Below are 144,179 nucleotides of genomic sequence, written 5' to 3'. Positions count from 1 at the left end.
TTGGTGGTCAGCGGAGAAGAGTCCCCTTAGATTGGTGGTCAATGGGAGAAGGGTTCCATTAACACTGGTAGTCCTTGGGAAGATTGCTTCTTACAATGATTATCATTGAGAAGAACATTCCATTTCACTGATGGTCATTGAGAAGAATGTCCCTTACACTGGGGTTCAGTGAGAAGAATGTCCCTGACACTGGGGTTCAGTGAGAAGAATGTCCCTGACACTGGGGTTCAGTGAGAAGAATGTCCCTGACACTGGGGTTCAGTGAGAAGAATGTCCCTGACACTGGGGTTCAGTGAGAAGAATGTCCCTGACACTGGGGTTCAGTGAGAAGAATGTCCCTGACACTGGGGTTCAGTGAGCAGAATGTCCCTGACACTGGGGTTCAGTGAGCAGAATGTCCCTGACACTGGGGTTCAGTGAGCAGAATGTCCCTGACACTGGGGTTCAGTGAGCAGAATGTCCCTGACACTGGGGTTCAGTGAGCAGAATGTCCCTGACACTGGGGTTCAGTGAGCAGAATGTCCCTGACACTGGGGTTCAGTGAGCAGAATGTCCCTGACACTGGGGTTCAGTGGGCAGAATGTCCCTGACACTGGGGTTCAGTGGGCAGAATGTCCCTGACACTGGGGTTCAGTGGGCAGAATGTCCCTGACACTGGGGTTCAGTGGGCAGAATGTCCCTGACACTGGGGTTCAGTGGGCAGAATGTCCCTGACACTGGGGTTCAGTGGGCAGAATGTCCCTGACACTGGGGTTCAGTGGGCAGAATGTTCCTTCTTCACTGAAACTGTTGATTTGGTACAAACCAGGGGTGGACTGACCATTCAAGCATTTGGGCACTGCCCAAGGGCCTGGGCTCAGTAGGGGGCCCCATGGGATGCCCCTGATACCTTTCATAGGCTTTTTTGTGTGTGCGAGGACACAGGGGCCCCATGATCCCCTATTGCCCGGGGGCCTCATGAGTTGTCAGTCCGCCCCTGGTACAAACCCACTACACATATGATCTAATGATGGCCTCAAGCATAGGTACATACAATCTGCACTCACATGGCAGTCTTGAATACAATGGTATGGACTCAGACATGCAAAAAGTCACTTCTCAGTAATGTCCCAAGATAAACGTCTTTCCTTCCACAGTTGAGAAGGTCTTCACTTTTGTACATCTAAACTATTTGAACCTTCTTTACGTCTGCTGTAAACAGTCATTAAATACGCTTTTTTTTGCCAAAAGCCAAATTGTATTTCTGCATTATTATGCATACCTTGACTTCTCTTGTTGTATATATCATATTATAATGCTAACAATGGATGATGGAACACATTATTCCTTTCTTTGTTTCTTTTAAAGAAATTTACCTGTCCTCTGAAAATGCTTAATAAGAATTTATTGAAATGAAGAATGTTCCTTACACTGGTGGTCATTCAGAAGAATAATCCTTACACAGGTGGTCATTGAGAAAATTTTTCCTTTATATTGATGATCATTAAGAAGAATGTTCCTTATATTGGTGGTCATTAAGAAGAATGTTCCTTATATTGGTGGTCATTAAGAAGAATGTTCCTTATATTGGTGGTCATTAAGAAGAATGTTCCTTATATTGGTGGTCATTAAGAAGAATGTTCCTTATATTGGTGGTCATTAAGAAGAATGTTCCTAACAATGATGGTCATTGAGAAGAAGGTTCCTTACACTGGTGGTCATTCAGAAGAATAATCCTTACACACATGGTCATTGAGAAAAATGTTCCTTATATTGGTGGTCATTGAGAAAAATGTTCCTTTATATTGGTGGTCATTGAGAAGAATGTTCCTTATATTGGTGGTCATTAAGAAGAATGTTCGTTACAATGATGGTCATTGAGAAGAAGGTTCCTTAGATTAGTAGTCATTAAGAAGAATGCTCCTTACACTGGTGGTCATTCAGAAGAATAATCCTTACACATATGGTCATTGAGAAAAATGTTCCTTATATTGGTAGTCATTGAGAAGAGTGTTCCTTAGACTGATGGTCACTGAGAATAATGCTCCTTAGACTGGTGGTCATTGAGAAGAATGCTCCTTACACTGGTCATCAGTGCAAGAATGGCCCCATTGAAAGTATGTTTCTAACCCTGGTGGACAGTAGTCCACTGAGAAGAATGCTCCCTACATTAGTCATTGATTTAAGGGTGCTCTTGCACTGGTGGTCAGTGGGAAAAGGACATCATTACACTGGTGGTCATTAAAAGAGAAGTAGGTCTAAAGCTCTTTTTTCCCTACTTCTACTGGGGATCACAGGAGGGCACTTCATTCTGCACCCATGTGACCCATATTCAGACAACAGCAGGCTAAAGCTTGCTGTTGGCTGATGTCACTCAGCTGGTCTAAACTTTGGAGAGATCCTGACTTTAATGTCAGGATGCACCCACATGCCTGGTCTGGCAGCTGAGGCAGCCGTTCCCGCCCCCTGCACAGCCTGGAGCTCCAGTGAGCACTTGAGGGGCAGAGCTGAGAGCCAGTGAATAACAGTCACCGGCTCTCTGCTCACTGAAAGCTGAGAACAGAGCAATCAGCGGTCTTTGATTGTTCAGTTCTCAGTGTAGAGGTTGTAGGGGACAGATGCAACATTGGATCAGTGCTGCATGCACCTGGGTAAGTACAGTGTGTATGTTTGATTGTTGTTTTTTAATCCTGGACTTCTCAATATTGACAATGTTAAAGATCCACGGTGTGCTGTCAAACTTGTACATTGGTACATTGAGATTTCCCCTCACATCCTGTAGGATCACCAGACCAGGAAGTAGTAGAGTTAGGAAGTGGGGTTTTCATTTCTCCCCCTCAAGTAGATTTCTTCTTACTTCCTAGCATGCAGACCACATCCAATAACTGTCCAAATCTTGCCACCTTCACCTCAAGAACATTTCTTAACCAATGATATCACCAACCTAATTACTTACTACCTTGTTATCTCCCTTCTTGACTATTGCAGATCCTTCCTTATTGGCCTACCTTTAGGCAGGCTATCGCTCCTTCAGTCAATTTGAGACTCGTTCTCCTTACTGGTGGACAGTGCAAGAATGGTCCATTGAGAAAAATGCTCCCTACAATGGTGGTCAATGGGAGAATGCTCTCTTACACTGATGGCCAGTTGAGAGAGGCCCCATTATACTGGTGGTCATTGATAAGAATGTTCCTTAAATTGGTGGCCATTAAGAAGAATGTTCCTTAAATTGGTGGCCATTGAGAAGAATGAGCTCCATTCACTAAGTAGAATGCAAAACGCTCAAAACACTTGGTAAATACAGCATGAAAAGGCATTAAAGTCAATTCACAAAAGGAAATAAATAATTATATGCATCAGTTAATTAAGTAGTGGTCCAGGCGTGTGGTATTTAAGGAATGTAAAAATATAATCACCAATTTGGAGTAGTTTCTACCTTTTTGGATCAGTTCTCTCACCAGTAATGCATAGAAATCTTCAAATGGAAAAACACAAAATCGTTGTGGTTGATTTACTTAAAGTATAACTAAAGGCAAAGTTTTTTATCTTTGGACAGAGGGAAGAGGGAATAGAACCCCTGTCAGTTTCTTTGCTGGCTGTCCCCTTTAGGGAGATTCCCCCTCTCTATTAATCCTGGTGGTCATTATCATTGAAAGTGAAAGTAAAAGAAAATCGCACATTTTGGGTTGTCCCCAGAAAAGTGTTGAAGGGGAAATCTTCCAATGGAGACATTGGTTCTGGTGACCTGGGGGTCCCAAGGTATTCCTTTAATTTGTAGGAATTTCCTCTCAATTCCTGTTTTGGCTGAGGCAGGGAGTGAAGATACATTTCCCCAGTTGGACACAAAATCTAAAATGAATTCTGGCCATTAGAATGCATTAATGCACATTTATGCACGTTAATATGTATTTTTGCACTTTTGAGCATTTTTTATGCTCAAAAGGTCCTCTCCTGAATACACAAGTGATGGGCTTTTTTTTCTACCTGTAAACTCCCCTGCCACTAAACTGAAAATGCAGATAGTGCACATGGACACATAGTCTAACATGGAGGGGAGTTAATAGGCAGAGAAAATTAGTCCTCATGCACATTGGGCACTTTAAAAATGCTGTTGCTGTAGCTGTATAAGTCATGTTAAAAATGCAAGTTTTCCAGCATTTCTTAGTGTTTTTGCATTAGTGTTTTGCTACGATTAACCACTTTTTTTGCACTAGCTTTTTTTTTTATAGTTTTCACAAAAAAAAAAGAATTTTGACAAAAAAGCTCAAACGCTGGTTTGCGGTGTTTTACCACGATTGCCAGTGTTAGAGCATTTCTACAGCTAAAAAAAACTCCTTTTAGAAACCCACTAGCTCTGTGTTTTTTGGTTTTTTTTGGGGTTTTTTTCCAGCCAAAAACTGCTCCTGCCAAAAAATGCTGATTAAAGTTTGTTTGCATGGACACATAGGATAACATGCTGGGGAGTTTTCTGGATGTAGAAAAAAATGCCAAAAACAGCCGCTGTAAAAACGCCCAGTGTACATGAGGCCTTTAACGCTGGTAAATGCAGAAAAACGTGGTAGAACATGGCAAACCGGCATTTTTGGGCGTTTTTTTTAGCAAAAATGTTGGGTTTTTCTGTGTAAAAAAAAAACAAAACACAAAAGCAGGAAAACACTAATGCAAAAAATGCTAAAAACATGTTTTTAACATGCATTTATACAGCTAACACTACCAGCATTTTTAAAATGCCCAGTGTGCATGAGGAAAGCTCAAAAGAGCTCAAACGCCTGTAGGAGCAGGTTCTTTGAGCTGCAGTGTCCATGAGGCCTAAGGCCTCATTCACAAGGGCAGTGAAAGCAGGCATTTGAGGGGTGTTTTACTGCTCCTGAAACGCCTATGCAAATGCTAATATGGACAGCTGAAGCGTTAGCATCGCTTTACTTCAAAATTGAAGCCTCATGCCAAATCTGAAGGAGTTTGAAGTTCTTCAACGCCTCCCGTTCTAGTCTATGGTAATGCTCCACAAATGCACTGGCAAGCTAAAAATTCCCTGCCTTGTTATCTCTCATCTCAACTATTACAATGCCCTCCTCATTGACCTACCTTTGCGCTGTCTGTCGCCCCTTCAGTCTGCTATTCCAGACTTACTGGTGGTCAGTGGGTTGTTCATGTGGCTAGAGAGGAATTATTGAAAGGAATGCTCCTTACATTGGTGGCCGTCAGGAGAAGGCTTCTCTTACACTGGTGGTGAGTAGGAGAAGGGTCCCATTACACTGGTGGTCTTTGATAAGAATGTTCCTTACACTGGTGGTCAGACTCCTCCTCCTTACCAGCCGCTCAGTCTCTGCCACTTTCTGCCAAACCCTCCACTGGCTTTCCATTGCCCAACATAAAAAATCCAATTAATAATAACAACATGCAAAGCCATCCCAAGCTACATCACCAACCTCATCATAAAATACCAACCAAACTGCCCTCTTTGCTCCTCACAAAACCTTCTGTTCTCTAGCTCCCTCATCACCTCCTCCCATGCTCGTCATTGGAACTTCTCTAGAGCCTCTCCCATTCCTCTGGAACTCAATAACCCAGTCTATTTGACTAACTCTTACTCTGTCCATCTTTAGGCAATCTCTGAAAACTCATCTCTCCATGGAAGCCTATCCCACCTCTGCCTAACAACTGGAATTTTAATTCTCCAGCAACTCTTACAAGCAAGGCTCTCCTAACCTTGTTGTCTTGAATTGCATTGTAATTGTATTGTCTCCCTTTATTTTGCAAATCTCTGAGCAAACTGCTGGTGCTTTATACATCCTGTATAATGATAAAAAATATTAATCATACAATCTCCTAGGTTGTAAGCTCCAAGGATCAGGCCCTCCTATCCCTCTTGTATTGAACTGTATTGTTGCTGTATTGTCTCCCGTTATATTGTAAAGCACTGAGCAAACTGTTGGCGCTATAGATCCTGTATTATAATAATAATGAAATATACACATTTTTGTAAAAGTCCCATTCTTTGATTTCTCCAGCACTGAGTTGTGTAGTAAATCTCCCACGATTGCAGAACTGAGACTCTTGCAGACCATTTCCTCCTTCGTTGCCCCAAGTGTTGCCACAGGTTGGCCTTTGTGGTCGCTCCAATTTCACTATCCCAAACCGCAAATCTCATCACTCTTACCACTAACATGACTTTGAGTTCCTCTTGCTCGTTGCTGTGCTCAAGGCTGGTCTCTTCCATTCAGTGGTATGTATTTATCTATTTAACCACTTCCGCGTCACCCTATAGTAGAAATACTGCTACTGGGTGGCACGGGTGCGCAAAATCATGTATACAGTGGGGCAAAAAAGTATTTAGTCAGCCACCAATTGTGCAAATTCTCCCACTTAAAAAGATGAGAGAGGCCTGTAATTGGCATCATAGGTAGACCTCAGCTATGAGAAACAAAATGAGAAAAAAAATCCAGACAATCACATTGGCTGATTTGCAAAGAATTTATTTGCAAATTATGGTGGAAAATAAGTATTTGGTCAATATCAAAAGTTCATCTCAATACTTTGTTATATATCCTTTGTTGGCAATGACAGAGGTGAGACGTTTCCTGTAAGTCTTCACAAGGTTGGCACACACTGTTGCTGGTATGTTGGCCCATCCTCCATGCAGATCTCCTCTAGAACAGTGATGTTTTGGGGCTGTCGCTGGGCAACACGGACTTTCAACTCCCTCCAAAGGTTTTCTATGGGGTTGAGATCTGGAGACTGGCTAGGTCACTCCAGGACTGTGAAATGTTTCTTACGAAGCCACACCTTCCTTGCCCGGGCAGTATGTTTGGGATCATTGTCATGTTGGAAGACCCAGCCACGTTTCATCTTCAATGCTCTTGCTGATGGAAGGAGGTTTGCACTCAAAATCTCACGATACATGGCCCCATTCATTCTGTCCTGTACATGGATCAGTCATCCTGGTCCCTTTGCGGAGAAACAGCCCCAAAGCATGATGTTGCCACTCCCATGCTTCACAGTAGGTATGGTGTTCTTTGGATGCAACTCAGCATTCTCTCTCCTCCAAACATGATGAGTTGTGTTTCTACCAAACAGTTCTATTTTGGTTTCATCTGACCATATGACATTCTCCAATCCTCTTCTGGATCATCCAAATGCTCTCTAGCAAACTTCAGACGGGCCCGGACATGTACTGGCTTAAGCAGGGGACACGTCTGGCACTGCAGGATCTGAGTCCCTGGCGGCGTAGTGTGTTACTGATGGTAGCCTTTGTTACGTTGGTCCCAGCTCTCTGCAGGTAGTTCACTAGGTCCCCCCGTGTGGTCCTGGAATTTTTGCTCACCGTTCTTGTGATCATTTTGACCCCATGGAGTGAGATCTTGCGTGGAGCCCCAGATCGAGGGAGATTATCAGTGGTCTTCTATGTCTTCCATTTTCTAATTATTGCTCCCACAGTTGATTTGTTCACACCAAGCTGCTTGCCTATTGCAGATTCAGTCTTCCCAGCCTGGTGCCGGTCTACAATTTTGTTTCTGGTGTCCTTCGACAGCTCTTTGGTCTTCACCATAGTGGAGTTTGGAGTGTGACTGTTTGAGGTGGTGGACAGGTGTCTTTTATACTGATAACAAGTTCAAACAGGTGCCATTGATACAGGTAATGAGTGCAGGACAGAGGAGCCTCTTAAAGAAGAAGGTACAGGTCTGTGAGAGCCAGAAATCTTGCTTGTTTGTAGGTGACCAAATACTTATTTTCCACCATAATTTGCAAATAAATTCTTTCCAAATCAGCCAATGTGATTGTCTGGATTTGTTTTCTCATTTTGTCTTTCATAGTTGAGGTCTACCTATGATGCTAATTACAGGCCTCTCTCATCTTTTTAAGTGGGAGAATTTGCACAATTGGTGGCTGACTAAATACTTTTTTGCCCCACTGTATATGTGATTTTGTAGTTCTGGGTAGGGGGCGCAAGCACGCTGCGCACCCTACCTGCTCCACCATTCGCAGCCTCGGTTCTCAATCACCAGGTCCCGGTCGGTGATTTCTCGCTTGCACCCAGTGATCGCCTAGTATCTCCGACGGGGACAGACCCTTGTATAAACAATACAGTTCTCTCCCGTCAGCTCCTGCACACTGCTTTGTATGGATCTGCATAGCCCAGCCATACAAAGCAGTGTGCTTACAGTATAAAGCACACACACTCACTGTGAAACAGCACACAGGTAACCTTTTGGTCGCCCCAGATGTTAACCCCTTCCTGCCCAGTGCCATTAGTATAGTGTCAATGCTTTTTATTAGCACTGATCACTGCATTGGTGTCACTGGGGATGTCAGTGACACCAAATCAGTCCCGTCCCCCCCCCCCAGTGTCAGAATGCCCCCCGCAGTCCCGCTATAAGATCGCCGCCATTACTAGTAAAACATTTTTTTTTAAATCCCAGTATATATACCGCCATTTGTAAACACTATCTATAAGTTTTACGTAAAACAATTAATTTATTCATATTGGGATTTTTTTGGCAAAGACATGGAGCAGAATATATTGTGGCCTAATATTATGACAAAATTTGATTCTTACATTTTTTTACTGGACGTATTTAATAGCAAAAACTCAAAAATATTGTTTTTTTTTCTCAAAATTGTCAGTATTTTTTTTATAGCGCAAAACATTAAAAACGCACAGGTGATCAAATACCACCAAAAGAAAGCGCCATTTGTGGGAAATAAAGGACGTAAATGTAATTTGAGTACAGCGTTGCATGACCGCGCAATTGTCAGTTAAAGTAACTCAGCTCCGTAACGCAAAAAATGTCCTTGCCAGGAAGGGGGGTAAATCCTCAGGAGGGCAAGGGGTTAATATTGTAATTCAGACATTTGGATACGTCCAAATAAAAAATGTGTCCAAATTTTGGTTCGGAACGAAATGAACTGCACATGTCTGCTTGTGGCTTCTTGTGTGTAAGAAAACCCATAGTGTTCTGCAAATCCTGTGTCATGTGTTTATGATATGACCACTGACAGGTAAAGTGAATGACATTGACTGTTACAATGGCATCTGAAAGTGGGTGGGATATATTAGGCAGTGAGTGAACATGTTGTCCCTGAAGTGGATGCGTTGAAAATAGAAACAATGGGCAAGCGTAAGGATCTGAGCCTCTTTGAGAAGAGCCAAATTGTAACGTCTTGACGACTGGGTTGGAGCAACTCCAAAACTGCAGGTCTTGTGGGATGTTCCTGGTCTGCCATGGTCAGGAGGTACCAAAAGTGGTCTAAGAAAGGAAAACCTGTGAACAGACAGACTGAGAACTCATGGGGCCCCTGGGCAATAGGGGATCATGGGGCCCCTGTGTCCTCACCAGGGGTGGACTGATAACTCATGGGGCCCCCGGGCAATAGGGGCCCCTGTGTCCTTGCCCAAACTCAAAAAAGCCTATGAAAAAGGGACCAGAGGAATCTCATGGGGCCCCCTACTGACTCCGGGCCCTCAGGCAGTGCTCGAGTTTCCAAATGGTCAGTCCGCCCCTGGTTCTCACCCATACTCAAGCCACACCCAAAAAAGCCTATGGAAGGTACCAGGGGCATCTCATGGGGCCCCCTACTGACCCTGGGCCCTCGGGCAGTGCTCGAATGGTCAGTCTGCCCCTGCCTGTGAACCAGCAACTGGATCATGAGCGACCAAGGCTTGTTGGTACACGTAGGGAGGGAAGGCTGGCCTGTGTAGTCGGATCCAGTAGAAGAGCTACTGTAGCTCAAATAGCCGAAAAAGTTATTGCTGGTTCCAATAGGAAGGTGCCGGAATACGCAGCGCATTGCAGCTTGTTGTGGCAGCTGCAGTCCGGTCAGGGTGCCCATGCTGACCTGTATCCGCAATCCAAAACAGCTACAATGGGAACATCAGCATCAGAACTGGACCATGGAGTAATGGAAGAAGGTGGTCTGGTCTGATAGATCTCGTTGTCTTTTACATCATGTGGATGGTCAGGTATGTGTGTGCGTCACTTACCTGGGGAAGAGATGGCACCAGCATGCTGTAGGAGAAGAAGGCAAGTTGGCGGAGGCAGTGTGATGCTTTGTTTAGTGGTGTCCAAGCCTTGATGGGTCAGGGCTGTTTTGGTGCAAAAGGCGGACCTACTCAATATTAGGTGGGTGTTCTAGCACCAAACCTACTTCCACCAATTCAGAACTTGTTTTTTTTAATTGCTATTGAGCCTGTTTTTCATTCTCCTGTTGCATCCCACAGAGGTGAAGACCAGTGGTCCAACATTGGAGGCTGAATCCACCACCAGCTGGTTTTGTAACAGCAGTTCAACATGCCGCTGAAAACATCTAAAACACGAGGACAACCCATCGCTTGAATCTGGTTCAGTTGATTGGTTGATTAATGGGGCCTTTTAGTATAGTTTTTTTTTCTTTATTTAATCTGATGATAAGCTAGAGGGGGTGGTAGTTGGACCCTGACTGGACATGAGCAGTGGTCAGGGGCGGACTGACCATTTGGAAACTCGGGCGCTGCCCGAGGGCCCGAGGTCAGTAGGGGGCCCCATGAGATGCCCCTGGTCCCTTTTTCATAGGCTTTTTTGAGTTTGGGCTAGGACACAAGGGCCACATGATCCCCTATTGCCCAGGGGGTCAGTAGGGGGCCCCATGAGAGGCCCCTGGTACCTTTTTCATAGGCTTTTTTGAGTTTGGGCAAGGACACTGGGGCCCCATGATCCCCTATTGCCCGGGGGCCCCATGAGTTGTCAGTCCGCCCCTGGCAGTGGTTGTAAATCTCAGACATGAAATATGAACAAAACTCTATAGTGTGTACTTGTCTCAGTCCAGAGTACTAAATGTCATTTCTGTTCGCTGCCTCCTTCCACTGCTGACACGTTTTTCTGACACCAAAAGGAAGAGAGGTGACAGAAGAGGGGGCTTCAGCACACAGCCTGTGATTGACAGACTCAGCGCCGTTCCTGTGTGCTGTGTTAAGGGGTTTTTGTCTCTTCCCTCCAATCAGCTCTCAAAGCTCTTTTCACTGAGCTCTGCAGAATATAAGTTCACCTCCCCGTTTCCTGCTTTCTGAAAGCTCAGACAAGCTGTATACATTCTGCACTTTAAACAGATGTAGAGAAGACTGTAGATCAACAGATACAACGTATGTAGGAGGGTTTGTTTCATCTCTGTGTATCACCTGAGACCAATCACCTCACTGGGTACATGTAAGGGTTTACAACCACTTTAAAATAAAGAGTAAAAAAAGAAACATGACAGGCTGGCAAATTTAAAGCTGACAAACGTTGTTGCAGCAGATTGGCTAAACCGATGTCAGAGTGGATTATTAATTATTCACTCATCTCTACAGGCCAGAATAACAAGGATCTCTATTGTCCTCATGTCAAGTTTGAAAAATAAATCTTACTGGATGCTTTGGAACTTCTCAATTTTAAAAAAAATATTATCTAAAGGAAATGTATTGTTTCTGATTTATTATGTTCACTACCACAAAAATATGTTTTCTTAAAAATATGTTTATTTTATGGCAGTTAAATGTGAAATATGACATTACTGTGTACATAGATCATATTTATAGAGAAAGCAGAATGGCTTTGGGGTAATTTTGTTTTGTAAGCTTTTAAATTAGCTATATATACACTATATTGCCAAAAGTATCAGGACGCCCCTCCAAATCTTTGGATTCAGGTGTTCCAATCCCCTCCATGGCCACAGGTGTATACAATCATCACCTAGGCATGCAGGCTGCTTCTACAAACATTGGTGAAAGAATGGGTCGCTCTCAGGAGCTCAGTGACTCCAAGCGTGGTCCCGTGATAGGTGGTCACCTGTGCAATAAATCCATCCGTGACATTTCCTGGCTACTAAATATTCCACGCTCAACTGTTAGTGGGATTATAACAAAGTGGAAGCAACTGGGAACAACAGCAACTCAGCCACCAAGTGGTAGGCCATGTCACATGACAGAGCGGGGGGCAGCGCATGCTGAAGCGCACAGTGCACAGAAGTCACCAACTGTCTGCACAGTCAATAGCTAAAGACCTCCAAACTTGGTGTGGCCTTCAGATTAGCACAACAACAGTGTGTAGAGAGCTTCATGGAATGGGTTTCCATGGCCGAGCGGCTTCATCCAACCTTTACATCACCAAGTGCAATGCAAAGCGTCAGATGCAGTGGTGTAAAGCACGCCGCCAGTGGAGATGTATTCTCTAGAGTAACCAATCGTGCTTCTTTGTCTGGAATCCAATGGGCATGTCTGGGTTTGGTGGTTGGCCCTCCAGCTGTTGCGCCTAGGCAATCGCAGCAGAAATGGGAGCGGGTACCCCCCCGCTCCCGAAAGGTGCCAATCCAATGGGAAGCGGGGGACCAGGACCAGTCTTTAAAGCAGAACTTCCCCTTTTGGGTAGAGCTCCGCTTTAAGAGCTGTAATTCCTAAACCCTTCCTCCAATTTGGACGTACGTACCCTCAAATTTAACCTGAAAGTGTGCACTTTCAGCCCATATCCATTATATAACTATAGCTTGAATATGTTTTGGTAAATACCTGAAAACATCTTAAATTGTGCCTGTGTCCAAATATTTATGGACCTAACTGTACATTTACAAAACCATTAAAGGTTCACTTTGTGAATCGCTGTCAACTGTTTACAAGTTCCAGTCAGCAGCAGCAGCTTTCTCCACTATATTGTTCAGCTGGGCTACCTGAATAGAAGGGAGATAAAATTACACAACCTGCAGAGTGAACCACAGGGCACTAGCAGAGATTACACCACCTGGATTAGTCAGTTATACACAGGTTGTCGAGAAGCATGCAGGCAGACCAGGGGCGGACTGACAACTCATGGGACCCCGGGGCAATAGGAGATCATGGGGCCCCTGTGTCCTTGCCCAAACTCAAAAAAGCCTATGAAAAAGGTACCAGGGGTATCTCATGGGGTCCCCTACTGACCCCGGGCCCTCGAGCAGTGCCCGAGTTTCCAAATGGTCAGCCCGTCCCTGAGGCAGACTAGACTTCCTACAGAGAAATGCTTTACTTTCTGTAACTGCTTGTTAGTAAAATAACAATTTAACTTTTATATATTTGTAAGGAGAAATGCGCCAGGCAGGATATGTAAGAGGGGGTGGGATGAGAGAAAAAGAGATTTTGCCGGAATTTCAAATTCAGCCCGGGTTCACATACATGCGGTGTGGTACATCGCATGTGATTCGCACAGAAACCGCACCACATTTCTGTGCAAATCACATGCGATTTGTGTGCGGTGCGATTGGAGACATACGTTTTGTACGGCTCTAATCGCACCCGCACCAAAACCACGCAAAACCCTTTTTTGGGGGCCGCACCAGAATCGGATCACATGGGTTTTCACACCTATGCACATTGCACCGCGTTTTGCGTACCGCTTTCAGGGTGTTGTTAACTTAACCAGGGGTGGACTGACAACTCATGGGGCCCCCGGGCAATAGGGGATCATGGGGCCCCTGTGTCCTTGCCCAAACTTAAAAAAGCCTATGAAAAAGGTACCAGGGGTATCTCATGGGGTCCCCTACTGACCCCGGGCCCTCGAGCAGTGCCCGAGTTTCCAAATGGTCAGCCCGTCCCTGAGGCAGACTAGACTTCCTACAGAAAAATGCTTTACTTTCTGTAACTGCTTGTTAGTAAAATAACAATTTAACTTTTATATATTTGTAAGCTTTAGAAAAAAAAGTGAAAAAGATATGATTTTTTTCAATTCGAAGTCAGCTTTGTAAATTAAAAATAAAAATTCCTTTGCACAACTCTCTTCCTCTCTCCAAAAAATAACTTTTTTTTTTTTTTTTTTTTTTTTAAACTCTACTCCAGATCCTACATACTTGTTTTCTTCATACTGTATGTCAGACATCATGGAATTCCCCTGCAGCTACTGACATCTAAAATCTGTAAAATAAGTGACAAGTGGGTGGTTCTGTAGTCATTATAAATATATGTTCAGTTCTAGTGAGGTGAGAAGAGATGCGTCCCCAGAATCCCCTTTGATGTTAAAGGATATAATAAGTAATCCCCCAAGTGAAACTTTCCACTGCACCAACCTTTACAGTTAACTTCTCTTACTTGCTTCCATTTTGGTCTTTTAAATATAACATTTACAACATTTTGTTATATCTGTTTTATAGGTACCATAAAAAAAGCTTTGCTCTTGTCAGAAATTCAGTGTTGTCCTAAATCCCGTGATATCTACCTGTGTTATCTCAAAGAGACTATTTAGCCCTCTCTGTTGTAATCTAATCTAAGATACAAGTCACTTAGTTCCTATGCTGTAAATAAGAAGGCAGTTGAGTTTAGCAAAAGACAATGGGCAGGGCTGATACCATTTAATCCCGAAAAAGTGTGTTGTCAGCAAAGAGTAGAGCTGAGGCAGATCAAGAAGTATTTTTCTTCCTTAAAAGGGATAAAACATAGGGAAATGTGCATGTATTGCAGAAAGGCACTACATACTCTATATGGTCATTGGGCGTAATAAATGCTCCTATGTCAGTGGTCAGTGGAAGTAATACATGCCCGTAGATTGGCTAAGAGGGATTTAAAAATGCTCCAGTGCAGGGGTGGACTGACAACTCATGGGGCCCCCGGGCAAAAGGGGATCATGGGGCCCCTGTGTCCTCACCCACAGCCAAAAAAGCCTATGAAAAAGCCAATTAAAGGTACCAGGGGCATCTCATGGGGCCCCCTACTGACCCTGGGCCCTCGGGCAGTGCCCGAGTGGCCAAATGGTCAGTCCGCCCCTGCTCCAGTGTCGTGTCAGTAGTGGGAAAGGTTCCCTTATGTCAGTGGTAGAAATGATGCTCCTGTATTAGAGGTAGGAATGATGCCCTTTTGTCAATGGTAGGAATGGTGCACCTGTGTTAGTGGTAGGAATGATGCCCTTGTGTTAATGGTAGGAATGGCGCACCTGTATTAGTGGTAGGAATGATGCCCTTGTGTCAATGGTAGGAATGGCGCACGTGTATTAGTGGTAGGAATGATGCCCTTGTGTCAATGGTAGGAATGGCGCACCTGTATTAGTGGTAGGAATGATGCCCTTGTGTCAATGGTAGGAATGGCGCACGTGTATTAGTGGTAGGAATGATGCCCTTGTGTCAATGGTAGGAATGGCGCTCCTGTATTAGTGGTAGGAATGATGCCCTTTTGTCAATGGTAGGAATGGTGCACTTGTATTAGTGGTAGGAATGATGCCTTTGTGTCAGATGTAGGAATGGTGCCCTTATGTCAGTGATAGGAAAGGTGACCCTATATCAATGGTAGGAATGGTGTCAGTGGAGGAGTGGTGCTCATGTATTAGTGAAAGGAATGATGCCCTTGAGTCAGTGGTAGAAATGGTGTTCCTGTATTAGTGGTAGGAATGGTGCCCTTGAGTCAGTGGTAGAAATGGTGTCTCAGTGTCAAAGGTAGGACTGGTTCCCCCTGTGTCATGAGGACAGCAGAGAATTTAGTTAGTTGGGGCACATCTCCTTGGGGCCCTGGGCAATTGCTCATTTGCTTACTTCAAACACTGAGCCCAGGACATACTGTACACTTTAAAGTGTATGCATGAGTTACCCCTCTCTACCTGATATTGAGGATGTATGGACTACTAAGATTGACGCAATTCGTAGGGACATCGCCACTACACAGACTCCCACCCTACTTAGCATTCCTCATACCAGACCTCCCTCAACACTCTCCTCCTTTGACCTCGATACCACCGAAGAGGTCCTCAAGGTCTTCTCAGAAGCCCGCCTCACCACCGGCCCCCTGGACCCTGTCCCCTCACAACTCCTTTGGTCACCCTCTTCCTCCATCCTATGCTCCCTCAATCACATCTTCAATCTTTCCCTCTCTACAGGTGCCTTCCCCTCCCCTCTAAAGCATGCGCACATCACTCCCATACTTAAGAAAACCCTCCCTGGACCCCACTGACCTAAATAACCTAATACCCATCTCCCTTCTGCCATTTACCTCTAAACTCCTAGAACGCTTAGTCTACAATCGTCTGAGCTCCCACCTCACCGACAACAACCTTCTCGACCCAGTACAGTACAGTCTGGCTTTCTCCCGCTACACTCCACTGAAACTGCCCTACTAAAACTCTCTAATGACCTACTAACTGCAAAAACCAACGGCCACTGTTCAATACTCCTACTACTCGACCTCTCCGCGGCTTTTGACACTGTTCCTCATCCCCTCCTCCTCAAACTACACTCTCTTGGCCTCAGAGACTCCGCTCTCTCCTGGTTCTCCTATCTATTGCAGCGCTCCTTCAGTGTTACCTATAACGCTGCCACCTCCTCTTCACTGCCTCTCTCTGTAGGGGTCACTCAAGGTTCTGTCCTTGAACCCCTTCTCTTCTCCATCTACACCTCCTCCCTTGGTCACTTGACAAACTCCCATGGCTTCAAGTACCATCTCTATGCTGATGGCACGCAAATCTATCTATCTACCCATCACCTCACCCCTTCAGTCTCCACTCGCATCACTAGCCTACTAAGTGACATATCGGCTTGGATGTCACTCCACTTCCTCAAACTCAACCTTTCTAAAACTGAGCTCTTAGTATTCCCCCCAGCCTGTGCCCCCTCCACTGACCTCACCATAAATATCAGTAACTCAATCATCAGTCTATACCCTGCCAGGGTACTAGGTGTAATCCTAGACTCCCATCTGTCATTCCAGCCCCAGATCCAATCGCTGACAAAATCATGTAGACTACACCTCCGTAACATCTCCAACATATGCCCGTTCCTAACCCCGGAAACCACTAAGCTACTTATTCACTCCCTTCTCATATCACGCCTTGACTATTGTAACTCCCTCCTCATTGGCTGACCTCATCACAGGCTATCCCCACTCCAGTCTATCATGAACGCTGCTGTCAGACTCATCCATCTTACTAACCGTTCGGTATCTGCCACCCCTCTCTGCCAATCCCTCCACTGGCTCCCAGTTGCCAAACAGATAAAATTCAAAACACTAACAATGACATATAAAGCCATTCACAACGCTGCCCCGACTTACATAACCAATCTTATCTCTAAATATCACCCAAACCGTACTCTCCGCTCCTCACAAGACCTCCTACTCTCTAGCTCCCTTATCTCCTCCTCCCGTGCTTGTGTCCAAGACTTCTCCAGGGCGTCGCCCATCCTCTGGAACTCCCTACCCCAATCTATCAGACTATTACCTACTCTAATTGCCTTTAGGCAATCATTGAAAACCTATCTCTTCAGGGAAGCCTATCCCACCCCCTGCTAATACTGGTATCCTCTACGCTTCAAACCACTCCACCCCCCACAGTTTTATCTATTGTACCACTCACCCCTCCCTCCTAGATTGTAAGCTCCCAGGATCAGGGCCCTCAACTCCTTCTTGTATTGAACTGTATTGTTACTGTATTGGTCCCCACTATAATGTAAAGCGCTGAGCGAACCGTTGGCGCTATATAAATCCTGTATAATAATAATACTGTTCCATAACCACCTAAAACTGGGGAATGTGTATGAAGCAGTTTTCCTAGTTAAACCTCTCCACCAGATTTTAAAGTGTTACTAAACTCAAGAGCCTGCACTCACTGTATCTGTTCTCCCACAGTACACACAACATGGAAATGCAATTATTTTACTAAATATACTGATATAGTTACATAGTTAGTCTGGCTGAAAAGAGACAAAAGTCCATACAGTTCAACCGCAAAAAAAAAGTTATAATCCTACACCCACAGTTGATCCAGAGGAAGGTAAAACACCCAGCAAAGAATGATCCAATTTACTCCTACAGGGGAACATATTCCTTCCTGATCCCCCGAGAGGCAATCAGATATTCCTTGGATCAACTTTACCTATAAATGTTATATCCAGTTATATTCTGTGAATAGAAAGAATCTAGGCCTTTTTTAAAGCAATCCACTGAGCTGGCCAGGACCAACTCTTGAGGGAGTCTATTCCACATTTTCACAGCTGTTACTGTGAAGAAACCTTTCTGTGTTTGGAGATTAAATTTCTTTTCCTCCAGACGTAAAGAGCGCCCCCTTGTCCTCTGTGATGATCTCAGGGTGAATAACTCTACACCAAGTTCACTATATGAACCACTGATGTATTTATACATGGAGATCATATCCCCCCTTATGTATTATACATGGTGATCATATCCCCCCTTATGTATTATACATGGAGATCATATCCCCCCTCATGTATTATACATGGAGATCATACCCCCCCTCATGTATTATACATGGAGATCATACCCCCCCTTATGTATTATACATGGAGATCATATTCCCCCTTAATCTCCTCTTCTCAAGATAGAATAAATTCAGTTCCTCTAATCTTTCCTCATAGCTGAGCTCCTCCATGCCTCTTATCAGTTTGGTTGCCCTTCTCTGTACTTTCTCCAGTTCCCCAATGTTCTTTTTGTGAATTTGTGCCCAAAACTGAACTGCATATTCCAGATGAGGTTTTACTAATGATTTGTACCGGGGGAAATGATATCTCTCTCTGGAGTCTATACCTCTCCTAATACAAGAGAGGATTTTGCTCACTTTAGAAACCACAGCTTGGCATTGCTGCCATTATTAAGCTTGTGATCTACCAGAACTCCCAGATCCTTCTCCACCATTGACCCCCCCCCAGATCCTTCTCCACCATTGAACCCCCAGTTGTACCCCCCCAGTATGTATGATGCATGCATATTCTTAGCCCCCAAGTGCAGAACCTTACATTTATCAACATTAAACCTCATTTGCCACATAGTTGCCCAATTACACAGAGCATTGAGATCGGCTTGTAAATTGGAGACATCCTGTAAGGACCTTATTAAACGGCATAACTTGCTGTCATCTGCAAAGACTGAAATGGGATTCATAATCCCCGACCCGATATTGTTTATAAATACAGGTGAATCTCGAAAAATTTGAATATCGTGCAAAAGTTCATTTATTTCAGTGCAGCAACTTAAAAGGTGAAACTAATATATGAGATAGACTCATTACATGCAAAGCAAGATAGTTCAAGCCGTGATTTGTCATAATTGTGATGATTATGGCTTACAGCTAAACCCCAAATTCACAATCTCAGAAAATGAGAATATTGTGAAAAGGTGCAATATTCTCGGCTCAAAGTGTCCCACTCTAATCAGATAATTAAGCCATAACACCTGCAAAGGGTTCCTGAGCCTTTAAATGGTCTCTCAGTCTGGTTCAGTAGGAATCACAATCATGGGAAAGACTGCTGACCAGACAGTTGTGCAGAAAACCATCACTGACACCCTCCATAAGGAGGGAAAGCCTCAAAAGGTAATTGCAAAAGAAGTTGGATGTTCCCAAAGTGCTGTATCAAAGCGCATTAATAGAAAGTTATGTGGAAGGGAAAAGTGTGGAAGAAGAAGGTGCACAAGCAGCAGTAATGACCGCAGCCTGGAGAGGACTGTCAGGAAAAGGCCATTCTAAAGTGTTGGGGACTTTCACAAGGAGTGGACTGAGGCTGGAGTCAGTGCATCAAGAGCCACCACACACAGACGGATCCTGGACATGGGCTTCAAATGTCGTATTCCTCTTGTCAAGCCGCTCCTGAACAACAAAGTCAGAAGCGTCTTACCTGGGCTAAAGAAAAACAGACCTGGTCTGTTGCTCAGTGATCCAAAGTCCTCTTTTCTGATGAGAGCAACTTTTGCATCTCATTTGGAAACCAAGGACCCAGAGTATGGAGGAAGAATGGAGAGGCCCAAGGACCCCGAGTATGGAGGAAGAATGGAGAGGCCCAAGGACCCCGAGTATGGAGGAAGAATGGAGAGGCCCAAGGACCCCGAGTATGGAGGAAGAATGGAGAGGCCCAAGGACCCCGAGTATGGAGGAAGAATGGAGAGGCCAAAGGACCCCGAGTATGGAGGAAGAATGGAGAGGCACAAGGACCCCGAGTATGGAGGAAGAATGGAGAGGCACAAGGACCCCGAGTATGGAGGAAGAATGGAGAGGCCCAAGGACCCCGAGTATGGAGGAAGAATGGAGAGGCACACACTGCAAGATGCTTGAAGTCCAGTGTGAAGTTTCCACAGTCTATGTTGATTTGGGGAGCCATGTCATCTGCTGGTGTTGGTCCACTGTGCTTCATTAAGTCCAGGGTCAACGCAGCCGTCTACCAGGAGATTTTGGAGCACTTCAAGCTTCCTTCCACAGACGAGCTTTATGGGGATGCTGACTTCATTTTCCAGCAGGACTTGGCACCTGCCCACACTGCCAAAAGCACCAAAACCTGGTTCAATGACCGTGGGATTACTGTGCTTGATTGGCCAGCAAACTCGCCTGACCAGAACCCCATAGAGAATCTATGGGGCATTGCCAAGAGAAAGATGAGAGACATGAGACCGAACAATGCAGAAGAGCTGAAGGCCGCTATTGAAGCATCCTGGTCTTCCATAACACCTCAGCAGTGCCACAGGCTGATAGCTTCCATGCCACCCCGCATCGAGGCAGTAATTGCTGCAAAAGGGGCCCAAACCAAGTACTGAGTACATATGCATGCTTCTACTTTTCAGAGGTCCGATATTGTTCTATGTACAGTCCTTGTTTTATTGATTGCATGTAATATTCTCATTTTCTGAGATTGTGGATTTGGGGTTTTTATGAGCTGTAAGCCGTAATCATCACAATTATGACAAATCACGGCTTGAACTATCTTGCTTTGCATGTAATGAGTATATCTCATATATTAGTTTCACCTTTTAAGTTGCTGCACTGAAATAAATGAACTTTTGCACAATATTCTATTTTTTGAGTTTCACCTGTATATTAAAAAGTAAGGGTCCCAACACTGAACCTTGGGGTACACCACTGACACCCCCAGACCATTCAGAGTATGAATCATTAACCACTACTCTCTGAATACGATCTTTTAGCCAGTTTTCTATCCATTTACATACAGATTTTTCCAGCCTGTAGACTTTACCTTACACATAAACATATAAACTGCTAAATGCCTTTTCTCATCATCAGTATATAGCAGTCTTGGGACTTCTATTAGTGTCAAGCTGAGCACTGGTTAAAGCTTGTAGGAAGAGTTTTCATTCTCCTCTGAATGTCCTATGAGGCTGCATAACCTCTGACCCTCTGTCTGGACAGTGCAGATTGGCCCTGTGCTGATCACATGCACTCTCCCAAGAAAAAAATCTCTCTGGCAATACACACCAAACTGAGCATGTGCAGCTTGCCCCCAAGTCTGTGCTATCAGCAGATGGATTGGGGACAGTAGAAGAAGGGAAGGATCGGAGAAGACAGGATCAAACAGCCTTTTTACACAATGCAGAATATTAACCCCTTAGGTTCCACAGTGAGTATAACAAGCATTCTTTACTGCATATACAGACTGATTTCACTGTTGTGGGTTTAATACCACTTTAAGATAAGGGTATGAACCACTGTTCCTATACAGTATATCCCTCTCTACCTGATATTGGGCCAAGTGTATAAACCACTGTTAATATTCACCCCTCTCTACCAGATATTGGGGCAGATGTATGAAGTGGCTTTCCATCTCCACCTACTATTAGGGCAGGGTTATCAAGCACTGCTCCACCTCCACTCTGAGGAGAGGCTTCCATCTAGCTACTCTGCCATAAAGCACAGATCGGTGGAGGGCTGCAGTGATGGTTGTCCTTGTAGAACTTTGTCCCATCTCTGCACAGGATCTCTGGAGCTCAGAGTTGAGGTTCTTGGTTACCTCTCCCTTACTAAGGCCCTTCTACCCCGATTGCTCAGTTTGGCTGTACGACCAGCTCTTGGAAGAGTCCTGGTTGTACCAAGCTTAGGTTGAGAATTATGGAGGCCACTGTGCTCTTGAGAAACTTCAGTGCAGTAGATTTTTTTTGTAGTCTTCTCCAGATCTGTGCTTTGCAATAATCCTGTCTCTGAGCTCTGAAGGCAGTTCCTTTTGACCTCATGGCTTTTGCTCTGATACAGTATGCGTTGTCAGCTATGAGGTCTTTTTATACAGAGGTATATGCCTTTCCAAATCATGTCTAATCAATTTAATATACCACAGGTGGACTCCAATCAGGTTGTAGAAACAGCTCAGCAACAGTTAAGAGAAATGTGAGGCACTTGAGCTATATTTCAAGTGTTGTTGCAAAGGACCTGAATACTTCTACCAATGTGATATTTCAGTTTTTCCTTTTTCATACATTTGCAAACATGATTAAAATTCTATTTTCACTTTATTATGGGGTACTGAGTGCAGATTATTGAGGGAAAAAAGTAATTTAAACAGATGAAGTATCAGGTTGTAACATAACAACATTCACTTCAAAGTGAAGGGGTCTGAATACTTTAGGAATTTTGTTTCTTATTTGTTTTTATTATACAGGATTTATATCGCGCCAACCGTTTGCTCAGCGCTTTACAATATAAAGGGAGACAATACAGCAACAATACAAGAGGGTTAGGAGCGCCCTGCTCCTTGGAGCTTACAATCTAAGAGGGAGGGACTAGTGAGAGGGCTAACGAGCATGAGAGGAGGAGACAAGGGAGCTAGAGAGCAGGAGGTCATGCTAGGAGCGGAGATTACGGTTTGGGTGGTATTTAGATTGTAAGCTCCACGAGCAGGGCCCTTCTATTCCTTCTGTACTGAAATGTATTGTAATTATACTGTCTCCCTTATATTGTAAAGCGCTGCGCAAACTGTTGGCGCTATATAAATCCTGTATAATAATAATAATATTTGGAGACCAGATCGGTGATGTAATTTGGGGCAGAGGTATAAATGGCTTTATATTTTATTGTTAATGTTTTGAATTTTATCCGTTGGGCAATGGGAAGCCAGTGGAGGGATTGGCAGAGAGGGGTGGCAGATACAGAACGGTTAGTAAGGTGGATGAGCCTGGCAGCAGCATTCATGATAGACTGAAGAGGGGATAGCCTGCGATGAGGTCGGCCACAATAGTCAAGGCGAGAGATAAGAAGAGAGTCAATAAGTTGCTTAGTGGTTTCCGAGGTTAGGAACGGGTGTATCTTGGAGATGTTGAGGAGGTGAAGTCTACAAGATTTGGACAGTGATTGGATTTGGGGCTGAAAGGACAGATGGGATTCTAGGATTACACCTAGTACCCTGGCATGAGGGGAGGGACTGATGGCTGTGTTATTGATCTTGATGGAGAAGTCAAGGGGGGGGGGGGCACGAGCTGGAGGGAATACTAAGAGCTCAGTTTTGGAAAGATTGAGTTTGAGGAAGCAGAGCGACATCCATGCCGATATGTCACTTAGTAGGTTAGCAATGCAATAGGAGACTGAAGGGGTGAGGTGAGGAGTAGGATAGATTTGTGTGTCATCAGCATAGAGATGGTACTTAAAGCCATGGGAGCTTATCAAGTGACCAAGGGAGGAGGTGTAGATGGAGAAGAGAAGAGGTCCAAGGACAGAACCTTGAGGGACCCCTACAGAAAGAGGGAGTGGAGAGGAGGGGCCATAGTTATAGGTAATACTGAAGGAGCGCTGCAATAGCTAGGAGGAGAACCAGGAGAGAGCGGAGTCTTGCAGGCCAAGAGAGTGGAGTTTTTTTTCCTTCTGTCCAACCCTAGACAACTTTCAACAGGGATTGTTACAGTTCAAGAAACATGAACACATCTCTAATTTCTCTTGTGTTTTTTATCCTTATAAAGTAGCTGTGAATATAAAGCAGAGGGTGTGTTTTCTCCAACAGTGTATTTTAGCATTGGATTTTAAGAGAACTGTAGGGGGAATGGGTTGTTTGATGGTCTGTACACCTCAGTAGTCCTCATAATAAAGCAAACTACACACTACGCAGATGTGTAGCTAGGATATTTTGCGCCCGGGGACGAACGGCCACCTCATGACACCCCCCCCCCACTTCATATGGTCCCTGTAGACACCCCCCCCCAGGGGCGGACTGACAACTCATGGGGCCCCAGGGCAATAGGGGATCATGGGGCCCCTGTGTCCTTGCCCAAACTCAAAAAAGCCTATGAAAAAGGTACCAGGGGCATCTCATGGGGCCCCCTACTGACCCCGGGCCCTCGGGCAGTGCCCGAGTTTCCAAATGGTCAGTCCGCCCCTGCACCCCTCCTGTCCTGATCACATTGCCCCCCCCCCTTCACCCATGGCACTACTCACCCGGCTTGGCTCTCCCCTCGTCCCCTCCGGCACATGCCTGGCTCACTGCCCTCCTCTCCGCTCCTCTGCGGCAGCCTCCTCTCTCCTCTCATAACTCACTGTGGATGGCAGATGTATCAGATGACTGCAGCTGCTGCAGTGATCTTGTGACCTCATTTTGGCGCCCCTGTACCTTGGCGCCCAGGTACATATGTGCCCCCCACCCCTAGCTACGCCTCTGACACTACGTCCAATAGTGCGTTCAAGTAGTAGCCCGAGAAGTACTGAGCTGGGTGGCGGGGGGGAGGCAATCGTTCCCTGGGTCAGAACTAATAATATATGTTAGGCTGGTGGCCCTGAGTGAAGATGTTTCATTGCTCAATAATGGTGAGTGAGACCCACAGTCTCATGGTGCACATTATAGACTTACCTGCAAGTCTGCTCACACTTGTGGTCACAACATTTGGCAGAGAGAAGTCTTCCATTATGGAGATCCTTTGCAACTCTGAAATGTCATATGTCAAAATAAACCATGTCCTTTAGGAACACCAACCTTTCACCATGCCCACTAGTCAATCAGCAGCCATAGCGTAAATTGTGAGAGACACTTTAAGGCACAGGAATCTGCCCATAATATAAAGAGAAGGATAATTTGTTTGTAGGATAGCAGCACAGTAATGCCCGGTGTAGTTCCTAAACTTGACCACTGGATGCCACCATAGTTAGGGTTGGGAACTCTAAGTGCCTAAGTAGCCACTAGGTAATGAGTGGGCTTTACCACAGATAGCTAGGAAGTGCTAGTGTGGGGCATCTTGGATAGAGGGCTCCATATAAATAGTCTGGCAGGAGTCCACCTGGGGAGTCGGTTATGGGGACAAGTGCAAGGCATGCAAAGGTGTAATCTTTGAGGATCCAGCTTCTGTGAGCTTCCACTTAGGGGGGAAGTAGGGAAGAATAGGAACAGGACCCTTTGCTGTAGGATGTATGACACAAGATGGGATATCTTCTGGAAATTAAACTTGTCCAGGGTAAGACTGGTATTTGGGCCTATTGCCTGAGAAAAATATGGAATGGGCTAATGAAGGTACTGGTCATGCCAGGCTGGAGGCCTCCCAGGGGAAGCCTCTGTCATGGCACCTAGAGGAGGATCCTCTGACCATAGCCCCCATACCTTCAGTGAGCCTCAGGAGAAAACCTATGCCAGGCATGAATAGGGTTAAAGAGTTCAGGTGCTCTCCCACCACATGGCTGTACACATAGAGGATACCCTCCCCAGCATGTGGCTAGGCTACAACTCTGCATTACACAGCAGTTGCATCCCCCCTTCCCCAGGGCAAAGGTTCCTATTCCTCCCCTGGCAATAGAACATTGTCCCTAATAACAGAAGGTGTAAACCACACTCCCCTGGCCAATAGATATATTGGTGAACAAGACCTTTGCACTGGGACATCAATAGCTTGGTGCTTAGATCAGGTGGCAGGGAGGCTAGCTGGTTAGCCGAATCCTTGCAGTACTGGTCTCCTGGTTTCAGTTTTCACCAGGATCACAACATGAAGATTGCATGCTGTGTTTGTATATACTTCCTTCTTGACTTTTTCTAGCTCATATCCAAGTATGTACTGGTTGAAGAACCAGCTTCTAGACATAATTAGCCTTACTGTACAGGCATAGCTGTGGAGGACATAACTCTTTTTGGGTAGGCACTGATGGGAATGCCCCATACCCAGGGGGCTCCAAACTTTTGAAACAAAGGGGCAGTTTACTGTACTTCAGACTTTGGCCAGCGTGAGTAGAAAATGCCCTGGTGTCAATAGGAGTAAACGTCTATTTCTGAGTGCCCAAGGTCATCTTTTCAGTGTCTAATGTCTTCTTCCGAGTGCCCCAGGTCTCCTTCTGAGTGCCCCAGGTCTCCTTCTGAGTGCCCCAGGTCTCCTTCTGAGTGCCCCAGGTCTCCTTCTGAGTGCCCCAGGTCTCCTTCTGAGTGCCCCAGGTCTCCTTCTGAGGGCCCCAGGTCTCCTTCTGAGGGCCCCAGGTCTCCTTCTGAGGGCCCCAGGTCTCCTTCTGAGGGCCCCAGGTCTCCTTCTGAGGGCCCCAGGTCTCCTTCTGAGGGCCCCAGGTCTCCTTCTGAGGGCCCCAGGCCTTCTTCCCAGTGTCCCCAGGCCTTCTTCCCAGTGTCCCCAGGCCTTCTTCCCAGTGTCCCCAGGCCTTCTTCCCAGTGTCCCCAGGCCTTCTTCCCAGTGTCCCCAGGTCTACGTCTGAGTGCCACAGGTCTACGTCTGAGTGCCTCAGGTCGCCTTCCTAGTGTCCAAGGTCTTCTTATTAGTGCTCCAGTTCTCCTTCTGAGTGCCCCAGGTCTTTTTCTATGCATTCCAGGTCTTTCTACATGCCTAATGTCTTCTTCCGAGTGCCCCAGGTCTTTTTCTATGCATTCCAGGTCTACTTCTACATGCCTAATGTCTTCTTCCGAGTGCCCCAGGTCTTCTTCTTCCCAGTGTCTAAGCACTCAGAAGAAGACCTGGGTCCCTCAGAAGTAGACCTAGGCACTTCAAAGAAGACCTGGGACACTGGGAAGAAAACCTCCTTTTTTGGGCCATTTGGGATCCAGTGCATATTTTATGAGTTCCTGTGCGTTTTTGATGCATTTCACTACATTCCAGTACAGTTTTGTGCAGGAAAAATGCAGCATGTTTTATTTTATTTTTTTTCTGTAACCGGAGTGTACTGGAACTGCAAGCACTGGTGTGAACTATGCCATTGACAACCATGTAACCTACTTTCTGTGTGTTTTGGATGCAAAATAAAAAACGCAATGGACCGCATGCAGGGCTATGGATCCTGCATTGGACTTGATGACGTCAGAGGACCTGTGGCTGCCAAGGCCTAGGGGAGAAGAGGTTGTGGAGACCAGTCATTTCCTGTCCACTTAGACCCTAATATAACCATCTACAAGGGAGTGTTTTTCCTTTCTCTGCAGTTCAGCTTTGAAGTATAACTGATTGCAAAACTTAGTTTTAAATTTTTGGATAGAGAGGAGAGGGATTAGAGCCCCTGTCGGGTTTGTATTGCTGTCTGTGTCCCCGTTAGGGAGATTCACCCTCTTTATTTATCCTCCTTACCCACTTCCGGGCCAGATTCTCCCATCCCCCTGCTGGCTGGACAGCAGAACAAAGCCGAAATCGGCTTTGATCGGCTCTACTTTATTGTAAATCAAAAGTGATGACCTCACATCACTTGCAGTTTACTCAGAAAGTTTCGGCGCCATTTTTAAAAATCAGAAAGCATTCAAAAACACCAATGTTTATGTCTTATAGTTACATCGTTAGTCTGGCTGAAAAAAGGCAAAAGTCCATCTAGTTCATCCATAAAAAAAAAAAAAGTTATAATCTCTCACCCACAGTAGATCCAGAGGAAGGCAAAAAAACCCCAGCAAAGCATGATCCAATTTGCTCCTGCAGGGGAAAAAATTCCTTTCCAATCCCCTGAGAGACAATCAGATATCCCCTGGATCAACTTTACCTATAAATGTTAGTATCTAGTTATATTCTGTGTATCTAAGAAACAATCCAGGATTTTCCTACAGCAATCCACTGAGCTGGCCAAAACCATCTCTTGAGGGAGTCTATTCCACATTCTCACAGCTCTTACTGTGAAGAAACCTTTCCGTGTTTGGAGATTAAATTTATTTTCCTCCAGATGTAAAGAGTGTCCCCTTGTCCTCTGTGATGACCTCAGGGTGAATAGCTCTACACCGAGTTCACTATATGAACCACTGATTTATTTATACATGGAGATCATATCCCCCCCTTATGTATTATACATGGAGATCATATCCCCCCTTATGTATTATACATGGTGATCATATCCCCCTTATGTATTATACATGGTGATCATATCCCCCCTTATGTATTATACATGGAGATCATATCCCCCTTATGTATTATACATGGAGATCATATCCCCCTTATGTATTATACATGGTGATCATATCCCCCCTTATGTATTATACATGGAGAGCATATCCCCCCTTATGTATTATACATGGTGATCATATCCCCCCCTTATGTATTATACATGGAGATCATATCCCCCCTTATGTATTATACATGGTGATCATATCCCCCCTTATGTATTATACATGGAGATCATATCCCCCTTATGTATTATACATGGAGATCATATCCCCCCTTATGTATTATACATGGAGATCATATTCCCCTTATGTATTATACATGGAGATTATATCCCCCCTTATGTATTATACATGGAGATCATATCCCCTCTTATGTATTATACATGGAGATCATATCCCCCCTTATGTATTATACATGGAGATCATATCCCCCCCTTATGTATTATACATGGAGATCATATCCCCTCTTATGTATTATACATGGAGATCATATCCCCCCTTATGTATTATACATGGAGATCATATCCCCCCTTATGTATTATACATGGTGATCATATCCCCCCTTATGTATTCTACATGGAGATCATATCCCCCTTATATATTATACATGGAGATCATATCCCCCCTTATGTATTATACATGGTGATCATATCCCCCTTATGTATTATACATGGAGATCATATCCCCCCCTTATGTATTATACATGGAGATCATATCCCCCCCTTATGTATTATACATGGAGATCATATCCCCCCCTTATGTATTATACATGGAGATCATATCCCCCCTTATGTATTATACATGGAGATCATATCCCCCCTTATGTATTATACATGGTGATCATATCCCCCCTTATGTATTATGCATTGAGATCATATCCCCCCTTATGTATTATACATGGAGATCATATCCCCCCTTATGTATTATACATGGAGATCATATCCCCCCTTATGTATTATACATGGAGATCCTATCCCCCCTTATGTATTATACATGGTGATCATATCCCCCCCCCTTATGTATTATACATGGTGATCATATCCCCCCCCCTTATGTATTATACATGGTGATCATATCCCCCCCCCTTATGTATTATATATGGTGATCATATCCCCCCCCTTATGTATTATATATGGTGATCATATTCCCCCTTATGTATTATACATGGAGATCATATCCCCCCTTATGTATTATACATGGAGATCATATCCCCCCTTATGTATTATACATGGTGATCATATCCCCCCTTATGTATTATACATGGAGATCATATACCCCTGGCCTGGCCACTGCTGTCTACAACAATTCGCTTTCATCCGCTTTAGACTCGCTTGCTCCCCTAACAACACGAAGCATCAGGCCCTGACGGCTACAACCTTGGCAGACTGACCACACCAGAAATCTCAAACGACACAGTCGCGCACTGGAGCGATTATGGCGTAAAACCAAGTCCCACCAAGCTTTCACCCGATATAAATCTGCCTTCTTAACATACACTTCCTCCCTTCACGCTACTAAACTCCTTCGGTCACCCTCCTCTTCCATCCTATGCTCCCTCACTCACATCTTCAATCTTTCCCTCTCTACAGGTGCCTTCCACTAAAGCAGAGGCCCTAGATAATAAAATGGTGGGTGTTGAAATTCTTTACGGCACACAGTATTTGCGCAGTGATTTTTCAAACACAAATCTTTTGGGAAATATAAACTTTTTAGAATTTGAATGCACAAAAACACAATATATTACCCAAATGTTTGATAAAATATAAAAGATGATGTTACGTCGAGTAAATAGACACCAAATATGACATGCTTTAAAATTGCATATGCCCGTGCAATGGCAACAAAGTACATATATTTTTATTATCGATAGGTGACACTTTAAAAGCCTTTACAGGTCACCAATTTATATTTACAGAGGAGGTCTAGTGCTAGAATTACTGCCCTCGCTCTGATGTTCGCAGCGATACCTCACATGCATGGTGCAACCGCTGTTTACTTACGGTCGCTGGGTCAATGCTTGCGCACGCAGATGTGTGCACGCAGGGGGGCAAGGGTGCTTCTTTTTATTTTGTTATTTAGATTTTTTTAAATATTTTTACACTGTCCCTTTCTTTTTTTTTTTAACCACCTATATTGCTATCACATGGAATGTAAATATCTCCTCTGACTGCAATAGGCATTGACAGGTATTCTTTTTTGAGAAATCTGGGGTCTATTAGATTCTAGATATATCCTCTGCCTTTACATCATCTGATGTCGCCAAGATCGTTGTGATCAGATGCTTTCCCAATTAACAAATGGTGCTGTTTATATCCTGCAAAACTGAAGTGATGAAATGCTCGTAGCTTCCGATTTCTTAGACCATAGAGATGATTGGAGCCATTCTGGTCTCTGATCAGCTCTATGGTCAGCCAGCGAAACTTCCGGCTGCATTCTCGGATTCCCCTGTGGGACAGAAGAGCCCAAGAAAACTGTGGAAGGTACCAGAATGTCCCTTTCCGCTGCTTGTAAAAACAGTTCAGCAGCTAATTGGATAGGATTGCTTTTACATGAAAGCTGACCACCAGCCGAAACAAACGATACCAGGATGATGGCTGTAGCTGCAGGCATTATGCCGGTATAACCACTCAAAGTCCAGCGGCGTACCAGTACATCGCTGGTCCATGTTGGACATATATGTAACAGCAGAGAACACGGGCATACGATGTATCTGCTCTGTGGACCAATATGACCGCAATTCATTCTTTTCTGTAATGCCCATGTTGTGGGTTAGGCCCAAAAGAGTTTTAAATTCAGAAACCGTGATAAGTTTCCATGCCAATTGTCTGGTAAGAGCTGAATTTGGGTGGGCAGTGATGTATTGTTGCATATAACTTGCCTTGGCCCACAATCAATTGGTACAAATCTTCCGTGAAAAACAGCGGAGGGGCTAGTGCTGGCAGCGATCGGGGCCGATCCTGCTAACACTGCATTTTTGGGGACACTATACTAAGCAGGCACTAGTATAGTTCTATTCATGATCAATATCTTGATCCGTACAAACACTATACTAGTAATGGCGGTGAGTGCAATAGTGTGTTGGCAATCTAACGCTAGCTGCCCCTGGCTGGGGGGGGACACTTACTGACCCTGACTCTATCTGATGTCACTAGTGGCATGAATACAGTAATCTGTGAAAAATTCTATATACTGACATTGTACTAATGGCAATCAACGGGGCGATCAAAGAGTTAACAGGGGCGATCAAAGGGTTAAATGTGTTAATCTAGTGTGTGTGTGTGTGTGTGTGTAAGATGTAGTGGTGCCTTTACTCGGTGCCGTGTTCCCTCTTCTCTCCCTGAACCGACCGGAGGGCAGCAGGGGGGTGCAGGGCGTTCACACCCCAAAATAGGAAGCGACACAAGATTACGTCACCTCGCCATGAGCTGCTGCTAACCCGCAAAATGCAAGTAAGGGGTTGGCAAGTAGTTATAAAACAAAAAACCTTAAAAAAAAAATTCTCAATTCGGTATTTTTTATTTTATTTATATACTTTTTTAAAACTTTTTATCAGAATAGTATAATGTTACCATAGTAACATTGTACTTCTGTGTGTGTGGGGGGGACAGGGATTTTTTTTTTTTTTTTACACTTTGCTTTGCAGGAGAAATAAAGATCGTTTCTCCTGCAATGCAAAGCTTGCTGTCATGAACTTATCTCATTTATGAACTGTCATCAATGAGTTAGGTTTTTGACAGCTCAAGATAGTGATCTGTGATTTGGCTGGAGCTGGTCACATGGTACAGGGTGCTGTGATTGGCCCTATGTATCATGTGACAGCGGTGGGCCAATCACAGCTCACTAGGAAGAGGAGCAGAGCTGTTATGAATGAGATTGATTCATAACAGCTTTGCTTACGTTGTGACCATGTGATCACCTAGTGATCACATGATCACAGGGTCCCGTTCACCGGGCTCTTCGTTCCACTGCACAGTCACGAGGGGGGAGCACTTCGCACAGCACCCCCCTGTGCTAGTACAGCCAGAGCGACGTACAGGTACGTCGCTTTGCCTGTAGCTGGTGTCCGGCCGCAGTAGATTGCGGGCGGTCGGACGGGAAATGGTTAAACAGCATAAACGCAATATGGAAACACTGACAGTACCCATCGCAAGTAATTCGACTTACAATTACAAAAGTCAACAAAGGATGACAACGTATCAGCCCCTGACAGACAAATATCACTGATTTTTACAAACTCTCTGCAAATTTACTGACGGTTGGCAACCCTGCCTGCGACACATGGATAGTTCTCATTGGCTGGCCAGAGGAAGAGTGCTCTGAGGATCCAGATGGGGACTGGCATCAGACCAAGGGGCGGACTGACAACTCATGGGGCCTCCAGGCAAAAGGGGATCATGGGGCCTCTGTGTCCTCGCCCACACTCAAACCACACCCAAAAAAGCCTATGAAAGGTACCAGGGGCATTTCATGGGGCCCCCTACTGACCCTGGGCCCTCGGGCAGTGCCCGAGTTTCCAAATGGTCAGTCCGCCCCTGCCTCTAGCTGTTGTAGAACTACAAGTCCCATGAGGCATTGCAAAACTGACAGTTACAAGCATGACTCCCCAATGGTCAGTCCGCCCCTGCATCAGACTGTGGGGAGTGAAGGGGACTGGACAGGGAGGGCTAACATGAGTGTCCTCATAGGTGGACAGGGTGTCAGGGAGGGACCTGATTGGGGGGGTTTAGGTGAGTATAACTGACTTCACCAGGTAAGGAGAAATGCGCCAGGCAGGATATGTAAGAGGGGGTGGGATGAGAGAAAAAGAGATTTTGCTGGAATTTCACATTCAGCCCGGGTTCACATACATGCGGTGTGGTACATCAAATGTGATTCGCACAGAATCCGCACCACATTCCTGTGCAAATCGCATGCGATTTGTGTGCGGTGCGATTGGAGACATACGTTTTGTACGGCTCTAATCGCACCGCACCAAAAACACGCACAACCCTTTTTTTGGGGCCGCACTAGAATCGGATTGCATGGGTTTTCACACCTATGCACATTGCACCGCGTTTTGCGGACCGCTTTCAGGGTGTTAACTTAACCAGGGGCGAACTGACAACTCATGGGGCCCCCGGGCAATAGGGGATCATGGGGCCCCTGTGTCCTTGCCCAAACTCAAAAAAGCCTGTGAAAAAGGTACCAACTCATGGGGCCCCCTACTGACCCCGGGCCCTCGGGCAGTGCCGAGTTTCCAAATGGTCAGTCCGCCCCTGAACTTAACATTAACGGGGTGCGTTTCTGATGCGGTGCGAAATTCGCACTGAAAACGCTGCAAATTCCGCACCGCATCAACGTGAACCCGGGCTCAAAGTGGTTCTAATGTCAACACATTTTTTACCTTAAAGGGTTAGTTCACCTTTACCAAAAAAACTACCTATAGGTGGAGGCCATTTACATACCTCATGAAACCTGACTGGAAAACTCCCAGGATGTGAGGCCTAGTCATTACTGCTCACCTCCTCCATTACAGGAGTGAGCTCTTTCTCTGATTCAGACCCCTCACAAGCTCTTTCTCTCCCCTGATGCAGTAACTCTGAGCTCAGCATCTGACAGCTCATTACTGTGATGGAGGAGGTGAGCAGGAATGACTAGGCCTCACTTAGCAACGTCCTGGAAGTATTCCAGTCAGGCTTCATGAGGTACATAAAAGGCCTATACCTATAGCAAGGGTATTATTTAACTGTTTGTTTTTATCCATAGACACCCCTTATGTACATAGGCAGTTTTTTGGTAAAGACGAACTTTGCGCTTTAACCACTTGCCGACCGCACTATAGCCGAAAGACAGCTGCAGCGCGGTCGGCTAGTTCTGAGAGGGCATCGACTCACGTCCTCCCAAAACCCCACCCCCTGCACGGCCCAAGGGGCTCGCATCGGGCACAGTATTTGATTGACAGCAGCAGGAGCCATTGACTATCCATCTGCCCAGTAAGAAGAGGGACAGTGGCCAGAGCCGCTGCTCATGTGCACATCACTGGATCAGATCGGGCTCAGGTATGAGTTAGGCATGTGCATTGCGTTTCCTTCCGAATTGAAATTCAGACTAATTTTCCATTATTCGGAGATTTGGATGTATCCGAATTACAATAGTAACATTTAAACGAATTTGAAACAACAAAATGAAATTCGCCCAAAACTCCAATTGATTCGAAAACACATTTGAAAACAAATTTGAAAAACAATTCGAAATTTGAAAACAAGAATAGAATGAAATAGAACAGAAAATAAAGAAATAGAAAATAATAGAATAGAACAGAAAATAAAAGAATAGAATAATAAAGAATAGAGGGGGGAAAACAGAATAGAAAACAAAAGGATAGAACAAAATACAGTAGAAAATAATAGAAACCATTCGAAAAGAATACAAAAGATTAGAATAGAAAAACAAAGAATAGAATAAAAAAATACAAAATATTAGAATAGAAAATAAGAATAAAATAGAAAATAGAATCAACTAGAATAGGATAGAAAAGATTAGAACAGAAAATCAAAGAATAGAAAATAGCAGAGTAAAACAGAGCAAAATAGAACAGAAAATAAAGGAATAGAATGGAATCAATTAGAATAGAAAAGATTAGAATAGAAAAGATTAGAATAGAGAATCAAAGAATAGATTAAAATAGAAAAGAATAGAGGAAACAACAACAGAATTTGAAATAAAAGAATAGAACAGAACCGAATACAGTAGAAAATAAGAGTAAAACATAACAAAATAGAATAGAAAATTAATAGAATCCATTGGAATAGTATAAAAAAGATTAGAATAGAAAATCAAAGAATAGACTAGAAAATCAAAGAATAGAATAGAAAAGAATAGAATCAAATAGAATAGAAAAGATTAGAACAGCAAATCAAAGAATAGAATAGAACATAATAGCGTAAAACAGAGCAAAATAGAACAGAAAATAAAGGAATAGAATAGAATCAATTAGGATAGAATAGAAAAGATTAGAATAGAGAATCATAGAATAGAAAGAATTTAACGGTCTTCTGAAATTCGAATTTTGAATAAAATGAATTTGAATAAAATACATTAGAAGTATATATAAAATATATAGAGGTAATATAAAATCATAGAAAAGAATCGAATAGATTAGAAAAGACTAAAATACTTTAAAAAAAATTGTGAACTGCGCTATGGTGATGTGAGTAGTGATCAGGGGCGGACTGACAACTCATGGGGCCCCTGGGCAATTGGGGATCATGGGGCCCCTGTGTCCTTTCCCATACTCAAAACACACCCAAAAAAGCCTATAAAAGGTATCAGGGGCATTTTGTGGGGCCCCCTATTGACCCCGGGCTCTCGGGCCCTCTCCAAGTGCTCGAATGGTCAGTCCGCCCCGGTAGTGATCAACAAAGGCCCTGTGAAAATGTTGCTGAAATTTCCAGTATGGTCACGTAACTCTTCATATAGCCCGTATACCATCAAAAACACCCATGGATTATGGATTGTAATGTTAGAATTATTATCGAATCCGTTGGAATTATTTTGGAATCCGTTCGAAATTTTGAATTCGGTCAAATTCAAATAAACTAAACGAATTCCGACAAACGAATTAAACAAATTTAATTAATTGAACCAAACGAAATGAGTCAAATAATGAATAGAAACAAAAAATTATTTCATTTTACACATGTCTAGTAAGAATGCATTAGCCCGGGTTCACACTGATGCGGTGCGGAATTTGCAGCGCATTTGCACCGCATCCCAATCGCACCCCATTCATACGAACCGCTGCGGGTGTGTATCTTACGTTAACAACACCCTGAAAACGGTCTGCAAAATGCGGTGCGATGTGCAGAATCGGATCTCATAGGTGTGAATACCCGTGTGATCCGATTCTAGTGCCAACCAAAAGAAGGGTCCTGCATGTTTTAGGTGCGGGTGCGGTGCGAATAGAGCCGTACAAAACGTATGTCTCCAATTGCACCGCCCAAGCACTGACTAGGCTAAATACTGAGCCATGGGGATCAGAATAGAACTGTCAAAAGTCCTGCGTAACAAGGTAATGGAACTTTATAAAGATGGAAAAGGACATAAAAAGATGTCCGAAGCCTTGAATATGCCAATCAGTACGGCTAAATCACCTATTAAGAAGCGGAAAGTTCGGGGATCTCTTGATACCAAGCCAAGGTCAGGTAGACCAAGAAAGATTGCAGCCACAACTGACAGAAGAATTGTCCGGGATTCAAAGAAAAACCCACAGGTAGCCTCAAAAGAAATCCAGGCTGCTCTGGAAAGAGATGGTGCGGTTGTTTTGAAGGAGCACAATATGATGACACTTGAACAAAAATGAGCTGAATGGTGGAGGTGCCAGAAAGAAGCCTTTACTGAGCCAATGACACAAGAAGGCCCGGTTAGACATGTCAAGGTGTTGTCAGGCATATTGTAGCCGGGCTTTTTTGTGTCATTGGTGCAGTAAAAGCTTCTTTCTGGCACCTCGACCAAACAGCTCATTTTTGTTCAAGTATAACTGTATTGTACTCCTTAAAAACAACCACACCATCTTTTTCCAGAGCAGCCTGGATTTCTTTTGAGGTTGCCTGTGAGTTTTTCTTTGAATCCCGGACAATTCTTCTGTCAGTTGTGGCTGCAATCTTTCTTGGTCTACCTGACCTTGGCTTGGTATCAAGAGATCCCCGAACATTGCGCTTCTTAATAGGTGATTTAACAGTACTGATTGGCATAGTCAAGGCTTTGGACATCTTTTTATGTCCTTTTCCATCTTTATAAAGTTCCATTACCTTGTTACGCAGGTCTTTTGACAGTTCTTTTCTGATCCCCATGGCTCAGTATCTAGTCTAGTCAGTGCTTCCATGTAAGAGCTAACAAACTCATTGACTGTTTATACACTGACACTAATTGCCATGTAAAAAGCCACAGATGTGGGACATTAACCTCCAATTGGCATTGTAACCCGTGTGTGTCACCTTGTGTGTCTGTACGAAGGCCAAACATTCCAGGGGGTGGAGACTTCTGATCTGGGAGGCGGAGACTTCTGATCCGGGCCATTTGGGTGATTTCTGTTATCATTATGATTTAAAAAGGAACCAAACAACTATGTGATAATAAATGGCTTCATATGATCATAATCCTTCAATAAATGAGCATTATTTGGCATGATCAGTCATATTTTCAATATCAATGCCAAAATTTCACAATTTCTGCCAGGGGAGGGAAACTTTTGAGCACAACTGTATATGTGAACCTGGGCTTAAGGTGAAAAACCTAGGGTTTAGAACAGGGGCAGATTGACAACTCATGGGGCCCCCCGGTAATAGGGGATCATGGGGCCCCTGTGTCCCTGCCCAAACTCAAAAAAGCCTATGAAAAAGGTACCAGGGGCATCTCATGGGGCCCCCTACTGACCCCCGGCCCAAGTTTCCAAATGGTCAGTCCGCCCCTGCACCCAGTACTTGAACCCTGGGAGGACAGCTATTGAAAAACCTAATGGTGGCCATACACGGTGCAATACAACTGAATAATCGAGGTTCGATTGGACAAGACGAGACTAAAATGACGTGGCCGAACGATGGGTAGCGACATTTTTCGATAGACCCAAGTCAAAAGGTTGTGGCAAAAAAAAACAACTGGGTCAGTCAATGGCATTTTTTGAGCTCCTTGTGAATCATTCACAATCAATATACATGGAAGGACATGAAAAAACGCCATCGATTGACCCTGTGCAATCAAGTTTTTTCTGCCACAACTGATCAGCTTGGGTCGGTCACTTATCGCTCTGCCATGCCATTTTTGTCTCACTCGATCAATATCTGAATCAATAGTTTTGTTGAATCGGACATTGATCATTCAATTTTATCAAACCATATATGGCCACAGCAGCTGTCTCCCCAGGGTCCCAGTGACTGCAGGATACAAATCTCCGATCCCCACATGTTCCACAAAACAATTAAATTGATCAAGTGAGACAAACGTGGCATGTCTGAGTATTTAACGATAGATAGTCATGGCTGTGGTGGGGAAAAAAATCGACTGCATAGGGTCAAACAGTGGTGTCTTTTGTGTCCTTGTGAATCACTTGCAATCAATCAGCCCCTAGGGGGACACTGCCATCCCCTCACTTCCATTTATTTTTTTTTGTCTGATTTGATATATTTGTTTCAGGCTGGGGTCACATCTATGCAGGTTGTGGTTGATGCGTTTTTCCGGTGCGGTTTGCGGTGCATTCTTGAACATGCGTTTTGGATGCTTTTTTGATGCATTTTGTGTGTTTTTTTTTTTTTTTTTTTGCTAATAGGAAAGTATGACAGCTGTGTTCATGGGCTAGGGTTAGGGTTAAATTTTAGGGTTAAATCTTAGGGTTAAATCCTAGGGTTAGAGTTACATCTTAGGGTTAGACTTAAATCTTAGGGTTAGGGTTACATCTTCGCGTTATGGTTAAATGCTAGGGTTAGGGTTACATTTTAGGGTTAGATCTTAGGGTTAGGGTTAAATCTCAGGGTTAGGGTTAAATGCTGGGGTTAGTGTTACATTTTAGGGTTAGGGTTAAATCTTAGGGTTAGACTTAGGGCTAGGGTTAGGGTTAGGGTTAAATCTTAGGGTTAGACTTAAATCTTAGGCTTAGGGTTAATTCCTAGGGTTAGGGTAACATCTTAGGGTTAAATCTTAGGGCTAGGCTTAAATCTTAGGGTTAATTCCTAGGGTTAGGGCTAAATCGTAGGGTTAGGGTTACATCTTAGGGTTAGGGTTACATCTTAGGGTTAGGAATAAATCTTAGGGTTAGGGTTACATCTTAGGGTTAGGGTTAAATCTTAGGGTTAGGGTTAAATGTTAGGGTTACATGTTAGGGATACATCTTAGGGTTAGGCTTAAATGTTAGGGTTAAATCCTAGGGTTAAATCTTAGGGTTAGTGTTATATTTTAGGGTTAGGGATACATCTCAGGGTTTAGGGTTAAATTCTAGGGTTATAGTTAAATGTTAGGGTTAGGATTACATCTTAGGGTTAGGGTTAAACCTTAGGGTTAGGGTTAAATGTTAGGGTTAGGGATACATCTTAGGGACAGGGTTAAATCTTAGGGTTAGGGTTACATCTTAGGGTTAAATCTTAGGGTTAGGGTTAAATCTTAGGGCTAGGCCTCAATCTTAGGGTTAGGGTAACATCTTAGGGTTAGGGTAACATCTTAGGGTTAGGGTAACATCTTAGGGTTAGGGTAACATCTTAGGGTAACATCTTAGGGTAACATCTTAGGGTAACATCTTAGGGTAACATCTTAGGGTAACATCTTAGGGTAACATCTTAGGGTAACATCTTAGGGTAACATCTTAGGGTAACATCTTAGGGTAACATCTTAGGGTAACATCTTAGGGTAACATCTTAGGGTAACATCTTTGGGTTACATCTTTGGGTTAGGGTAACATCTTAGGGTAACATCTTAGGGTAACATCTTAGGGTAACATCTTAGGGTAACATCTTAGGGTAACATCTTAGGGTTACATCTTTGGGTTAGGGTTACATCTTTGGGTTAGGGTTACACCTTTGGGTTAGGGTTACATCTTTGGGTTAGGGTTACATCTTTGGGTTAGGGTTACATCTTTGGGTTAGGGTTACACCTTTGGGTTAGGGTTACACCTTTGGGTTAGGGTTACATCTTTGGGTTAGGGTTACATCCTAAGGTTGGGGTTACATCTTAGGGCTAGGCTTAAGTCTTAGGGTTAGGGTTAAATTTTAGGGTTAGTGTTACATCTTAGGGTTAGGGTTAAATTCTAGTGTTAGGGTTAAATGTTAGGGTTAGGGTTAAATTTTAGGGTTGCCGTTATTCTTAGGGTTAGGTCAGGGGTGGGCAACTGTGGCCCTCTAGCTGTTGTAGAACTACAAGTCCCATGAGCTATTGCAAAACTGACAGTTACAAGCATAACTCCCAAAAGCAGAGGCATGATGGGACTTGTAGTTCACCATAAGCTGGAGGGCCAGATCTGTGTACTGGCACCGTTTCCTGTTCCATGTGACCTGCTGTGACCAATCACAGCAGGTCACATGACAGTTGTATACAATGGATGGCTTCCTTTCATGCCATCCACTGTATACAAGTGTGTCTAGCTGTGAATGGTCAAAGTGATCACATGCACAAGTTCTTTACATTTTAGGGTTAACAGCGAGGGTTAAATGTTAGTGTTTGAATTGTTAGCAATTGCCCTAACAATTACTGCTATCCCTATCTCTCATTTTAGCCCTAACTCTAACCCTTAACTCTAACCCTTAACTCTAACCCTTAACTCTAACCCTTAACTCTAACCCTTAACTCTAACCCTTAACTCTAACCCTTAACTCTAACCCTTAACTCTAACCCTTAACTCTAACCCTTAACTCTAACCCTTAACTCTAACCCTTAACTCTAACCCTTAACTCTAACCCTTAACTCTAACCCTTAACTCTAACCCTTAACTCTAACCCTTAACTCTAACCCTTAACTCTAACCCTTAACTCTAACCCTTAACTCTAACCCTTAACTCTAACCCTTAACTCTAACCCTTAACTCTAACCCTTAACTCTAATCCTTAACCCTTATCTCTAACCCCAACATTTATCCCTAAACCTTAACCCTAACTCTAACACTTACATTTAACCATTGCCCTTAACTTCAACCCTCAACACAACTCTAACCCTCATTTAACCCTAGCCGTTCACCCTAACCCCTTACATTTAACCTTTGGCCTTAACTCCAACCCTAAACCCTAATTCTTACTCTAACCCTAACATTTAACCCTTGCCCTTAACCCTAACATTTAACCCTTGCCCTTAACCCTAACATTTAACCCTTGCCCTTAACCCTAACATTTAACCCTTGCCCTTAACCCTAACATTTAACCCTTGCCCTTAACCCTAACATTTAACCCTTGCCCTTAACCCTAACATTTAACCCTTGCCCTTAACCCTAACATTTAACCCTTGCCCTTAACCCTAACATTTAACCCTAACATTTAACCCTAACATTTAACCCTAACTCTAACCCTTAACCCTAACATTTAACTCTTGCACTTGGCCCTAACTCTGATCAGATTACAAGGCTGACCAGTGGAAACAGAGATCTGAGGATAACTTCCAAATATCGATGAGGTTCCACTTCCCTGTGAGCATCATATTGATCAATTGTGTTATCCACTATTGATCAGAAAAGAAATTGATCATTTATAGAAGTTTTTTTTGCCACAAATAGACATAGTTTACATCAGATTCTATCAAACTGAGTAAATCTGCTGGGGTGGAAAATAATTGATCATTTTGCATCATTTGGCAACATTTTGCAGTTTTACATGATTGATCGTCTTGCGTCCTTTGGCAACATTTTTCAATTATAAATTCGATTGGATTACAAGGGTGAAAACAGAGATCTGATAGATAACTTCCAACTATCGATGAAAACTCCACTGCCCTATGAGTGACATATCAGTCAATTGTGTTATCCACTATTGATCAGAAAAGAAATTGATCATTTATGGAAGCTTGTATGGCCAACATTTACCTTGGATTTGATCAAACAGAGTTGATTGACCAGGGTGGAAAATGATTAATTGTCTTGCATCCTTTGGCAACATTATTCGATCGGATTACAAGGGTGGAAACTGAGATCTGATGGACAACTTCGAACTATTAATGGAGATGGGAAAGAAATTGATCATCTGTGGAAGTTTTTATGGCCACCATTGGACTCCGTTTACATCAGATTTTTACTAAGTACGTCATCAAGGGTGGAATATGATTGATCATTTTGCATTGTTTGACTATTGGAAAAAAGTTGATCATTTATTGAAGCTTCTATCGCCACCATTAAACTTGGTTTATGGATTCAACCAGAAAATGATCGATCATTTTGCAATAAGAGATTCTGTCATAAATTTACTAGTAATCTGATTGATTGGATTACAAGGGTGAAAACAGAGATCTGATGGATAACTTCCAACTACCGTATCAATGAAACTCCACTTTCCTATGACATATCGGTCAATTGTGCAATCAACTATTGATTGGAAGCTTGTATGGCCAACATTTACATTGGATGTGATCAAACTGAATTGAATGACAGGGTGGAAAATGATCACAAATTTGGTTGGATTACGAAGGTGGAAACAGAGATCTGATGGATCATTTCCAACTATCGATGGGATTCCACTTCCCCGTGAGCAACATATCGATCAATTGTGTTATTGATTATGGATTGAAAAAGAAATTGATAATTTATGGAAACTTGTATAGACTCAATTTACATGAGATTTGATCAAACTGAGTTGATCGATCATTTTGCATCTGTTGGGAGCATTTTTTGGTGATAAATTTGATCAGATTACAAGGGTGAAAACAGAGATCTGATGGATAACATCCAACTATCAATGGAACTCCACTGCCCTATGAGTGACATATCAGTCAATTGTGCAATCAACTATTGATTAGAAAAGTTGATAATTTATGGATATTTTTATGGGCACCAGTGGACTTAGTTTACATCAGATTTGATGATCGATAGTCTTTCGCCCTTCAGGAACATTTTTTAATCATAAATTTGATCGGATTACGATGGTGGAAACCAACATTGGATGGATAACTTCCAACTATTGATGGAACTCCACTTCCCTGTGAGTGACATATTGATCGTGTTATTGACCGAATGGAAAAGAAATTGACCATTTATGAAAGCTTGTATGGCCAACATTGATATTGTATTCAAAAGCTAAGTCGATTGACCAGGATGAAAAATGATTGATCATCTTTCCTTCTGCCACATTTTTTGATCATAAATTTTATTGGATTATGATGGTGGAACAGAGATAACTTCCAACTATTGATGGGATCCCACTTCCCCGTAAGTAGCATATCGATCAATTGTGTTATTGACTGATTGGAAAATAAATTGATAATTTATGGAAGCTTGTGCGGCCAGCATTGACATTGGAACCAATCAAACTGAGTCGATTGGATGGGGTGAAAAATGATTGATCATCTTTCCTTCAGCAACATTTTTTTATCATAAATTTTATTGGATCAGGAGAGTGGAAACGGAGATCTGATGGATAATGTACAACTATCGATGGTATTCCATTTCCCTGTGAGCGGCACATTGTTCGATCGCATGATCGATAATGGATGGGAGAAGAAATCGATCATATATGGAAGTTTTTATGGGCACCATTGGACTTGGTTTACATCAGATTTGATAATCAATAATCTTGCGTCCTTCGGCAACATATTTTGATCATAAATTTTATCGGATTATGATGGTGAAAACCAAGATCGGATGGGTAACTTCCAACGATTGATGGAACTTCACTTCCCTGTGAGTGACATATTGATCAATCGTGTTATTGACTGAATGGAAAAGAAATTGATAATTTATGGAAGCTTGTACTGTCAAAATTTACACTGGATGTGATCAAGCTGAGTTGATTGACAGGGGTGGAAAATGATCACAAATTTGATTGGATTATGAGGGTGGAAACAGAGATACGATGGATAACTTCCAACTATTGATGGAACTGGAGAAGAAATCGGTCATTTATGAAAGCTTTTATGGGAACCATTGGTCTTTTTTTACATCAGATTTGGTGATCAATTATCTTGCATCCTTCAGCAACATTTTTTGATCATAAATTTGATCGGATTACGAGGGTGCAAACAGAGATCTGATGGATAACTTCCAACTATCGATGGGATTCCACTTCCCTGTGAGCGGCACATTGATCGATAATTGATTATATCATCAATTATGGATGGGAGAAGAAATTGATAATTTATTGAAATTTTTATGGGCACCATTGGACTTGGTTTACATCACATTTGGTGATCGATAGTCTTGCGTCCTTCGGCAACATATTTTGATTATAAATTTGATCGGATTATGATGATGGAAACCAAGATCGGATAGGTAACTTCCAACTATTGATGGAACTCCACTTCCCTGTGAGTGACATATTTGATCAATCGTGTTATTGACTGAATGGAAAAGAAATTGATAATTTATGGAAGCTTGTATGGCCAACATTTACACTGAATGTGATCAAACTGAGTTGATTGACAGGGGTGGAAAATTATTACAAATTTGATTGGATTATGAGGTGGAAACAGAGATACGATGGATAATTTCCAACTATTGATGGAACCGGAGAAGAAATTGATAATTTATGGAAGCTTTTATGGGCACTATTGGTCTTGGTTTACATCAGATTTGATGATCAATTGTCTTGCGTTCTTCAGCAACATTTTTTTATCATAAATTTGATCGGAATATGATGGTGGAAACCAACATTGGATGGATAACTTCCAAATATTGATGGGACTCCACTTCCCTGTGAGCGGCACATTGATCGATGATATAATCAATTATGGATGGCAGAAGAAACTGATCATTTATGGAAGTTTTTATGTGCACCATTGGACTTGGTTTACATCAGATTTGATGACTGATAGTCTTGCGTCCTTCTGCACCATTTTTTTAAATCATAAATTTGTTTGGATTACGAGGGTGGAAACAGAGATCTGATGGATAACTTCCAACTATCGATGGGATTCCACTTCCCTGTGAGCGACACACTGATCGATAATTGATGATATAATCAATTATGGATGGGAGAAGAAATCGATCATTTATGGAAATTTTTATGGGCACCATTGTACTTGGTTTACATCAGATTTGGTGATCGATAGTTGTGTCCTTCTCCATTACATTACATTGAGTTTATATAGCGCCAAAGGGTTTGCTCAGCGCTGTACAATAGAGGGGGGGACAATACATGAAACAGTACAGCAACTACAAACAGCACACGAGGGGTAAGAGGGCCCTACTCTTTTGAGCTTACAATCTAGGAGGGAGGGGGTAGTGGTACAGGAGGAAGTGGCTGTGGGGGATGGAGTGGTAGGAGGAATGAAGGAGAGCAGCAGTTAGGTGAGGGTGGGGTAGGCTTCCCTGAAGAGGTGGGTTTTCAGCGAACGCCTGAAGGTGAGGAGGGAAGGTGACAGTCTGATGGATTGGGGTAGTGAGTTCCAGAGGATGGGGGAGGACCTGGAGAAGTCTTGCAGACGTGCGTGTGAGGAGGAGACCAGGGAGCAAGATAGGAGGTCCTGTGAAGAGCGAAGGGTACGGGTAGGGTGGTACTTGGGAATCAGGTCGGTGATGTAGTTAGGGGCAGCGTTGTGAATGGCTTTGTAGGTCAGAGTGAGTAGTTTGAATTTGATGCGTTGGGCGATAGGGAGCCAGTGGAGGGAGAGGCAGAGGGGGGTGGCAGAGGTGGAGCGGGTGGTGAGGTGGATGAGTCTGGCCGCTGAGTTCAGGATGGTCTGAAGCGGGGAGAGCCTGCACTGGGGTAGGCCGGTGAGGAGGGAGTTGCAGTAGTCAAGGCGTGAGATAATCAGGGAGTGTACAAGTAGTTTAGCGGTGTCTGGGGTAAGGAAGGAGCGTATTTTGGCGATATTGCGGAGTTGGAGTCTGCATGTGTTTGTAAGTGATTTGACATGAGGTTGGAAGGAAAGGTTAGAGTCCAGAATGACTCCAACATTTTTTTAATCATAAATTTGATCGGATTATGAGGGTGCAGGGGTAAACTGACCATTTGGAAACTTGGGCACTGCCCGAGGTCAGTAGGGGGCCCCATGAGATGCTCCTGGTACCTTTTTCATAGGCTTTTTTAAGTTTTGGCAAGGACACAGGGGCCCCATGATCCCCTATTGCCCGGGGGCCCCATGAGTTGTCAGTCCACCCCTGTGAGGGTGGAAACAGATCTGATGGATAACTTCCAACTATCAATGGGATTCCACTTCCCTGTGTGCGCCACATTGATCGATGACATAATCAATTATGGATGAGAGAAGAAATTGATCATTTATGGAAGTTTTTATGGTCACCATTGGTTTACATCAAACTTGATGATCGATAGTCTTGTGTCCTTCAGAAACATTTTTTGATCATAAATTTGATCAGATTACAAGGGTGGAAACAAAGATCTGGAGAATAACTTGGATGGTATTCCACTTCCCTGTGAGGTACATTGATGGTATGATCGATTATGGATGGGGAATCGATGATGTGTGTGTGGCCCCTCCCCCGGCCTCCATGGCCATGCTGTGTCAGGTAGTGGCAGTGTGGAGTCCATTAACCCGGCCCCGCCGCTTCATTAGCATCTGCTACTGCAGGAGAGGAGGAGGGGAGGACGGAGACAGACACACAACCAGGCGGGAGAGGGACAGACAGCCAGGCGGGAGAGGAGAGGAGGGGGCGGCCGGCTCTCATTAGACAGGCGGAGCGGACATTTTGTGATCCATTACAGTCTATGAGGATCGGGGAGAAGAAGAGGAGGAGGGGGAGGGGGAGCCGCGCGACACATTACATTGTATCCAGAGGAGGAAACGTTCCATCCGGCCCGGGGGAGACACAGATACATTGTATACAGCGCGCCACAACGCCAGCGACACCCTGTACCGGCCTGGGACAGGAGCGACACCTTCCTACCGGGCTGGGAGAGGATCAGAACCTTCTACCGGGACCGGGAAACGATCAAAACGTTGTATCTGGCCTGGGATCGTACGGCTCTACCGGGACTGTGAAGCGATCGCAGCCTATTACCGGGGCTAGCAAGCATCTGCAACCTATTACCGGGGCTTGGAAGCCATCGCATACCTTCAACCGGGACTGGGAAGTAATCGCAGCCTGTTACCTGGACTAGCAAGCAATCGCGGGGACTGGGAAGCCATTGCAACCTATTACCGGGGCTAGAAAGCAATCGCAGATTATTACCGGGATTTGCAAGCAATCGCAGCCTATTACCGGGACTAGTAAACAATCGCAGCCTATTACCGGGACTAGTAAGCAATCGCAGCGACTAGGAAGCCATTGCAAACTATTACCGGGGCTAGCAAGCAATCGCAGCCTGTTACCGGGACTAGCAAGCAATCGCAGCCTGTTACCGGGACTTGCAAGCAATCGCAGCCTGTTACCGGGACTTGCAAGCAATCGCAGCCTATTACCGGGACTTGCAAGCAATCGCAGCCTATTACCGGGACTTGCAAGCAATCGCAGCCTATTACCGGGACTTGGAAGCAATCGCTGCGACTAGGAAGCCATTGCAACCTATTACTGGGACTTGGAAGCAATCGCAGCCTGTTACCGGGACTTGGAAGCAATCGCAGCCTGTTACCGGGACTAGCAAGCAATCGCAGCCTGTTACCGGGACTAGCAAGCAATCGCAGCCTGTTACCGGGACTAGCAAGGAATCGCAGCCTATTACCGGGGCTAGCAAGCAATCGCAGCCTATTACCGGGGCTAGCAAGCAATCGCAGCCTATTACCGGGACTTGGAAGCCATTGCAATCTATTACCGGGACTAGCAAGCAATCGCAGAATATTACCGGGACTAGCAAGCAATAGCAGCGACTAGGAAGCAGTTGCAACCTATTACCGGGGCTTGTAAGCCATAGCAGCCCATTACCGGGACTAGGCTGCCACCAGCTCCCTTTGCACCGATCCCTTAGCGAGCAGCACCGTCGGGCAGATCCAGGTCGGGCTTTTCCAACATTCTGGATAAACTGCCTCTCTCAGCAAATCCTGATCGCCTGGGATCATAGCAGCCTCACCTCCCCCCTCCCCGACCACTGCTCCCTACCACCCCCTCCCCGACCACTGCTCCCTACCACCCCCACCCCTCTCTCTCTCCTTCCCCGGGCTGGATTTTTTTTCCTCCCCTGGACTGGTGGAGCCGCCATTTTCCCCCGTCGGATCCTATGTGACACATGATGATGATGATGATGATGGCACTGCCGCAGAGCCCGGGATGTGATCGCTCTCCTTGCCTGGAGGACAGGTAGGTGTTGGGGTACAGGGTGGAGGTGGGGTGCAGCATGTACTATTGGGGGGATTGTTGGCAGGGCACCCCTGAGATGAGGATGGCCAAGCTGTCCATCATGGGTGACGTGTAATGACAGCTTGGCTGCAGGGTATTAGTAGGATGCCCCCTGCTGGGAGAGCTGTTAGAGCCGGGCTGGGTAGATGGCCTCTGATTTGTGTGCAGGGACTGATCAAGGTCATCCAGGGTTGACTTTTTATTTCCTCCCCAGATCCTGCAACCACAGAGCTGACCTTTTTGTCTGGCTGTTGGAAGTTGCAGGTTACGTGGAGCTGGAGAGATGAGTGTTTGGATCATGGAGGTCTGAGATTAAGACCGCCTGTGTCAGTGGCTCCTCCGGATCTGTCACCCGCTCCTCCTTCCCATGCTGGAGGATGGGATTGCTCTATCTTCCCCTTTGGATAGCACCCATAACCTACCTGATTTGATTGCTTTAAGTCCCCCTTGGATAGCACCCATAACCTGCCTGATGGTATTGCTCTGACTTCCCCAATGGATAGCGCCCCTTTACCTGCCTGATGGGATTGCTCTGTCTTCCCCCTTGGAGAGCACCCCTTAATCCTACCTGATGGGATTGCTCTGTCTTCCCCCTTGGATAGCACCCATAACCTGCCTGATTGGATTGCTCTCTCTTCCCCCTTGGATAGCACCCTTAACCTGCCTGATGGTACTGCTCTCTCTTCCCCCTTGGATAGCATGCCATAACCTGCCTGATGGTACTGCTCTGACCTCCCCCTTGGATAGCACCCATAACCTGCCTGATGGTACTGCTCTGACCTCCCCCTTGGATAGCGCCCCTTAACCTGAATGATGGTATTGCTCTGACTTCCCCCTTGGATAGCGCCCATAACCTGCCTGATGGGATTTCTCTGTCTTCCCTCTTGGATAGCACCCCATAACCTGCCTGATGGAATTGCTGTCTTCCCCCTTGGATAGCACCCTATAACCTGCCTGATGGGATTGCTCTGTCTTCCCCCTTGGATAGCACCCTATAACCTGCCTGATGGGATTGCTCTGTCTTCCCCCTTGGATAGCACCCCATAACCTGCCTGATGGGATTGTTCTATCTTCCCCCCTTGGATAGCACCCCATAACCTGCCTGATGGGATTGTTCTGTCTTCCCCCCTTGGATAGCACCCATAACCTGCCTGATGGGATTGTTCTATCTTCCCCCCTTGGATAGCACATACAACATATGCGATGGGTTGTAGATGGGGTAGGGGATGTTCTCAGCACATGGAGTCTAGACTGACACAGATCCCTGATCTGCTGCAGTTTCATTAAGCATGGTACAGCTTGTGACTTCTGCTTGGCATTGCCTGTCATGTATACCCTCAGCTGGGGTTTGGTGCAGCAGCGATACCAGCGTGTAGTCAGGGCAGGTTGGAAGTGGTATATAATCTCATTACAGTGGATTAATGCACCAGCAGTCACATCTGTAGGTCTGGCTCTAGGTTTCCCTTCGTGATGATGATTACTAGCCTAATTTGAAAATAATTGGCACATGTATGGACACAATTTCCCAATTCCATTAGTACAATTGCATCTGCAAGTGTATTTGGTCATCTCTTCTTGGTCATGATGTTTGATAGGGTTGTAGACCTGCTAGGTGGCACAGATTTAGCTATACATTTGTAGTGTGCTCCTTTTTCTAGATCCCAGGGTTAGCTTAGTCTTCATAGGCTGACCTTTGTCATACAAGGTTCTGTGGAAGATTGGGGTGCCTCCAAAGGTTGCTATTGGTTCCTACAGCTGTGGCTGATTGACCTTCTATTTGATTGTACCTGCATAGTTCTGGGGCCAACGCCACTTCGCAGTGCCAGCTTCAGAACACCAATTTTCTAGGTGTCTGTTAGGGTGGCATTCTGACCACCAATGTAAGGGACATTTTTTTTCTCACTGACCCCCAATAAATTGGTTTTAAAAGACCTGTTAATTATTTTAATTGTTCCTCTGGGGTAAAAATATTGTAAGAGCCTGCCATAGACTATTTGCTCAGTATGTAATAGACCAGGATGACAAGTCTGACCATGCAATAACTGCATTTGCACGTGTAAGTGGTCACCATACACCTCCCCCCCCCCCCCCCCCCCCTTTTTTTTTTTTTTTTTTTTTTTTGTCCTCCATCATACAGTCTGAAATTTAATGTCAAATGTTGAACCTTTGTGTTCAATAGGCTGTATATGCGCATGTCAAACAGAACCATAGATTTGGCATCTCTTGGTTGAGGATCTACAGATCTCAGTGTGACTCTCTAGTCTAGTTACATACAGGTAACATACTGTATATCTAAACCCAAGACAAAGATGTATATATTGCAGCTTACCAGTTCTTCTATGTGGTGGCTGCATTAGGTTTCAATTTTCAGGCTTTGTACTTTTTCCACAAGTAGAGAAATCACCAGTTGATCCTGCCAGAAATCTAGTGGCCTTGTAACTTCCACTCAGACAATGTTATTCTCCTTTCCTGTGGACTGCAGAACACCACACTGTGTTCTGGAAATTAGAAGAGGGGGAGCTGTTTAGAGTCTAACTGAAGAGATGAAACAAGGGTGGCAATGCTGCTTCCTCACAGATACAGTGAGTGAGTGTGGTCACCTTTAGATAGGAAGTGTGATACTGGTAGGATCACCAGGTGAAAATGAAGGGGTGGGGGGAGGCTGAAAAAATAGACAACTTAAGCAGCCACCACATGTAAGCTGTAATATGACATTTGTGTTTTTGGATTCAGATACACTTTATGTACATTCTTCTGTCTAGACATTGGGACTAATGACTAACTTATTTTTACAAAATTATCAATGGAAAAAGATTTGCTTTGATAGAAGTTGGTCCCATTTTTAGCTTGGCTATTTAAAGTCCATTTAATTGTGACCAACCTCTACTCTCTATGTCAACCTTTCTTGACCTGTTTAGCATGGAGGAACCCTTGAAATAACTGTGTGGTCTTGGACAATAATTGCTATATCTACAACTCGGGATACATTGGTGTGATAGTCATCGGGACGAGCGCTCCATGCACTGGTGATCGCCTGGAAGAATCTTCCTTTACGCTGGTGGCCACCAGGAAGGATCCTCCTTTTCCGCTGGTGGCCACCAGGAAGGATCCTCCTTTTCCGCTGGTGGCCACCAGGACGGATCCTCCTTTTACAATGGTGGTCTATGGCTGTAGTGTTGTCAGTGGTTACTTGTCAGGCAGAAATTGCTCAAGGGACCCCTAGATACCTGTAGAGGAACTGTGTTTGAGAGACTGTCCTATACTATGACTTGGATACATGCAAACCTTTCATGGATTAGATCTGCCCCAGCTTCTAAAAGTTACCTGGTATGCATACTTCCTTGGCTGTCAAATTCCCCCTTTATCTGGACATCCAAGAGGCAAAGATTGCTCATTGCTTAAGGGATCCCTAAAAACCTCTGGAGGAACCCTAGGGTTCCATAGAACCCTGGTTGAGAGACTGCCTATGACCTGGAAACCTTCACAGACCCTCTAAAAGTTGCCCAATATGCATACTACCCCCTTCTTTATTTAGAGGTAGGAGGCTAGAAGGCAGAACATGCTCGAGGAACTCTTGGCAATCTCTAAAGAACTCTGGTTGAGGGGTTGCCCTATACATGCAAACTGTCACAGACCAGATTTTCCTTTTGCTTCTAAAAGTTGCCTGGTGTGCATACTAAATTAGCTGGCTCTTGGATTATCTTCCTCTCTATTTGGATATCCAAGAGGCAGAAATTGCTCATGGGACCCCTAGCAACCTCTTAAGGAACCATAGCGTTCTTCAGAACCCTGGTTGAGAAGCTGCCCTATACCATGATCTGATCTAGAGGTATGCAAACCTTCATAGACCAGATATTCCCTGGCTTCTAAAAGTTGCCTGGTATGCATACTTCCCTGCCTGTCAAATCCTTTCCCTTTCTATCTAGATATACAAGAGGCAGTGGTTTCTCATTTCTTAAGGATCCCCTAGCAACCTCAGGAGGAACCCTAGGGTTCCACAGAACCCTGGTTGAGAGGACTGCCCATGCCTTGTATACTTGCAAACCTTCACAGACATATTGCACTGGCTGGCTCTTGAATTCTCTTCCTCGCTATTTAGATATCAGAGGCAGAAATTGCTCACGGAACCCCTAGCAACATCTGGAAGGAACCTTAGGGCTTTGCAGAACCCTGGTTGTGAGGCTGCCATATACCATGATATGGAGGCATGCAAACCTTCACAGATCTACCCTGGCCTCGAAAAGTCGTCTCGTATGTGTACTGCACTGGCTGACTCTAGTACACACACTCTCTATCTGAATATCCATGGTTCTTTCATCGATTTAGACTTGTTCCTCAAGAGTTTCTCTTGCATCTCCAACTGATATTGATCTCTAATCTGTGATTCATATCAAATCATCCCTATACCGGCTAATTTATTGTATGCTCTGCTAACCAAGGGGTGCCAGTTGTTCCTATGTAGCCCTTGTCCAGGCCATGTATGTCTTCACCGGTCACGCCACCGCTTTTGTTTAACAAGGGTCGCCTATATCTAAGTGAATAACAGACAGCAGCTGTGACAAGTATTTCCTATTGGTTTCCGCTTGCAGTAAAGTCTGCAGATAATCTCGCTGTTGATTTGACATTCTCAGGAGGGAGATAGCGCTTATTATTTGTATCCAGCGGAGGAGGCTCAAGCCAACGTTCACAGAGATAGAGAGAAGGGTCTGCGCACCTCCCCAGTGCCCCCTCCTCCTTTCTCTGTTACCCTTGCAGCGGCAGGACTTCCTGTTGAGGCAAAATGAAACCCCAAAAACCGTGTGCAAGGATCATGGCCTCCCGTTCTAACCGGTCTAGAAAAACAACTTACAGGATGCCACTTGTTTCTGTTCTCCAGGGCTGCCCCTCCTGCTGGCTTTGTTTTTTTGGCTGCATATGTGATCTGACTGGCTCAGAAGACCCCTAAGCTACAAAGTGACATTTGCTTAATACGGCAGCCCTCCTCCTCCTCCTCCTCCTCCCCCCTCCATCACTCACACTTATATAAATAGATCCCCTCACCCTCCTTGCTAGCCAGTGTGCTACCATGTTGTCTGCCTTTCCTGTACAATTCTACAGTGTATGTCTCTTGCCGGGGTGGCTCCTCGCTGATTGCTGAATAGGAAATTGATCCTTGTTTGCTCTTTGACCTGGTCAGTGTCTGTGACATTTGTCTGCCAGAGTGCACAAGACCAGGACTCCTGCTGGGCTGTTGGGTGCCCAGAGGAACAGTGTTTGGCTTTTCATGTTTGCAAAGTGCTGATTGTTGTTTTGGCTTGTGGATAAGCCTTGGGTTATGTAACCCCATGCCGTTCAATGTAAAGCTGCTTTCCAGACCAGCAGCCATTCAGCTGGCAACAGATCTTACACGCTTAAACAGCCTTGTACTAGACTGTGCAGTGGTTGTCGCCTTACCAGGTGTGTAGGGGGCCCCCATCTGTGACCTTTGACAGCTCCAAAGGGCCACACTGATTATTCAGTATATGACAGAGGGCTATTAGAGACTGCACGCCTGCTAGGGGAGACCGCCGGAGACTGCACGCCTGCTAGGGGAGACCGCGAGAGACTGCACGCCTGCTAGGGGAGACCGCGAGAGACTGCACGCCTGCTGGGGGAGACCGCGAGAGACTGCACGCCTGCCGGGGGAGACCGCGAGAGACTGCACGCCTGCCGGGGGAGGCCGCCGGAGACTGCACGCCTGCCGGGGGAGGCCGCCGGAGACTGCACGCCTGCCGGGGGAGGCCGCCGGAGACTGCACGCCTGCCGGGGGAGGCCGCCGGAGACTGCACGCCTGCCGGGGGAGGCCGCCGGAGACTGCACGCCTGCCGGGGGAGGCCGCCGGAGACTGCACGCCTGCCGGGGGAGGCCGCCGGAGACTGCACGCCTGCCGGGGGAGGCCGCCGGAGACTGCACGCCTGCCGGGGGAGGCCGCCGGAGACTGCACGCCTGCCAGGGGAGACCGCGAGAGACTGCACGCCTGCCAGGGGAGACCGCGGGAGACTGCACGCCTGCCAGGGGAGACCGCGAGAGACTGCACCCCTGCTAGGGGAGACTGCACGCCTGCAAGGGGAGACCGTCGGAGACTGCACGCCTGCAAGGGGAGACCGTCGGAGACTGCACGCCTGCAAGGGGAGACCGTCGGAGACTGCACGCCTGCAAGGGGAGACCGTCGGAGACTGCACGCCTGCTAGAGGAGAGCATCAGAGACTGCACGCCTGCTGGGGCAGACCGCCAGAGACTGTACGCCTGCTGGGGCAGACCGCCAGAGACTGCACGCCTGCTAGAGTCAGATGATGCGTGCATGCTGGGGGAAGGCGGTCAGAGGCCGAGCACATACAACAGGGGTGATTGGAGACTGAAGACACATTCCAGGACTCATGCCCATGGGTTGTAGATAAAATGCCAATCCATGCTTGATTTTACTGCAACACTTGATCCTGTGTAGAATGTGTGTACACATTGTATGTATGAAAACATTAATGTAATGTTTACAAGCGTACAGCACAGGTGTGCTATTGGTTGCTTGAGCTACCTGCATCCTATCAATGAAGGACACTAGGCAGCTTGAGCCGTCTGCATCCTAGCAATGAGGGGCATGTGTTGGCCCTGAATGAGTTATTTATTGGCAGTTGTACAAATGTGAAAGGTCAGTCACCTGACTGCTGAAGAATGACTATTTCAGGGCCTACATGCATCCTTCGTTTCTAGGATTCAGTCATCTCAAGCTGTCTAGTATCCTTCGTTGCTAGGATGCAGGTGGCTCAAGCCGCTTACCGTCCTAGCAACCAATAACACACACTTGCACTTCACACATTCAGGTCCAACATGCAAATAGTGTGCAATAGGCAGCAGCGCCTTCTGATTACACACCATTATATACGTGTCAGTCCTAAGCAGTGGCTGTGGCCAAGAGTGCCGCCTGCTTCCTAGCAATATAGAACATTCGGCGGGAGGAGCCACCTGCTTCTAACCCCCGGTTCACATCTGTACAGGTGGTGCCGCTGCGGATCCGCACGAAAATCCGTGCAGCCACACCACCCGCACAGAGAATTGCAGACCTGCGGACGTGTGCCATTAGTTCTAATGGCATGCCGGCCGCACTGGGAAACGCAACCGTACTGGGGAACGAGGTTCCCATGCAGGCTGCGTTTTCCAAAGTAGTGCAGGGACTTCTTCCCTGCGTGTCAGGGGCACAGGAGTCCATTCAAATGAATGGGCTGTCGTGCCCGAGCAAAACGCGGCCTGCACGGCCGCATAGATGTGAACCTAGGGTTAGTGTCCCTATGTTGCTACACGGGCGGACTGACCATTTGTAAACTCTGGCACCACCCGGGGTCACTAGGGGGCCCCATGAGATGCCCCTGGTACCTTTTTTCATAGGCTTTTATGAGTTTGGGCAAGGACACAGGGGTCCCATGATCCCCTATTGCCCGGGGGCCCCATGTCTGTCCGCCCATGTTGCTTCATGCATACTGCATAAAAAAGATGAGAAAACGTATCTCCCAATTTGGGATTTGGGCTTTTTTTTTTCTGAACGCTGTTTTAGAATATGGATTCATTGGGAGCCAAGTTTAGAATGCCATATGGATCTAAATGCTGAGTTTTTTTTGGCACTTGTATGCATAAGGCCTTAGTTATAGATTGTGGACATGCTACATGAGACTAATGATCACTGTCATAATAAATCCTTCCCCCCCAACTGACTACTGAGGTCTGCAAAGGGCCACACAGCAAGTACCAAAGGGCCACAGATTGGGCACCAAGGTTCTCTTTTGGTTCTGCCCACTATCCTAGTTTATGGCCATGGCAGAGAGGGAAGGGCAAAAGGAGATGAGGTCTCTGCAGAGGTCCATACGCCAAAAAAAAACAAGTATCTCTGCGCCCTGAAGTCACAAGTGTTGCGCACAGCCGGCTGTACAAATCAATGATGGGCAGCACAGTGGCTAAATGGTTAGCACTTCTGCTTGGCAGTACTCGGGTCGTTGGTTCGAATCCCAACCTTGGCACTACCTGCCTGGAGTTTGCATGTTCTCCCTGTGCCTGCGTGGGTTTCCTCCGGGTACTCCAGATTCCTCCCACACTCCCAAAGACATGCTGGTAGGTGAATTGGCTCCTGTCTAAATTGGCCCTAGTTTGTATATATGTGAATGTGAGTTAGGGACCTTAGATTGTACGCCCCTTGAGGGTTAGGGACTGATGTGAATGTACAATATATATGTAAAGCGCTGTGCAAATTGATGGCGATATATAAGTACCTGAAATAAATAATGACAGGTTTCGGCTGTACAGTGGCAACCACACATCTGAACATAGGCATGTGTACAGGGATGTTTCAACATCCCTGGATGCAAAATATATACTTCAAGGGATGGATGTGCACTCTCCCCTATGTGTGGTTACCGGCATAGAGCTGAACACGGCATTAGTTGGTTTGTTTTTGTTGTTTGTTTTTGTTTTTTGTTTTTTTTTTTTATGTTTGTGTACAGATGCTACGTTTTTCTGAGTGAGCCCCAACAAAAACGTTTTTGCCTTTTTCTTTTCAGACAAGTGATATTTATTTTCATAAATTGTTTTAGCCAACTGCCATGTAATAAAATTTGCAGTCTGAAATGCTGACGAATCCCAGCTTGCTGAGAGATTTTCCTCGAAATATTCTCCCGCTGCAGCTGTTGGTTGACATGGTCAGAGAAGTTTGGCAGTGCACGTGGAGTTTGGGTGTTAGTGGATATGTCACCGGTGGTCATTTTGGCAATGCATTCGTTTGCCAGCCTTTCCTCCATCCGGAGATGAAGTCTAGACGGATTTACAATAAAAGACACAAATGCAGCTCTATATTCATCATTTAATACTTTTATTACCACTAATGTGAGAACGTGAATTTGAATTTGTAAAAAGGTTTTTCATTCCCCGTTACAGTAGAGCTCAGGTTGAGGGAGTGAGAAGCAGCACAAGGAGCCAGTTGAGTATATTGCAGCGCAAGAGGCATGCTGACAGGAGAAGAGAGGATAGTGACAGATTGACTAATAAGTGTTCTGCTTTTCCTCTCACTGCCACTGGCCACCAGGAGATATGAAACTGCAGTCAAGAAAGATGAGGACCCCTAGATGAAAAGATGTAACGAACTCTCCCTTCCTTTACTTTCCATATTGAGTGGTTGGGGACAGGGGCGGACTGACCATTCGAGCACTCGGGCACTGCCCGAGGGCCCGGGATCAGTAGGGGGCCCCATGAAATGCCCCTGGTACCTTTTTTTTATAGGCTTTTTTGAGTGTGGGCAAGGACACAGGGGCCCCATGATCCCCTATTGCCCGGGGGCCCCATGAGTTGTCAGTCCGCCCCTGGTTGGGGAGCAGACTTGAATCATTGGTGCCCACCCTACTAGTGATGTTGGGATGGTTGGTAAGAGAAGTGCAGAATTCAAAAATAAAAACATTCATACTCACCTATGTAGATGCTGCAATGACCCCCGCTGGCTCTACTCTGAGCTCAGTTCTTGGGCCCACCTTGAACCAATGGTGGTGACTGCCAGTCACTGCTCTGTGCTCTGCTCCTCTAGTGCTCACTGGACTGTGCATTGGGCAGGACTCTGTGGCACACTAAAAGGCTAAGCCAGCTGGCAGTCAAGCATCTGGGTGGATCCTGACATTACTGCCGGGATCCTTGCAGAGTCTGGATTGACTCTGTGATGTTATCTTTAGCCCACTGTTGGCAGAATCTCAGACCTAAGCAGGGTGGATTTGATTTAAATCACTAGTGAAAAGGCTCGGTTTTAGGGATGCACCGAAATTTCGGTGGCCGAAACATTTTGGCCGAGAACACCCCTTTCGGCCGATATGAAAAAAAGCACTGATACAGGTGCCGAAAAACCCCCACCACTCAACGCCACTGCGGCCACCGGCCGCCGCTCGGTAGTTCTCAGCCTTACCTTAGAAACCATTGAACGATCCCGGCGCTGGGCATAGACATGAGTGAAGGAAAGATGGCTGCCACTCATCTCTATGCCCTTGGAGGACCAGAGCGATGTCACTTCCAGTTCCGGGCCTTTTTTTTAATTTTATGCACTAGATCAATGGTTTTTTTTGATCCAATGCTTTACATTGCACAGGAGAGATGTACAGTCTTATTGACCCCATATCTCTCCATAAAGAGGACCTGTCACTAATTATTTCTATCACAAGGGATGCATGCATTTCTTGTGATAAGAATAAAAGTGATTAAACATTTTTTTAAAGGGACAGTGCAAAAAAAAAAAAAAATAGTTTAAAGTGCCCCCGTGCTTGCACATAGTGGTGAACGCATACATAGGCCATGCCCTCATATGTTCATGGTGTTCAAACCACACGTGAGGTATCGCCACGAACATCAGAGCGATAGCAAAAATTCTCACACTAGACCTCCTCTGTAACTTTACACTGCAAACTTGTAGAAATTTTGAAAGCATCACCCATGGAGATTTTTAAGTTCCGCAGTTTCACGCCATTCCATGAGTGTGCACAATTTTAAAGCGTGACATGTTGGGTATCTATTTACTCACCGTAACATCCTTTCATATTTTACAAAAAAATTCGGGTATATATATTTTTTTTTAATCATAGTGGATTTCTTTCCAAAAAATATATATTCATTTTTAAAAACCTGCGCATTTCAGTTTTTCGCCAAGTGCATTTTGAATTTTCGTTTTCGGCACCAGAATTTTTCATTTCGTTGCGCCATTACTTATTTAAATCATATCGTAATTTTTAAAGAGCAGCTGTCATCTCTGTCCCGTAGCGGCTCCCCCTCTGACCCGCCATTGACTCACCGACAGTCCCGTTCAATTTAATGGGACGGCTGGTGATGCGGCAGTGACACAACAAGGTGAGGGACGTGGCGGCAGCAGGTGAGCGGATGCCCTCTAACAGGCGCTGCCATGATGGATCTAAAATGACAGGCGCTCTTTAAATGTAAGGAATCCGACTCATTCTTGCTGGTTGTTAGAATCTTTAATATTTGCAAACCTAATGAAGGTTTCCCTTTTAGAATAATAAGCTGCCAGGTTAGTAAAACAGAGATATCATAACCGATTTCAGGTTAATAGGTTAATCACACATAGCTGGAGAACGACTCCAATTCTTTTACTTCATGTTTTTTCTCATGGTTCCTGTGACATTGTGTGAAGGCATCAATACAGTGCATGTTATCTCAGCTTGCAGGCCTTGGATTCATTGAATGAGTTTACCAATAATGTAAATATTGCAGAATATACAGCCTCATGCTACATAACTAAGCTCCATTTCATGCCGAATAAACTAAATTATTATCCGGAGGACACAGCAGAACACCGATCGCTGTACGGGACCTATGTGCGAGGTCCTGATCATGTGATCACTGATTGGCAAATCAGTGATCAAATGAATAGTAGTAAACAAGTTGTCACTTGTTGCCATCATTGCTTACTACGTGTGAAATCTGTGAATGATCACAGAGGTCTCATGGTACATGGTTATTCCCAACAGCCTTGTACCATGTGACAAGCTGTGACCAATCACAACTCACACATTATTTCTCAATGGCTGCAAGAATGCAGCCAGAGAGGAGGAGAGACAATTGCTTTTACAGCCTTTATGGGTGTAAAAGCAATCAGAGTTAAAAAAAAAAAAAAAATCTATGGAGACACTGTACTGCTAGGGTGACAGTATGTTAAAAAACAAAAACATAAATCTAAAAATGTAAAAAAAAGTTAAATAATTTTTGTTTATAAATTCATTTGGGTTATTTTTTTTTTTTACTTAAAAGATAGATGAATACATTTTGGCCAAGATTTATGAAGAAAGATTATTTGTTTGGAAGAAAAACACTTAAAACATTTTTGGGGATATTTTCTTTTAATATAGCAAAAAAATAAAAATCCCAGTGTTGAATAAATACCACCAAAATAAAGTTTTATCTGTCTCAAAGGAATGCTACAAAATTCATATGGGAACAGTGTTGCATGACCGCGCAATTGTCATTCAAAGTGTAATGGCGCTGAAAGCTGAAAATTGGCCTGGACAGGAAGGGGGTGAAAGTGTCCGGACTGGAAGTGGTGAATTTGGTTGTAGTTTTGCAATTTTAGCAGCCCCTCAGTTAAAACCATTCTGTTTAGAATGAAGTATTTTATTTGTTAATCAGGAACTTGGCAAGACAACTGCTACAAATGCTAGAGGGTGGCCTTCCCTCGAGCAGGCTTTGTAGGTGAAAGTCAACAAACCTTCCATGGTTCTTCCATGGTTCTTCCATGGTTCTTCCATGGTTCTTCCATGGTTCTTCCATGGTTCTTCCATGGTTCTTCCATGGTTCTTCCATGGTCCTTCCATGGTTCTTCCATGGTCCTTCCATGGTTCTTCCATGGTCCTTCCATGGTTCTTCTATGGTTCTTCCATGGTCTTTCCATGGTCAAGGAAAGCTTTGCATGGATTCCAGTTCACTTCCTCCCTAAAAGAAATGGCTTTAAAAAGCCATTTGTAAAGAAACCATCCCCATCCCCCCCCCCCCCCAAAAAAAAAATACCTTGGACCCAGCCTTCCAACCCTGCTTGGAAGCTTCTGTGACATCACTGGCAGAGCTCAAAAGCCCATAAGAATGCACACTTGCAGTGGGCTGGATGTAGTTCATTCTCGCAAGATTTGAAGCTTACCGCTCTGCTGGGAGGCATGGTGGCGTCACCAATGCCTCCCAGGGTGAATGGTTTGTTTGCAAATGGCTTTTTAAATATATTGGAGCACTTTGGATTCCACATTCCTTCTTAACCTGAAAGGCCCCTGGACCTCGACATGGTCTATTAAGCGTCTTCATGATGAAGTACAGTTTTGAAGCGCCACCGGCTTTTTTCCCCTCTTTGAGTTTACTCGTGGTTGGGATGTAGGACAAACCCATGCTTGGCCCAGTGTAATGGGCTCTCAGTCAAGAGAGTGACCCAGTGTAATGGACTTGTGATCGCCGAACATACCATTGATTATTAAGCAGCCTGCTACCTAGACTTGATGATAATGCCCTACAGGTCACAGAAATACCCTACAGGTTCTTGTGCACACCTTAAGCAACTTTGAGTGCCTCTACTTTGCTCAGATGTAGGGCAGTTCTGCATGGGCAACTCTTCGCCACTTCCTGGTACTTGCCCACTCCCTCTTGCCTCCAGTGCAGTTCTATTGGCCAATCGCTATTATCTTTACTGGCCAGTAAGATTATGCATGGGCAGGCAGAAGGACAGAGGCTAGCTTTGGCTGGAACGGACAATATTGGCACTTTTAGTGAGGTGCTAAAAGCTACTATAAGATTTTTTTTTTTTTTTAACTTTAAGGGCCGATTTACACTAGAGAAACACAATCCAGATCTGTACCGCATGCATTTTTTAATGTGCGTTTCTGAGGCGTTCCAGTGCGTTTGTGATGTGTTTTTGGCACGGACCAATGTGTTTTTATGCCTTCCAATTCACTTTTTCCCCTCATTTTTCTTCAATTTAAATGGAGACATGTGCGTTGCAGTGCGGTTTTGGTGCATATTGCCGCGTTCCAGTACAGTTCTGTGCAGAAAAAAATGCAGCCTGTTTTCCTTTTTTTTTTTTTTTTTTTTTTTTTTTTTTTTTCTTCCACTGAAACGCACTGGAACTGCAAGCACTGATGTGAACGATGACATTGACAACCATATAACCTACTTTCTGTGTGTTTTGAATGCAGAAAAAAAAGCAACTGAAACGCATGGAGTGTGAACCGGCCCTTAAAGCCATTGGAAATCCATGCCATCTTAACTTTTTGTGCAATTCTCCTTAGGGTCCTTTTACACGGGCGGTCCATTTCTTTCATCAGTTCAGTCACATTTTTTCAAAGAAAAAACGGATCCGTTTTTCGTCAGTTCACACCAGTGTTTCGTCAGTTCACACCAGTGTTTCGTCAGTTCACACCAGTGTTTCGTCAGTTCACACCAGTGTTTCGTCAGTTCACACCAGTGTTTCGTCAGTTCACACCAGTGTTTCGTCAGTTCACACCAGTGTTTCGTCAGTTCACACCAGTGTTTCGTCAGTTCACACCAGTGTTTCGTCAGTTCACACCCGTTTTCCGTCAGTTCACACCCGTTTTCCGTCAGTTCACACCCGTTTTCCATCAGTTCACACCCGTTTTCCGTCAGTTCACACCCGTTCACATCCGCATTTCATCCGTTCACATCCGCATTTCATCCGTTCACATCCGCATTTCATCCGTTCACATCCGCATTTCATCCGTTCACATCCGCATTTCATCCGTTCACATCCGCATTTCATCCGTTCACATCCGCATTTCATCCGTTCACATCCGCATTTCATCCGTTCACATCCGCATTTCATCTGTTCTTCATCAGTTTACATCAGTTTTTTGCATCCTTTACCAATGCAAAAATGGACCGTATGTCCGTTTTACATCAGTTTTTTTGTACTGTACGTTCTGGGTTTTTTACAGATGAAAACTAGGGTTTTCTTCCGTTCAAAAAAATGGATGTTAACGGATGCGGACATTAACGGATGTAAACAGATGATCATCCGCTAGTCCATAGAAATACACGGCTGTCCGTTTTTCGTCCTGAAACGAACATACTGAACGCCCGTGTGAAAGGACCCTTAGATTGGACATATCTTCCTGCATTTAGAAGAAGAAAATAAATAAATTTGTGATTGGCCTGATTTTTGGAGATGATTTGATGGCCGGGGCCCTGCTGCCCTCAGCCTGAAAGTTTATTACAGCAGCCCAGAGCCAGAGCTGTTTGTTTTGATGGAAACATTGTAGCTCGTGAGATGAATCATCGGGAGGAGCGCTCTAAGCCATGGCAGACGTGAAATTATTATAGATTTTGTGTCCAAAGCGAATGTGTTTCATTAAATTTGACAGCTGTAAAAATAATGCAACGGATTGCCAAATATATATTTGCAGTGTAACCCAGACTGTTGTGTGCTCCCTGGAAGTGGTTTGTTTTCAGTCTTCCCGAATTGTTTCAGAATGCAGATCTGTGGTGTGTCTGGTAATGCCGGGGATACGAATGTGGATTGTGTGGTGGCTGGTCTGAAATGGCATCGCAAGGAGTTAAAGTGCACCCATCCTAAAAGGTCATTGCTGACCTCTGTCTAGTAGCATTTGTTATGGAGATATCCTCTTATTCCCTGTTGTCACTGGCACAGGAAGTGAGGACCAATTAGGTAAACATAATAAAAATCTATTAGGCTGTGACCTTCCTCCCTCTACTGAACACTGTGAAAAAATTTTGATGGAAGTCGAAAATTTTTTTTTATTGTATGTTGATGTTTGGGCTTTTTAGGTTTACCCATTCACGCCAACGCCTACCGGCCCTTTAAGGGTTTCGGGAGGCACGGTTTAGCTGTCAGGGCAGTCACATGATTGGGAAAGGTTCCGGTCGAAAGAGGAGATCGGGACCTTTCCGTGAGTACTGGACGTGTGTGCTGGGAGCGTGCGCTCTCAGCACATATGTCCTTTTTTAATAGAACGCAGTTGCTTGGGGTCTAGGCCCAGACCCCGGGAGACCGCACATTTGCGTTCGGCCGGCTTGAAAAGGTTAAACTGCTTTATTGCTGCAAGGCTTACCTTAAAGCGGAGCTCCACCCAAAAGGGGAAGTTCCGCTTTAAGCCTTTGTCCCCCACTCCCCATTAAGGATTGGCACCTTTGGGGAGCAGGGGGGGAGTGGTTACCCAAATTTGACAGGTTATTCAATAGAAAGGGTGGGACTCTCAGGGTGCATGAACATGAATATCAAACATATTAAAAAGATATATAATTTTATTTCATATTTTTAAAACAAAAAAAATCTAAAAACAATTTCAGTACTAAGTGTAGAACCGAAATTCAAACTTGATTATATAGTTGTAGTTACTCCCTACATGTGTCGCCCTCACGGGCTTCTTCAGGGGAGGTTTTTGAAGAGATTCCAACCGCTGTGGCAGTCTAAAAGTATATAAAATAAATTATACAATTACCAAACAACTGTAATGTATCCAATACAGTGTATCAAACAAAATATATATATATATATATATATATATATATATATATATATATATATATATATGGGACTCAATGGCTCACCCTGGATGTGAAAGCTTGCAGAGCTAAATGCAAATGACCTCAAAGACCTTAATTGGCCCACACATCCAAAACAGTCGCCTAGGCTATCGGAAGTTGTCCTTCACCACCGAACCCCACTATCCCTATAGTAAAAATTAAAGTTAGGTTTGCACAGGTTAGGCCTATTATCCCTGATGAAAGCTGGCCTGCTGCTGGTTGATTTTTACAATTTTGTATCCTCTAAACCAGCAATGGGCAAACTACGGCCCGCGGGCCGTATACGGCCCGGCGGACCTTTTAATCCGGCCCGCGGAGCTAGGCTCCCGCAAGGCCAGTGGTCGGCAAGCCGCGGCTCTTTACAAATTTAGATGCGGCTCTCCTGTGTGCCGGGCGCCCGCTCCCCTCCCTCCTCTCCCCTCCTCTCCTCTCGGATGGCCGCCCCCCCTCTCGGATGGCTGCCCCCCTCCCTCCTCTCGGACGTCAGGACTCTGCAGCTGTCAGGATGTAGGCGGGGCAGCCAGGATGTAGGCGGGGCAGCGTGACGAACTCCTCTCACAGTCCTCCCTGAAGACCAGAACGGCGCGGGAATACGAGAGGAACGCGCGGACCAAAGGTAAGTGAATTGACACAGGGGGGGGGACTTACTATATGGGGGACTTACTATATGGGGGATGAATTACTATAGGGGGGACTTACTATATGGGGAATGAATTACTATATGGAGGACTTACTATATGGGGAATGAATTACTATATGGGGGACTTACTATATGGGGAATGAATTACTATATGGAGGACTTACTATATGGGGAATGAATTACTATATGGGGGACTTACTATATGGGGAATGAATTACTATATGGAGGACTTACTATATGGGGAATGAATTACTATATGGAGGACTTACTATATGGGGGATGAATTACTATATGGGGGATGAATTAATATGGGGGATGAATTAATATGGGGGATGAATTACTATGTGGGGGATGAATTACTATGTGGGGGATGAATTACTATGGGGGATGAATTACTATGGGGGATGAATTACTATAGGGGGGATGAATTACTATGGGGGACGAATTACTATATGGGGGACGAATTACTATATGGGGGACGAATTACTATATGGGGGATGAATTACTATATGGGGGATGAATTACTATATGGGGGATTAATTACTATGGGGGATTAATTACTATGCTTACTATGGGGGAATATTACTATACTTACTATGGATGACACATACACATCATTCATCTACTCTTGGTCCGGCCCCCGGGTCCAATATATGAACCCATTGCGGCCCTCAAGTCAAAAAGTTTGCCCACCCCTGCTCTAAACTGTCCTAATTCTTGTAATAAAGCTCTGGTCTGTGCTCCTTGTCACCAGTAAATTTGGGACTAGCCTTGCTCACTAAAATTGTCCTACTGCTGGTCAATTTTATACTACGGTATCTTCAGTCATTTAATTCATGTTGTTAAATCATAAACACATGCCTGTTTTCTTTGTCTCTAGTACATTTTGGCACATGTCCTTGTTTAAAGCTGCCCTGCTACGAGCCAATTTTACAATGCTGAGTCATCTGCAGTATAGATCCAGCCGGTGTTCTTTGTCTATAGTAAATTAAGGCTCATTATCCCTGATTTAGGCCTCATGCACACTGAGCGTTAAAAACACTGCTTTTAGGGATGTCTGGCGGTTTTATTTATTTATATTTTTTCTGTCTCTAAACACCCCTTTGTGTTAGCCTGTGTGTGCCCATGCATTTAGAGGAAGAAAAAAAAAAACCCATAGTGCATAAAGGAGAAGCAGCATTTTGGCCAAAAAACGCTTGACATGCCTAAACGCGCGTTATTGCTAGGCAAGTGATTGTGTGTTCATTTCAATATCCAGGATAAATTATTATTCTGGTCAATTAAATGAATTCATGCCCAAGCGCTTGACGTGCTTAAACATGTCTAGACACGTCAGTCGTTTTTTCTGCAAAAACCTTTTGTGGTGACTGGTTCTCTTTAACTTCTTCCCTACCGCGCTATAGCCGAAGGACGGCTACAGCGCGGTTGTCTAGTTCTTGGATGACATCCATGGGCGGCATTCCAGAACATGCCCCCAGTGGCGCGCACCCAGCGCCGCCGGTGATTGCTGTGGACCGTCACTCGTAAGCAACTTTTTCCATGAATTCTCTTAGCAATTATTTTTAAAGGGTAGGTTGCCAGGTCTTTCCCCAACCCCTACCATGCAGGAGATCCCACATGGCCAGGGATGAAACTAGGACAATTTAGACAAGAGCCAATTCACCTACCAGCATGTCTTTGTGGGGTGGGAGGAAACCGGAGTACCCGGAGGAAACCCACGCAGGCACAGGGAGAACAAGCAAACTCCAGGCAGGAGGTGCCGAGGTTAGGATTCGAACTGACGACCCGAGTACTACCAGGTGGAGGTGCTAACCATTTAGCCACTGTGCTGCCCACTGATGAACCACTTATAGGGTGTGACTTACGATTTGCAAATCACGTTGCAAGTCGCACCCGATGTGACCGGGGGGTATAAATTCAGGTTCACCAGTTCTCAGTCCGGATTAGAACCAGCTGAACCTGTGCAGATTTGCACATCCCTACTAAGCACCTATATGACTTTTATGGTGCTACTTTCCCCCAAAAAAAAGCCAATCGGATACATTGTGTGAGACTTAGTGGTAGCGGCTACACCCAAGTTTGCTTGGCAGGGAGCCCAGCGGTTTTGCCACTTTTTTTTTACCTCCCCCCCCCCCCCCCCCCTTGACTCTCAATAGGTGTAATTGAAACCAGAAGACTTTTTGCACGCAGGGCAAGCCAAGAAACTTCTTCTTTTTTTTTTTTTTTTCCAGGCGCGGAGGGGAAATAAATAATTTTTGCTGATGTTTTTTCAAGTCGCTGCAGCCTGGTCCCTGCCAAGATGTACACTTATTGTTATTAACACGTTATCAATTTAAAGCTTGAACTGTTTAGAATAACTCTTTCTGTTCCAGCCGGACTGCATGGGGTCAGCCTCTGTCTCAGCAGCGGGGGGCTGGAGAAGACGCCTATCTTGGATTAGCGATGATTGCGTGTTTTCCATTTTTAGTGTAGATAAAATAGAAGATGTGCAATGGTTGTCGAAGGCTCGCTTCACACTCGATGCGTTTTAAAACCGTGCGTTTTGTTTGCAATTTCACCGCCTTTTCTGAAGATTCGTTTGCAACTTGTGAAGATTTCCCAACGATTGCTTGCATTTTCTGCCGATTTTTCTTGCAATTTTCATGTCCTGCTACTTGCCGGAGGGGACATTAGAGGGGATGTACTAGTCACAGGGAGGAACGATGTGAGGGGTCAGGCTTGAACAGGCAGACGGCAGTAAAAAAAACTAGGAAAGGGTTAATCAAAAATGATCACAAATTGCACATATTTATTTATTTCAGGTACTTATATAGCGCCGCCAATTTGCACAGCGCTTTACATATATATTGTACATTCACATCAGTCCCTAACCCTCAAGGGGCGTACAATCTAAGGTCCCTAACTTACATTCATACATACACATACTAGGGCCAATTTAGACAGGAGCCAATTAACCTCCCAGCATGTCTTTGGAGTGTGGGAGGAAACCAGAGTACCCGGAGGAAACCCACGCAGGCACAGGAAGGACAGGCAAACTCCAGGCAGGAGGTGCCGTGGCTGAGAATCGAACCAACAACCCTAGTACTGCCAGGCGGAAATGCTAACCATTTAGCCACTGTGCTGCCGACATACTTGCGTTTTTGCAGTGCGATTTGTATTGTAGTCTATGTGAAATTGCAACATACTGCAGAAAAACAAACCATCTTTGAAATCAGGCTGCAGCAAAATCACGTATGTTAAGACATTCATTAGATCCGATTTTGGGTATGATTTTAAATTCCCAAATCTCACCTGAAATTGCGGCAGTGGGAACCACGGCTTAGCCCTGGTTCGCAGCGGTGCGAATTGAAGTGCAACGTGATTCACTAATCACACCTGAAGCTGCATCTAATGTACTTCTGTAGCCAGGGGTGGACTGACCATCTTGAAACTTGGGCACTGCCCGAGGGCCCGGGGTCAGTAGGGGGCCCCATGAGATGCCCCTGGTACCTTTTTCATAGGTTTTTTTTTGAGTTTGGGTAAGGACACAGGGGCCCCATGATCCCCTATTGCCCGGGGGCCCCATGAGTTGTCAGTCCACCCCTGTCTGTAGCGCTGTCTTAATCGGTGCGTTTTTGAAGTAGCGCGATTTTAAAAATAGTTCCTGCGCTACTTTTTCCTGATTTCATTGCGACTTGCATTGACATCTGTTAACCACCTCCAGTCCGGACACTTTCACCCCCTTCCTGTCCAGGCCAATTTTCAGCTTTCAGCGCTATCACACTTTGAATGACAATTGCGCAGTCATGCAATGCTGCACCCATATGAATTTTTTTAGCATTTTTTTGAGACAGATAAAGCTTTATTTTGTTGGTATTTATTCACCACTGGAATTTTTATTTTTTTGCTATGTAAATGAAAAAGTCCAAATATTTTGAAAAAAATTGTTTTTCTTATAAAGTTCTGCAAATAAATAATATTTCATCATAAATCTTGGCCAAAATTTATTCTGTTATCTTTTTAGTAGGAAAAAAAAAACAAATTAGTTTATAACCAAAAATTATCATTTTTAAACTTTTTTTTTTTTTACATTTTTATTTATTTTTTTTATATTATTTGTTTTTTTTTTACATACTGTCACCCTAGCAGTAGTGTCACCATGTACTACTTGTGGGGGGTGATTTTTTTTTTTTACACTGATTGCTTTGCATTCTTGCAGCCATTGAGAAATTCTGTGTGAGCTGTGATTGGTCACAGCTTGTCACATGGTACAAGGCTGTTGTGAATAGCCCTGTACCATGTGATCTCTGTGATCATTCACAGATTTCACACGTAGTAAGCAATGATGTCAGAAGTGACATCTTGCTTACTACTCTGCATGTGATCACTGATTGGGACCTCACACAGAGGTCCCGTACGATGATCAGTGTTCCACTGTGTCCGGAGGTCACAGCGGGCACCGGATCGCGGTGCTGCGTGCTCCTAGGGAGCGCGCACAAGCAGGGTGCGGGGAGGCCTCTTATAAACGACCACCCACCCCTGCACTGCCACCGTCTGGCCGTTTATATACAATGGCCAGACGTGAAGTGGTAAAATGAAGTTGCAAGCCACAGTGAAATCGGAGGTATAAATCGCACTGTTCTGCAACTTTGAAATTGTGCTACTTCAAGTAAATTGGCGCGATTTCAAAGTTGCAGTCAGTGTGAACCAGGGCTGACACCTCAGTCACACCAAACCGGACTCTGAAATTGTGCGACTTACACCCCGGTCACACTGGATGTGAATTGGCATGTGATTTGCAGGACGTCTGACACAGATGTCTATGCAAATCGCACCAACAGTAGTGCATGTACTACTATAGAAATCATTGCGGCTCCGACCAAGTCAGAATTGCACTGATATGACCATTGTAATGGCAGACAATAGGGTGCGACTTGGCATGCGGTTTGCAAGTCACATGGCATGCAGATCGCAGGTAAATTCGTATCACTGGGGACTTGGACCTATATTCTAGGAAAGTGTTATTGCTGCTGATTCCCAATTTGAGAGAGTCCTGTAAACCTCAGATGTGAAATGTGAACAAAGCCTATCCCTCTATATTGTGTACTACACATCAATTGCTGATGAGAAAAGGTATTTAGCACTAGATATAGTGAATGCAGGGTCCGGGGAGAGCGGATATAGTGAATGCGGGGTCCGGGGAGAGCGGATATGGTGAATGCAGGGTCCGGGGAGAGCGGATATGGTGAATGCGGGGTCCGGGGAGAGCGGATATGGTGAATGCAGGGTCCGGGGAGAGCGGATATAGTGAATGCAGGGTCCGGGGAGACCGGATATAGTGAATGCAGGGTCCGGGGAGACCGGATATAGAGAATGCAGGGTCCGGGGAGAGCGGATATAGAGAATGCAGGGTCTGGGGAGAGCGGATATAGAGAATGCAGGGTCCGGGGAGAGCGGATATAGAGAATGCAGGGTCTGGGGAGAGCGGATATAGAGAATGCAGGGTCCGGGGAGAGCGGATATAGAGAATGCGGGGTCCGGGGAGAGAGCGGATATGGTGAATGCGGGGTCCGGGGAGAGCGGATATAGAGAATGCGGGGTCCGGGGAGAGCGGATATAGAGAATGCGGGGTCCGGGGAGAGAGCGGATATAGAGAATGCGGGGTCCGGGGAGAGAGCGGATATAGTGAATGCGGGGTCCGGGGAGAGAGCGGATATGGTGAATGCGGGGTCCGGGGAGAGCGGATATGGTGAATGCGGGGTCCGGGGAGAGCGGATATGGTGAATGCAGGGTCCGGGGAGAGCGGATATGGTGAATGCGGGGTCTGTGGTTTAGGAGCACTTTAAGGCCTTCACACACGTTAGTATTTTACACATGGGTGTCACCGGAGTTGCCCCTGAATGGCGGCGCTCTGATTTGCACGACCTCTTGTACCCAGCTCTAAGGATACGTGTTCTGTTCCTGGTCACACGGCTCTCTTGTAGAAAGCAGACGTAGAATAAAGCCTCTGATTGTTTGTCACATTTATTGCTGTCTTGTGTCCTGAGTGGTGAGGTCGCTGTGCAGAGATGATGCAATATCTGACTGTTTGTGGGGAAGAGGCCAAATTTGGTGAATAGTAATAATAGCTGATTATCAGTGCTGGCCCCGCGCCCCTGGCTGTGTGTCGGGAACATGCTCCGAATTCCAGGTCTGGCCAGGCAATCATACGTTTCAGGGCTCAAAGAGGACCTGTCACGCGGCCTTTCGTCAATACGGAAAGTATGGAACTTCAGGTTCAGAGGACACAGCCGTTCACTTGCCAGGTGTACCTAAAGCTGAAATTTAATCAGCATGTGTTACCTTTCCTAGGTTCTACTTTCTCTGTCATAAACGTGCAAAAAAACATTTCCTCGACCTTATCGACCCAGTGATGTCGTCACTGGGTCTCTGTGCTTCTCTATGCAATGCAAGCAAATTTTGCGGCTACAGAGAGGAGTCAGCAGGGTGATGTGTATAGAATATACAGTAAGTACTCTTCTCGAGCTTTGCATGCTGATGCAAGCAGTGGGCTGGCTTCTAGGAAGAGTTATGCAACTATACATCCTTGATGGGTGGGTGGCAGTATGAGGGAATGGGCATTTGTTGTATTTGCGTGCTCATCGCCTACACGTAATGCTGAGCCTCTGATTAAAATAACTCCAGTAAATGGAACGGGCAGGCCAGGGATAGTCAGGCTGGGAAGGAAAGTGCTAGATGATGATGGATGTTCCCCAGCTCAGAAATGAAGTGGGCTCTATCTGACTTGCTGCAGCTTCTACTGCACTTTGTGAGTAGCTCACAGTGTTCTGTGAAATCAAAGTGAGCCATTTCCGTCCAGGAGAGGAGCCGGTACAACTGTGCAAGACTGAAGGGAAGGCTGGAGTTCAGGTTTAATTTGAGTTTAGGTCACTTCAGCATGACTAGTTGTGTTACTGCTGACCACAGATGTGGCTTTGTTATACGTCTAGTACAGAGATATTCCAAGGGGGACTATTTAGGTCTAACCACCCAACAATGATCTGGTTTGCGATTGTGGTCTGGTTCGAGCGGAGATGTTGACCATGATGTATATTTTAAATTATAGAAGAATCCAATGAAACAGCAATAAAGTCCTATTTTCAGTGATTTTTTTCATTTATAAGAAAAAAAAATATTATATATATACTGTATATATATATATACTTTTTTTTTTTTTTCATTTTCAGCTGTTTGGAGTCATTAACCTCCCTAACGGTCTGATGATGTTCATATTTCTGTGCTCAAAGCGGTACATTTGTTTGCATGGAAATATGTATTTTTTTTTATTGTAGGCCTGTAATTTTTAGGAATAACTCACTGAAATCTGTCCGAACAAGAGTCTAGTAAACATCCCGGGTATGATAAAATGTGAAACACGAAATCATAAATTATAATTTAATAAATAATCATAAAAAATAATATAATACATTTAATTCAATAATATAATCAAACCAAAAACACTGAAATGTGAAATATAGCGCCAAGTTCACACATCGCTGAGCTCAGTCACAGAATCGTTTTCAGTGTCTGATGATGAATTTCCCCCACGAATCATTATCACTCAATTCTGCAAGTGGTTCTGATTTACTATCGCTGTTCTCTAGCCGGTCTGAAACCGTTTTTGACCTAAAGGGACGCTTTTTGGACGCCATGGACGTTTCTCAGTTTCCAGGCAGAAAGAACAGTAAAAATGCAGGCAGGGGACAGGACAAAGCACTCGGGACAAAATGTATGTGAAATGGGTTGATACAGGAATGTTATACTATGTGATTTTAGTGAATGTCACTTTTTCACATTTTTAAATTTCCCGCCATTCCATCCCCCGTACCTCCCGACGTCGCCGGGAACGGAACCCGGAAGACAGATGCCGGCATCGGCCGGAGGAGATGGCCCGGACACTGCAGGGGGGACATCGCGGGAGCGCAGGACAAGGTAAGTGCAGAAGAGATCCCGGAGCAACGCTGCAGAGTATTCCGGAGTGTAGCTCAGGATTACCGCTTGTGGTGCTGAAACTTTACCCCGAGCTACACTCGGGAATACCGCCAGGGGGGTTAAAGCCTCTACTAGGTTTTTATTCTTTTCTGTGACTCCATCAAGATTTCTCTTTATTCCCTGTGTGGTCACCAGGAACAACAATAGAAGCCGCCCCTGTATTTTACAGCACCTCCAGAACGTATTCCCAGCGCTTAACTTTTGCCACATTTTGTTATGTTACAGCCTAATTCCAAAATGGATTAAATTATTTTTTTTCCTTAGATTGGGGCGACGGTTCCTCTTTCAACAGGACAACGACCCTAAGCACACAGCCCCAAAAACTGAAAAGAGCTTTGGCTGTACTTCTCCTTTTAGTTTTAGCTGAGCTGTGCACAACTGTGTCATCTAATAACAGGGATCTGTGAATAAGGTGACTACAAGTTCCATCTTCTATGGCAGCACAAGGACTCTAGCCCCATAACCAAAGGTCTGTACTTCTGTATGGTTCTGGGGCTGGAGACTGTGGATTGTAGTTGTACCTCATTGATTGCAGTTGCTTTAGTTCAAAAATGTAACAAGTGCACATTTTTTATTTTATTAACAAAGACCTATGAAAGGGATGACCACAAGTCCCATCTACCATCATAGTAGAGGAATTCTAGCCCCATCAGCAAAGGTCTGCGCTTCCGTACGGTTCTGGGGCTGGAGCCTGTAGATTGTACTAGCACCAACCTGATCACTAATTGCTTCAGTGCAAAAATGTAATAAATAGACATTTTAATTTCTTTTTTTATTAACAAAGATCTATGAAAGGGGTGACCACAAGTCCCATCCCCCATTGTAGCAGAGGAACTCTAGCCCCATCACCAAAGGTTTATACTTCCATACGGTTCTGGGGCTGGAGCCAGTAGATTGTACTACCGTAGCACCAACCTGTTCGCTGTTGCTTCAGTGCAAATATTTAATAAACAGACATAAAAAAATTTTTAATACATTTTTTTTTAAATGTGTATTTAACAAGGATCTATGAATGGGGTGACCACAAGTCCCATCTGCCATTGTAGCAGAGGAACTCTAGCCCCATCACCAAAGGTCTGCGCTTCCATACAGTTCTGGGGCTGGAGCCTGTAGATTGTACTACCACCAACCTCATCGCTGTTGCTTCAATGCAAAAATGTAATAAATAGACATTTTAAAAAGATTTTTATTAACAAAGATCTATGAAGGGGGTGACCACAAGTCCCATCTTCCATTGTAGCAGAGGAACTCTAGCCCCATCACCAAAGGTCTGCGCTTCCATACGGTTCTGGGGCTGGAACCTGTAGATTGTACTAGCACCAACCTGATCGCTGTTTCTTCAGTGCAAACATTTAATAAATACTTTTTTTTTTTTTATTTTTATAAGTAACAAAGATCTATGAATAAGGTGACCACAAGTCCCATCTGCCATCGTAGCAGAGGGACCCTAGCCCCATATCAGATGTTCTGTACTTTGTACAGATCTGGGGCTGGAGCCTGTGGATTGTACTCACACTGCACTGATCATGGTTGCTTTAGTGCAGACATTTTAATAGATAATAAATAATATTGATTACTTTTCAAATTATTATTACTTTTTTGCAAAAAGTGGATTATTCCTTTAAGCAGCTCTCCTATGCATTTGATCTTTATGTAACAGTTATTATTCCTTTGTGGTTGGTTGACTGTTTTCAGCCTTTGACGGGCAGACAATTACAAGTCCATCCTATTCCTAATGTTTGATATTATTCCTTTCTCCTTTCACATAAATACATTTATTATGCCCTCCAATAAAGTGTAGCCGTTCTATTATACAGTGGGATTTATTAGCTCGCTCACATTAATTCAATGATGTCTAGGCTGCGACCTTCATATTGCCGGCAGAGGTGCTGTAAAATCCACGTCAGATCCACTTTTGATATATGGTTTGTGTTCTGAAATTCACAAAATGACGGCTCGTCCTGGGAATGGGCTGTAACCTAAAAAAAAAATAAAATGGTGTGCTTTATGGGAGCCCTCCTGACCTTGGCCGGGGTTCAAGAGCCCAAGAACTTTAATACAAATTTGCTAATGGTTTTCTTGCTATCAAAATTGAAGTGTCACATTGTCACCCGGATGAAGTCCTTTTGGCAGCGGCAGGGAACAGCTGCGTGCTTTCTATGGTGAAAAGCCAGCTTTGTTAGAGGAGAACTCCAGACATGTTAATTATTTGAAGGAGAACTTTTTGTTTATTTAAAGCTGAAATCCAGACAGAAGACACAGAATAATGTGGTTCTGTCATTATTAAAACATTATTATTATTATTATTATTATTATACAGTATTTAGATAGCGCCAACGGTTTGCTCAGCACTGTACATTACAATGGGAGACAGTACACAAGACAGTACAGTTACAATACAATACACGAGGGGTTCGAGGGCCCTGCTCCTTGGAGCTTACAATCTAGGAGGGAGGGGAGAGTGGTACTGGAGGAAATAGCTGTGGGGGATCGAGTGGTGGAAAGAGTGGAGGAGATCAGCAAATTAGGTGAGGGCGGGGTAGGCTTCTCTAAAGAGATGGGTTTTCAGGGTGCGGAGGGAAGGTGACAGTCTGATGGATTGGGGTAGTGAGTTCCAGAGGATGGGGGAAGCCCTGGAGAAGTCCTGGAGACGGACATGGGAAGAGGAGATCAGGGAACTGGAGAGAAGGAGTTAGTCTTATTTAAACCCTCAAATGTACAATTCATACAGTACTGTAGACCTCACCACTTGGGCCTCATTCACATGGGCCTCACCGCTGATTCGTCATCTACAATGGAACGCTTTGTTGGCAGGAGACCGGGAGGAGATATCCTGCTTCCTGCACTCCTGTTTTGAAGAGAGATTTCATACTGAACCCTCCGTTACCATGCTACTACTGCATCCATTAGGCATGATTGCATCACGGTTGTGGCGTGGCACCATTCACCTCTACAGGCCACGGTGGCAGGCAACATTGCCTGCAATTTGCAACATGCCCTATATTTCCCCCCCCCCCCCCAGTGCTTTTCAACTATGACAAATATGTAAATGGTTGTTTCCTGTTCTTTGCATGGTGCACCTCAACCAGCCAGCAAATTGGTTTTACCGTCTAGCCCATGTGAAAGGGGCTTCACTGCATTTTGCTGTGTGCTTTTCAAGTTTGTTGTTGCTGAAGCATTCCATCTGTCAAATGTTCTCTTCTCTATTTTTTGTCCTTGGGTGGCTACATTGGCTTGCAAGAATCTATGGAGCCCCGTTGTAGCCACCCTTGTGCACATGCTCTTAGTGGGGACTACATGCAGGTGAACAGTCCCAAAGCCTAGGATGGCTGTTGCATTTATGATTTGCTTCTCCTGGGGTTCAGTTTTTAGCTTTTCCCACCACTCTGGTATCTCTTTTTAAAGCGTTCTGAACACCTAGTGGGGAGGTGGGAATAATCATCGGACCACTGTGATTGGCTCACAGTGGTCACGTGATCAGGAGCACCTCCTATCCCTCTTGTATTGAACTGTATCGTTGCTGTATTGTCTCCCGTTCTATTGTAAAGCGCTGAGCAAACTGTTGGCGCCATATAAATCCTGTATAATAATAATGTCCTACTAGCCACACTGGTCATTAGTGGGGATCGCGAGTTGTCTTTGACAGCTGCTTCTCCATGATCTCAGCACAAAAACATTGGATGCCCAGTGACGCTTATGTGCGGCGTTTGGGTGTTAGAACTATATAAATCCTGTATAATAATAACGCCTAAACGCCACACATAAGCGTCACTGGGCATCCAATGTTTTTGTGCTGAGATCGCGGAGAAGCAGCTGTCAAAGACAACTCTCGATCCCCACTAATGACCAGTGTGGCTAGTAGGACCTTATTATTATACAGGATTTATATGGCGCCAACAGTTTGCTCAGCGCTTTACAATATAACGAGAGACAATACAGCAACAATACAGTTCAATACAAGAGGGATAGGAGGGCCCTGCTCCTTGGAGCTTACATTCTAAGAGGGAGGGGCTGGTGGTACAAAAGGTAATAACTGTGGGGGATGGACTGGTAGGAGGAATAGAAGATTCTGTTATTAGCTGAAGGCAAGATAGGCTTCCCTGAAGAGAGAGGTTTTCAGAGATCGCCTAAAAGTGGGCAGAGTAGGTGATACTCTGATTGGGGTAGAGAGTTCCAGAGGATGGGGGAGGCTCCGGAGAAGTCCTGGAGACAAGCGTTAAAGCCCACCCTTATACTGGTGATCAGAAGAGGTGCCTTCTTACACCGGTGGTCAGTGGAGAAGATCCCTCTCGCAACTTTATGGTCAATGCTGAATTTCCCTCTTACATTGGTAGCCAAAGAAGGAACCCCTTATGTTGGCTTTCATTGGAAGAAGGGGCACTTTATACTGGTGATCAGAAGAGGTGCCTTCTTACACCGGTGGTCAGTGGAGAAGATCCCTCTCACAACTTATGGTCAATGCTGAATTTCCCTCTTACATTGATAGCCAAAGAAGGAACCCCTTATGTTGGCTGTCATTGGAAAAAGGGGCACTTTATACTGGTGATCAGAAGAGAAGGGTTCCCTTAAACAGTGGAAAAAGCTTTCAGGTGTCAGGGAGCACCAGCTTGGAAATGTCCTCTTACATTGTGGTCAGTGATCAATGCTTCCTTACATTGGTGCTCATTGTGGGACCCTCCGACATTGGTGATCAAAGGGAGAGGTGCCTTCTTATGCTAGTGGAGTTCCTTCTTACATTGGTAGCCAAAGAAGAACCCCTTACAATGGTTTTCACTGGAAAAAGGCCACTTTATACTGGTGGTCAGTGGAGAAAGGCCCCCTTAAACAGTGGAAAAAAAAAGGTTTCAGGTCTCAGGGAACATGTGCTCAGAAATGCCCTCTTACGTTGGTGGTCAGTGGGAGAGGTGCCTTGTTTTGCCAGTGGGGCTCCTTCTTACACTGGTAGCAAGAGAAGAAGAACCCCTTCCACTGGTTCTTTGCATGTTGTATCTGTTATTCAGGCGTCAACTGGTTAACTTTCGGGAGTTTGATTTGATGACCAGTTTTATTATTAGACCTGTTCACAAGGAGGCTGCAAGAGATTTGGACCCATTATTTGTACAACCATCACTGCGGGGCTGATTTTGCATTCTTCTCCCTCCAGTCTAAGTAATAAATTTGTTCCTTTTTTGTAGCAAACGAGTTTCCCGTGTTGCCCTGATTATGTTACTGATTAGGAATGCTCCTCGTCATGGGCACCTGACCCGTTACCGCTATGTGCGATTCTATTTATAAAGCGCCATTTAGACCCATCACATGGCTCTGGCTGACCAGCAGGTTCTGCGTGTTCGACGTTTCCATCGGTAGAAGTTGGTTATTTCCTGTTTTCTGGCAAACCTTTGTAACGCCTGAGCCCTGGAGACAGTCTTAAAGGACAAAAGCTCCGGGTTAATGATTCATCGCCCTTTTCACACGTCTGAGAACAAAACAAAAATGGTTGTTCCTTGGAGTTACAGCAATATGGGTAGATTTCAGTGTCTATTAATAGGCAACGGATTCACCAGGCTGATATGAACACTTGGCATTCTCAATGGTATGTAAACCCTAACTTTAAACTTTGTAGTCTGTTCGATATTTGGTTTGGAGTGTTTGGTTATGTCTGTTTGATAATTGCCAATAAACACTTGTTGATCCCACCAAAAATCCAGTGAGCTAATCACTTCCTGTACTCAGTGCTGCACTGTTCTTGTTCCCATCTCTCTGGGGACTTTAGAATACTTCTACCCAGGGGCGGACTGACCATTTGGAAACTCGGGCACTGCCCGAGGGCCCGGGATCAGTAGGGGACCCCATGAGATGCCCCTGGTACCTTTTTTCATAGGCTTTTTTTGAGTTTGGGCAAGTAAACAGGGGCCCCATGATCCATGAGTTGTCAGTCCGCCCATGTTGCTTCATGCATACTGCATAAAAAAGATGAGAAAACGTATCTCCCAATTTGGGATTTGGGCTTTTTTTTCCTGAACACTGCTTTAGAATATGGCTGCCATGTGCATGGACTCATTGGAGCCAAGTTTAGATTGCCATATGGATCTAAATGCTGAGTTTTTTTTTGGCACTTGTGTGCATAAGGCTGTGTAGACTTAAGTTGTAGACTGTGGACATGCTACATGAGACTAATGATCACTGTCATAATAAATTCTCTAGTCCTTGTCCTAGGGCAGGGGCCACAACCGGCCCGGTACAAGATTTTTTTACAGCCCGCGGCTAGGGTCATTGGCGTATCCCTAATGTGAACGGATTATTAAGGTCAGCAGAAGCTGTCTATGGTCTTGCTTCAACTCTTCCTCCATGTAAGGGGGCTCGGGGGACTCTGCTGGTGCCCCTGATGTTAGTGGGGACTCTATTAGGGATCCTGATGTAAAGGAGCCCTCTGATGAGGACCCTTATGTAAAGAGGACTCTGATGAAAGAGGGGCTCTGATGGGGACCCTAATGTAAGAGGAACTCTAATAAAGACCCTGATTTAAAGAGCACTCTGATGTAAGAAGGGTTTTGATGAAGACTCTAATGTAAGGGGGAATCTGCTGGGGACCCTGATGTAAGGAGCACTCAAATGAGGCCCCTTATGTAAAGAGTACTCAGATGGGGACCGTGATGTAAGAGCACTCTGATGGGAACCGTGATGCAAGGAGCACTCTGCTGGGGACCCCAATCTAAGGAGCATTCTTATGTAAGAGGGGCTTTCATGTGGACTCTGATGTAAGGGGGAATCTGCTGGGGACCCTGATGTAAGGAGCACTCAGATGAGGACCCTTATGTAAAGAGTACTCAGATGGGGACCGTGATGTAAGGAGCACTCTGATGGGAACCGTGATGCAAGGAGCACTCTGCTGGGGACCCCAATCTAAGGAGCATTCTTATGTAAGAGGGGCTTTTGTCGGGACACTGGTGTAAGGGGGAATCTGCTGGGGACCCTGATATATGGAGCACTCAGATGAGGACCCTTATGTAAAGAGTACTCAGATTGGGACTGTGATTTAAGGAGCACTCTGATGGGGACCCTGATCTAAGGAGCATTCTTATGTAAGAGGGGCTTTTGTGGGGACTCTGATATATGGAGCACTCTGTTGGGGACCTTGATGTAAGAGGGGCTCTGATGGAGAGGTAAGGGGGGATTTGCAGGGGACCCTGATATAAAGGAGTTCTGCGATGAGGACCCTTATGTAAAGAGAACGTTGATGAAAGAGGGGCTCTGACGGTGACTTTGATGTAAGAGGCAATCTGATGGAGACCCTGATGTAAGAGGGGCTCTGATAGGGATTCTTCTATAAGAGGGGACTCAAATAGGGACCATGAACTAAGGTGCACTCTTATGTAAGTGGGGCTTTGATGGGGACCCTCATGTAAGGAGCACTCTGCTGGAAACCCTGATGTAAAGAGGACTCTAATAAGGACCACAATGTATTGAGCACTCTGATGTGAGAGGAGCTCTAATGGAGACTCTGATGTAAGAGGGAATCTGCTGGAGACCAACAGTGATGTAAGGGGGGACTCTGCTGGGGACCCTGATATAAGGAGGACTCTGATGTTTGTTTGTTTTTTTTGTTACACAAGTATTTGTAAAAAAGGATGTGGCCCTCATACTGACAAGCTTGGAGACCTCTGTCCTAGGGTGACAATGCTACTCCTTCATAGATGAAAGTACTGTGAGTGTTGACACTAGGGCAGAAAGTGTGTTACGGGTATGGTAGGATCACCAGGTACAATTAAATGAGGATGCTCGCTTTTTTTTTTTTTTTTTTAAGCCCCCTTTCACACTTGCGTGAGAATATGTTTTTTTTTTTTGCGTGTTGGCGCACATGAACGGAATTGCCCATTTTTGGCCCCATAGATCTATAAAAGGGAGCACCAAAAAAAATGTATGTAAATGCAAATTTCAGGTGCTTCCATTAAAGGGCAAAAAAATGAGAGGTTCTGCCCCCAAAGAAGCTCATTTGATTTTTCGAGCTTTGATGGACAAACGACACAACTGGCCCAATGAGAATAGTTGGATTCTTAATCTTGAGCATCCTCAGGCTTCGGGTATTGCGCCTCAGGTGTGAATGGGGGCTGACAGCCGCCCCATCTAATGCAGGCCATAGATGAGATGAAAAACGACTGAAAATCGTCCGGAAAAAAAAATCGGCCGATTTTCGGATCGTTAGTGTGGTTATCGGTCTGCCGTTTTTTCGTGATTTTTGACCTTTTAGATTATCAGTCCTGCAGGAAAATAATCGGCCAAATGTGTCGTCCTGCCGATTTTTGCAGCAATGATGGACAAATTTGCTGATCTTTTTTCCACATTTAAAAATGCGCATTAGCAGTGACATGAAAGAGGAGAAGAAGAAAAGGAAAGAAATAGAATATGAATGAGAAGAAGAAATAGAATATGAAAAAGAAAAAAGAATTTCAGTCCAATATTATATTTGACATTTAAAAGTATAGCAACATTGTATCTATTTGTATCCGAATAGAAACATCTGTATCCGAAATGGATACAAACAGATACAATGTTGCAACTTTTTCTTCTGCATATTCTATTTCATCTTTTTATTCGTATTCTATTTCTTCTTCTTCTTCATATTCTATTTCATCTCTTTATTTGTATTCTATTTCTTCTTCTTCATATTCTATTTCTTCTTCATATTCTATTTCTTCTGCTTCTGCATATATTCTGTATAATTGCCGGCCGTAGACGGGACGAAAATCATCCAACCTTTTTCTACCAATAGTGGTAATGTCGGCTGATTGAACGACCAAATTTTCATTTAAAAAAAAAAAAAAAAGCGGCCGGTTTTCTCCCCGTCTATGGCCTGCATAAGAACTGGTAAGCTGCAATATATTCAAGTTTTGTTCTTGGATTTAGATGCACTAGAAGTGTATCTATTACAAAAAAAAATGTCTCTCTCTTGTATGATGAGCAAGGTCAGGGGAACCTATATCAGTGGTTCTCAACCTTCCTAATGCCGCGACACCTTAATACAGTTCCTCATGTTGTGGTGACCCCCAACCATAAATTTGTTTTCGTTGCTACTTCATAACTGTAATTTTGCAGTGGGAGGAGTAGTGCCACGTCATTGGTGTCAGTGGGAGGAATAGTGCCCCATCATTGGTGTCAGTGGGAGGAATAGTGTCCCATCATTGGTATCCGTGGGAGGAATAGTGTCCCATCATTGGTATCAGTGGGAGGAATAGTGTCCCATCATTGGTATCAGTGGGAGGAATAGTGTCCCATCATTGGTATCAGTGGGAGGAATAGTGTCCCATCATTGGTATCAGTGGTAGGAATAGTGCCCCATCATTGGTGTCAGTGGTAGGAATAGTGCCCCATCATTGGTGTCAGTGGTAAGAATAGTGCCCCATCATTGGTGTCAGTGGTAGGAATAGTGCCCCATCATTGGTGTCAGTGGGAGGAATAGTGCCCCATCATTGGTATCAGTGGGAGGAATAGTGCCCCATCATTGGTGTCAGTGGGAGGAATAGTGCCCCATCATTGGTGTCAGTGGGAGGAATAGTGCCCCATCATTGGTGTCAGTGGTAGGAATAGTGCCCCATCATTGGTGTCAGTGGTAGGAATAGTGCCCCATCATTGGTGTCAGTGGTAGGAATAGTGCCCCATCATTGGTGTCAGTGGGAGGAATAGTGCCCCATCATTGGTGTCAGTGGGAGGAATAGTGCCCCATCATTGGTGTCAGTGGGAGGAATAGTGCCCCATCATTGGTGTCAGTGGAAGGAATAGTGCCCCATCATTGGTATCAGTGGGAGGAATAGTGCCCCCATCATTGGTGTCAGTGGGAGGAATAGTGCCCCATCATTGGTGTCAGTGGGAGGAATAGTGCTCCATCATTGGTATCAGGGGGAGGAATAGTGCCCCATCGTTGGTATCAGTGGGAGGAATAGTGCCCCATCGTTGGTATCAGTGGGAGGAATAGTGCCCCATCGTTGTTGTCAGTGGGAGGAATAGTGCCCCATCGGTGTCAGTGGGAGGAATAGTGCCCCATCGTTGGTATCAGTGGTAGGAATAGTGCCCCATCATTGGTGTCAGTGGTAGGAATAGTGCCCCATCATTGGTGTCAGTGGGAGGAATAGTGCCCCATCATTGGTGTCAGTGGGAGGAATAGTGCCCCATCATTGGTGTCAGTGGGAGGAATAGTGCCCCATCATTGGTGTCAGTGGGAGGAATAGTGCCCCATCATTGGTGTCAGTGGGAGTAATAGTGCCCCATCATTGGTGTCAGTGGGAGTAATAGTGCCCCATCATTGGTATCAGTGGGAGGAATAGTGCCCCATCATTGGTGTCAGTGGGAGGAAAAGTGCCCCATCATTGGTATCAGGTGGAGCAATAGTGCCCCAACATTGGTGTCAGTGGGAGGAATAGTGCCCCAACATTGGTGTCAGTGGGAGGAATAGTGCCCCATCATTGGTATCAGGGGGAGCAATAGTGCCCCATCATTGGTATCAGGGGGAGGAATAGTGCCCCATCGTTGGTATCAGTGGGAGGAATAGTGCCCCATCGTTGTTGTCAGTGGGAGGAATAGTGCCCCATCGGTGTCAGTGGGAGGAATAGTGCCCCATCGTTGGTATCAGGGGGAGCAATAGTGCCCCAACATTGGTGTCAGTGGGAGGAATCGTGCCCCATCGTTGGTATCAGTGGGAGGAATAGTGTCCCATCGTTGGTATCAGTGGGGGGAGGAATAGTGCCCCATCGTTGGTGTCAGTGGGGGGAGGAATAGTGCCCCATTGTTGGTGTCAGTGGGGGAGGAATAGTGCCCCATCGTTGGTGTCAGTGGGGGGAGGAATAGTGCCCCATCGTTGGTGTCAGTGGGGGGAGGAATAGTGCCCCATCATTAGAATTAGTGACACCAATGATTGGGCACTATTCCTCCCACTGACACCAATGATACTTACCTTGCTGACCCCTGCTCCAGCCTGGGCTCGCTCGCTCCCTCCCTCTCCCATGGTACAGACACTTACCGGTCAGATGTCTTCCTTCTCCGGCCGCTCTCCTCCTCTTCACTCGCTCGATCTTTGCGGTGCCGCTCGGCTCCTCCTCTCCAAGCTCCACCTCCTCGCCGGTGATTGGCCACCTGTGTGCCTCTCCTGAGCTACAGTTCCGGCGGCCAATCACCGACGAGGAAGGATTGATCCTGGGGGTGTGTCCAGATGACAGGGATGGCATGTCATCCCGCCCACACCTGGAGACGGATAGAGGAGCGGTGTCTCGGTTCCTAAGGCCATCGGAAATATCTGTTTTCCGATGGTCTTAGGCGACCCCTGTGAAAGTGTCGTTCGACCCCCAAAGCGGTCGCGACCCCCAGGTTGAGAACCGCTGACCTATATGAAAACAGGTTCTCTGTGATCTCCTCTTTGGTAGGTTTTCCGGTCTTTCTAACATGTACTGTGATTACTACCTAAGAGATGCAGCTAGTTTCTTGTTATTACACATATAAACAATCGGACAGCCTGAATCCTAACTAACAACAAACCTCTCTATAGTAAAAAGGGACGTTTCCTTTTTTAACCTCTTCCAGTCCGGACACTTTTACCCCTTTCCTGTCTAGGCCAATTTTCAGCTTTCAGCGCTATTACACTTTGAATGACAATTGCACGGTCATGCGACACTGTACCCATATGAATTTTTTACCATTTTTTTAAGACAGATAAAACTTTATTTTGGTGGTATTTATTCACCGCTGGGATTTTTATTTGTTTTGCTATGTGAATTAAAAAGTCCAAAAATTTTGAAAAAAAGTGTTTTTCTTATAAAATTTTGCAAATAAATAGTATTTAATCATAAATCTTGGCCAAAATTTATTCAGTTATATTTTTAGTAAAAAAAAAAAAATTAGTTTATAACCAAAAATTATAATTTGTAAACCTTTTTTTTTTTTTTACATTTTCTTTTATTTTTTAATTTTTTTTTTTTTTTTAACATCATAGTGACACTGTACTACTTGTGGGGGGTGATGAATATATATATATATTTTTTTTTTACACCGATTGCTTTTACGCCCATAAAAGCTGTAAAAGCAATCATTTCTCCTTCTCTCTGGCTGCATTCTTGCAGCCATTGAGAACTACTGTGTGAGCTGTGATTGGTCACAGCTTGTCACGTGGTACCAGGCTGTTGTGAATAGTCCTGTACCATGTGACCTCTGTGATCATTCACATATTTCACACGTAGTAAGCAATGATGTCAGAAGTGCCATCTTGCTTACTACTCTGCATGTGATCACTGATTGGCCAATCAGTGATCACATGATTGGGACCTCGTACAGAGGTCCCATACTACGATCGGTGTTCCACTGTGTCCAGAGGACACAGCGGGCACCGGATCGCGGTGTGGCACACTCCCAGGGAGCACGCACAGTCCATAATGGTGGGTGCCGTTTATGAACTGCAACCTGCCACTGGACTGCCACCTTCCGGCCATTTATATACAGCGACCGGACGGCAAGTGGTTAAGTCACACCACAGTCACAGAAAAGTAGTGCAGAAAACTTGCGTCGTATCGATTTAAACGGCACCTATTAAAATGAATGTGTTTTGACTTGTCATGCAACTTTGTGATGCAAGTCACTTGATAAGTTGGGCAGCACAGTAGCTCAATGGTTAACACTTCCGCCTGGCAGTACTAGGATCGTTGGTTCAAATCCCAACCACGGCACCACCTGCCTGGAGTTTGCATGTTCTCCCTGTGCCTGCGTGGGTTTCCTCCGGGTACTCCGGTTTCCTCCCACACTCCAGAGACATGCTGGTAGGTGAATTGGATCCTGTCTAAATTGGCCCTAGTATGTGTATGTATGTGAGTTAGGGACCTTAGATTGTACGCCCCTTGAGGGTTAGGGACTGATGTGAATGTACAATATATATGTAAAGTGCTGCGTAAATTAATGGCGCTATATAAGTACCTGAAATAAAATAAAAAACATATGAAATGCGTTGTATATCTCCCTGAAGATTTGTTTAAGTGGAGATGCTATCTATGTGGGAGAAAAGCAGAACTTCTATGCTTATTTTAATGCCTCCGGGTACTCCGGTTTCCTCCCACACTCCAAAGACATGCTGGTAGGTGAATTGGCTCCTGTCTAAATTGGCCCTAGTATGTGTATGTATGAATGTGAGAAGGCCCTTAGACTGTAAGCTCCTTGAGAGCAGAGACTGATTGGGGAAGCACAGTGGCTAAGTGGTTAGCACTCCTACCTACCAGCACTAGGGTCACTGGTTCAAATCCGAATCATGGCTACACCTGCCTGGAGTTTGCATGTTCTCCCTGTGCCTGCGTGGGTTTCCTCTGGGTACTCTGGTTTCCTCCCACACTCCAAAGACATGCTGGTAGGTGAATTGGCTCCTGTCCATTAGATTGTACGCCCCTTGAGGGTTAGGGACTGATGTGAATGTACAATATATATGTAAAGCACTGCGTACATTGACGGCGCTATATAAGTACCTGAAATAAAATAAAAAATATATGAAATGCGTTGTATATCTCCCTGAAGATTTGTTTAAGTGGAGATGCTATTTATGTGGGAGAAAAGCAGAACTTCGATACTTATTGTAATGCCTCCGGGTACTCCGGTTTCCTCCCACACCCCAAAGACATGCTGGTAGGTGAATTGGCTCCTGTCTAAATTGGCCCTAATATGTGTATGTATGAATGTGAGTTAGGGACCTTAGATTGTACTCCCCTTGAGGGTTAGGGACCTTAGAATGTACACCCCTTGAGGGTTAGGGACCTTAGATTGTACACCCCTTGAGGGTTAGGGACCTTAGATTGTACACCCCTTGAGGGTTAGGGACCTTAGATTGTACACCCCTTGAGGGTTAGGGACCTTAGATTGTACGCCCCTTGAGGGTTAGGGACCTTAGATTGTACACCCCTTGAGGGTTAGGGACTGATGTGAATGTACAATATATATGTAAAGCGCTGTGTAAATTGATGGCGCTATATAAGTACCTGAAATAAATAAATAAGTTTCAGCAGTGTGAACTGGGGCTCAACGCTTTCCAGCAAGCAGGAACCGGCCCCTAAAATTTTGGACCACTGGAGGCGGTGTATGGGCTTCCTGATCATGTGATTGGCTATTGCAGTGATCATGTGATCAGGCAGCTGCCTCCTGTTTGTAAACAGTGACCGGAGGGCTGTTGGTGGCAGTGCGGTCACTGTGCTGCGAGTGCCGAATGAATGCGCTTCCAGAACCAACAAGGGACACCACCTATAGGCTTCTTGCCGGAGTGGAGGGGTTAAGATTGCTGGCGTAGGATTGTCAGGGACTGATGGAGCCCTGGTCATGTTTACATTAACAGTCACAAGCCATGTGATCGGAATGTACACAAATGTTTCTGAAAAGCGTTTGCTTTATCCGCCAAGCCAGCCTCTCGTGTTTTAGTAGTGTTGACACTCCTGCCTCTGCCTTTATAAAGCCAATGACCATGATATTGATTTGTGGCAACATATGGGATTGTGTTTGCAGTCAGCATTGCTGAGCGGTTACTAGAAAGTCGGAGAAGAGACGGCCTGGCGTTTCCCTTTTCTCAGAAGGCAACATGTGGGAACAGCCAAGAACAGGTACGTCGTCGTCGTCTTCTTCTAACGTCTTGCTGTAGTTCCTGTCCCAGTTTCGATATGAGTTACAGCCCATCAGAAACCTTGCGAAACGGCGGCCGAAGGAGTTGACTTTTTTTTTGTTCTGCTACAGTGATCGTAACTTTTGTGTGCCTTAAAGGGAAACTGTAATTGTTTTTGGTGAATTATAATTTTTTTTTTTTTTTTTTAAAGGTTCATACATTAATCATTTACATGATTTTGTTTTTTTCATTGCCTTTTAAAGTGTATGTCAGGGCAAAAATATTTAGGACATCTCACACATTGCTTTATGTTTTATTAATTTAAAAGTGCTGCAAGTACAGAAAAATACCTTTTTGATTTGCTAGAATTCCATTGAGGTCTTAATTTTCTTTTTGGGCTGACGATGCAAAAAAAAAAAAAAAAACTTTCTGCATTGAAATCCTAACCAGTGTTGTCATCCACTTCTGCTGGACTACGCTACTGCAGCTATCACTGCCCCTCGGGGTCCCTCACTACATACATCGATTTCATTCCCATCAGTACAAGCTTGCTAGCTTGAATGCCAAGAATGTGCCGACACACTGTGTGTCGGGAAATGGCTCTCAGAAGATGTAGCTCTGGGGGTTTTCTTACATCAGTATGAACTGAGCTCCCAGAACAAAAAATACTGGGACAGGCTCTACAGTAGTCTGCCTCTACCCTGGGGTTCTTCCAGAGGTTGCTGCAGGTTCCTTGAGTGAGCAATTTCTGGTAACCATCAACACTAGTGATGTTTTACCTATTTGGTTGGAGGGGAGCATTCTTTCCACTTACCACTAGTGTAATGGGATCCTTCTCCTACTGCCCACCAGTATAAAGTGGACTTTTGCCCATTGACAGCCAGTGTAAGATGGGTATTCTCCTGTGGCTACCACTGTAAAAGGGAACTTCTCACCTGATCACCAGTGATGCTGATACTTTTCTTACTGATCAGCAATGTAAGGAGGTCCTACAATAACCACCAATGTAAGGGGGGCATTCCTCACTGACTACCAATATAAGGGGACATTTCTTCTCAGGTGTTCTGAGTCTTGAGAGCTTTTTCTATGGTGCAACAGGACCCTTCTCCTACTGGCCACGTGTATAATGTGGCACTTACCCAATGACAACCAGTGTAAGGGGTTCTCCTCCTCTGACTACTAACTTAGGAGGGAACATCTTCAGAGACCACTGGCATAAGAAGGCACCTCTCCCACTGGTCACCAATGTCGGGAGAGTGCTACAATGACCACCAATGTAAGGAGGCATTTTTCACTGACCACCTACGTAAGGGAATATTTCATATCAGGTGGACCGGAGAGCTTTTTCAAGGGTGTAAGGGGACCCTTCTCCCACTGACCACCAGTATAATGTGGCCCTTTTCCCAATGACAACAAATGTAAGGGGTTCTTCTCCACTGGCTATTAATTTAAAAGCGAACTTCTTTACTGACCACCAAATGTGCAAGTGATCACCAATGCAAAAACTTCCTACAATAACCACCTATGTAAGGAGGCTTTGTTTACTGACCAATGTAAGAGTTTATTTATTGGCAGGTGTTCCCTGAAACCTGAAAGCTTTTTGTCACTCTATAACGTGGGCCTTCTAACAATAATAACCAATACAAGAGGGTCCTTTTCCTTTGGCTACTGATGTAAGAGGGAAATTCTGCAATGACCACCAGTGTAAGAGAGAGGTTCTCCCATTGATCACAAATGTAAGGACGTCCTACAATGTAATGGGGCATTTCTTCTTTGACCACCATTGTAAGGAATCCTATCTTAGCAGGGGTTCCCTATAAGATTTTTCTATGAGGTAACAGGGTTCTTCTCTCACTGACCATGAGTATAATGTGGCACTTTTCCCAAAGACAACCAGTGTAAGGGGTTCTTCTTCTTTGGCTGCCAGTGTAAGAAGGAACTCCAGTAGCAAAAGAAGGCACCTCTCCCACGGACCACCAATGTAAGAGGGCATTTCTAAGCACATGTTCCCTGAGACCTGAAAGCTTTTTTTTCACTGTTTAAGGGGGCCTTTCTCCACTGACCACCAGTATAAAGTGGCCCTTCTTCCAGTGACAATCAGTGTAAGGGGTTCTTCTTTTCTTACCAATGTAAGAAGGAACTCCACTAGTATAAGAAGGCACCTCTCCCTTTGATCACCAATGTCGGAGGGTCCCACAATGAGCACCAATGTAAGGAAACATTGACCGTAAGTTGTGAGAGGGATCTTCTCCACTGACCACCGGTGTAAGAAGGCACTTCTCCAACTGATCACCAAGGTCAGTGGGTCCTACAATGACCACCAATGAAAAGTATTTTTCACTGACCACTGATATAAGGGGGTATTTCTTAGCAGGGGTTTTCTGGAACTGGAATGTCGGAGGGTCCCACAATGAGCACCAATGTAAGGAGGCATTGATCACTGACCACAATGTAAGAGGACATTTCCAAGCTGGTGCTCCCTGACACCTGAAAGCTTTTTTCACTGTTTAAGGGAGCCCTTCTCTTCTGATCACCAGTATAAAGTGCCCCTTCTTCCAATGACCGCCAACATAAGGGGTTCCTTCTTTGGCTACCAATGTAAGAAAGAGATTCAGCATTGACCATAAGTTGTGAGAGGGATCTTCTCCACTGACCACCGGTGTAAGAAGGCACCTCTCCAACTGATCACCAAGGTCGGTGGGTCCTACAATGACCACCAATGAAAAAGTATTTTTCACTGACCACTGATATAAGGGGGTATTTCTTAGCAGGGGTTTTCTGGGAACTGGAAGCTATTACATGGGTTCCTTAATTTCCGAAATGTTGGAAAAGGCTGCTCTACAGGTTGAGAGGGAGGTTTGGGCATACATTTGGATAATGCCTGGGCATTCACTTTTTAAACATGCTGGTGCTTCCATGGTGCTAAATTTTTAAAGCGTGCTGGACAGGGCAACCTGCATCAGACATGCATCACAGGGTGATTTTTCTGACTCTACCAGTAGTCTAATATTAGTCGTAACAACAGAATTGACCAGAACTGAAAAAGAGGAACAAAAGTCCAAGTGGGCATTTCTTCTAAATACGTCCTAAAGGCTTCCATCTCCTAAACAACATCACTTTTTGGTGCAGTTTTCCATCTTTGCTGTAGATAAAAGTAACATCCTCGGCCTGTGTTGTAATTCTAAATGCCATTGTTCACCCTGGATGAGCGGAAACATATACTGTCTGCTGTTTTATTACCCCTGGAGCTGGCGGTCTACTCTGGCTATAAATCCTGTGATGTATGTATACACATGTACATACATCTGCATTAATGAAAGCCCGGTTCGGCCCTCGTTTGACTGCTGCTGTATATCCAGGCCCGCAGCATTGTTGTCTACTGCCAGAAAGTCAGCGCTCGCTGTCAATGTTCTAGGAAGATGACAAAAAGAGAAACCGCTGAGCCTATATGAGTGAAAACAGAAGCGCGGACCTGGGTGATTCTTGTAGACTCGTGTCACAGCTCCAGCCAGATTTACAAAACACGTTTTAAGAGTTGCATACATCTTCCTTCAAAAATTACTTTTCATTGCAGCTAGTGCAACATCTTTGAATACTGGCTTTGTGCTGAGAGCTGAGATCAGGCTTACAGTGGGAGTGGCTGCTCTGTTGATGGGCTGGAAGGGGAGGTACTTGGGTAGGCTTATTGAGGCAATGAGTTCAGGGTCGGTACTGCCAATGTGGTGGTGTTGGCTATTGGCTCGAGGTGGGGCAATGTCATGAAGTGTTGGCTGTCGTCTTATGTTATATAGCACAAAATCGCTAGGGGGTGTAGCATTGCTGACAAAACCTTTTGAAAAATGCTAACTTCCTGGCTGTCATGCCGATCAGTTCACCAGTGCTTTCACTTGCAGACCCAGAAATGAAATGCTGGATTTCTGACTTGACTTTACTTGCTGCCTGCTTGGTCAGTTCCTCGTCCTATTGAAACTGATATCCAGCCAGATGCACACATTTATTTATTTCAGGTACTTGTATAGCGCCGTCAATTTACGCAGCGCTTTACATATATATTGTACATTCACATCAGTCCCTAACCCTCAAGGGGTGTACAATCTAAGGTCCCTAACTCACATTCATACATACACATACTGGGGACAATTTAGACAGGATCCAATTCACCTACCAGCATGTCTTTGGAGTGTGGGAGGAAACTAGAATACCCGGAGGAAACCCGCACAGGGAGAACATGCAAATTCCAGGCAGGTGGTTCCGGGGTTGGGATTTGAACCAAGGACCCTAGTACTGCCAGGCGGAAGTGCTAACAATTTAGCCACTGTGCTGCCCACACATGTTACTGTGTTTGTTATATGTTCTATGTTTTTTTTTTTTTTAATGCAAGCAATGTAAGTATCTGAATATGGCTTGGGATCGGTCTGTTGCAGTAAGCCGTGCAGTAGAGCTCAGCCTGGGATAGAGGCGGCACCAGCAGACAAGCAATTGTTTACCAAAGTAATGAGAATTCTGATAGGATAGAGCAGAGTGACAGACAGACAGATGAGCTCATCTGTCTCCTGCTTCTCCTTCAACCGTCCAGTTACAGGCTGGGGATGGGCAAGACCTGTAAGTGTCACTGAACTGCAGCGGAGAAAAATCAGGTCTTCTGCAATTGCCAGTGTTTTGAATATATGCCAGAGCTACAGTATGTAAATCTTAGGACTGGATGGACAGAAATATCAATCCTTTGGCAGGTTAACAGCTGTTATATGTGTCTTTCATTCTTGTATTTATCTATATGTCTGGAGCTATATGAGCTTTACAGTCGGAGACAGCCAGGAAAATTGTCATTGAATCGGGGTGGATTTGATTTAAATCAAGTTGATTTTAATCACTAGTGAAAAGGCTCGATTTAAATCATCATTTTTCATTTCAATCTTTCCAAAACTGAGCTCTTAGTATTCCACCCAGCCCGTGCCCCCTCCACTGACTTCACCATAAATATCGATAACACAACCATCAGTCCCTCCCCTCATGCCAGGGTACTAGGTGTAATCCTAGACTCCCATCTGACCTTCCAGCCCCAGATCCAATCGCTGACACAATCATGTAGACTTCACCTCCGCAACATCTCCAAGATACGACCGTTCCTAACCTCGGAAACCACTAAGCAACTTATCCACTCCCTTGTTAGATGTCGCCTTGACTATTGTAACTCCCTCCTCATTGGCCGACCTCATCGCAGGCTATCCCCTCTTCAGTCTATCATGAATGCTGCGGCCAGACTCATCCACCTTACTAACCGTTCTGTATCTGCCACCCCTCTCTGCCAATCCCTCCACTGGCCTCCACCCCACTCTGCCAATCCCTCCACTGGTCTCCACTCAGTGTCCTCCACCCCTCTCTGCCAATCCCTCCACTGGCCTCCACTCACTGTCCTCCACCCCTCCCTGCCAATCCCTCCACTGGCCTCCACTCCTTGTCCTCCACCCCTCTCTGCCAATCTCTCCACTGGCTCCCAATTGCCCAACGGATAAAATTTAAAACACTAACAATGACATATAAAGCCGTCTACAACACTGCCCCAAATTACATCACCGATCTTGGCTCTAAATATCACCCAAACCGTCCTCTCTGCTCCTCGCAAGACCTCCTACTCTCTAGCCCTTATTTCCTCCTCCCATGCTCGTCTCCAGGACTTCTCCAGGGCATCCCCCCATTCTCTGGAACTCCCTACCCCAATCTATCAGACTATCGCCTACTCTACTTACTTTTAGGCGATCACTGAAAGCCTATCTCTTCAGGGAAGCCTATCCTGTCCTCAGCTAATACTGGAATCCTCTACTCTTCCAACCACTCCATCCCCCACAGTTATTACCTATTGTACCAATAACCCCTCCCTCCAAGATTGTAAGTTCCAAGGAGCAGGGCCCTCAAATCCCTCTTGTATTGAACTGTATTGTCTCCCACTATAATGTAAAGCGCTGAGCAAACCGTTAGCGCTATATAAATCCTGTATAATAATAATAATCATTTTTAAAGAGCAGCTGTCATCTCTGTCCCACACGGCTCCTCCTCTGACCCGCCATTGACTCACCAACAGTCCCATTCACTTTAATGGGACGGCTGGTGATGCGGCAGTGACACAACAAGGTGAGGGACGTGGCGGCAGCAGGTGAGTGGATGCCTGCTAACAGGCGCTGCCATGATGGATCTAAAATGACAGGTGCTCTTTAAATGTAAGGAATCCGACTCATTTGTGCTGGTAGTTAGAATCTTTAATATCTGCAAACCTAATGAAGGTTTCCCTTTTAGAATAATAAGCTGTCATTTTAGTAAAACAGAGATATCAGAACCGATTTCAGGTTAATAGGTTAATCACACATAGCTGGAGAACGACTCCAATTCTTTTATTTTGTGTTTTTTCTCATGATTCCTGTGACATTGTGTGAAGGCATCAATGCTGTGCATGTTATCTCAGCTTGCAGAGCTCGGATTCATTGAATGAGTTTACCAAAAATGTAAATATTGCAGAATATACAGCCTCATGCTACATAACTAAGCTCCATTTCATGCCGAATAAACTAAATTATTAATATATCTTAAATAGAAAACTATCTTTAGATTTTTACTCCAAAAGCATTTTATTAAAATAAATTTGATAAAAATCAAAATGATTTAAATAAATAAAATCCAATTTTTTTTTTAATAAATAATATATCAACAATTTTTATCCACCCTGCATTGCATTTAGGGTGTCGAGGCCTCTGTACAATCTCCACTAGGTTTACTGACCGCTGTGTAATGCGACGACTTACCTGCTGATTCATTCAATTTATAGCCAAAGGACTTGATAAATGATATTGGTGATTGTACAATCAGATTGTAGCGTGTCGCAAGCTGTGGCCCTTCTTATGGGAAAATGTAAAAAATCATTTGATGTCTTTGATTTCAACAAATTCTCATTTTGAAACAAAAACCTTCTTTTATTTTTATTTTTTTTACTTGGACCAGAGCTGTTGGTAAAAGATTGCGATCTGATGTCGGCAGGTGTCCTGATGTGAGGTTTTGCACTGCTCTCACCAAATAAAATGCATTAGATTATTCACATAAAAACAGTTTCTAGAAAACATTGTGTCTTCCAAGAATCGAGATAAAAATGGAAGGTTTGACAACACCCTACAGCTTCCTCACACCTGTGAACTTGGCACATCGGGCTCCAGCGGTTGCCTGGAGAGAGGCTGTTTGTGAATTGAGATGGTTTAAGTGGTTTTTCACGATCAGATCAAGTAAGCCATTGTTGGGTACTTTAAGTGGTTGTAAACCTCAGACATGAAATATGAACAAAGCATATCCCTCTTTAGTGTGTATTTGTCTCAATTAAGAACACTCTGGGTCCTTTCCTATCTGCTACTTTTGTTCCTCTATCTGTATGAATTTCTTCTGACAAGTTTTTCTGACACCCAAGAGAAAAATGGTGACAGGGGAGGGACCTCCAGCAGGTTGACAGCCTCAGCTCTGTTCCTGTGAGCTATGTGAAGAGGGGTGTGTCCCTTCCCTCCAGTCAGCTCTCAGAGCTCTTCTCACTGAGCTCTGCAGAGTGTAATCTCCGCTCTCCACCCCCCTGTTTTCTGTAAGCCAGACAAGCTGTATAAATTCTGGACTTTGAACAGATGTAGAGAAGAGAATACTGCAGATAGACAGGTACAACTTATTAAGGAGGATTTGTTTTATTTCTGTGTATCACCTGAGGTCACTTCATTGGGTATATGTGAGGGTTTACAACCACTTTAAAGAGTAATTCCAAACAATTGAAAGCATTTAAAAAAAATTACTAACACTGGCCAGCAAACACTTCAGCTGGGATAAAGTCAAATGCATTACTTTTGAATTCTGTTCAAAATGCAAGAATTACTTAAAACTGAACTCAGGGAATGAGACAGAATCTACTCTTGCATTGTTCCCTCCCCTGCACTTCAGAGTTAAAATCCTCATTTAGTTTAGGGGTGCAGGGGTAAGGTACTTAAAGTGGAACTTTATGTAAACACAAAAAAAATTTCCTACCTGCCAGTCTACTCCTGCACGCATAGCTCACTGTAGAAATTCAGCAATGCTGAATCTGACTGATCTTCCATGCAAGCATGTGAGTGACGTCCTATCGGCCTGGCCAATGAAACCGGCTGTGATCAATATCCAGAAGCTGGCCGCTCAAAGATGTTAGGACGCCGCATCATTGGACTGAAGATGGGAATAGTTCTGCATTAACTCATTCCTCCTCCGTCCATGTGACCAGTCCATTGCTGCGGCCTATCTAAGGCTCTCTCAGCTACAGTCGGCCTAGGCCGCCTTGACATTGATGGGTCTTCAGGACGCCAGCTGTCTCTTCCAAGTTCTTGCACCTGGCCCCCCAACATGATCCGTCTTTAGGGCACCGACTGTCTTTTCCAAGTTCTTGTAAGCCCCCCCCCAGCATGGTCCATCTGTAGGGTGCCATCTGTCCCTTTCAAGTTCTTGCAACAACCCCCCCCCCCCCCAAATCCCCCGACATGGTCTGTCTGTTGGGTGCCAACTGTTTCTTCCAAGTTCTTGCAACTATTCCCCTGAAATGCTCTGTCGTTAGGGTGCTGGCTGTCTGTTCCAAGTTCTTGCACTTGGCTTCCCGAAGTAGCACAATTTCAGGGTGGTGGCTGTCCCTTCCAAGTTTTTTGTACCTGGCCCCCCAACATCTTTAAGGAGCCAGTTGTCTCTTTCAAAGTTCCTGCACCTGGCCGCCTGATGTGGCATGTAATTAGGGGCTGGTTGCAAAATTCTCATAGGGACAGCTGTCTCCCTCATGACGCACAGTGGTGCATGCGCAGAAGAGCACCCTGAGGTCTCCTGGAATGCATGATAGGAGTATCTCAGGAGGCTTCCGGAAACTCAGTATGTCCTACATAAGCAAGAATCTAGGAAGTGTGGAGAGGTTTGCCCAGAAAACAAACACAAAAAATGAATTCTTCTAAGAGAATGATGTAAAGTGGGTGGAGAGAGTAATGGTCCACTTTAACTTTACTTTAATATCGTATGTGCATTACAAAATCAAAGTGTTGGTACTATTGCTTTCTTGGAAGCAACCAACCTGGCATTATTAGAATTATATAAATCATAACGTACCTATAACCTCTTACTAAATTACTAATATTTTTCTTCTCCTTTCAGATTCCTCATTCTCCCCTCCCATTGCTGATTTTGGAATATTTAAAGCGATCACTTAAGTACTTTCACCGCTAGAGAACGTTTTGTCAGTCCAAGACCCATATACTTTGCACAAAGCTTGTGGTTTGTTGGATTTGTCATGGAGCAACGTGAAAACGCCAGCGGAAACCGACAACGGTGTTGTGAAACCGATTTCCTGCCATCCGCCTCATCGGCAAAGGCCCCGCCCATCTCTGGTTGTGCCGGGGGAGACACCCTGATGCCAGCCCCCGGGGCCACCAAGGCCGGTCCTGGAAACGAGTCGATGGAGCCGGAGGAAGAAGACGAACTCGGGTCGGGAAGAGACGTGGATTTAAACTCCAACGCGGACAGTGAGAGATGGGTCACCGGAGACGGCTTGGAAGAACAGGAGTTCTCCATCAAGGAGGCCAACTTCACAGAGGGGAGTCTGAAGCTCAAGATCCAGACCACCAAGAGGGCCAAGAAGCCCCCAAAAAACCTGGAGAACTACATTTGCCCTCCAGAGATTAAAATTACCATAAAGCAGTCAGGAGAGCAAAAACTCTCCAAGGCTGGGAGGGCCGGCAAAGCCGGGAAGGACGACGAGAGGGTTCATTTGAAAAAGAAGGTAAGGAAGTAGATTCTATAATGTTAAGGTCAATTGTTCTGAAGAGAATTCGATTCAACTGGAAGAAGTTTCCCAAAATTAAGTTACTTTTCCAAAGCGAAAAATAGAAAATATAATTATTTAATAATATAAAATGTTTTTAATATCAAGTTTATCAAACACAAAAGTTGCTTGTTTTTGAAACTATCTTCCAGTTGTACTTTTTTTTTTTTTTTTAAACGTGAACCTGGCTTTGCCCATACAAAGCAAGAGTTTTTTTGAATTGCCTCCCTACCCATACCCATTGGTTATACTCCCATCCCTTTTCCCACCCACTGCCTTGTTCATAAGAAGTCTCCTAAAAATTCAATCTTGCCAGAGCTTACACCAGGCGAAGGACGCTTCCCCCACCCCAATGTGATGACGATAGGCATTAATGGTGGGGAGTGAAGTTAGTAAAAGTGGTAGCAAGTTAAATCGACCTGTTAACTAATACTGTAGCTTCCATCTTTCTATCATAAATGGTTGTCTGAGACATTCGACAATTACTTCCCATTGGTCCAATGAGACTAGTAGAGAGCGCATGTCAACTAGTTACACAATCTCCCTCAACTAGACTACAGCTAAGGTAACTAGGTTGGGTTACGACTCTTTGCACTTTTGTCTTAACTGCCTTATTGAATAAGCCTGTGTTTTGTGGACCTTTCAGAAGCTCAGAATGGATCATTACCAGGTTCAGTGGTGGTTTTAGGATGTCTTTACTGGCGTAACCTGTACTTGTTGTTTCTAGACAAAGACTTCCATCAATGACTGTTATGGCAGGTGGATTGGTTTCCCGCACTATACGGCCATTTTACCGTATCATGCTGACAGTTTGTACCCATTTGATGGAAGGCCGGTGTTGCAATGTCAACAGTTGCAATCTCAGTTTTGTTGACTTTGCCTTCGGTGATGTTCTGGGAGGCTACAAAGGAAACCAATTCTTGATGTGGCAAAGTTTGAACAGGGAATGTGCTGTCCCTATGCAATCTCTGGAACTTGGTGTCTGCTTTTTACATTTTGAAAACTTCCTAAAGTGATATTAAACCCTGAACCAAAAATATAATATGCAGCTAGCCAATTATTAGATGTGGTGTTAGTTTACTTTTTTTTTTTTTTAGGCTTTTTAACCTGGTGACCTGGCCAGTAGCACACCTCCTGTATTGGAGTGACTCCACTTTGGATGAAAGAGCACAGGGGGCACAGCTGCCAGTAGAATTGTTATTCCGGGGAGGGGAGTGTTAGATGCAGTAGCAGATTTGAACACACAAACTGAAGCTCACATTCTTGTAAGCAGTTATAGCAAACAGTTTTTTCATGTTGAGATAAGCCCCCCTTCACATATCGCTGCAACTCTGCTATCCCAAATGTCATAGTAATAACAGCACAACGCGCTACGTGTGTCATATGTCTTTTGATTGTTGTGCCTTTAAAAATCATGCAAAGCTTGTCTCCTGAAAAGCAGCAGGAGCTTCTTTTTGGGCGACAAATACGTCTAAGGCAGGCCAATCAACCAAATGGGCTGTCCCTATGCTGGACACAAAATCGTGGCGCTTTAAAAATAAGCGTTCTCTATGTGATATGTGAACGGGGCCTAAATGTTGTACATATATAAAAGCTGATCACCAGGTGAAAAGAAGGGAAACAGAGCCTAAAAAAGAAAACTAATACAGCCATCCCATCTAAGAAACTGCAATATAATAAATGTGCTTTTGGGTTTTATACTGCTTTAAAGCCATGAATTCCAGACATGGTATTTTCTGACGTCAGCCTGGTCTGCTTCTGCCCAGAATTTAAAAAAAAAGAAAAGGGTGATTCTCAGTTTTTGTAAGAAATGTTTGTTTACTTACCGACTTGTAATTAGATTTTGTAGCACATGTCCTCTTCTTCTTGGAACTGGCAGAGCCGAAAATATAGCCGTGTTGTTGTTACATAAAGTCCATCACAGGCGCAAGAGGGCAATCAGACTTGCAGACGCCAAACATTGTTAAACTGACATCCAGGCAGATAAAAAAGGTTATCTTCATCATTAACCTCTTCACGCCGGCCGAACGCAAATGTGCGGCCTCCCGGTGTCTGGGCCTAGACGCCGAGCGGCCGCACATTTGCGTTCTATTAAAAAAGGACATATGTGCCGAGAGCGCGCACCCTGTGTGCTCCCAGCACACATGTCCGCTACTCACGGAAAGGTCCCGATCTCCTCTTTCGATCAGGACCTTTCCCGATCATGCGATCAGGCGGTCACATGACCTTAAACCCCGCCTCCCGGCTTCTTAAACTCTTAAAGGACCGGGAGGTGCCGGCGTGAAGGGATTACGGCCTCATGCACATAGGATGGTTTTTTTTTTTTCCTCCTTCGGAGGACTTTCCTCCAGGGGAGGAAAAATCTGCGTAAAAAACGTGTTTTGCAAATGCGTTTAGGTGCGTCTAGCATTTCGGCTTTCTTAATATAAATAATAATTATCAATATTCTGCCCATTGGAATGAATGAACACTCAAGCGCTAAACACACCTAGACACATTTACATGCGTGTGATGCGTGTGCATCTAGTGGTTTTTCCAGCAAAGCCCTCCTCTTCTGAACATGCAAGTGATTTTTAGTTTTTTTTTTTAACATAGAGGAGCGTTTAGAGGCAGAAAAGAAAACGTCAAATGCCTCAAACCGTCACGTTTGTGTGCACGAGGCCGAAGTGTATTTCTAAACACAAGCAGTGAAAGTACTTCAATGTGGCCCTTGAAATCTCCTGTACAGCAGGGCTGGAGTGTGAAAGGAAGAAGCAGCACAAGGAGCCAATTCGTTTATGTGCTGACAAGTATGCTGATAGGAAGAGAGCTTAGCTTATCACTCTACTGCTTCACCTATCACAGCTAGTATTTCAGAAGGGCGGTAAAGCCCCGCAGCTCGTTTGAATGGTCCCTGAGAATGCACACCCTTACTGTGAAACACTTAACCCTTGCATGGCCTGAATCGTTTAAACCGGTTTTAGTCTTTGGGTCAAGCCTTGGCCCCGCCGGCCGGTTTTTAACATTTCCTGATCGAATAGCAGCTGTGTCAAGTCGAAATTGCTGCAGTGTGTGCGCCCCCTGCTCCCTTTTTTTTTTGTTTCCCTGATATAGCTAGTTTGTAAACTCCGGCAATAAACTTTGTATCCCGCTGACATTCAAAACCACATTCAGTCCTTAATGTCTGCGCGGGCCGCGATGGCATGGATTCAGCCGCATCAATGCAAACAGCGCCAGGTGGCCCAGCCACCGCATCTCTGAAAGTCATTTAAATAACAGCATGGCGGTGGACTCAGCCTGCCGGCTATGAAAGACGGGAGATTATCCCTCCCAACTGGGGTTTTGATTGACTTTCTTCAATAGTCTCGCTTTACTGGTTGGCGTTCAAGCCAAGAAAATGTCTTTTCGTCCGTGATGGGGAACGTCAAAGTTTTACAAGGACGATGCGCCAGATCTGTCAATATCAAAGCTGCTCCAACTGTGGCCGGTGGAGATCTAAGAGTCCCAGATTGTGCTTGGAACTTTAGAAGAACATTGAAGATTGTCAACACGTGAGATAAGGAAGAGGTTAGGCCATCCAAAGCTCAGATGTCCATTCTTGTAGGGTGTATGAGGCTTGACGTGTACGTTAGCTCTACAAATGATGATAAAGCATAACCTCTGCCTTCCCTTATGTCTTGCACAGTTGTACAGGCTCTTCTCCTGTACTGAATTTACCATCTGGAATTTCACTGCACACTGTGAGCTTCTCTTACAGGAGACCAAGACTGATATATAGTGCAGGAGATTGAGACTGCTGCCTCTTACAGTTTGAGACTGGAAGGTGTTGCAGGAGACTGAGCCTGGGACCTGTTTCAGGAGACCGAAGCTGGGACGTGTTGCAGGAGACCCAGGCTGGGAGGTGTTGCAGGAGACCCAGGCTGGGAGGTGTTGCAGGAGACCCAGGCAGGGAGGTGTTGCAGGAGACCCAGGCTGGGAGGTGTTGCAGGAGACCCAGGCAGGGAGGTGTTGCAGGAGACCGAGGCTGGGAGGTGTTGCAGGAGACCCAGGCAGGGAGGTGTTGCAGGAGACCGAGGCTGGGAGGTGTTGCAGGAGACCGAGGCTGGGAGGTGTTGCAGGAGACCGAGGCTGGGAGGTGTTGCAGGAGACCCGGGCTGGGAGGTGTTGCAGGAGACCCGGGCTGGGAGGTGTTGCAGGAGACCCGGGCTGGGAAGTGTTGCAGGAGACCCGGGCTGGAAGGTGTTGCAGGAGACCCGGGCTGGGAGGTGTTGCAGGAGACCCGGGCTGGGAGGTGTTGCAGGAGACCCGGGCTGGGAGGTGTTGCAGGAGACCCGGGCTGGGAGGTGTTGCAGGAGACCCGGGCTGGGAGGTGTTGCAGGAGACCCGGGCTGGGAGGTGTTGCAGGAGACCCGGGCTGGGAGGTGTTGCAGGAGACCATTAGAGATCACTAGCATTGTGGTTCTTTTTTGGTGGCTAGGGCCCAGGGGCTGCACAAAAAGTACAAATAGGCCACAGGTCGGGATGCAGGGCATCAGCCTTTCAGGCATTGGCCTCCCTTTGCCAGGTTCATAGTTGGCCATACATTGAGAAGGAAAGGCTACATGATGTATGTTAAATTGCACAGTGGCGTTGGTAGAAATTCTAAATGTTATGTCAAATTTTAAAGGAAGCCTATTTTTCCCGGGACATTCTAAACTTGGCTTTATCCTCGACCATTTAGCGTCTATACACGACGGGTAATGGGATTCACATGTCAGCCACAGATTAATGGAGGATCCTGGATGGATTTCCTGAACTTCATCTTTGTGGTTCCCATGTGTTCTCCCACAGTAAGTCAGGATCACTCACAAGTCTCCTTCTAATGTGTTCTCTCATAGATATTCCATCCTGCCATCAAGCAGATGTTTCCATCGTTTTTTTGTGTTTCACTTTTTTGGCCAAAACGGCCTTTCGTCTGCGATATCAATGAATAATTCACAAGAATAGATGGTACGTTTAGTAACAATTATCCTTGCAATGTTTCTGAACTTTATGGGTCATTACATTTTTTTTTTGTTATCGACCTCCTGAAGAGCTGATGGTCTCCTTCCACTCTGGTGGATTAAAGTCCATTTCCACTTTTTGTTGATAAAATTAAAAGCTTGAAAGCAGAGCCATCATATTAGTGGACATTAGCATCAGCCACATTTTATTTAGGTGCACATACTAAGTTATGTGTCACTGGGGGAGAGGAGACTGGGGAAATGTTTCCTCCTACCTGCAGCAGACTGACGACATAACCGTAGGCTAGACAGAGTCACTGGAAATGAGCTCAAGGGTGGCTTTTTAATGATAAAAGTTGGAATTGTATTATGTGGCTTAGTGGTTAGCACTGCTGCCTTCAGCACTGGGCTCCTCAATTCGAAACCCAACCAGGACCCTGTCTGCATGCAGTTTGCATGTTCACCCTGCACTTGTGTGCGTTTTTTCTCCTGGTTCTTGGGTTTTCGTAACACTCAAAAGACTTACCGGTAGGTTAAAATGGTTGTAAACCTCATAAATATGAACAAAGCACAGCTCTCTATAGTGTATACTTTTCTTAATCCAGAGCACAATGTGTCAATTCTATCTGCTGCCTCCTCCCTCTGCTATCAGCATGAGTCACTTCTGAGAAGGTATCCTGACACCAAGAGATACAAAGGTGACAGGGGAGCTCCAGCGCACAGCCTGTGATTGACAGCCTCAGCTCTGTTCCTGTGTGCTGTGTGAACGAGGGTGTCTCCCCACCCACCCACCCAAGCAGCTCTCACTGCCCTCTGCAGAGTGTAACTTGAGTTCCCTGCCCTTTGCTTTCTGAAAGCTCAGACAAGCTTTATAAATTCTGCACTTTGACTGTAGAGAAGAGAAGACCGTAGAGAAACAGGTGCAACGTATGTAGGAGCATTTGTTTAATTTCTGTGTATCACCTGAGGCCAGTCACTTCACTGGATATATGTAAGGCTTTACAACCACTTTAATTGTCTCTCTGTCTAAATTGGCCCTAGTATGTGTATGAGATGGGGACCTTAGATTGTAAGCTACTTGAGGGCAGGACTGATATTGACCATACAGTACTGCATAAATACCTGTAATAAATAAATCTGAGACTTCAGGTATTTAATTAAATGTATTTAATATATTATGTTAACTAATTATATATTTTTTTAAATTGTGTCCTACTGGAAATATTCACATTTTCCTCCGTGTATTGGGAGTTGTCTACATTCAGTTCAGCCATACGTAATTCAGGCAGACATAGCATTGCATTGTTTCTGCTGTTACCACATGGAAGTCAACATGTGAAAACTCTATTGGGAACAGTGGAAACGAGACAGAAAAAACAGGCCAACAAGTACGCTGGTGAGAATCTGCTGACAAGTACATGTTCTACTCCTCCCCATGTGTCTCAAGTTGCCATACTGGCTTTCCCAGAATACAAGACCTGAATATAATTATTGGTAAGGAGCGACGGGTGTTGCTTGTATCCACAACTGGGACTAAGATAGCTCCCTCCGTAGAGATAGAAAAACAAAAAAATGCATATTTTTTTATATATATACACGGTTGTGCTCAGTTTGCATACCCTGGCAGAAATCGTGACATTTTTGTCATTGATATTGAAAATATGACTGAAAAAAAACAAAACAAGAAAAATAGCTTTTATTTCAGGATAGTGATCATATGAAACCATTTATTATCACATAGTAGTTTGGCTCCTCAGAAGAGAAATCACCTAAATGGCCCTAATCAAGTTGACACATCCTGAGATGTTTGGCCTTGGAACAGACATACAAGGTGACACACACGGGTTCAAATGGCATTTAAAGGTTAATTTCCTACATCTGTCTATTAAAAGGCATATAGTGTATTTTTATGAATAGCCAGCGAGTATTTTACTCGTAATTTACTAGTGTGTGGCCAGCTTTACACAGGTGGGTGGGGTGCAGTAAAAATAGGCAATTGAGCTGTGATTTAATCAACTTACAACTGCCCAGCTGCAGGTTAACATGGCCAAAGGCTATGTTGATATATATCAGTGGTCTACAAACTACGGCTTGGGAGCCAGAGGTGGCCCTTCACTTGCCTTTATCCGACCCTTGGGGCACTGTTCCTCCTATTGAAACCAAGGATTGGGCACTTTTCCTCCCAATGACAGCTACAATGGGGCACTATTTCTCCCATTGACACCAATGATGGGGCACTATTCCTCCCACTGACACCAATGATGGGGCACCATTTCTCCCATTGACACCAAGGATGGGGCACTATTCCTCCCACTGACACCAATGATGGGGCACCATTTCTCCCATTGACACCAAGGATGGGGCACTATGTCTCCCATTGACACCAAGGATGGGGCATTGTTTCTCCCACTAAAGATTGGCCATTGTTTACTCCCACTGACACCAGGGCTTTTTTACTCCCATTGGCCACAGTCAGCCCCCTCTGAAGTCTAAAGGACAGTAAACTGGCCCCTTGTTTAGATAGTTTGGAGATGCCTGGTGTGTATCATGGCACAATGCAGCAAACATTATTTCATTATTATACTGCCTGCCAAACGCGATCTATTGAAGTTCATGCAGCTAAATGCTTAACTTTCGATTTGTGGTGTGGAATTCCCATTCAGAATCCCCCTTCCGCTGGAAAAATACCTGGCAGCTGTTGCTCTTCTGCCCTCTGAAAAGTGATCCATCATGAATGATTTTTCAGAGGGGCAGTAGATACTGGCGCCCATCCAAACGAGCCCTTAAAGTAGATTTTCTCAGAACATATAAGCAGAATGAATAAAGTCCTGGTTCAATTTTATTCAGTTAGGTCATAAAAATCCAACCAGAGCGTTCATAGGGCCCCTCCTCCTTTCATCAAGGCTTTGGGTTCCCGAACCATCATCTTCTCTGACGTCATCAGGACTCGATTGTCTCTTCTGGGCTCAAGCAGCCAGACCCCTGTTGACGTGTGCAAGGTCCACCCTCCTCCAGTGCTACGTGGAAGCTGAAGCCTCCTTAGATATTTGATGTGCATGTCTCAGTAGACTTTGGGAGCAGGAACATGTAATCTTTGCTCAGGCAAGAATGGAGGCAAGGGAGCGAGCTGAATTAAAAAAAAAAAGGTAACTGTTCTAATAAATTTACCTGGTTACATGAAAACAATTTTTCATTATTTATTTTTGGTCCTGACTGTCGTAACAAAATTGTCCACTGTGATGGTCATGAACCATGCAGTTGCTTTCTGAAATCAGCAGGTTTTCCATAAACATTTCTTGAACCGTACCACATTCCTGCACTACGCTTCAGAAGAGGTGACGGGAGGGTCTACCTTCTACGTGTTGGTCAACGCTTGGAAAGTGTGGAACACCATCTGCTCTCCTGGATGCTGTGAACAGCCATTTGAAATACCAGTGGCTCTTTGTTAAAGTCAGGAGTTAGAAAAAAAAAAAAAAAATCGAAGTCTCTCTTGTATGTGTAGAGCCTGAGAGTGTCTGGTATTGTGTTTCCCTCTCCCCGAGGGAAGATGGTCCTTTTCTTTTGCTGTCTTTGATTCCGTTCCCTGCCACATTGAGAACAAGCTACTAGTTGCAGCTGCTGCTGTCAGCTGGGGACTCCCCTATTCTTTGAGCTGCCTTAATCCGAGCGCGGGGACGCACCAGCTCACTTTCCCACATGGCCACTTTAACAAGGAGTCTTCCTTCTTCTGGCATTAAAATAAGCATCGAAGTTCTGCTTTTGTCCCACATAGAGAGCATCTCTACTTAACAAATCTCCAGGCAGATATACAACGCATTTCATACATACATATTTCTAAGGGCCCTTTTACTTCTTCGTGGCGTGTTAATGCATGTTACCTCTTGCATTAACATGCATTGCGTTGGGGTATCCTATTCAAAATGGATTAACCCCTAAGGTTCCTAAGATTGTCCATGATCCATTTTTTTTTTTTTTAAATGCAACAGCTTATGAAATTAAATTTTTCTTGAGAATAAAGAGTCCAAAATATAAAAAACAGCAATTATAACATAGCACCGTTGGCGGGTCTCTCCTTCATGTGACCCCCATGGCGGTGGAGAGCGGGCCTCTCCTTGTGTCTCCCTCAGCGGAGGAGAGTGGACCTCTCCTGCACCTGCCCCCTCAGCGGTGCTGCCCGTGTAATGGCGGTGCCGAGGAAGAAGCTGGAAACCGGAAGTCGGCTTCAAAACGAGGCTTGGAGCGCAAGTGTAACGCAAATTGATCCCCGGGGCCTGGGGATCGCATTGCAAGCCACCCGCTCCATCAATTAATGTGCAGGGCATTACTGTGCTCGCCAGAAAGGAATTTCCCCTCGCATTTGGCGAGCGGAATTTTCAAGCCCTGGAGTAACACATTGATTGAAAAGCCTTACAGAGAAGACCTCCTCAGTCTGCTCCTTTGTTGTCCAGTCATAGGATTGCAGGGCAGGTCGGTGATCGAACTGTGTTGCTTTACTGCAGTGGTGAAAATTTGAGGTTAACGACCTGGTTGTGTTGCCTGGAAGGGGATATTATTTGTATATCTATATTATTAAATTACAAATACACCTAAAAGTATGTACGGTCTACTTTGTGAGTAGTCTGGAGTTCAGCTTCAGTTTAACTTTTGATTGCTGTGATAGGTTAATCAAGACTAAATTTTTTTTTCTTTGCATGGTAGTGAGGATTTATGTTCTGGAGAGTGAAATCTCATTGGGCAGGTCTGGTCTGCTGCACTTTGTATTGACACATTTAATAAGACAAACCGTTTCAGATGATGAAAAGATAGAAAGTGAAGTAGCTGGGATCTGACGCTCCCCTGCTGTGTTAAGCTAGCAGGAGTTAAAGGAGAGTCCTGTGTAGGCTGAGAGTCACTGGAATCGCTATGAAGTCCCCGTGTGACAGTGCCGAGCAGCACAGGGACACCCTAAAAACGAAAGCAGAGGCTGGGCAATTTCTGCTTATGATCAATTACATTATTAAAAGAAAAAAAAATTCTTCAACAGTTTGTTGTGAAATCTTTTCAATTTATTAAAAAAAACCCAATGTACATAAGTATTCACAGCCTTTGCTTTGTTGAGGCCCCTTTAGCACCAATTACAGCCTCAATTCATTTTGAGTATGATGCTACAAGCTTGGCACACCTATTTTTGGGCAATTTCTCCCATTCTTCTTTGCAGTACCTTTCAAGCTCCATCAGGTTGGAAGGGGAGCGTCGGTGCACAGCCATTTTCAGATCTCTACAGAGATGTTCAATTGGGTTCAAGTCTGGGCTCTGGCTGGGCCACTCCAGGACATTCACAGAGTTGGCCTGTAGGCACTCCTTTGCTACGTGGGCTGTGTGCTTAGGGTCGTTGTCCTGTTGAAGGGATGAACCGTCACCCCAGTCTAAAGTCCGGAGTGCTTTGGAACAGGTTTTCATCAAGGATGTCTCTGTACATTGCTGCATTCATCTTTCCTTTGATCCTGACTAGACTCCCAGTTCTTGCCGCTGAAACACTTCCCCACAGCATGATGCTGCCACCACCATGCTTCACTGTAGGGATGGTATTGGCCAGGTGGTGAGCTATGCCTGGTTTCCTCCAGCCATGATGCTTGGCATTCAGACCAAAGAGTTAAATCTTTGTTTCACCAGATCAGAGAGTTTTTTTTTCTCATGGTCTGAGACTTCCTCAGGTGCCTTTTGGCAAACTCCAGGCAAGTTGCCATTTTCCTTTTACTGAGGAGTGGCTTCCATCTGGCCACTCTACCATACAGGCCTGATTGGTGGAGTGCTGCAGAGATGGTTGTTCTTATGTAAGGTTCTTCTCTCTCCACAGAGAAATGCTGGAGCTCTTTCAGAGTGACCATTGGGGGCTTGGTTACCTCCCTGGCTAAGAACCTTCTCCCTCGATTGCTCATTTTGGCCGGGTGGCCCACTCTAGGAAGATTCCTGGTGGTTCCAAACTTCTTCCATTTACGGATGATGGAGGCCACTGTGCTCATTGGGACCTTCAATGCTGCAGACATTTTTCTGTACCCTTCCTCAGATCTGTGCCTTGATACAATCCTGTCTTGGAGGTCTACAGACAATTCCTTGGACTTCATGGCTCGGTTTGTGCTCTGACATGCACTGTTACCTGTGGGACCTTCTATAGACAGGTTTATGGCTTTCCTAATCATGTCCAGTCAACTGAATTTCCCACAGGTGGACTCCAAGTCGTGGAAACATCTCAAGGATGATCAGTGGGAACGGGATGCCCCAGAGCTCAATTTTGAGTGTCATGGCAAAGGCTGGGAATACTTATGTACATGTAGTTTTTTATTTTTAATAAATTGCAAAGATTTCAAAAGGAGCTTCTTTCACATTGTCGTCATGGGGTATTTTTTGTAGAACCTTGAGGGAAAAAAATGACTTTTATCCATTTTGGAATAAGGCTGTAACATAACAAAATGTGGCAAAAGTTAAGCACAGTGAATACTTTGAATACTTTCTAGATGCGTGTGTGTGTGTGTGTGTGTGTGTATGTATATGTGTGTGTATATATATATATATATATATATATATATATATATATATACACACATGTATTTTGCTACTGGGTCCACTTTAGGGTCCAATGGAAGAGGAAGGAAACAGACCACTTCAGAAACCATTTTAATTTTCTTGTTTATTATTATTATTCTCCAAAATTATTAGGAAGATCCTGTTCATGACCATTGTGCAAAGTATAAAGTTTGGTGGAGGGGGGATTATGGTGTGGGGTTGTTTTTCAGGGGTTGGGTTGGCCCCTTAGTTCCAGTGAAGCAAATTCTTAATGTGTTAGCATACAAAGACATTTTGGACAATTTCATGCTCCCAACCTTGTGGGAAGAGTTTGGGGATGGCCCCTTCCTGTTCCAACATGACTGCGCACCAGTGCACAAAGCAAGGTCCATAAAGACATGGATGAGTGAGTTTGGGGTGGAGGAACTTGACTGGCCTGCACAGAGTCCTGACCTCAACCCCATAGAACACCTTTGGGATGAATTAGAGTGGAGACTGCGAGCCAGACCTTCTCATTCAGCATCAGTGCCTGACCTCACAAATGTGCTTCTGGAAGAATGGTCCAACCTTCCCATAGACACCCTCCTAAACCTTGTGGACGGCCTTCCCAGAAGAGTTGAAGCTGTTATAGCTGCAAAGGGCGGGGCCAACTCAATACTGAATCCTACGGACTAAGGCTGGGAGGCCATTAAAGTTCATGTGTGTGTGTAAAGGCAAGCATCCCAACACCTTTGGCAATATAGTGTGTGTGTGTATAATATATATATATACCATCTTTTTTGCTCATGGATCCACTTGAAGGTACAATGAAAGAGGAAGCAATGAGACCATTTAGAAAATTATAAATTTTTTTTTTTTACACAATACTAGAACCCTGTTCATGACCAATTGCAATCTACAGGGAAGAAGGAAAAAAAATATAGAAATATATATATATATATATATATATATATATATAATTTTTTTCTTTTTTTGTTTTGCCCACATGCCATTTTAGGGAGAGGAAGCAATGGGACCATTTGATATAATTCTTACAAAAAAAAAGAGAGCGAGAAAAACTCTTTCAAATGTATTTGATCAAAACTAAGAAGTCTTGACCTGGCTATATTAAAAGATTTCCCTTCAACTGTTGACCAGCATAGCTCGGCATAAGAAAACGGTTTCCATACTGAAAAGGAGAGGGAAGAAAAAAGATAATTGGTTTGTGTTTGCACATTTACTTTTAGAGCGTATTGTGCCTTCGGGCTGTTGAGGATTTGCATGCTGCCATTTATTTTTGTAAGTCGCGCTAGAGAACAAGAGTTATGTAGATGAAGGCGAGTGTTCTGCCTTGTTGAATGCTGTGGCCTACAAGCTGAAAATTAGCATACAACTGTTCAGCTGGAGCCATTTGTTGCTTTCTGAGAGCAATTCCCCTTTTTTCAAAGCCTTTTTTTTTTTTTCTAAATCAGATTTTGCAAGTCTTTTCAGCTCAACTTTATCTCCTTTAAATTGAAATGAGGGAGAGGAGGACAAAAATAACGTATGGGCCCCTAAGAATAGCCTGTTTACTCCGGTGCATCTTCTTGGGTCAGTTTTTATCTGGGCAGCTGATCAGGAGGTACAATGGTGGAGATTGAATGCACTGTCATTGCATAAAAAATGATTAAATGAAATCGAAACTCAATGGAGCTTTTGTAACTGTACACCGCGGCGCTGGAAATTTTATCCCGTACGGACACATGGCTTTCCAACTGTGACTGATCGCGTTTTGTGTGTGCTTAACTGGCTCCTGACAGGCCTGACCTTCGTGTGCCAACTGCTGGAGGAAGTCAAGGTCACTGTGACCTTGGCCAAGGTGGGACTTTGCCTATTTGTCCTTTTGGCTCCTGGGACATGTCTTATTTTTGGGAATGAGTGAAACATCTAAGCCTGCATCATAGATCATGGTGTGGAGGAGCACTCTGAAACTGTAAAAGAAAAATCAACAGCCTAGCTGTAGATAAACACCAGGATCTGCAGAGTGTAGTTTGCCTGTAGGGCTGCACGGAATCCAGATACCACCTGTACATTGGAACAGCCACCATCTCTTCTCGCCACTGACTTGCCAAGCAAGGTACAGCTCTTGTTAGGAGGTCGGGAAGCATAGAGCACTCCAAGGCAATCTCAGTCTGGTAAACACTCAAGAAAAGATATCATCCAACCTGTGCCAGAAAAATGAAGTCGCATCGTCCCACGTAGGAGGTCAGTAAATGGGGTCTGGGCAGATATATAGGCACAAATTTACAATAAATTAAATAACTAAATAATAATGTAATCAGTAATAAATATATACATGTATAATATAGCATGTTATAAAATAATCATTATAATTAAATAAAATTTTATAAATATATAAATTAATAATTAAAATGGTTGTAAACCTCAGACATGAAATCTGAACAAACATATCGCTCTATAGTGTGTACTTGCCTCCAGGACTTCTCCAGGGTGTCAGCCATCCTCTGGAACTCCCTGCCCAACCCATCAGACTATCACCTACTCTCCTCTCCTTTAGGCGCACCCTGAAAACCCATCTCTTCAGGGAAGCCTACCCCACCCCCTGCTAACTTGCCGACCTCCTCCACTCTTCCTACCACTCCATCCCCCACAGCTATCTCCTCCTGTGCCACCATCCCCTCCCTCCTAGATTGTAAGCTCCAAAGAGCAGGGCCCTCAATCCCCTCATGTTTTGCATTGTATTGGTATTGTTCTGTCACATGTTCTGTCCCCCTTTGTAATGTACAGCGCTGAGCGAACTATTGGCGCTTCATAAATACTGTATATTAATAATCATAAATAATACTTGTCTCAAGAGCACAAAGCGCCGTTTCTGTCTGCTGATTCCTTCCTCTGCTATCAGCATGAATCACTTCTGCCAAGTTTTCCTGATGCCAAGAGAAAAGTGGTGACGGGGAGCACCACAGCCCCAGTACACAGCCTGTGATTGAAAGCCTTAGCTCTGTTCATATGTGCTGTGTGCAAGGGGGGTGTCTCTCTTCTCTCTAATCTGCTGTCAGAGCTCTCCCCACTGAGTTCTGTAGTTTGTAATTAGCCACCCTCCTCCCCTTTTGTGAACTCTGACAGGTTTTATATATTGAGCATTTTGGATTTAGAGAAGAGATTACTGCAGATAAACAGGTACAACTTATGTAGGAGTGTTTGTTTCATCTGTGTGTATCAGGGCCAGTCACTTCACTGTGTTTATGTAAGGGTTTGCAACCACTTTAATACATTTATAATAAATTAATTAAATTGTAATAAGATCCACAAAAGATCAGCCACTAGATGGATGGTAGATGGATAGGGACCATTCTCTGGGTGTAGGATTATAACTTTTTTTTTTTTTTTTTTTATGGTTGAACTGGATGGACTTTTGTCTTTTTTCAGCCAGACTAAATATATGTAATTCTCTCTACTACCAGCCCCATAGTGGTCTATGGGGCTAGACTGCGAAAATGCAGACATGGACTCAAGAAGCTGAATGAGGAATGTAAAAATGTGAGCCTCTGAATAAAATCTAGGTAAATGTAGCAATATGGAAGGGGGGAGGGGATGTGATAAAAAGTAAGGAAAGGGGGAAAAGGTAAAGGAATGGGAACACGGTTGGGTGTGTTTAACCTCTTCTTCTTTTTTTTTTTAAATAAACATTTTGGGCAGCACAGTGGCTCAATGGTTAGCACTTCTGCCTGGCAGTACTCGGGTTGCTGGTTCAAATCCCGACCATGGCACCACCTGCCTGGAGTTTGCATGTTCTCCCTGTGCCTGCGTTGGTTTCCTCCGGGTACTCCGGTTTCCTCCTACTCTTCAAAGACATGCTGGTAGGTGAATTGGCTCCTGTCTAAATTGGCCCTAGTATGTGTATGTATGAATGTGAGTTAGGGACCTTAGATTGTACGCCCCTTGAGGGTTAGGGACTGATGTGAATGTACAATATATATGTAAAGTGCTGCGTAAATTGACGGCGCTATAGAAGTACCTGAAATAAAAAATAATAATAATTTGCACAAGCGGTAATTGTTCAAGACAAGCAGTACTGTTTGAATGTGAACAATGCAGATCTCCCGAAAGCTTGTCCTGAAGAATGAACTGCGAATGAAAAACACAAGTCTCACATACAGTACTCATCGAGTGCTTTAATACGACTACAATCACTTGAAAGGAATCCTTTTAAACCTCTTTACATTTACAGCGCAATAACTTATATCGGTCTCGGTTAATAATCCGTTCCGCTCATGATCGGCGAGTATTATATGGAAAACCGCTAACTGGTGACCTAATTCTCTCTGTAGATACTCCTGTCTGGCTCTGCTTCCACATAGCAAAAAACAGGTTAAAGCCGAAGTAAACCCTCTGTAGTCCTGTAATGCAGTCATGCTGCTTCTTCAGTAATTGGCTTCTGCAAGGGTTCAAATACTGTGTGCTGGCAGCACCTTGGAGAGTCAGGCCTCTGCGGTCATACACTAGTAATGGGGGGGTCTCCTGTGGTCTGACATACCCCCCCCCCCCTACACACTGCTCCAATTATTTATTTCAGGTACTTATATAGCGCCGTCCATTTACGCAGCAGGGTGGGGGCTGACCGGACATGCTGTGGTTGGGAGTTCCAGGGGATGGGAGAGGTTTTGGAGAAGTCCTGGAGGTGATGAGGGAGCTAGAGAGGAGGATATCGTGGGGGGAGCGGAGTGGGCGATTTGGGCGGTATCTGTGGATGATGTAGCTAGGGGCAGTGTTGTGGATGGCTTTGTAAGCTGTGGTTAGTATTTTTGAATTTTTTACGTTGGGTTAGTGGAAGCCAGTAAAGGGATTACATATATATTGTACATTCACATCAGTCCCTAACCCTCAAGGGGTGTACAATCTAAGGTCCCTAATTCACATTCATACATACACATACTAGGGACAATTCACCTACCAGTATGTCTTTGGAGTGTGGGAAGAAACCGGAGTACCCGGAGGAAACCCACGCAGGCACAGGGAGAACATGCAAACTCCAGGCAGGTGGTGTCGTGGTTGGGATTCAAACCAACAACCCTAGTACTGCCAGGCGGAAGTGCTAACCATTTAGCTACTGTGCTGCCCAATAGAGTGCTCTAGCTCCCTGAGCAGTCCTGTTGATTGGAGCATTGTGCAATGGGGGCGTGTCAGACCATTGTTTATTAGAGCGGTGACATTCAAAAATATTGATTAGTTAGACCGCCAGGGAGGTTAACCTGTGCTTCAGCACTTGGGAACTAGAAAAAAAAAAATTAGGAGCATCGTATTTATAAATGTATAATAGGCCGAAGGGTTCAATTGGGCTTTAAAGCAAATGTAAAGTAAACTAGTTATTTATTTATTTCAGGTACTTATATATCGCCATCAATTTACGCAGCGCTTTACATATATATTGTACATTCACATCAGTCCCTAACCCTCAAGGGGTGTACAATCTAAGGTCCCTAACTCACATTCATACATACACATACTAGGGCCAATTTAGACAGGATCCAATTCACCTACCAGCATGTCTTTGGAGGGTAGGAGGAAACCGGAGTACCCGGAGGAAACCCACGCAGGCACAGGGAGAACATGCGAACTCCAGGCAGGTGGTGCCGTGGTTGGGATTCGAACCAACGACCCTAGTACTGCCAGGCGGAAGTGCTAACCATTTAGCCACTGTGCTTCCCATACAATACTAATCTGTTATTACTAAAATGTGAAAGCAAAAAACATTCTAAAGTAGTGGTCATGTGACTATTACCCTGTGTGTTCTAATCTGTTGGGCAGGGGCCAGGGGTTTCCTCACTTTTGCTGATGTCATCGCTTGTTCTAGATCAGGGGTCTCCAAACTTTCTAAACAAAGGGCTAGTGTACTGCTCTTCAGACTTTAGGGGGGTTGAAGTATGGCCAGTGAGAGTAGAAAATGTCCTGGCATCAGTGGGGGGTAAACCATGCCCAAACTTTAGTATTAGGGCGAGGAATAGTGCCCCATTGTTAGTGTCAGTGAGAGGCTTCAAGGGCCGGATAAAGGCAAGCAAAGGGCCACATCCGGCCCCTGGGCTGCAGTTTGGAGTTTCCTGTTCTAGATGAAATGTAGAAATAATTGAGGAAAGTAGAAAGATCGCTCTGGACCCGTAGATTTACCTTACTGGTATTGTGAAAGCGGAGCTCCACCCAAAAGGGGAAGCCTTTGTCCCCCGCTCCCCATTAATGATTGGCACCTTTGGGGAATGGGGGGGGGGTACCTTAATTTGATAGGTACCCCACTCTCAATTCCTCTGCGAATTAACAGCCGATCATACCAAAGGCCAGGCTAAAGAGACCCTATGTGACAGGACAGACACCTGAACATGACAAATTAAACGTCAATCTGACCGAAAGCCTGGTAATCGAATTCAGGGTCTTCTGGGTGGAAGATCTATCGGTCTCAAAATCAGGTTCCAAAAGGTTGATCTAGATCCAAGCTGAAGAAAGGCCCACTGTGGTGAGATGGACACACGTACATGATAAATTAAAAGCCGATCATACCAAAGCCAATGTGACAGGACGGACACCTGAACATGACAAATTAATCGTCAATCAGACCGAAAGCCTGGTAATCGAATTCAGGGTCTTCTGGGTGGAAGATCTATCGGTCTCAAAATCAGGTTCCAAAAGGTTGACCTAGATCCAAGCTGAAGAAAGGCCCACTGTGGTGAGACGGGCACACGTACATGATAAATTAATAGCCGATTATACCAAAAGCCTAAGAACAGAACTCAGGGTCTTCTGGGTGGGAGACACATCAGCCTCTAAATCAGAATCCAAGAGGCTGATCTGAGGTCCAAGCTGGAGAAAGACCCACCACGGAGAGACGGACACGTGTACATAATAAACCGAGGCCTTGTGTTTAGGAAGCAAATTTATAAGACTTGGAAGTCTAGCCTACTAGAACATGAGAAAATTCATATCAGTCGTCTTCATAGCGAAGTTACAGAAATGTCCACTTCAGTCCATACACAGTTTGAAATGTGTAAGTTTAGCCAAGGGGATGCAGAGGCACTATGAAAGTCCTGCTCAAGCGTGCACCAGGGATGATAGAAAAAGGTATAAAACTTTGAAGTTGATTGGTTCTATTTTTTTTTAGTAGTTCTTTGATTGCTTGTTATTGAATTGTAGTATGAGTAAGGTGGGGTGGGGGGGGGGGGGATGAAGTCATGATTTTATACCGCATGCAATAAACAGCTTGGCTGTGAACACCCACGCGTCCTACACACAACGCTTTCCTCCTGCAGGGACTCGAGCCATGTGCGGCTTGTTCTCTGGACCGTAAGGCTTGCTGGCACTTTGCATGCGGACCATGCACTGCTTTGCATTTTGTTTATTTTAAAGGGTTTTGCGGTTTTCTCTGCAAAGAAAGCACTAATCGGAAATGCAAAGAGAACTCGCCTAAGTGCATTGTGGTCGCCTTGCCTCCTCTTAGAAAACCTCCTGACTCGAAGTACAGCAGAACATTATTATAGTTAGAAAATTCATGTTTAGACAAGTCTAGACTAAACTGCCAACCGCGTTCGAAGCCCTTGTGTATATTCATACCGAGAAAGTGCTCCGTGAACTCTGTTGTGTGTCGTTAAAGGTACGCTCCAGTCATAACTGAAAATGAAACTGGATCTCAACCCAGTCGCTGAAAGATTGAAATAAAATATAAATGGGTAGGCGCTACATTTACCCAAACGATAATCTTAGTGTAGCGGGGCAGCACAGTGGCTAAATGGTTAGCACTTCCGCCTGGCAGTACTAGGGTCATTGGTTTGAATCCCAACCACGACACCACCTGCCTGAAGTTTGCTTGTTCTCCCTGTGCCTGTGTGGGTTTCCTCCGGGTATTTCGGTTTCCTCCTACACTCCAGAAACATGCTTGTAGGTTAATTGGATCCTGTCTAAATTGTCCCTAGTATGTGTATGTATGAATGTGAGTTAGGGACCTTAGATTGTACACTCCTTGAGGGTTAGGGACTGATGTGAATGTACAATATATATGTAAAGCGCTGCGCAAATTGACGGCTCTATATAAGTACCTGAAATAAATAATAGTGTAGTGCAATAAATACAGGAATTAGTGCCACCAAATAGAACCCTGTGGGGTTATCTCAAATTTGGTCCATGCCTCAACGTGCTTAGTCCAAAGAAATCTTAATACCAATTCGACCAATAGTATACCATGTGAGGTATTATATAACATAGATACAGTGACAAATCTTGTGACTGTCCCAAAATAAAATGTTAGGAAGGCAAAAATTCCAAAAAATAAAATAAAAAAAATAAAAAAAAATCAAGTGACTGTGGTCTTCACCGCGTGCTAATATACGTGAAGTGTAGATGACTCGCTCACCAGATCCTTTGACCCCAGTTATGGTGCTCAAATGCACCTTTGGTTATATAGGGAACCACCCTCACTTGTTGGATTCTCCAATTTTCTCCCTCCATAGATTCCATGGATTATATATTATATAATCTCCATGGATTATAGCCAGATATAAGGGATACCAATAGGTTTCCAATGATAACCTTTATAGTTATTTATTTCAGGTACTTATATAGTGCCGTCAATTTACGCAGCGCTTTATTATTATTATTATACAGGATTTATATGGCGCCAACAGTTTGCACAGCACTTTACAATATAAGGGAGACAGTGCAATTACAATGCATTTCAGTACAGAAGGAATAGGAGGGCCCGGCTCGTGGAGCTTACAATCTAAAGGAAGGGGGAGGTGATACAAAAGGTGATAGCTGTGGGGGATGATCTGGTGGAGGTGATTCAAGTACAGTTCTTAGGTGGAGGTGGGGTAGGCTTCCCTGAAGAAGTACGTTTTCAAAGATCGCCTAAAGGCAGACAGGGTGGGGGCTGACCGGACATGCTGTGGTAGGGAGTTCCAGAGGATGGGAGAGGCTCTGAAGAAGTCCTGGGGGTGAGTGTGGGAGGAGGTGATGAGGGAGCTAGAGAGGAGGATATCATGTAAGCTCGAAAGAGTAGGGCCCTCTTACCCCTTGTGTGCTGTTTGATGTTACTGTACTGTTTCATGTATTGTCCCCCCTCTATTGTACAGCGCTGAGCAAACCCTTTGGCGCTATATAAACTCGATAAATAAATAAATAAATAAATAAATCATGGGAGGAGCGGAGTGGGCGATTTGGGCGATATCTGTGGATGAGGTTGGCGATGTAGCTAGGGGCAGTGTTGTGGATGGCTTTGTAAGCTGTGGTTAGTATTTAGAATGTTATACGTTGGGTTAGTGGAAGCCAGTGAAGGGATTACATATATATTGTACATTCACATCAGTCCCTAACCCTCAAGGGGCGTACAATCTAAGGTCCCTAACTCACATTCATACATACACATACTAGGGACAATTTAGACAGGAGCCAATTAACCTACCAGCATGTCTTTGGAGTGTGGAAGGAAACCGGAGTACCCGGAGGAATCCCACACAGGCACAGGGAGAACATGCAAACTCCAGGCAGGTGGTTCCGTGGTTGGGATTCAAACCAATGACCCTAGCACTGCCAGGCGAAGTGCTAACCATTTAGCCACTGTGCTGCCCAATAGTTGGTTTTAGATATTTCTCCCACGGGAATGCAGTTGGCCAATGAATGAATCAGACAAGTGAATAGCTTATCTAAATGTAGTACTTTAATATGAATCGAATCACAGACAAAAATATTCCACTCACTTGTACAGGTGCTTGTAAACCAGCACCAGTGTTTCAGGCATACAGGTTTTAAAGATGGCCGCCATGCACTTCAAGCCTCACTTTCACTTAGCTGTTCCCAGACTCGGGACACTCCTCCGACGTACGTTTCGCGCAAGCGGCATCTTCAGGAAGATTTAGACCGGATTTACATTTCTGAGTTGTGGTAACGCACGTCACATGCATTGCAGCACCAGTCATTATGAAGGCAAAGCGCCCTATGTTTGTGGCGCTACAAAAAAAAAGTAGCCTATTACGCATTCAAGGCAACCCAGAAAAGTAAATGGGCCCTTGGGGAGCAAGAGGGCGGTAAAAACAGGTGCTTAACCTGCCTGTCACTTAAAGCCTATCATGGAAGCCTGAGGGGGTGATAAAGCTTTTAAAGCTTTTAATTTAAACTTGTTGAGTTTGATGGGTGTCTCCCTCTCTGTCAAATACTCCCATTGAGGTTAATGGGACTGAGCTGCAACTGCAAGCCAAGCAGCACTGCAAAAGAAACCGATTCAGGATCGCCACCCTGTGAAAATGATCCCTTTAGGCCCCTTTCAAATGGGCGGCAGGGCAATAAAAACAGGCAGTCGATCTATTGATCAAAGTCAGTGGAACTGTGCTATAACTGCAAGTAGCATGTTCGAAAAAAAAAAAAAAAATCCCCCTTGGCATAATAAAAAAGGCCAACCTCCCCCCCCCCCCCCCAAAAAAAAAAACGAATTCAGGATTGCCACTTTGACCCTGTGAAAAGAGATCCCTTAGGCTCATTTCAATTGGGCAGCAGGAGGGCTATAAAAACAGGCGGTTGATCCATCGATTGAGGTCAGTGGGACTGTTAAAAAATGCTCACGACACCATTCCCCCCCCCCCTCCCCCCAAAAAAAGAAAAATACCCAGCACATACAGGATCACAGCGATCCCTTATTCCTCTTTAAAATGGGGGCTGCAGGACGGCAGTTTATCCATTGATTTAGTGGGACTGTGCCACAACTGCGAGCCAAGTGGCAAGTTGTTCAAATACAAAGTCACCCCCTGGGCCCTTGGGATTAAAAATACAAAACAAAAAACATTCTTTTATATACTGCCTCCCCTTTGCCTGCATACATTTTAGCATAAATTGAAATATACATTTTTTTTATCATGAATATTATTATTATACAGGATTTATATAGCACCAACAATTTGCTCAGCGCTTTGCAATATAACGGGAGACAATACAGCAACAATACAGTTCAATACAAGAGGGATAGGAGGACCCTGATCCTGGGAGCTTACAATCTAGGAGACCACAGAGCTCTGGATCCTCTGTGCTAGGAGCTGGAAGGGCAAACAACAGGCCGGCACCAATACTGTAGGCTTTGGGAGAGTTCCCTGCCACTAGCCGCACAAAACACAAAGAAGCTGGAGTTTTGTGGTCATGTGACCACACAGAAAAATGATGGCCAAAAGGTAAATTACAATCTAGGGTAAAATGTATGCAGCACAATGGAGAAAAGTTGGGAGCCAACATGTTGTATAGCCTGAACTTCCTAAAAAGTATGAATAGCCAAAACCCCTTTAGAGTAAGGAAGGGTTGAGGTCTGTCCCCCCAATGGAGAGATTTCATTTCCAGTCCTGGAGATGCAACAGTAAGTGAGAGAGCATATCCCTAAGGGGATATCACATCTTAAATGTCCACTTTGGAACATTTCCCCTCACCTCTTCTGTTTTTTTTTTTTTTTTTTTTGTTTTGTTTTTTTTTTTCCCCCAAAAATGTTTTTTGGGATTTTCCCATCACTCTCTCTACTTTGATATACACCCTAAATCCCACCACCAGGTTATTAGTTATTGTCCCATCTATACCAAGAATTTTCAAAACTGACCTGATGGCGTCACAGAAGAGACATTACCCCTATCCTCAAATCAGCAGGTCTTCTCAGTTTATGTTTTAATATTATTTTTTAAAAATGTTCCCCTTGACAGATACATAAGGACTTCCAGAATGCCCCTGGGCAGGGCTTGCAGATTCACAGGCTTGGGATTCGGTGTTCCCAGAGCATACAGCCCACAGTTGAGTAGGGAATTTTAAAAAGCTAAGCATTGCCAGGAGGATAAACACAAGCCCTGGGCAGGTAGGATGTCTCCCCTGTGTGTCTTTCCAAAGTCAACTTTTGAATTCAACAAGAACTTTTAAAGACTTGTAGTTGTAATACAGCCAAGCGAGGCTTCTTTTTTTTTTTTCGGTGTCCTTTTCCTACTTTTATACGTTTGCAGTAGGAAAAATAAAGAAACTTGAGTCTAGTATGTTAGACTTCCAAGTCTTATAAATTTGCTTTCTAAACACAAGGCCTCAGTTTATTATGTACACGTGTCCGTCTCTCCGTGGTGGGTCTTTCTCCAGCTTGGACCTCAGATCAGCCTCTTGGATCCTGATTTAGAGGCTGATGCGTCTCCCACCCAGAAGACCCCGAGTTCTGTTCTTAGGCTTTTGGTATGATCAGCTTTTAATTTATCATGTACGCGTGTCCGTCTCACCACAGTGGGCCTTTCTTCAGCTTGGATCTAGATCAACCTTTTGGACCCTGATTTTGAGACCGATGCATCTTCCACCCAGAAGACCCTGAATTAGATTACCAGGCTTTCGGTCTGATTGACGTTTAATTTGTCATGTTCATGTGTCCGTCCTGTCACATTGGGTCTTTTTTCAGCTTGGACCTCAAATCAGCTTTTTGGAACCTGATTTCGAGACCAATGCATCTCCCACCCAGAAGACCCTGAATTCGGTTCCTAGGCTTCTGGTCTAATTGGCTTTCATTCCTTTTGGTTCCCACAGATGTTTGTTTCTTCCAGATGCCCAAATATTAGAAGTGCTCATTGTCATTTGATAGGGGTTTTCCAGAAGGTTGGTAAACAGATACCACCCTATCCATCACACATGAAGTATACAGGTTCCTTGGCGGGTCAGATGCAGTAAGGCACCACAAATGTGTGCAACCTATTTAAGTCTGTAATTAAATGCAGTATACCTACTGTATATGCAGATATCACTTGCCTGAGTATTCTTCTGTAGAATTTATATAGCGCCAACAGCTTGTACAGAGCTTTACAAAGTAAAAGGAGACCATACAGTTAAATTCAGTATATGAAGGTTCAGAGGGCCTTGCTCATGAGAGCTTACAATCTAGAAGGGAGGGTCAAGTGATAAAAAAGGGATTATCTGTGAGCAGGATGAGCTGATCGAGAAAGTAAACGTAGCGTTCACTAGGTGGAGATGGGGTAGGCCTCTTAAAGAGATGTGTTTTCAGGGATCACCTAAAGGTGGACAAAGCAGAAGATTGTCGTACAGAGTTTCAGACTTGAGAGGCTTTGGAGAAATCCTGCAGGTGAGCATGGGAGGATTTGAGAGAGCAAGGAGGTCTTGGGAGTGGTGAAGAGGACAGTTTGGTTGATATTATGGAATGAGGTCAATAATATCAGTTTTGTAATGACCTCACCAGTCTCTCACTAGTTGATGACTCAACTTTTTGTCTCTTCAGTTAAGCAATGCAGCTTAGTCTGGAACCCATCCCCAGTTTGTGATTGGACTGTGAAGAAGGATCACCACACTGAATAGGTCATCATTTTGCTATATCACCCTGACCTTTAGGCTCTTAGTGTTGAACTGCTAGTCATGATATAATAACTGACTCACAATTCTGGTCGTTTTGTTGCCTGTCTGACTGGGTGGGATTTAGGATGGCTTGTATGTGGAATGGTGTGCAGCAGCCTTTCTCAACCTTTTTTCACATGGAGGAACCCTTGATATGACGGTTTCACTCCAGGGAACCCCTGTTAATAAGTATTTACAGCTCGCATTAGTGTGATGGTCAGTGGGAAGAATGCTCCCTACGCTTAATGGAAATAATCCCATCTCTCACAGATAACTGGTGTCAATGCTTACTGATGTAAGAGGCATGTTGGGATGTGCGGCATGGTGTGGTGGCAGTAATTACAGATAACAGTTGCGGGAACAGAACTCGTATTAACGTTAAAGTTCAGTTTACAAACAGCCTGGCGGGAAGGCACCCGACCGGGAAACAGTTACAGTATGTCTTTGTCATGTAGAACAGAGTGGGTCTTGAGTGTGCTGACTGCATTTGTCTGAGAACAGAATGTGGCCTGGCCGAAATTCACCCAAGAAAGGACGGCGTGTCCCCCAACCTGTCCCTACTCACCTGGGTCCTTTCCATACCACTATTCACTTTCTCTGACAGACGGTTGACCTGTCCCTATTCTGCCTATTCACAAAATGAGTGTAAGGGACCACCCGGCGGTACCACTAGCACTCCACTGATCAGGCGTCCCCAACGTACGGAGTCTAAGCCCCAGAGTACTTGTTCACCAGAGCCCCTGATGGTGGGGATGGACTTGGAGTACCCCGGGACCAGGTCGTGACTACTGAGGACACCCGTCAGTGGTAGGGGTATTCGCCAGGGGCTCCCACGGGAGAGAGCCAGGTATGAGGAGGTCTGGAGACCCCGTTGAGAGGGATGGATGGCTGAGCAGGTGCAAGGTCAGGCAGGCCGGGCCGGTAACTATGGGGACGGTGCGGTACAGAGCAGCGGGCAAAGAATAGTCTGGTCACACGCCAGGTCACCAACAGCAGGTCAGATCCAATAGGGGGCATCCAGGAGAGAGGTCAGGCAAGCAAGGGTCAAAACAGGAAAAAGCAGCAAGGTCAGGGCACAATCCGGGTCAGCAACTTACTAGAAACAGGTTCACAGGATACAAGGAGACCAGAAGGCACTGAATGACAGCTCAGGGCCATTTAAATATCCCGCCCTGCGCTGTCATTGGTGCCAGGCGCGCGCCCGCGGTCTCTACTGCGCATGCGCGAACTCGATTGCCGCGGTCGGCCAGGTCCCAGCGCCTGCGTCCCTGCACAGGGCGGTGCACTGCGCCGAGCCCAGCGCCGCGGTGATCCCCGACAATGAGGTACCAGGCCTGGGAGCAAGGGTCTTAAATAGACTCTGCTTGACCCAAGATGGCCACCAGAGTCACATGAGATTGCAGCATCCAACCGGGTCGCTTCCCTCCCGTGACCCAGGACACCATATGTTCCTCTTGAATTCCACTGCGGTTGAGCGCTACCTGCAGTGGAGAGAAATAGACTGAACTTGCCTACAGTCTGAAATCACTTATTGCTCAAGGAACCTCTAGCAACCTCTGGAGTAACCCTAGTTGAGAGACCCTGGTGCACATGGTCATTGTCCCTAGTATGCTGGTCTACTCAGTTGTTTAAAACATTTTATAGCAGACTGAATGGAGGTTCTACAGACCCTAAACCAGGGGTGGGCAAACTTTTTGACTTGAGGGCCGCAATGGGTTCATATATTGGACCCGGGGGCCGGACCAAGAGTAGATGAATGATGTGTATGTGTGAATTAATATAAATTAAATTCAAATTTTACTTACCTTTGCTCCGCGCGTTCCTCTTGCCGTGTTCCCGCGCCGTTCCGGTCTTCAGGGCGGACTGTGAGAGGAGCCTAGCTCCCCTCACGTTCGTCACGCTGCCCCGCCTACACACATCCTGACAGCCAATCACTGGCTATCAGGATGTGAGTGGCAGCGAGACTGGCCAATCATTGCATTTGAGCGCGCTGAATGATGCAAATGTTTGCCTGCCCTGGCTGGTTTTTTTTTCGTATCACGCTCCGCGGGCCGGATTAAAAGGTCCGCCGGGCCGTAGTTTGCCCATTGCTGCCCTAAACTATCATAAATTCTGAATTTATAATTAAAACAATAAATAAAAAAAATCACCTAACATCGCAATTCCTGTTAGGCTATGTAAATGTAGAACACAGCAGAAGTCCGTGGAGCAAATACATAACTTTGGAAAATGTTTGGCAAGTAAAACAGTTACCTTTTCTTCCTCTGGTTGCCTTTTAACCTGTCTGCTATGCAGACCTGTTTACGTTTTTATGTTCTGCGATACTTCCTCTGCAGCGTGGAAACTGGTTGGGTTAGTTTTATGGTTGTTACACGTATCTCATCTCCTAGCCTTGCTTGGAATGTGCTAAACCCTGACTAATTATGGAATCCTGAAAGCAGTTTGTCCTATAGCTGCTAGCAAATCTCATTGATGTGTTTGTGTGGTCAACGGGGAAAAGTTAAATTTGCGGCTTTCTGTATTAAGAGTGCCGCAGGATATTGTTGCGCGTGTTTGTGTTTTTTTTTAGAGGAGAACGTTAAAAACCGAAGTAAAATGTTTTGATAGGGCAGCATGCAGTCGAGTAGAAGAGCTGTATTTTTATGCAGGGCTCATTATTTTGATTATTTGGTAGACTGGGTTGGTTAAAAAAGCAAGAAAACAGAAGTGCAAAGCCACATTAGTTAAAGCCGACCTCCGGGATAAGTAAATACTATCTAAATAAAAGAGACGTGTTTTCTTGCTTGAATCTTGGTGTGCTTTGTGTGTTTCTTCCAGATCTGTTCATCACTATCCAGTGTGAAACTTTGCTTCCTGTAATAAAGACCAGTTGCTGCTGTTCCCTCTCCTTGTGCAGGGTTACTGGTCTTGTCTCCGCCTCCTCCTGTAGTTTTCTGCAGTCCCTATGTAATTGGTGGGCTTGCTGGGCCCCTCCCACTGCTTTGCTTTCTGCACAGGCTTTGTATAAGCACAGTGACCATGTCGCTGCTACTTTTACAAGGTAATATCTGGTATCCCTCTTGATGTGATGCATAGGGGACCATAGAGAAGACTGCTTCCATTGAATTGGTGGATCATGAATGGGAGGGTATTTTATTCTGAGCCACCTGCCTGGTTCCCATCCCCAGGCTAAGCTGCCTTCTCTCTGTTTCTAGGATTGACATCTGGATCTGTCCATTCTTGACGATGTCTCTCTGTTTTTCTTGTAAATGGTGATTGTATATGTGAACATGTTGCTGATATTGTAGAGAATGAGAAAAATGTTTTGTTCTCCCTGAAGAAACAGGCGCTGACCTGTGAAACGCGTTGAGACTGGAGACCCCATATTTCAGCTTTTTTAACTGCAACTAATTGTTGGATGATATTATTATTATTATACAGGATATATATATTATTATTATACAGGATATATATATTATCGTTATACAGGATATATATATTATTATTATACAGGATTTATATGGCGCCAACAGTTTGCTCAGCACTTTACAATATAAAGGGAGACAATACAGCAACAATACAGTTCAATACAAGAGGGATAGGAGGGCCCTGATCCTGGGAGCTTACAATCTAGGAGTATCTATGGTAGAAAGGTGTAAATTGTGATCTCAGCAATGTGTAATGGAGGTTTTTTAATATGGCATTTTAATTTACAATAAAAATTTAATTTTATATATAAGATTAGTAAATTTGGTTCCAATAAATTCCTATTCGTTTCTGTTTCTGAACTTGTTAGAATATACCGTATTTTTCGCTCCATAAGACGCACTTTTTTCTCCCCAAAAAAGGGGGGAAAATGTCAGTGCGTCTTATGGAGCGAATGTAAAGCGGCCGGTCCGGTATTTCTGCCGCCACCATGTCAGAATATTGGGCCGGCCGCTCAGCTCTTCTCTCCTGCAGGACCTTACCTGTTCCTCGCTCCAGTGCTGCAGTCTTCCCGCGGCGGCTTCTGTGACAGCCGGGTGCCCACTTCGCATGCGCGAGAAGCGCCGCGCTTTGTGAATGGTCCGGTGTCTTCTGGGACACATGACAGGTCCCAGAAGGCTCCGGGCCATTCACAAAACGTGGCGCTTCTCGCACATGCCCAGTGGGCACCCGGCTGTCACAGAAGCCGCTGCGGGAAGAAGGAAGGACAACTCCGCTGAAGTGGGAGCGGGTACCTGTCAAATTTCAGGTACCCGTTCCCCCTCCCTCCTCAAAGGTCCGCAGTCTATGGTAATCTCCTTTTACTGTCTGCAGTCTCTGGACATTCCCTGTACTGTCTGCAGTCTCTGGACATTCCCTGTACTGTCTGCAGTCTCTGGACATTCCCTGTACTGTCTGCAGTCTCTGGACATTCCCTGTACTGTCTGCAGTCTCTGGTCATTCCCTGTACTGTCTGCAGTCTCTGGTCATTCCCTGTACTGTCTGCAGTCTCTGGTCATTCCCTGCACTGTCTGCAGTCTCTGGTCTTCTGTACTATGTCTGCAGTCTCTGGTCATCTCCTGTAGCATGTCTGCAGTCTCTGGTCATCCCCTGTACTATGTCTGCAGTCTCTGGCCATCTCCTGTACTATGTCTGCAGTCTCTGGCCATCTCCTGTACTGTGTCCGCAGTCTCTGGTCATCTCCTGTACTGTGTCCGCAGTCTCTGGTCATCCCCTGTACTGTCCGCAGTCTCTGGTCATCCCCTCTACTGTGTCCGCAGTCTCTGGTCATCCCCTCTACTGTGTCCGCAGTCTCTGGTCATCCCCTCTACTGTGTCTGCAGTCTCTGGCCATCCCCTGTACTATGTCTGCAGTCTCTGGCCATCTCCTGTACTGTGTCCGCAGTCTCTGGTCATCCCCTGTACTGTGTCCGCAGTCTCTGGTCATCTCCTGTACTGTGTCCGCAGTCTCTGGTCATCCCCTGTACTGTCCGCAGTCTCTGGTCATCCCCTCTACTGTGTCCGCAGTCTCTGGTCATCCCCTCTACTGTGTCCGCAGTCTCTGGTCATCCCCTCTACTGTGTCCGCAGTCTCTGGTCATCCCCTGTACTGTGTCCGCAGTCTCTGGTCATCCCCTGTACTGTGTCCGCAGTCTCTGGTCATCCCCTGTACTGTGTCCGCAGTCTCTGGTCATCCCCTGTACTGTGTCCGCAGTCTCTGGTCATCCCCTGTACTGTGTCCACAGTCTCTGGTCATCCCCTGTACTGTGTCCGCAGTCTCTGGTCATCCCCTGTACTGTGTCCGCAGTCTCTGGTCATCCCCTGTACTGTGTCCGCAGTCTCTGGTCATCCCCTGTACTGTGTCCGCAGTCTCTGGTCATCCCCTGTACTGTGTCCGCAGTCTCTGGTCATCCCCTGTACTGTGTCCGCAGTCTCTGGTCATCCCCTGTACTGTGTCCGCAGTCTCTGGTCATCCCCTGTACTGTGTCCGCAGTCTCTGGTCATCCTTTGTACTGTGTCCGCAGTCTCTGGTCATCCTTTGTACTGTGTCCGCAGTCTCTGGTCATCCCCTGTACTGTGTCCGCAGTCTCTGGTCATCCCCTGTACTGTGTCTGCAGTCCATTGGTTCAGAATATTTTTTTTCTTGTTTTTCTCCTCTAAAACCTAGGCGTGTCTTATGGAGCGAAAAATACGGTAGTTCTTTGGAGGATGTGGTACCCATAGTAAAGAGTTCATAAGGAATTCACTACCCCATTTACTTTCATTTCAAATATCTGGGTTTGCAAGGGCATTTGTTGTACACAACGTGGATTTGTATAATTCGTGGCTATTGAGGAATATATTTAAATAAAGGTTTCTCTGTCTAGCGTTCAGCCTTAAAGCCCAACTCCAACCAAACTTTTTTTAATGGTTAAACTGGGGAATAGTTGTCATGTTTTTGTTCCATCTGTGCCACCTTTAGGGAGACGTCAGTTATCTGTCCTGGAGAACACATAGGATGTTAGGAGATGACAATAAAAGCTTGCAGTTAATGGTTACAGAAACAACAAACAAAATGTGATAAAAGTAGCAATCCTTCCTTACTCTAAAACCCCATTCACACCAGAGTGTTTTTTTAGTTCAAAGCTCCGTATCCAAATCCCATTGTTTTCAGTTGTGCCTGTTCACACCTGGGTATAGTGTTGTAGCTTAAAGCGGAGCGCCACCCAAAAGGGGAAGTTCCGCCTTACTACTCGTCCCCCTGCTCCCTGTTGGAAATTGGCAACTATGGGGAAGCAGGTACCTGATTTTGACAGGTACCCGCACCCACTTCAGCTCCGACCCCCTAGGCGGAAGTTCTCCTATGCAGAACTACAGTTTTTATAGCTGCCAACTTTTATTTTTTCACCAGAGACTGGAGCTCCGCTTTTAAAGCCCTAAAAAGTACATACATTTCTTTTGAGCTACAAGCTTGCTTTTGGCCACAGTAGACTACAATGGAAACACCCGAAAATGTGCAAAAAGTGTGCGTAGCTCACGTGTTTTTTCTATAGTAAATAGCTTTCCATTGATTAAAAATAACTAAAAAATAAAATCTCAAGAATGCCTGTCATACACTCAAACTAAGCCTGTGAAAACAACCAAAGACACTTGTCTGTGAATGCAGCCCCCCCCAGAAAAGTTTGATTGGAGCTTTAAACGCATACTCTTTTATGGGCGCTCCTCCCTCCCTTTTCATATTGCTTTTGAAAGGTTACGCCAATATGGTAGCTCTTTGCTGTTTCATATTATGTTGGGTCTCCTCCAGAGGCTTCTAGCGGTACATAGGGATCTACATAAGGCTCAACTGAGGATTATGTTATGCTATATCCTCAACATAACAATACATAAGGAACATAGGACTTCTACAGAGCTTCCCCCATCCTCTGGAGCTCTCTACCCCAATTTATCAGACTATCGCCTACTCTGCTCAATTTTAGGCGAGCTCTGTAAACCTATCTCTTCAGGAAAGCCTATCCTGCCCTCAGCTAATAATGGAATCTTCTTTTCCTCCTTCCACTCCATCCCCCACAGTTACTACCTTTTGTACCACTAGCCCCTCCCTCCTAGATTGTAAGCTCCAAGGAGCAGGGCCCTCAAATCCCTCTTGTATTGAACTGTATTGTCTCCCATTATATTGTAAAGCGCTGAGCAAACTGCTGGCGCTATATAAATCCTGTATTATAATAATAATCAAGTGGGGATCATGTCCAGCTTCCTCTAAACCAGGGTTTCTCAACCAGGGTTCCATGGAACCCAGTGGTTCATGCAGAGGTTTCTAGGGGTTCCTTGAGCAATGAGCAATTTCTGTCTCTCAGATAAGTTCCCACTGACACTAGTGACCTTTTTAGCTATCTGTCAGGGGGGTAATTCTTTCCAATCACCAGAAGTGTGAGGAGCATTCTTCCCACTGACCATCACACTAATGTATCTTGAGTTGTAGATATAGTCATTTTTAGCATGGGTTCCCTGAGACTGGAACATTTTTCAAGGGTTCCTTTGTGTTGAAAAGGTTGAAAGAGGCTGATTTTCTACATTATCAGTCAGGACACCAGTCATGGTAGAAGTTGGTTGGCCACCATCACAGAAAATCATCTGAAAATTGTTTTCTTTAAGGTCCGTACTTTGAGTCAATAGCCCTGATCAAGTATACAGATCAGGATATATCCAAGAACACTTGCTCTAGGTTGATCCATATATAGCCAGCCTAGTATACAGGTCAGGATATATCCTAGAACACTTGCTCTAGGTTGATCCATATATAGCCAGCCTAGTATACAGGTCAGGATATATCCTAGAACACTTGCTCTAGCTTGATCCATATATAGCCAGCCTAGTATACAGGTCAGGATATATCCTAGAACACTTGCTCTAGCTTGATCCATATATAGCCAGCCTAGTATACAGGTCAGGATATATCCTAGACCACTTGCTCTAGGTTGATCCATATATAGCCAGCCTAGTATACAGGTCAGGATATATCCTAGAACACTTGCTCTAGCTTGATCCATATATAGCCAGCCTAGTATACAGGTCAGGATATATCCTAGACCACTTGCTCTAGGTTGATCCATATATAGCCAGCCTAGTATACAGGTCAGGATATATCCTAGAACACTTGCTCTAGGTTGATCCATATATAGCCAGCCTAGTATACAGGTCAGGATATATCCTAGAACACTTGCTCTAGGTTGATCCCATATATAGCCAGCCTAGTATACAGGTCAGGATATATCCTAGAACACTTGCTCTAGGTTGATCCATATATAGCCAGCCCAGTATACACATCAGGATATATCCTAGAACACTTGCTCTAGGTTGATCCATATATAGCCAGCCCAGTATACACATCAGGATATATCCTAGAACACTTGCTCTAGGTTGATCCATATATAGCCAGCCTAGCGGAACTTAGGTGCAGATCTAGGCTCAATGCCAGCCTCGAGAACATCCAAATTGTAGAAAAAGGCAAGATTGTGCTCTAACTCCACTAACTCTTCCCTTTATCTCAATTTGGCACAGGAAGCAAGATGAAGCTATGACACATTTCCCTGATGTACTCAGCGGTTTGTTGCTGTTGTGACGTCATTGTTTGCATGCTTTTTTGGTCAGCTACTTCAGAAACCAGAGACTAGCTATCATTTTACCAAGAATCGTCAATGTACCTTTTCATGAGAAGCTCCCTGAAATTGTTGGATGGTCATCTGAGCTTTGTCCATTGTTGGATTGTGTGCATTTCCATCGCCCTCACTGAATCTGTACCCGATCATTTATTGACCTAAAGCTGGTATTTGTGTCACCTGTTTAATTCAGCTGTTGAAAGTCAGTCAGTCAGCGCCGGTCACATTGTGGAGGTGAAAACCGATGACACGTTCCACAGAAGGGTGATTCATGTTTTCGATAAAACATTCTTTCCAGATTCCTTGGGTTTCACTTCTGCAAACACCTCGTATCCTGCCACCTGATGCTTGCTGTATAAGTGATCCTCTTGCCTGACTGACTGGAGGGGTAGTCAAGCTGACGAGCCAGTTGTCTCTTGGGCTTGTTTCCTGCTTTGGGCCACTGTGCACTACTGCTTGTCAAACACAAGGTCAGCGCTCCAGAACCAGCTAAGAAGGGGAGCTGCCAATCACTGTCTGTCATTGGCACTGGTCCCTGCAGCATCAAGAGCTGCCAATGTGACTGACAGCTCGGCCTCTCCAAAGCTTCCCTGAGAGATACGGTTGGGTGATCCCAGCACAAGCATGTGTGTGTAGTGCTATTCACTGTATCCTTGATATGTTGACTGTTTTTACTTTCTGAGCAGAGAGTTGGTTTTTTGTGTGTCTTGCCTTTTTTTTTTTTTCTTGTCTTCTTTATTATAATCCTATATTTTTATGTTAAAACAGTGGTCCCCAAACTGTAGACCAGACGCAGCATTTTTGTTGACCTTTTAAACGGTCACTATCCCTTCCACTGGACAACAATGGGGCACGATTTCTTCCACTGATACCAACAATGGGGAACCATTCCTTCCGCTGATACCAACAATGGGGCACCATTCCTTCCGCTGATACCAACAAGGGGGCACCATTCCTTCCATTGACTCCAACAATGGGGCACCATTCCTTCCGCTGATACCAACAATGGGGCACCATTCCTTCCGCTGATACCAACAATGGGGCACCATTCCTTCCGCTGATACCAACAATGGGGCACCATTCCTTCCGCTGATACCAACAATGGGGCACCATTCCTTCCACTGATACCAACAATGGGGCACCATTCCTTCCGCTGATACCAACAATGGGGCACCATTCCTTCCGCTGATACCAACAATGGGGCACCATTCCTTCCGCTGATACCAACAATGGGGCACCATTCCTTCCGCTGATACCAACAATGGGGCACCATTCCTTCCACTGATACCAACAATGGGGCACCATTCCTTCCACTGACTCCAACAAGGGGGCATCATTCCTTCCACTGACTCCAACAAGGGGGCATCATTCCTTCCACTGACTCCAACAAGGGGGCATCATTCCTTCCACTGACTCCCAACAAGGGGGCACCATTATTTGCACTAACACCAACAATGGGGCACCATTCCTTTCACTGACACCAACAATGGGGCACCATTCCTTTCACTGACACCAACAATGGGGCACCATTGCTTTCACTAACACCAACAATGGGGCACCATTCCTTCCACTGACACCAACAATGTGGCACCATTCCTTCCACTGACACCAACATTGGGGCACCATTCCTTCCACTGACACCAACAATGGGGCGCCATTCCTTCCACTGACACCAACAATGGGGCACCATTCCTTCCACTGACACCAACAATGGGGCGTAATCGCTATGAGGGAACGAGTACTCCTACAGATGCTCTGTGATGGGGTGCTGTTTCCACTGGCAACAAGGAGAATTATTTTTTCACCCACTGACTACAGGTGTTAAGTTATTTTTTTACTTCCACTAACCACCAAGTATTGTTTACTGACCACTGATGCTGAGGCATTTTCTACTCTCACAGGCCCCTTTCTGGCCTCCATAAAGTCTAAAGTAGTGAGTTTGCCTTCTTTTTAGAAAGTTTTAATACCCCTGTGTTAAAGAATATGTGTGCTTGAATAAACTTGCAGCTTCAGCACCAATATTACCTATAAGCCCTTATAGATATGTGTTTTGGTAAACCGGGTTTTCCATGTATGACTTGCCTAGGAGATCCATAGCCTGTTCTCCTTTCAACTTTTAAAGTGTTACTACGCCCAGGACCCTGCATGCACTATATCTGGTCTCCCCGGACCCTGCATGCACTATATCTGGTCTCCCACAGTACACAGAACATAGACATGAAATTATTTTAGTAAATATAAACGGCTAAATACCTTTTCTCATAAGCAGTATATAGCAGTCTTATGACATCTATCAGTGTCCAGCCAAGCACTGGTTAAAGCTTGTAGGAGGAGTTTTCATTCTCCTGCTTGTCCTATGAGGCTGCATAACCCCTGACCCTCTGTCTGGACAGTGCTGATTTGACCCTGTGCTGATCACATGCGCCCGTTAAAAAAAAAAAATTTAAAAAAAAAACTCTAGCAATACACACCAAACTGAGCATGTGCAGCTTAAAGCCATGAATGGACCATTCCAAATTCTTCTAAACCCCAAAATGTGTCCTGGGGTGCTCAGTATGGAAATATCGACTTCCAGGTCCATCAATGGAGCCCTGTAAAGAGGACATCGATGCCACTTTTACTGTTATGATGGGAGGTCAGAGTGAAGAATCACTGAGTGCTTGTAGGGGATGTTGATCATCAACATTTTAGTAAGGGTCAATTTCCCATCGACAGGGTTCCTTAAAGCCATCAATGGACCAATAAAAATTCTTCTAAACCCCAAAATGTGTCCTGGGGTGCTCAGTATGGAAATATCGACTTCCAGGTCCAACAATGGAGCCCTGTAAAGAGGACATCGATGCCACTTTTACTGTTATGACGGGAGGTCAGAGTGAAGAATCACTGAGTGCTTGTAGGGGATGTTGAACATCAGCATTTTAGTAAGGGTCAATTTCCCATCGATAGGGTTCCTTAAAGCCATGAATGGACCATTCCAAATTCTTCTAAACCCCAAAATGTGTCCTGGGGTGCTCAATATGGAAATATCGACTTCCAGGTCCATCAATGGAGCCCTGTAAAGAGGACATCGATGCCACTTTTACTGTTATGACGGGAGGTCAGAGGGAAGAATCACTGAGTGCTTGTAGGGGATGTTGAACATCAACATTTTAGTAAGGGTCAATTTCCCATCGATAGGGTTCCTTAAAGCCATGAATGGACCATTCCAAATTCTTCTAAACCCCCAAAATGTGTTCTGGGGTGCTCAATATGGAAATAACGACTTCCAGGTCCAACAATGGAGCCCTGTAAAGAAGACATCGATGCCAAGTCATGCCCATGGTCTTGGTTTGCTGACTCCATAGTTCAGTTCTATAGAAACCGTTACATTCTGCCTTTCTTTTTTTTCCCCTCTCACAAAGAAATGTTTTACTATAATCAGTAAAACTTTGAGTGCCCATAAGTAGGATTGAGTAGTAAAAATTTCCATTCGCTCAGAAACGTTGCAAAGAAAAAAGGTGTGATTACATATACAGTAAACACTCGGCTCCGAGTATCGATAGCTGACCCTGTTTCCAGTCTGTGATGTGCCTCAATAAGTATATTGTGCATGTACGGTATATTATATATGTAATGTTAGGATCCTTTATAGGAAGCTTCACGCAGATATTTGATTTTCCGAGCTGAAGATGGCGGACGCACAGTCTCTCTTTATTTCTCTGTCTACACTTTTGTATAAACAAGGAAAAAGAAGGGACTGTAAGGAATTTCATGAGCCTTTCAATGGAAAGAAAGGGAGTTTATCCAAAGACAACGTGCAGTTTTATGATCGTCAGGAGCCAGATATTACATGTACAGGACAGTCGGCCATGAAAAATTCATAGACTGGCCCAGGGGAAGGGTGGGGGCCTGAATTTTAGCAATTATTTGCCCTTCTAGCTAAAGCCCCCTCTGGCTGTGGGTGGTTTTATTTTCAGACGTTCCTAAATCTGAGCATTTCGAGGTTCCAAGCACTTTGGTTGCCGGAGGATGTACAGTTCAGGATCATATGGCAAGAGGGCACAGTTCTACCTGCAAAGAATGGAAAGTGTTGCTGCAGGGGACTGGTGACACCCTGCGTTTGTCCTTTATTTTGTAAAAATAAATACTTTTTGAGTAGAACTTGTGTCAACTGCCACTGCTTGTATTGGAGTAGCCTTTCTCAACGGTTTCAACACAGAGGAGCCCTTGAAATAACTTTCAGGTCTCAGTGAAATAATATATCTACAACTCCTGATACGTTGCTGTGATGGTCAGCGGGAAGAATGCTCTTCACACTTCTGGTCATTGGGAAGAATTGCCCCTTACAGATAGCTAAAATGATCAATGGTGTCAGTGGTAATCTATCTGAGAGGCAGAAACTGCTCATTGCTTGAGGAACCTCTACCAACCTCTAGAGCAGTGGTTCTAAACCTGTGGGTCGCGACCCCTTTGGGGGTCGAACGACCCTTTCACAGGGGTCCCCTAAGACCATCAGAAAACACATATTTCCGATGTGAAAAGAGCAGCTACTGTGTAGAAAGCAGCTGCTGTGTTGAAAGCAGCTACTCTGTAAAAAGCAGCTACTGTGTTGAAAGCAGCAGTATTGGAGGTAAAACGACACATCATGAATTATAATTACTGGGTAAATAATTTTATGGTTGGGGGTCACCACAACATGAGGAACTGTATTAAAGGGTCACGGCATTAGGAAGGCTGAGAACCACTGCTCTAGAGGAACCCTAGTGTTCCATGGAACTTTGGTTAACCACCTCCCGTCCGGCCGTTGTATATAAATGGCCGGAAGGTGACAGTGCAAAGTTGGGTGTCCACAGCACCGCGAACCGGTGCCCGCTGTGCCCTCCGGACACAGTGGAACACCGATCATCGGACGGGACCTCTGTGTGAGGTCCCGATCATGTGATCACTGATTGGCTAATCAGTGATCACATGAATAGTAGTAAGCAAGATGTCACTTCTGACATCATTGCTTACTACGTGTGAAATCTGTGAATGATCACAGAGGTCACATGGTACAAGGCTATTCACAACAGCCTTGTACCATGTGACAAGCTGTGACCAATCACAGCTCACACAGTAGTTCTCAATGGCTGCAGGAATGCAGCTAGAGAGGAGGAGAAATGATTGCTTTTACATCCTTTACGGGTGTAAAAGCAATCAGTGTAAAAAAAATTAAAAATCTTCATCACCCCCCACTAGTACAGTGTCACTATGGTGACACTGTACTGCTAGGGTGACAGTATGTAAAAAAATAAATATAAAAAAAATTAAAAAAATGTTTAAAAATTATAATTTTTGGTTATAAACTAATTTGGGTTATTTTTTTTTTTACTAAAAATATAACGGAATAAATTTTAGCCAAGATTTATGATGAAATACTATTTATTTGCAAAATTTTATAAGAAAAACACTTTTTCTCAATTTTTGGACTTTTTGATTTACATAGCAAAAAAAAATAAAAATCCCAGTGCTTAATAAATATCCCCAAAATAAAGCTTTATCTGTCTCAAAAAAATGCTAAACAATTCATATGGGTACAGTGTTGCATGACCGCACAATTGTCATTCAAAGTGTGATAGCACTGAAAATTGGCCTGGACAGGAAGGGGGTGAAAGTGTCCAGACTGGAGGTGGTTAAGGAACCCTGATGTAGAGGAAGCTAGACATGATCCCTACTTGATCCTTATGTAGATCAAGTAGGTATTGTTATGTACAGGATATAACATATTGATCCCCCACTTGATCCTTATGTACAGCCCTGGCCAAAAGTTTTGAGAATTACACAAATATTAATTTTCACAAAGTCTGCTGCTTCGGTGTTTTTAGATTTTTTTTTTTTGTCAGATGTTACTATGGTATACTGAAGTATAATTACAAGCATTTCATAAAAGTCAATTGACAATTACATTACGTTTATGCAGTCAATATTTGCAGTGTTGACCCTTCTTTCTCAAGACCTCTGCAATTCACCCCGGCATGCTGTCAATCAACTTCTTGGCCACATCCTGACTCACTGATGGTAGCCATTCTTGAGTTTGTCAGAATTTGTGGGGTTTTTTGTTCATCTGCCTCTTAAGCATTAACCACAAGTTTTCATTGGTATTATGGTCTGGGGAGTTTCCTGGCCATGGACCCAAAATGTTGATGTTTTGTTCCCCAAGCCACTTAGTTATCACTTTTGCCTTATGCTCCATCATGCTGGAGAAGGCATTGTTCGTCACCAAACTGTTCTTGGATGGTTGGGAGAAGTTGCTCTCGGAGGATGGTTTTGGACCATTCTTTATTCATGGCTGTGTTCTTAGGCAAAATTGTGAGAGAGCCCCACTCCTTTGGCTGAGAAGCAACCCTACACATGAGTGGTCTCAGGATGCTTTACTGTTGGCATGACCCAGGACTGATGGTACTGGTCACCGTTTCTTCGCTGGACAAGGTTTTGTGCAGATGCCCTAATATCCGAGAGGGGATACATCAGAGAAAATGACTTTACCCCAGTCCTCAGCAGTCCAATCCCTGTACCTTTTGCAGAATATCAGTCTGTACTTGATGTTTTTCCTGGACAGAAGTGGCTTCTTTGATGCCCTTCTTGACACCAGGCCATCCTCCAAAAGTCTTCTCCTCACTGTGCATGCAGATGCACTCACATCTGCCTGCTGCTATTACTGAGCAATCTCTGCACTGGTGGTGCCCCGATCCCGCAGCTGAATCAACTTTAGGAGATGGTCCTGGCATTTGCTGGACTTTCTTGGACACCCTGAAGCCTTCTTCACAACAATTGAACCTCTCTCCTTGAAGTTCTTGATCATTCAATAACTGGTTGATTTAGGTGCAATCTTAGTAGCAGCAATATTCTTGCCTGTGAATCCCTTTTTGTGCAAAGCAACGATGACTGTGCCTGTTTCCTTGCAAGTAACCATGGTTAACAGAGGATGAACAATGATTTCAAGCACCACCCTCCTTTTAAATCTTCCAGTCTGTTATTCTGACTCTGTCAGCATGACAGAGTGATCTCCAGCCTTGTCCTCATCAACACTGACACCTGTATTAATGAGAGAATCACTGACATGATGCCAACTGGTCCTTTTGTGGCAGGGCTGAAATGCAGTGGAAATATATTTTTTTTTTGGGGGGGGGGGCACTTGATCCTTATGTAGACCCCTATGTATCCTTATGTAGAGGATATAACATAACATGACCCCCACGTGATCCAGCTGTATACCACACAACCAGCAGGAACAGATGACTTCCAACCAAGCATTATCTCTATTTGTTTTTGCAGACTTATAATGTAAGTGAGGCCTAGGTGACCCCACATAGGAGGTCTAGGTGACCCCACATAGGAGGTCTAGGTGACCCCACATAGGAGGTCTAGGTGACCCCACATAGGAGGCCTAGGTGACCCCACATAGGAGGCCTAGGTGACCCCACATAGGAGGTCTAGGTGACCCCACATAGGAGGTCTAGGTGACCCCACATAGGAGGCCTAGGTGACCCCACATAGGAGGCCTAGGTGACCCCACATAGGAGGCCTAGGTGACCCCACATAGGAGGCCTAGGTGACCCCACATAGGAGGTCTAGGTGACCCCACATAGGAGGCCTAGGTGACCCCACATAGGTCTATGTGGTATACAGTTAAATGATATGGAAATCCTTTCTTCTAAATGGCAGATATATCATTAATCGCACTTTGTTGAATCTATTCAGTTAGGGCTCTTCACACTTGCGATCAGCGGGCAGTAAAAATAGACTCCTCTCCCCCTTAACGTGGTTGTAAACCCTTACATATACCCAGTGAAGTGAGTGGCCCCAGGTGATACACAGATGAAACAAACCATCCTACATACGTTGTACCCATTTATCTGTAGCTCCTCTTCTCTACAGCTGTTCAAAATGCAGAATTTATACAGCTTGCCTGAGTTTTAGGAAAGAAGGGGGTGGAGAGCTGAAGTAAGGAAAGCCGATTGGAGGAATGGGGTACATCTTCCTTCAGACAGCTCGCAAAAGCAGTCAATCACCGGCTGTGTGCTTGAGCTCCCTCCCATGTTAACTTTGTTTTCTCTTGGTGTCAGGAAAACTTGTCAGAAGTGACTAATGCAGATAGTGGAGGAAGGAGGCAGTAGACAGAAATGACACTTAGTGCTCTGGATTGAGACAAGTACACACTGTAGAGGGTTATACGTTGTTCATATTTCATGTCAGAGGTTTACAATCACTTTATCCTAACACAAGGACTTGACGGGTTGTACACATGTCACAGCCGTGGCAAAAAGGTACTTCCTGCCGAATGCCACCCATGGAAGTGAATGGGGCCTTGTCGCAACCACATACAGTGCATGGAGTTGTGGCGCAGTGGTGTGAGCATTTCAGGGTTAAAATAGGTGATGGGGAGGTGGCCTATTGCCTCCCAGCCACCTGTCAACTTCTCTTCAATAAGTGATCACTCTTCATAGGGCTAGGCAAGGGCTGCTGTCAGTGAAAATGAGCCTTGGTGAAAAGATTTAAAAAAATATACTTTTGATCCTGCCAGAAATCTAGTTACATATAACTTCTTTGTTTTCTGCTTGTGCTCCACTCTTAGCAGCTACATTGTTCCCAAATATGCTTGTAGGTAGGTGTTCCTAAGGTGTCCGAAGGTGATAGTGCTGTTTCTCGATACAGTACAGTGAGCGTCACCATAGGACAGGAAGGGCGTTATTGGCAGGATCACCAGGTGAAAACAAAGGAAAATACACCCCAAACAAGAAAACTAAGGCAGCTACTACTTCGAAGGACTGGAAACTTGCAATCTGTTCAATTTTAGTTCTTGGGTTGTAAATTCTGTTCCAGAGGAAAGCAGCTTTCTCCGGACAGCTTGTGTCTCGGGTTCATGGGCCCCCTTAAGAGGTGATCGAGGGCGCCAGCTGTTTAAAGTGACCCCCGCTATCGATGAAAAGCAGGCAGGTGGAGCTGCAGCAGTTTGATTATGATAATTGGTGGGAGAAGTTATTAGTATTGACTCACAATAGACCTCTGGCTACGAGGCCTCATCCACTTTGTAAGCTCTCATGAGATGCCGGCTAATCCTAATTAAACATTTCACCATTGTTGCGATAAGCATGGCTTCCCAGCCTCTGTCTGCTTCCACGGCTTATTTTAAAGACGTACTCTAAGCATCGCAACCTGAATTTCAGAAACTGAAAGGAGCCTCAACATATTTCTTATACCGTAGAGTTCGATCCCAAATTCGAAGTTATTATCCTTCTTTTCCTTATGAAATTGGCAATTTTTGCTATACCAAATATCGCCTGTAAAGTAGGGACCGGCCCAAAAAAAGAATAAAGCAAAAACTTAAAAAAAACTAAACAAAAAGCTAAAGCTAACCGTACACCAAATTTCATACATAAAAAAATTGTCATTGTATTTGATAGTGCCATTATGGACTCGACAAGTTTTGTATTAAAACCCTGAAAAATATATTTTCATTGCCATACTAATTCTTTGTTACATTTCGGGATGCATTTTAAGTACTGTATGTAACATATATAAAACTGAAATATTTAGGGTTTAGCGCTGCACCTTGTATTATTGATTGCTAATATACTCTCTTTAAGTGTCAGCAGCTATAGGGATAGGGCCCCATTTTCTAGTGCAGAAGGTCTGTTCTTCAACATTATAAGTATGTTTTTTGTTTTTTTCCCCTCAAACAAAAACTACACACTGTCAGAATATATGCATATGCATTTTTGCCGTGTTCCGAGTGCATTTTGCGCCTGTGAAAAGAAAAACACACAAAAAAACGCAACTGCGGGTGAGTTTTCGATGCGTTTTCAATTTATTTCAATGGGGAAGTGCTTTTTTTTTTTTTTTTTCCCCGCACCAAAAATTCAGCAAGCAGGACTTTGAAATAACCGACGCACCCACAACTGACCAGTGTGAAGAGTTCCAAAGGATTTAATGGTCATGCATTTTTTTTCCTTTTTTTTTTTTTTATGCAAATTTACCCTTCGAGTGATTTATTTCTAACAAAATTCTGCCAGTGGGTTAAACGGGGGCAGATAAGATTCCTCCATCATTCTCCTCCATTCCAACAGGGGTCTCCAAACTTTTCAAACAAAGGGCCAGTTTACTATCCTTCAGGCTTTAGGGGGGCTGGATTGTGGCAAGAGGGGGTAGAAAATGTTCCAGGCCCACCATCAGTGAGTATAAACATGGCCTTAGGGTTGGTGGTCCTTAGGAGACGGAGTAGTGCCCCATCGTTGGTATTAATGGGAGGAATAGTATCCCACCGTTGGTATGAGTGGAAGAAATAGTGCCCCATCGTTGGTATTAATAGGAGGAATAGTATCCCGCAATTGGTATGAGTGGAAGAAATAGTGCCCCATCGTTGGTATTAATAGGAGGAATAGTATCCTGCCATTGGTATGAGTGGAAGAAATAGTGCCCCATCGTTGGTATCAATAGGAGGAATAGTATCCCGCCATTGGTATGAGTGGAAGAAATAGTGCCCCATCGTTGGTATGAGTGGAAGAAATAGTGCCCCATCGTTGGTATGAGTGGAAGAAATAGTGCACCATCATTGGTATAATAGGAGGAATAGTATCCTACCATTGGTATCAGTGGAAGAAATAGTGCCCCATCGTTGGTATAAATGGGAGGAATAATGCCCCATCATTGGTATCAGTGGGAGGAATAGTGCCCCATTGTTGGTATTAATAGGAGGAATAGTATCCCACCATTGGTATCAGTGGAAGAAATGGCGCCCTACTGCTGCTGTCTGGGAGGAATAGTGCCCCATGGGCCAGATAAAAGCTAGAAAAAGGGTTGCAGTTTGGAGATCCCTGATTTACACAATCGAGGTGGATGAAGGAATCCCCTCACTGAGATATTGTATTCTGACAGTGGTACTCCTCCATTGATCAGTGACTGCAGTACATTGGTTTCAGCCGTTGATGAAGAAACATTTTTCTGCAAGCCTATTCAACTTATTTTGAGCAGGAGAAGCCACACATGGATTGATTTTCAGCCAGTCCCTGCCAAACTGGACAAATTTTGATCCATCTATGGCATGGTTTCTCAATCAGGGTACCAGGGTTAAGAAACCCTGGCACAAATGTTCCAATGTTTGGAACCCTAGTTGAGAAACCTGACTTACACTAGCCTTAAAATCGCTTTTGGCTAACAAGGTATGGAAAATGATTGTCAAAGTATGCCCCGAAAACAATCAAAGAAGCCTAAGCTCAAGTGTGAACCTTGCCTAAGGGTTCCATAATTATTTATAATTCCCGTTGTGATCAAAGAAGCTTGTATCTTTATGGACTATGTATTTTAACCACCTCCCGCCCGCCATATAGTCCGATGATGGGCGCAAGGCGGTTCTCTCGCTGTGGGAGGACGTCATAGGGGGGGCTCAGGGAGCACGCAGCGCGGCGATCGGTGGTGCGCTGTGTCCCCCGGACACAGCGGATCAGCGATCTACGGAAAGAGCCGAAGATGTCAGCTCGGTCATGTGATCAGCTGTGTCCAATCACAGCTGATCACATGTAAATAGGGAAGTTCCGGTTATCGGCATTTCTCTCCTCTCGAGCTGTCACACTGACAGAGGAGAGGAGAGCTGGTAATCGGCATTACTCAGAGGGGACATGTACACTGATCAGGGCACTAATGAGTGTGGCCCCAGAAGTGCCACCAGTCAGTGTCCATCAGTGCCAGCTGTCAGTGCTAAACAGTGCCATGTGCCAGTGCCACATCAATGCCACATATCAGTGCCTACCAGTGCACATCAATGCCACATATCAGTGCCCATCTGAGCTGCCTTTCAGTGTCACCCATCAGTGCCATATATCAGTGCTGCCTTTCAGTGCCCATCAGTGATGCCTGTCAATGCCCATCAGTGCCACCTACCAGAGCCTCCTCATCAATGCCCATCAGTGCAGCCTATCAGTGTCCATCAGTGCAGCCTCATTAGTGCCCATCAGTGCCACCGATCAGTGTCCATCAGTGCAGCCTCATTAGCGCCCATCAGTGCCACCTATCAGTGTCCATCAGTGCAGCCTCATTAGCGCCCATCAGTGCCATCTATCAGTGCAGCCTATCAGTACCCATCAGTGCAGCCTCATTAGCGCACATCAGTGAAGGAGAAAAATCACTTATTTACAAATTTTTTTTAATTTTCAGCGGTTTTTGGTTTTAAGAAAAAATAAAAAAAACCCCGAGGTGATTAAATACCACCAAAATAAAGCTCTATCTGTCACAAAAAAAGGATAAAAATTTCATAAGGGTACAGTGTTGCATGACCGCGCAATTGTCATTCAAAGTGTGACAGCGCTGTGAGCTGGAAATTGGCCTGGGCAGGAAGGGGGTATAAGTGCCCGGGGGGCAGGAAGGGGGTATAAGTGCCCGGGGGGCAGGAAGGGGGTATAAGTGCCCGGGGGGCAGGAAGGGGGTATAAGTGCCCGGTAGGCAAGCGGTTAAATATCTATGATCTGTTCTCTTTGTGTTTTTCGAGGGGGGCAGTGGACCAAGAATTGCAGACATTTTGCCTGTGAATTTTAGGATGACCGTTGGCATGCCGTAGAACTGCTTGTTGTCACCTGGGAAGCTTTTTAGCGTAGGATAGCTGGCCTCCATGAGGTAGATCTCTGAAGACCTCTCATGTTTCTGAACACCTCGGGGCCACGACCAAATCCAAACTGGCTCATTCAGGCTCCTGTTTTGCAGAGTCCTCTATGAGCATGTGGCCATGGAGAGCAGATGGGACAAGCCAACGTCACCACCTTCCTTTTCTCATTGTCTGGCCTTCTTCTGTCTCCCTCTCTGGCTGAGCATGTAGGCCAGATGGCAGCGAGGGAGCAGACAACAAGTGAGGAATGGCATATGGGCTGCCTGTTTAATTTTGATCCCTGCTGAGCAGTGGATTGGCCTAGGTAAGTTACAAAAGCCAAAAGGAAGAAAAAAAAAAAACCAGCGATGGAAGCCCTGCCGGGGAAATTAGACTCCATGTTCTTTTGTGGATGGTCAGAAATTCTTCTGTGTACTTTTCCTCCAAGCGCCTTCCCCCATCCCCCCCACCACCCTCCTCTTCCAGTCTGATGTAAAGGAGGCAGATACACCTCATTAAAGATGGTTAAGGATGTGGGGGTGGGGTGTACAAGGGGCCCCTTACATGGCGAATACACATGACTAAATTACACCCCTTGTTTCCCTGTCACTTAGACCAGGAAGTCCTGTCAGCTCTTAAGAGGCTTCAAAATGGACCTGTCTCTCTAAAGCTCGAGTCGGCTGTTGGAGCACGGGTTCCCATTATGTGTGCCTTGCATTTCCATACTAATGACTTGGTGTACCATTGCCTGCCTTAGTGATGTCCCCTGAAGGCCCTTTCACCCCGACGCACGTGCACCGATGTGTAATATTGCTTTTATTTTCAGGGGTCTTTATTCTGTACTCCACTGTGGAAGTATGCAAACATGGGTGAGATCATACAAACATGGGTGAGATCATACAACAAATGTGTGTTTTTGTTTTTTTTGTTTTTTTCATCTAGTGGTTGGTTCATACTCAAAAAAAAAAAATCTAGTGGTTGGTTCATGCTCCAAAAAAATCTAGTGGTTGGTTCATGCTCAAAAAAAAAAAATCTAGTGGTTGGTTCATGCTCAAAAAAAAAAATCTAGTGGTTGGTTCATGCTCAAAAAAAAAAATCTAGTGGTTGGTTCATGCTCAAAAAAAAAAATCTAGTGGTTGGTTCATGCTCAA

General features: G+C 44.8%; 1 protein-coding gene across 1 annotated transcript; it reads left to right on the top strand.

Moving 5' to 3' along the window:
• Nucleotides 1-46,321: 46,321 nt before the first annotated feature.
• On the top strand, nucleotides 46,322-100,532 carry LOC149467197 (SET-binding protein-like; the record flags this gene model as incomplete). The annotated part of the gene is made up of 3 exons (XM_089672073.1): nucleotides 46,322-47,811; nucleotides 96,336-96,960; nucleotides 100,345-100,532. Coding segments are annotated over exons 2-3 (677 nt in total), but the record flags the coding sequence as incomplete, so codon positions are not given.
• Nucleotides 100,533-144,179: the final 43,647 nt, after the last annotated feature.

Source organism: Staurois parvus, unplaced genomic scaffold (genome assembly GCF_062004578.1).
Source record: "Staurois parvus isolate SC_StPar_1 unplaced genomic scaffold, SC_StPar_1.0 ptg000119l, whole genome shotgun sequence".
NCBI classification, from domain to species: Eukaryota; Metazoa; Chordata; class Amphibia; order Anura; family Ranidae; genus Staurois; species Staurois parvus.
Note: the sequence above shows the minus strand (reverse complement) of the source record. Positions and strands in the feature narration are given on the sequence as shown.